This window comes from Phaenicophaeus curvirostris, chromosome 3 (genome assembly GCF_032191515.1).
Source record: "Phaenicophaeus curvirostris isolate KB17595 chromosome 3, BPBGC_Pcur_1.0, whole genome shotgun sequence".
Classification (NCBI taxonomy): Eukaryota; Metazoa; Chordata; class Aves; order Cuculiformes; family Cuculidae; genus Phaenicophaeus; species Phaenicophaeus curvirostris.
Window position 1 is genome coordinate 39046019 of NC_091394.1, and position 134166 is coordinate 39180184.

A 134166-nucleotide genomic window follows, 5' to 3' on the forward strand; every position below is an offset into this window, starting at 1 on the left:
AATATATATATAGGCCCAGAACCCTGTCAAGCTGAGCCTTAAATGTGTCCAGTGTAGAGGAAGATACAAATTGCAAGAGGCAGGTGAGACAGGAAAGGCTCCACATTCAGGTTGTAACCAGCCTTCTAAACCATGCACTATCCGCATTTCATCATTCCTTGCAGAAACATTTGCACAGCACAGCTCAGGGTCATTGTGAGTAAAAACTCAGAGCTTCAGCACACCCTGTGAGGAGAGGCAGCCTGGTGAATTGCTGCTCAATTACCTGTGAGGAAAATCTACCTGGTGCTCTCAGCAGCAGACCTGGTGGTGCCACTAGGAGCAGTGACAGCTCCTCCCTGCACATGCTGAGTGCGGGCTCCTTCAGTGCATGGCCAGACCAGAACTTCTTGCTCTGTTGCTTTCCGACCATCCCACCTGTTTTGCCAGTAGCCACTGCTTGCCAGAGGCAAACCCTCTTCTCTGCTTCCATACGCCCATCATGCACCAACAAGCCAAAGACATACTCGAAGTCATAATCCAATCATAAACCAAGGTCTTCCTGAAGAGGTGTTACCTGACATCTGCAATGAGTGGCTCCCTGGTGTTATTATGGCATGTGGGGCAGGCTGGCAGAAAGCTCATCCCTGTTTTCCAGACCAGTACAGGTTGTGCTGGGTAACAGGTGATACAGCTGCCTTTTATACCAACTCCTCCCTGCAAGGGATACCTCCTTTTTCAGCAACATACCACTCCAGACATGTTTATTGCAAAGCAGCATGATGGATAGAAGCTAGGGGGAGAAAAGCACCCTCATGAACCATTCAGTCAGGGTCAAACATTCAATTGCAAACCTGCAAGCAGCTACACAAAACCGAAGTGTCATAATATTGTCTCAAGATCAAACTTCAGCTAATTTAGGCAACATCAGAGAGAGGTGGATCTCATTACATGCTAGAGCAAGACCCCCCTTGAGAGCGCCTGCACCCCTCTGAGGAGGATATCAGGCACATGGGTCTGCATGGGGCTACAGGACCCTTTGATCAAGTCCTTGCCTGAGGCATGGGGACCTGGGACCTGCCATGTTCTGCAGTATGCACCAGCCATTCAGACTAGACACAATCTGACTGAGGCACTCAGCTTGGCTGCTCTTTCAAGGTCGGGCTTCTTCATTTATGCCACAGTCTCTTGCTTTAAGTATCCTCTTGCTTTGCATGACATGGCTGCCATTTCCTCACCCACTCTCTTTCCTGAAAAAAAGCTTCTAATTATCATCTGTCTTCCCCTCTCCTTCATATTTACATTTTCATTTGAATTCCCTAATAAGTATACTGCTTTTGCCTTTCAGAGTAGCATCTCCTGAGTATGCTATTTTCAGGACTTTGGTAAAACTTTGGAATCACAGCTCCCAAGGATCAGATACCACCTAAACAATCCGTTAGTACCAAGTTGTCTGCTTGCTGTGAGCCTGACATAGACAAGGAATGCAATATATAAACATAATAGAAAAAAAATAACCTTAATGGAAAGGGCATTGCTCCAATATTTCACACTTTGTTCCTTGGTACCCAGAAGGGCACTGGGCTGCTTGCAGGTTTTCATCCATCTTGAGACCACCAGGATCAGAGACTGCCATTGTTAACTACCTTCTATCCCTTCAGCAGCTGGGCTGTCCTCACTAGATCCTTTTAAGATCAACTAGATATTGGTCCACCATGAAATTATTGACCTAGAGTAATAATATGGTTGATTTTAGGTTATTTTAAACAGAAAATTTTAATCCATTTTACTTGTGCCATACTGATTTTAGATCAATGCATGTTTTTCAACCAAGACAGGACAATTTCATCCAAGATCTGCTCTGGCTGCACCAAGATTTGGGGTAACTTCCACAGCTCCTGTTCCATCTGGACCACCATGGGCCCCTGCAGCATGACAGTCCTCTGAGCTGATGAAAATGGATCAGGCATCAAGTTAGACCCTTTCTAGATGCCTACCAGTACAGGTACTTTTAGTTATCACCCTTGAAATCTCACTACTGAAGGTATTAAATTTGGGGTTGAGTTAATTAGTCATTATATAGTTTTCATTGATGCTGATTTTACCCTGTACTGATGCCAGTAACAACCCTGATGTTATTGGCCCAGAATCTTCTTCCAGTTAGAGGTAATTTCAATCATCTGGATCAATAAGGAGGCTTTAATACTGACCTTCTCCAGCTTTTTGGGATCTCCCACTCTTTCCAAAGACAAGAAAGGCTCAGCCAACCCTTTAAAGGCTCTTCAGTTCAAGTTATATAAAACTGCTAGTTTTAAAATATTTAGTATTTTTTGATGCTTTTTAACATCCAGCAACACCACTTCTGACCTTACATGTGTACCCTGACAGCCTAGGAAAAATAGACCTCCATCTTTTTGGTATATCCTTTCCTATTGCCCACTAGATATCTGGTTTTGCAATTATCTCCCAGGGAAGAGTCATATAAAGTCAAAAGAAACAGAAAGCAGATCTGAGCTTTGAATCTTGTACTAACCACATTTCCTTGCAAGTTGCTCTTTTGAATGTTAACATTTGGTGGTGAACAATTGGGACAACATTACCGTATCCATTATGTATTAATAGCAGATGCATGTGTATCCTATTTTTACTTCCCTTTTTCTCCTTCCCTCCCTTTTTCATGATAATTAACAAGGTAATAAACATGTAAAACTTAAAAATCACAGAAGTGGAAAACTGATAAAGGCCTCTGAAATGATAACAAGGAGAAGAAGGAACCAGTGAACCAGAAGAACATGTAAAGTTATTGCTCTTGAGCTTTGCAGAGAGCACAAAAATTGAAAGAATAATAAAAAACAAGGACAGGTCATTTTTCCAGCAAGAGCTAAATCAGAGGTGATCTGAGCTAACTTAAATAACCTACACTATGATGCAAACAAAGGGTATATGGCGTGGGGGAAGGAGCCGTATTTTTAAGACACTCAGACTTCCAGGGGTGTGACCAGCCATACTTGGTCACGGCTCCCCCAGCAGCAAAGGTTCTACACAGCCAGGCTCATGGGGACCAGATTCCCCTGCAGACCACATGCCTTTCACACTGTTTTGCGATTAATGAAGCACAACAATAAAAGGTGGAACAGCAACATTACCCTGAGAGTGAGGGGAAATTGAGCTTACACTGTGAAAATGGAAATAACTGAAGAGAGTAGTGGGCTTTTGAGGAACTCTACTGTGATAAGTGTTAGCTTCATTTGTCTTGTTAGCTATTGCCCTGCCATCTCGTCTGCAAGTCTACATGCATTTGCACACACAGACATGCTGGCACACTCAAGCCTATACTTTCTGCCAGCTGAAAGCAGGAGCTCCTAGATAAAGCACGTACACAGATGTACCTCTGAAGAGGTACCAGGCTGAAGAGGCCAGCACCCTCCTCTCTACAACCTCCTTTCAGGTAGTTGTAGAGAGCAATGAGGTCTCCCCTCAGCCTCCTCTTCTCCAGGCTAAACAACCCCAGCTCTCTCAGCCGCTCCTCGTAAGACCTGTTCTCCAGCCCCTTCACCAGCTTTGTTGCTCTTCTCTGGACTCGTTCCAGAGCCTCAACATCCTTCTTGTAATGAGGGGCCCAGAACTGAACACAGTATTTGAGGTGTGGTCTCACCAGTGCTGAGTACAGAGGGAGAATAACCTCCCTGGACCTGCTGGTCACACCGTTTCTGATACAAGCCAAGATGCCATTGGCCTTCTTGGCCACCTGGGCACACTGCTGGCTCATGTTCAGTCGACTGTCAACCAACACCCCCAGATCCCTCTCCTCCAGGCAGCTTTCTAGACAGACTTCTCCTAGTCTGTAGCGCTGCACAGGGTTGTTGTGCCCCAAGTGCAGGACCCGGCATCTGGCCTTGTTAAACCTCATGCCACTGGACTCAGCCCAGTGGTCCAGCCTGTTCAGATCCCTTTGCAGAGCCTCCCGACCCTCCAGCAGATCGACACTTCCACCCAGCTTAGTGTTATCCGCAAACTTGCTAAGGGTGCACTTGATGCCTTCATCCAGGTCATTGATGAAGACATTGAACAGGGCTGGACCCAGCACTGAGCCCTGGGGAACCCCACTTGTCACTGGCCTCCAGCTGGACTTAATGCCATTTACCACCACTCTCTGGGCCCGGCCATCCAACCAGTTTTCCACCCAGGAGAGTGTGCGCCTGTCCAGGCCAGAGGCTGACAGTTTCTCAAGCAGAATGCTGTGAGAAACTGTGTCAAAGGCTTTGCTGAAGTCCAGGAAGACCACATCCACAGCCTTTCCCTCATCCAGCAGCCAATGAACCATCATGACTAAATTTGGCAAGATTTCCTGTCTTGCTTCTTTTCTATACCTCAGACTGGTTTGATCCATTTGTGAGAGATTTAGTGTTGGCAAGTGAAAGTCCTTTATCACTGCCAGTGGTTAATCTACACTGTGACAAAGTCATGCAACCTGAGAAAATACAATATTGACATTTGTACCTTAGGGGGAAAAGAAGTTAAATAAACTCCTGGAGTCTGCCAAGCAAACATATAATACCTATATCATGTATAGGATTTTTCATTCCCTGAGAACTCAGATGTAGGTTTATCACATCTGGACTCCACTATTACTCCATGCAATTGGTCAATTGGATACTGTTGGACACCATCTTGAAGCGTCTCTGATATCCCAACTCAGCTGCTCCAACCATTTGGTGGTCCACTGAGAACTCGCTGTTCACATGTTGCTAAATCTCTTCCTTGTTTCCACCTGCTAAATAGCATTAAAACACAGCTTAAAATACATTGAAACTCTCCCAACATTCATTTCCTCTGTAACCAATTACTATGTTAGCCTCAAGGATGTTTTGCATTTCCAGTAAGAAGGAGATGGTCTGTGCAGCCAGACATTCATACATGGGAAGGACCAACACCACAAGTCTCACTAAATCTTGTTGCCACTGTTAATTTTCATTACTGCTGTGTCAGGCAAAATACCCAGACTCTATTGCACAAGGCAGTGTACAAGCATTAAATGGTGTGAGGCTCCAAAGAGTTCACAGCCTAAAAAGCCCTCATCACCATCTTTCCATCTATTATTAATTCATTCATTTCATTTCTAGACTCAGGTTTAAAAGTTCTGAAAAGTGCTCTTTGTATGTATATGTTGTGCAATGCCTTTATCCATGAACAGTCTCATCAGTTTCAGGAGACCCATTTTTTATTTCTATGCTATTTTTTTGGCACACATCTACATACATTTGTGTACGTATGTACATTCTGTATTTCAGATTATACACAGGCATAAATATGTTGGTCTGGAGAATATTTCGCAGAGTAAGATCAGAGCATACAGTATAAAATTCTCTCTTTCCAAAACTAGCTATGCCTTATCTTGGGTATAGTGCTGCTGAAAATAAGCAGGACTTCTCAAACGTTAAGAGTTTGTGAACATGAACAAAGGTATCAAGAAAATATTGCAATAACAATCAGCATTGACTGGGTTTTAAACCATGATTAAGCCTTGCAAACTGTTTCCCTTCAAAACTTCTTTATGACTAAATTATTTATTTTACTCTTAGTCATTAAAAAAGAACATGGTGGAAAGGTTGGAAGTGACCTGGGATTCAGATTAAGCCAAGTTTAGACAGAAACCTGAGAACCAGACAGGACAGGAAAAAAATCACTATTACCAATTATTCTGACCAGCGACAAACAGAAACTAGGAGCCTTCATACAAACCTAACTTAAAAACTATTAACTGCTGCTTTCCCTACTAGCTAGAACTTCACCTGTTAATAATGAGCCAAACCAAAATTATGTTGCTATCACATAGACTGTCTGGTCACTCTGAACTTACACTGCTTGCCTAAAATATTCGTTACATTTGCTCAAGTCAGTGCTACTCACCCTGCACTTTGCCTATGTAACACAGAAGGGCTAAACATATGACAAAGACAGTAGTGCCAGGAATGGCATCCAGACAACTACATTTTCCTAATATAGTAATTTTGGTCAGGGAGATAACAAAGGAACATAAGGTGAACATCAGAAACTGCTAAACTCAGATGCAGAACTAATTATTAAAAAAAAACCCTTTCACAGCTGTAAATAGGATTTCCATAACAGGGAAGATACCAGCCACATAGAGCTGGAGTAAAGCAATATTCAGTGGGGCTTAGATCAAGGTACGAATGTATCTTTATTGATAAACATTATGGCCAACAATGCTGAGAGAAAACATCACAGAAGTTACACCCAGAATCAGTCAGAGGAAACTGAGCATTGTTTCCCTAGACAACAAGAAAGCTTTTGAGGCAGCATCATGCAAAATGCTGATTGATATGAGAGGATTACTACAATTTATTAGAAAACATAATGTTTTCATTCTCAATTGGGAAATAATTTATTTGATTACAAAAAAAAAAAAATCAAGGTCCTCTCCTGCAAAACTTTCACAGTGGAATCATAGACTCATAGAATAGTTTGGGTTGGAAGAGACCTTAAAGATCATCCAGTTTCAACCCCCCTGCCCTGGGCAGGGACACCTCCTACCAGATCAGGCTGCTCAAGGCCCCATCCAACCTGGCCTTGAACACCTCCAGGGGTGGGGCATCCACAGCTTCCCTGGGCAACCTGTGCCAGTGGCTCACCATGAAGAATTTCTTCCTTATGTCTAATCTAAATCTTCCCCCTTTGAATTTAAAGCCATTCCCCCTCATCCTATCACCACAGGCCTTTGTAAAAAGTCCCTCCCCAGCTTTCTTGCAGGCTCCCTTAAGGTACCGGAAGGCCACTATAAGGTGTCCCTAGAGCCTTCTCTTCTCCAGGCTGAACAACCCCAACTCTCTCAGCCTGTCCTCATATGGAAGGTGCTCCAGCCCTCCAATCATCTTTGTAGCCCTCCTCTGGACCTCTTCCAAGAGTTTCATATCCTTCTTATGTTGGGAATTCCAGGACAGGACACGGTACTCCAGGTGGGGTCTCACAAGAGCAGAGTAAAGGAGGAGAATCACCTCCCTCAACCTGCTGGCCACACTTCTTTTGATGCGGCCCAGGACACATCTGGCCTTCTGGGCTGTGAGTGCACATTGCCACCTGATGTTGAGCTTCTAATTAACCAGCACCCCCAACTCCTTCTCCACAGGGCTGCTCTCAATCACGTCATACCCCATCCTGTATTGAAACTATGGATTGGCTTAAGCCACGAGCAGGACCTCGCACTTGGCCTTGTTGAATCTCATGAGGTTCACCCATGTGCACTCCTCCAGCTTGTCCAGGTCCTTCTGGATGATATCCCATCCTTCTGGTGTGACAACTGCACCACTCAGCTTGGTGTCATCTGCAGAGTTGCTGAGGGTACACTCAGTCTCACTGTCTGTGTCATTAATGAAAATATTAAACAGCACCGGTCCCAGTACAGACGCCTGAGGGACACCACATGTCACGGATCTCCATCTGGACTTTGAGCCATTGACCACTACTCTCTGAATATGACCATCCAATCAATTCCTTATCCACGGAACAGTCCACTCAATAAATCCACATCTCTCCAATTTAGAAAGAAGTATGTTGTGGGGGACTGTGTCAAAGGCTTTACAGAGGTCCAAGTAGATTACATCCATCGTTTTTCCTGTGTCTGGTGGTGTTGTCACCCCATCATAAAAAGCCACTACATTGGTCAGGCAGGACTTGCCTCTGGTGAAGCCATGCTGACTCTCTCAAATCACCTCCCCGCCCTCCACGTGGTGTAGCATGGCTTCTAGAAGGATCTGTTCCATGATCTTCGTAGGCACAGAGGTGAGGCTGTTGGTAGTTCCCAGGGTCATCCTTTTGACCCTTTTTAAAAACGGGCACAATGTTGCCCTACTTCCAGTCACCAGGGACTTCTGACTGCCATGACTTTTCAAATATCATAGAGAGTAGCTTGGCAACTACATCAGCCAATTCCCTCGGGACTCTGGGATGCATCTTATCAGGTCCCATGTTTGGGTTCCTCAGGTGGTCACAAACCTAATCTTCTTCTGCAGTGGGAGAAGCTTTACACCCCTGGTCCTCATCTTGTTGTCCATTGATGCAGGAGGGGCAAGGAGAGTGGTTGCTAGTGAAGACTGGGGCAAAAAAAGTTGTTGAGGAACTCAGCCTTCTCATCTGTTGATACAAGGTCACCATTTTCATCCACCAGTGTGGGTATGTTCTCTTTAACCTACCTTTTCTAATTGACATACCTACAGAAGCCCTTCTTTTTAGTCTTTTCTTACCTTGCCAAGTTCAGCTCCAGCTGTGCTTTGGCCTTCTTGACCCCATCCCTACATAACCAGGCAGCATCCCTATACTCTTCCCAGGTTACCTGTCCTTGCTTGCACTACCTGTGTAGTTCCCTCTTGTTCTTCGGTTTGACCAGCAGGTCTCAACCCAGCCACACTGGTCTCTTCACTTCCCTGCCCAACTTCCTGCATCTGAGGACCGAGCGCTCTTGCACTTTATGGAAAGTATGCTTAAGTATTTGCCAGCTCTGTTCTGCTCTCTCACCCCTTAGGACTGTTTTCTATCTTACTGAGTAACTCCTTGAAGAGATGGAAGTTTGCTTTCCTAAAATTCAGGGTCCTGACTATACACCTCACCTGTCCTATATCCCTCAGGACCTTGAACTCCACCAATGCATGATCATGGCTGCCCAGGCTGTCTCCTATGTTGAGCTCACTTGTATCGGTGACCATCAGGTCATCAGTATTACATCCCCTCAGGTAGGTGTGTCTATTACCTGGGTTAAGAAGTTACCCCTTCTTAACTCAGGTTAAGATGAGTTTCATGGACTCTAGGAGTCTTCTGGATCACCTACAGCTTGCTGTGCTACTTTTCCAGCAGATGTCAGGGTGGTTGAAGTTCCCCAGTAGGATGAGAGCTTGCGAGCATGAAGCTTCTGGTAGCTGGAGGAAGAAGGCTTTATCAGTAGTTTCCCCTTGATCAGGTGGCCTGTCGTAGGCACCAACCACAAGCTTCCCTTTGTTGCCTCAGTCTCTTATTTGAGCTTTCAACCTGTTAATGGTTATTCTTCAGGGGCAGCTCTTCATACTCTATCCATTTCCTGATATAGGGGGCAATGTTTCCATCTCTCCTTCCTGGTTTGTTCCTTCTGAACAGCCTGTAGCCATTTGTAGAAACACTCCAGTCATGGGATTTCAAGGGGCTGCCCTGAGGACCAGCTTATTGTAGCTCAGGTGAAGACATCTGTGACAACAGAAATAGGAAGGAAGGCAATTGGATCTGCCATGCATGCAAGGGGTATTAAGAATCAAAATTATAAAAATGGTTCATTTATGAAACCAGGTCAAATGAGGAATATATAGACATCAATAGAGAGGAGTAGTGGATGAGACTGATACTTGAGGACAAAAACTGAGAGTCCAGAACAGATCAGTGAGAGCATCATGCTGGTGAAATACGGGTGAGACAAGTAGGACACTAACATCCTGTAATGGCACCTAAAAATGATGACAAACTGTGTATTGTGCTAGACATGGGATCTAAAGGACCATAGACCCAAAGCCTTCTGTTTGTGGACACTAAGTAACTATGCACCTGTTCTCAGAGGAGTAAAGAACTGGAAGAACAGACAGAGCCCAAAGTTGCCACAGACAGTGTCCTTGTTGAATATAAAACCGTATTAGGCCATTGAAATCAGTGCTACTACAGTGGGGACTCAGTCATTGTGTTCCTACCCACTGGCTTGGCTACAGCTGGAGGCACTGTCCTCCTCAACCACCCTGGCACAAGCAAGCAGTGGGTCAGAGCTGTCACCTCTTCACTTTATTGTCTCTTCAAGGGAGGCTACATTTCCAGTTTTGCTTGCTTTCACCTTGTCTCCTATGTTTCATATTCACAAGCATGTACAGGTTCTGTGTTGAAGAATATAAATACACATACACATACGCATACACATTTTGGTTTCTATTAGAAATCAAGGATTTTCTTTCACAAGAAAGAAAGTTGTCCCAGTGCCATATAGTTAAAAAGTACCAATGAAATTATATCTAATCCATCCTGTATAACCTGTTCCCTTTAATCTGGAGGCTATTCCAGACATGAAGAGGGTGCATTACCAGCATTACCAGGGTGAGCCTGTATTCCTAGGTACTCAGCAGCTATTAAAACTTCTGTCTTTAGCAGAAAAAGGTTAAGGTTTATTACTATCCCAGAGCTCCTGTTAAATCCGATGCTGCCATGGTTTCCCTCTACCTTTAAGGTTTCTCTTTATGTGCAGGGAGTGTTTATTGCCAGCATCATCTTCACAATCTTGGGATGGAGGCTCATCTGGGCCTAGTGTCTTCCTAATCTTCATTAACTCTAATTTCATTATCACCTGTCCTGGAATGACCCTGAGATCACTCACTACTTCTTTCTTCCTCCTCTGGGAAATGAATTGCCATTTCTGTCCTCAGCTACTGAACTGCTTTTGTGAGCCCTGCGGCAAATAATTAATATCAGCAATATCCCCTTCATCTCTCACCAGTCTGGGTGCCTCACTCCATCTTAAAGCTCTGCTGGTTCCTTGACTCATCTCACTGTTTCTGGTATATGTTTTTGAAAGCCCCTAGAATCTCTGGCTTGGCTCAGTAGACTTATTTCATCACTTGCATGAGCTTTTCACACCTTTTTTTAAAAAAATATCCATTTATTAACCTTTCTATTCCTCCCTTCCCTTCTTGCATTTGATGTTCAGCAGCTCTCAGACGTCTTTTGCATGACATAAGAACCAATTTTTCCTGTTAATTATTCAACCTCTTCTCCTGCCTCTCCCCTCCCCCCCGAGGCAAGAGTAGGGAAGGTGGGCTCAGGATTGCAGAGCATCGCCAGATGAAAGAGACAGGCTGAATTAAAGGTCTTCTAACAAAAGAGAGGTTCTCATCCAAAAAAGCTCAGGGGCCACACCAACTACAGGGAAAAGTTTTGTAAAAAGCAGATGCCCCACCTCCCTCCCCTGGCAGCAGCAGAGGATGTTGTCATTTGACAACGTGGCAGGGCAATAACATTTTATTTCTGCCTTGCACCTAACTAATGGGGCTATTCAGCAGTGAACAGAAACAAATAGGGAGGAAGAATGATGGTGACTGAGAGAGAAGAGAAACAGAAAGAAATCCTTTTTTCAGCTCTGCCTTTGACAAACATCTGAGGTAATAAACAGGGAGTTTTATGAGCTAATTGCATTTTAATCAATTTGAGTTCTTAACTGCATTGGAGAGGCTGCTAACTTATATTAGATTCATGTATGCTTTACACTGCGTCCCTACTGTTAGCAGCTTTATGATAACAAAGCCTCCGCCACCACCATCACCATGGACTATTGCTCCTGAGGAGCACGCAGGCGAGAAAAACTCTCCTGAACAAAAACAAAGAGGAAGAGCAGGATTCTTTGCATAAACAAGGGCAAAATGGAGCGATTGTGCTGCCCAATGTGAGGTGAGAGTGGAAGTTCAGCAGCTGGCAGCAACCCGTGGCCACCAGTCTTTGAAGAAAGAAACCCTGGCACAACGAATTTGGGAGAGTCCAATAAAAATGTAGAAGTGAAGGCAGAAAACTCTCTCTTCCCGGCTGTGTACATGTGTCCACACAACCAGCATATGTTAAGCCTTTAAACAAACATTTGGCTGTGAAACAGTAGCTATGGCAATATGCAGGCATGAATTTATGTACTGTACATACATACCGCATAGAAAAGTGCTCTGTTTCTGAACTGGACTGGCAGCTGCTTGAAATGTTCCCCTTTGCTTTCCCTAAGGTCTCAGGTGTGGGATTCATGAGCCAGTGTCTCAGCTAGAACAGGTGTCTATCGCTGTGTAAATAGCAATTAGGCCCGAATTTCAGACTTTTTTCAAATCCCTATCTGAGGAAAAGCCCAGGAATAAATAGTTGCTGTAACGGCCAGGGGTATTGTGTAGTATTATAGCCTCCAGCTGGGCTATTACATACTATAGACGGGTGAAGAATACAAGCACCTGACAGATGTGTTCTGTTAGCTTCATTAGAAAAGAAACAAAGAAACTCCTCAATTAATAGCAGTGGAGCCAAAGGGAAGGGGGGTGCGGGAGGGAGGAATCATAGCCTGTTATTTAAACAGAGTCAGGGAGCCTTTCACTGATGGCTTAATATGATTCATTAATAAAAACAGCTTTTTGAATGCCCAGTTTAAGTCAAAAGAAATCACTAGCGTGGGTTTTTTTGTTGGTGGTGGGCATTTTTTCCCTGCAAAAGAACGGCAAAGTGACAAACTGGAGTTGCTGAATTCATTTTGCATGAGGCTGGTACATCTCGAAGTCCCCTTTCTCTGGGGTATTTGTCCATTGGGGTGGTGGTGCGGTCCTCAGGATTAAATGGACTCACATCAAGACTTTGAGTGAGAGAGATCTGAGGGGGTAATATAGCAAATTCCATGCCTCAACCAGGAAGCCTTAATGATTTTAAAGTGTCAAAATGGAGCTCTTCCATATAATGGTAGTCAGATGCATCTAGAAAGTCACACTTTTCCATCACAACATATTATTCCTATTTTGATGGTTTGAATGACTGGTAAACCATGTTGAGAGTAGTTCTGTGTGCCACCTTCTTAAAAGCAATATACTTCATGTCTCTTCCTTCAATGCAGTTTTAATCGTAATAAATGTACATACAAAGTATATTGTACTGCAGCTCCATCTTTCGCACAGACACATGACAGGGTTGAGTATCCTGCAGCTAGCTGTAGAGACCACGTCTGTTCTGTTCCTAAAAATAAGATGAAGCCATCACCACCTTTGTATAAGGAACAGCAAAACTCAAATACAAGCTGCAGTGCTTACTGGTGGTGGCAGTAGCAGTAAGAAGTATCTTCCCAACACATATCTGGAAAAGAAGGAGGCATGCAAACATTTGCGGGTTCAGGGAGCTCACAGCATTTAGCTGTGCTGGAGGATTTTGAAGACAAAGAAAAAGGTGCAGCGCCTCCATGGGTTGGTGTAAGATAAGTGGGAGGTAAAGTGTGATTCAGCACCTGAGAGTACAGGAGGAGCCCTACAATGGAGATAGTCATCATTTGTACCTCAACCTGCCAAACAAACTCATGGCCAGAGAATACTCTGCCCAATTTGCCAGCTTCCACCTGGGCAAGGGGACGATGATGGTGTGGCTCTCACATCTCTGGATCCATGTAGTCCAAGTGTGATGGTGGCAAAGTCACTGCACTGAGCTGAGGGGTGCTTTGATAAGATATATCACAGAAAGACTGAGGAGACCAACAAAACCTATCAACTACTTTCATGTATTTCCCTACAAGTGTTTCCCACAGTGTGTTAACTGACGTTTTGTCAAAGCCTGCCTCTAAACATACTAATGACGGTTCTTCCATCACTTCTCAAGGGACAGTCGTCCATGACCAAACAGATCTCACTGAAAAGAATTTTCTTTTATATATTCAGCCTAATTTTTCCTATTTTTAATTTCATTCCATTACTCTTAAACACACTCCTATTGTCCTAAATAATTCACCTCCCTCAGGAATTTGCTTTCTCCATGTATTTGTAGGCTATTCTCTTGTCCCACTGTAGTCTTCACTTGGAAAAGCTATCTATATTTAATTCTTTTAATCTCTCTTCATAAATTAGTCCCTCCAGCCAGTGAGGGGATGGGCATATTTGAGTCTTTATTCAGTGGTGAGTTAGGATGCTCTGTTGCATTCTGGGGATATGTAGAGCATGGAAAATGCCTAGGGGAAGCCTAAACATTCATGTTATTACTTTTTTTTTTTTCTCCAAGTGTTTGAACTGCTGTAGTCAAAGTGATATTTCTGAAGGAGAAAAATACAACTAAAAATGTCTGTTTCATTCTCTCTTTTCTGCCCCACTGTAGTAAATATCTGCTTTGTCCTCGGTTAATAACATCTATCACCAGCTGTCCAGCCCTGGCTTACAAGCTTCACCTTCCTTTACACCCTAACCTAGGACTTTTGTGTCTGGGTGAACAGCAGAGAATCAGACAGTCAATGTGCAAATAGGCTAAACTCTATACAATAATAAACAAATGCACTGCTGCTGCAGCTTGCTGATGCTTTTTCCATTAGGCTTGAAGAAGCTGTTTACCTGTGACAGTTTGTGTACTTGTGACAAAGTTATTGCTTTTCTAATATACATAAATTCTGGATGAATTAGACAGCACCACTGCCTTCTTTTTCTTACTCTACTGACAGAATCAGACAATAGCTGTACTTTGCTTTTCCCACCCCAAATTAATGACTTGGAGGATTGAGTTAGATGCCAATGACTGTTTTATCTGAATTGCTGGTTTCTTTCCTAAGGACAGTTTGTATGACAAAACTAATGGCAAAGTCTTCCTTTCAGGAGAATGCTATATAATTCTGTGTGTTTTATATTTATTTGCTGCAAACCACTGTCTGTCCAATCAAGTTCTACATCTGAAGAAACTGAAGTGACTTATACCAGGAGGGGAGGATGGTGTGATCTTTGAACCCAGCTTTCTAAAATATTAATAGTTCATAGAATCACAGAATAAACAGGTTGGAAGAGACCCACCGGATCATCGAGTCCAACCATTCCTATCAAACACTAAACCATGCCCCCTAGCACCTCGTCCATCCGTGCCTTAAACACCTCCAGGGAAGGTGACTCAACCACCTGTTGAGTCTGTTCCAGGGTAGCCTGTTCCAGTGCCCAATGACCCTTTAAGATGATGATGCTAAGAATAATACTAAGAAAATTAATTCATGGCACTTCTCCTGTGTAGCTCAAATACTCCTCTACCAGCAAGTGGAATTTTATACTAAAACTTACATCCTACCACAATCTTAAGGTAACTATTAGTATTTGTTGAACACTCTGCAATAGTATTTGACTTTCATATTGAAAAGGGATTTTCAATTGCTTTAAATACATCCAAAGACTTGGAATGACTGGGCCTGTGGACTGGAATCATTTAAATATCTAAAGGACAAATGCAGAATCCAACACATGAACCAGTGCCCATAACTGGCTCTGGTACTTAAATAATTCATTTTTCTCTACAGCTGACTTAATACCATAAAATGAATTCAGTACTTGCCAAAATGCCTGTTGCAAAAAAAAAGTCAAACAATTCATATTTGGGTCATACAAACATGAAAAACATTGGAGACCAATAAATGATGTCTTCTGGCGAAAATGAAAATAAACAGACCCACATGTTAATGCAAACCAATGTAGCCTCTAAGTCGTTAGCTCTTCTATTTTTCTCATTATTTTCATTGTGGTAACGCATAGGATCTCTCTTTATGTACTTGGACACTTCTGGCTATAAATCCTGTACAAGCATGAAACCCCAAAAAATCCTTATATCAAGAGTTTTACACTGCAAAAAGTAATTGGATTGGGAGGAAGCACAGGATGTGTGTGCACATGCACAGGAAAAACAAATCAGTGGCACGCACAAAGTGACCTGCGAGTGCCATCTTTCTCTCAAGTATTCTTTTCCACCACAAACCTTGTTTCTCTGTTCAGCAACTAAAGCGACAGCTTAATGTGGCCAGTGGTGGCTATTCCCAGAGTCAGGAGATGCCCACGAAGACTTCATCCAGAGGTTGGAAGAGTCAAAGTGTCTTCCCTCTGGATTCTTAGGTCCAAGATCCTGATCTGGTATTGCCCCACATCTGACGGCTTTGTTCCAAGCAAAGGGAAAAGCACAAGTTTACTTCTCTTGCTATGTTTATGGGTCAACTTGAATGCAAAATGAGAATATACAAAGGCTGGAAAGGCTGTTTTAATCTCTGGGTTTGTTGTATTTTCTTCTTTCATCATACTGCATTGCAAATTATTCTAGTTCTATTTCTCTGGTGTATTAAACTAGTGCATTGCCAAGTCTCAGCTCTCCGTTCAGGTTCTGGCATCAAAGCCTTAGGCCAATTTTATTTCATTTGTATTTGCTGTCAGAGCAATGTCTTTATTCTGAAATGCCCTTCTCGTATCAACTTCTCAGGTGGCATGACAGAAGTAGAAAGTGTGAGGAAGAAAACCCTCCCCCACGCTGCAGTCTGCAGTATTGCTTTTATGTTTTCACCCTCTCTGAGGGGAGATATCTACAACACAGTTCAAGAAAATGGAGTTCAGGATGCCATTTGGCAATGAAGGGGATTTTTTTCTAATCTTAGCTAGGCACTTGACCTGTTCATACACCCTTTCTATTTTATTTATATGTACCTGTATATACACGGGGGAGTGGGGGGTGGGGGGTGGTGTGTGTGTGTGTATATATGTGTGTATATATATATAAAAATATGTACCTATGTATATATAAAGCACGCACACTCATGTTGCTGTAAATAAACAGCATTTATTTTCAACTGCTAGCGGCACACTTACTCAATCACAGACAACATTTTAGTAAAACAGGGTGAAAATCTGTCACATCCAATTATGACAATGCAGTGCTGTGCAGATGAAGGTTAGGCTGGGACCAGCCGTGTTTTGCTTGTGGCCATCAAGGGTTGCAATGAAGCTTTCTTTATGTGAGGGTAGAAAAGCAGTTTAAACTCAATGACAGGAAACCCAAATCATTTTGTCATATTAAAGACTGTCAAGGACCCACCTCAGGATTGAAATGTTTGATATCAAATATAACGCCTGAATTAAGCAAGGCAAGGATGCTGTAAACAGGACTTCTTAAAAATTACAGGATGAGGGGAAGCATACAAAAACTTTATCTTCTGGCATTACACATTAAGTAGTAACAGTACTTGATAATTATGGGTTTTAGTCTTCTGTTTAATATTACCCATCGTGTCTGTCAAAGGAAACTTTGCGTTCTAACAATTTTTATTTGCCAAGCACAAATATGTCCTCTCTCTAAAATTACATGCACTTACGCATATCTAATCAAAGATTAAAAATCCACATTCATACGTATGGATCTGTTTGCAGCATCTGTGCCTTGGTGATGCTAAGGACATGGAAATCCCTGGGTCATCTACTTTTGCAAAGATCTTAGTAAGCAGCAACGTAGCCTGTGGTGCAACAAGAATAGTACAATGTCATCATCCCGCTCACACTGTTTTCATAAATAATGATTCTCACCCCTTTAAAAATAACAATGACTTGAGTTGCACAAAATACAGACACCTCCCTCTGCACAAACACATGCATACATGTTTTGAAGGCTACTCCCCTTTGGTTTTGAACAGTTCAAGCTGTACACTCACTTGTTTAAGGCAGAACGATGGGTTTCTCAAATGAAGAATATGCATGCTAAAAGCAGAGATCAGATGAGACCTCCTCACCAAAGCAATGAGTTTCACCAGGGCATTTGAAATAAATCTGATCTATAGAATTCATCACTACATTTAGAATCCCACAAAATGTTGTGACTTAAGAATGGAGTATTTCAGAAAGTAGTTGAACAGTGCCAATAATTAAACATCAACAGGCAGGAGTTCACTGTATCGCTAAGCAAACACAACTGATTGCTTCCTTGCAAGTGGTGATGACTCAAATCCCTCAAAAACTGTAACAACTTCCAGTAATATTTTCCTTTGACAGCTCTGGGACACCTCTCTTTTCCTTTCATTCACTGTTTTCACTGAAGATTTATGTCAAAATTAGGGGTGGGTAACGCCTGCTTCTTTCCATACTTTCTTCTACTTTTCCCCACAGTTCGATTTTATTTTTTGCTGGAAAAACAAGTTAAGGTGAAAGAAAAAGCAACAACAGAAAACAAAAGTATCAAAGCAGGTCTCAGCTAAATAAAAAAGGAAAAAATGAAAACAAAGGGTGATTTTTTTCCCCCCCATTTTGTCAAAGATGTCTTTTTGCCACAGATTGGGCAAGAGCAGGAACCTCTCTGCAATCTACCTAGATATTACTGTCTGGATGCGTATTTGTATCAGATACTGTAATGACAGACATGACAAGACAGATTTTTTACAGCAACTGTGTGAGAAAAACTATGGGAGCAAATAAAATTTTCTTTCTTTGGGTGTGCAGAAATGGAAATGTAGCATGCACTTACATTATTATCTCTTTATATATTATTCATACAATAATTTATTTAGATTCACAGCAATTTACAGAAGACTTGAAATACTAATTTCAAAAATCCTGCTTTGCCTATCTCTCTCTCTCCCTCGCTCACATATATTTATTTTTTATATGATAACTGCAGTGATCATTAGAGGAATATGCTCTCTGAGTTAGGAAGTTTGAGATGATGCGCTTGAAGGGCCACTCCTGCAGCTACTTCTTCCAGGGTCATACAGAGGTTGCTAGAAATATTTTTGTGGTTTTTTTCTGGCCTTTATGCTTTTCTGTGTGTTGTATTTAAGGCAATATACTCAAGGTGAAATCTAGAAACCACAGATTTGTCTATGTCCCTGGGAAAAAAAAATACCAGTCAGTATTTCTTCACATATACAATACAGGTCCCAGAAGCTATGACTTTAAATGAGCTCAATATCATTATTATACTCAGTCAGATCAAAAGTTTGAGAAGCAGTATCTGGATAATGGAAGTTAGTTGTTGTTATGATACAAATCAACAACTATATTAAACCTAAAATCAGTTTACCACAAAGCCAACTTCCTATCTCCCAAGCATCCTGATACATACAAATGAAACTTATCCAGATCTGAGGTTCTGCATGAAAATTGAGGTTTTTGGAAGTTAAACTAAGTGAAATTTTGCTTCATTAACTCAAGCCCACCATAGAATTGTCTCTGCTAATAACTACATTTCAGTCAAGACTGCTTTTGACATTTCTATAAGTAGCAAACAGGCAACAGCAGCAGTCTCCTCACCTACTTTATGAGAATAAAGTGTTTTGGGGAAACTGGGTATTCATAATTTGGACACAGGATTGTAGAAATGTGGATTTTTTTTTTTTTTGAGGGCAGAGCAACAACCAGGGCAATTGGTCTTATAAAATGTCCAGACGACATCTAAACAGTCTTGATAAGTACCCCCCAAAACATTTACTCTCCACTAGTTCTGCACTAGTTCTGCATGTCCAAACACTCCTGTTACAAGGCAAATAAAGAGTTGTTGTGGAATTCAGTGGAGAAGCAAGATACCATAGGGAATCATGAGTGATGGGAAAAGAAAAATGCTGTGAAAGTAGCCCCTGAACAAGGGATGGGGGGAAGAGTGGCGCTGGGTCAGACACTGATGGGGAAAGGCAGAAGCGGATGCAGAAGGAAACACTTGGGAGTTCCTCAGCTAGAAGCTGACCAGAGACCAGGAGTGGTCCCGAAAAGTTGTGATTCTGAACATGAGAGGAGCAAGAACAGAAGCAATGCCCAGCAGAGGTGTAGGTGATCCTGGGAAAAGTCTTGGGCCAACTATAGCTGAACGTGGAGCTCATACTAATGCCACAGTCACCAGGTTTGTGTTCTCTCCTGAAGTTTGTGAACTTGCACACTGGACAAGCCTGGCTGCTCCAGATGCTGAGGTATCTGCAAGACCAATGTGGCTCTCTGCAATGTTATCAAACAGCCTGGCCAGCACTGCTCCCATGAAGTTCCCATAGCATGCACCAACCTCACTGGGTTAAGAAAGGCAAAAGGCTCAGATAATGCTGGAGTTTCTTAGCCTAATCCTCCTACCAGGAAAAGGAGAGGCAGAACAAACACTGATGAGCCTATCAGAAACAAGAGCTGATTTATTGAGAAACCATTCAACAATTACTTCTTTGAGGGAAGTTTCACATCACCCCTGCAACAGTGCCATTTACCATCCACTCCAAAATTAGATAAGCAAATCCCTTCTGGCCTTTTCCCACCAGGAAGAGAGTTGGTCTACTTCACCCACGAACCATGCATTCTGAGAACTTGATATAAAGTGACAATTGATTGTCTCTAGTATTGGCAGACCCATTCATTGAAGCTAATTGCACAACAGGAACCATCCTGGTTCAGTTCATTATTGTGTAATTCAATACTGTAATATTGGACATATGAGGAAAGTTTCCATAGGAAGAGACATTGAAAAGAACAGTCTTCTAGCTTAGAGAAGTGACAAAAATAGGCTCTCACTAGCCTGCACAACAAAAAACAATCTACTTTTGCACTATCTACTGTTTTTCATAATGAAAGAACAAGAGATAACTAAAAAAAATTGAAAAGCATTCAACTGAAAACTGATAAATGGATTTATTCTTTGTATATAACATGCAAGTAACTTCGGGAGCTGTCAACTGATATAACTGAAGTGAAAAAAAAATCAGTAGGATTAGTAGTTTATCTTGATATTAAGAACATATATCATTACAAAACCAGTTTGCCAAGCTGTGTTTTTCCTTCTTCTCTGGCAGTCAGTAAATATAACTAACAACTTTGTTGAAAATTCTGAGGTAGTTGAGCCAAATATTTAAAGGGACTCACTGAAAATCACTGAAAAATCACAATTGTATCCCATTTGCTGTTTCATAATTCCACCTTACTGAGCATCTGAATCAAATAAGTAGCTGATAAACAAAACAGACTGGGAAAACAGTTTGGTGACAAATACTTAAATGTTCAAACTTTGCTCTCACATTTCATTAGTACAACAGACTCCTGGGGCAATGAAAAATTCTAATCTGTGTCTTCTCAGTTTTTTCCATCATGAAATAGTACTTTATTTTTTTTAAGCATACTTACTTAATAAGCATGTAACTGCTTAGATATCTCAAGTCACGTCTTACCATAGATTTTATCAGATTATTACAAATTATTACTAGTACCCTCTGAAAGCTGGGCCATGCAGAAATTATCCTGATGTCCTCTCTCATCTGGGTTACCTAAAAATGCAGCCAGGCAGTCCACTGTCTATCAGCAAAGATTTTAAACTGAGTTTTTTGATATTTAGTTCATCCTAGTGAATAAACACCAGGTATTTCCTGCGCATAGGAAAAGAGACTGAAATAACATTCAAGAGAGAAGTGTGAAGGTCCTGGTCTACCTGCTGCCACCAGAAAGTAGAAGAGAACCCAAATACATTCATTTTGGATTATACAGGCTTCTGACTCCAATGTCACCTTAGTTTAGGATGTCCCAGCAGAGCTTAACTTGTTTTTCTAATAAGATGCTTGGTTGATGGGTCCTACAGTTTCACCTTTGCAAATGTGTGCCAAATTTAACTTTCAGTCTTGAACTGACCTCTCCCTAAAGTCATCAGGTGAGCTACTGCATGTCTAACTGATTTAAATTCAAAGTCAACAGGATGTGTCTTCCACAGTCTACATCTCACACTTCCAAGACATGACAACGTTGAGACACAGGTTAAAAACGGAGAAAGCTACTAGAAAATAAGCACCACAGATCATTTTATGTGTCTAAGCCTGTGAAATACCTTTGCTAATCCACCTCATACTTTCCATCAAATAGTTCTACCAGATTTGTTAAAAAATTGATATGCAAATTTTTGGTGGAAAGGAGATTTTTTCAGGAAATTGAACATGAGTAGTATCAAAATAAGACTTGATTATAAAAAGACATTAATTCAACTGCAACTGCTTCATAATTCAGAGTATTAGATTAATGCTTTATGAGCACATTATCTACAAGTTAATGTAAGTGCTGTAACAAACTGAAATTTAGAGATAGAGACTTTTCACAGGTTTGGCTTGGACCCCATCCATAGAGGCTTTATTAATCAGCACAGAAAGTTTAGTTTAACCTTTGCCAGTCAGTTCAAGGTAGAGAAGCTTCCTGAAAAACAACAGGAATGTCTTTCATGCTTGCAGACATCTAGCAGCTCCCTCTGCTCTAGCCACAGGGCTAGATCAGACCTCCCCACATCACCTCATCAATGCTGATGTGCTAGACCACCGGAGCCATGACGGAGGCATCGTTGCTGTGGGTGCAAGAGGAAGGCCAGCTGAAAAGCAATCCATATCTATCACATAGAAAGAAACAAAAGCCAAAGCTTTGTATCACTGGTAATGCCCCCAAAGCACTACAAGACATGTATACACTTCACAATGCAATAGAGATGTTTCAGTCCCATGCTTGACCCTCCACCTCAGCCACACTAGTCAGAGCTCACCATATTCCTGCTTTGCATCCTTTTACTTTTGCATAGTCCAGCACACGCTAGAAGAACAGCTGAATCGGGAACAAGAAGAAAATTGCTTTTTAGCAACATTACAAATGTTAACCCAAACAACCCAATGAACAAAAACCCTGCGCAGCAGTAATAGTGATGAAGCCATGGCACTTTATCATAATCCCATCTAGTGAGACAGGGAATTTTTGCCAGGCTGCTTCATGCTCAGAAAATGTATTGCTCAGCGCTTTGACACTGTGCTAGCCACATGCATTTTCTTTTACAGGGGAGAGGTTCTTTTATTTAAAAGCACATGTTAGATCCAGATGCATGTCCTCCCATACAGAATCCCTGGCTCATTCAAATGGGGACACATGGCTGTGTCCATGTGAATACAGTACACTGGACAAATTGCCAAGTATATGGGCAGAAGTCTTTGAGACAATTTTCTAGGACATTTACATGACAGGATATTAGGAATCTTTTTTAAGAAATTTATTCACTAAGAATCCTTAGAGGTCTGGCACAGAGACATGTAATTTTATCCCATAACAGATCAGCAGTGGAGGCAAGTATCAGGCCTCCACAAGTGACCAGTATGAGCTGCCCCAATAACAAGGCAAAGCAATTTATAGCAGGTAGTTATGTAATATTTTACCCACTTGAAAAATATCTTCTGAAGCTAGACAGTGGGTCTCTGAGTTATGTCATATAACATTAAAGTTTATATCGCTAATTGATTAAATAATCTCTAATACAGTGCAGAGTGTGGCTCTCCTTGCCCTTCAGCCATCCTCTGGGTTGTGCACCCCTGCGAGCACCTTGCACATCTCTGGTCTGCTATGGATTTCACACATCTTTCACAACATCCATAGCTTCCTTTTTTTTTTTTTTTTTTGCATGGTATACTAACTTTCCTTCTCTGGCAGAGGACACTATAAATGCCCATTACTACCTGTGACTATTCCATGGATGTCCTTCACTTTTTATTTCCACTATTTGTATTTGGTTTTGAGCAATCTACCTGTCTGAATTTATCAGGATACCCTGAATTTCCTCACAGTCTTCAGGACCTCTGAATAACTGAAAAATTTTTGCATCAGCTGAAATACTTTTAAATGGTTAATGAAAACATTAAGTATCATCTCTTAAGAAAAGAGCATTAACCAACACATTCCCATGTGCACCTAAGCCAAGTTTAGCAGTGGCAAAGGCAAGCTTTACCATCCACTTTCAGTCTTCTTCCAGTATCAATGGGTCCAGTAAACCAGTCTCATGATGTTGCTGTATCAGCTAACTATAACTGGTAATTTTGATTAGAGTTATTTTGCTGTCTACATTTACTGAACTTGCAAAGTTCTTCCACCCTCCAGTGGTTCAAATGAACAGAAAGGCCCTACTGTGCTGCTGTGGAGGGCAACATTGGGGTGGTAGGATTTGGGCCAAAGGGTGCAAAACCCTGGGAGCGTGGAATTAATTCTGCAAGAAAGCAGCATTAATTCTCAAGCAATCAGCATTAACTATCAAGAAATCACTCCATAACCTCCTGAGAGCTCTGTGGGACCACAAAGGTGAAGCCCTGAGGACAGAGCTGCTGCTCCCTGCCACGTCGACAGCCTTCTGCACAGCTAACAGCCTGCCAAAGAAATGCTTACGTGAGGTAGCCAAAGCCTTTAGAACTGGATAAGAAAGAACAGAAACAGTGTAAAATGTCGCATCCAGACAAGAGAACAAAACAAAGGGATTTTTTCTTTTTCCCCCTCACAGCACAAAAAAAGGACTCATGGAGCTTCTTATCCCTTCCTCAGTCACTTTTTTTCCTCTCAGGCCTCTTCTGTGCAGGGAAGTAATTCTCTCTGTTGACACCTAAGTAACTACAGGCATGTCAGCATGAGCTGACTGGGTGGAAAGGAAAAAAATATTTACACCCAACATTTCTGTGATCTGCCACATTGCCGTTACTGCCATGATTTATCAGGGCCTGTTACATATTTTAGCTTAAGCTTCTCAGCCACCCGAATGGTTTCCTTTCAACAAATGAGAAATACCAGCAAGCTGCACAAGTTTATAGGAAAAAGGGGAGTGGGGGAAATGATCATCTCCCTCATAAATGGGAGCAACAGAGTCACAGAATTGCTAGGTTGGAAAAGACCAATAGAGCTGGGTGCAGGCACCGGGAGATGGGTGCTAAGAGATGCTGGGGAGCGGTGGGATACCCCAAGGCTAAGAAGCATCTCCAGTTTCCCTTCTCACCCCACACAGCCAATGGCATCTTGGCTTGTATCAGAAAGTGCATGACCAGCAGGTCCAGGGAGGTTATTCTCCCTCTGTACTCAGCACTGGTGAGACCGCTCCTTGAGTACTGTGTTCAGTTCTGGGCCCCTCACCACAAGAAGGATGTTGAGGCTCTGGAGAGAGTCCAGAGAAGAGCAATGGAGCTGGTGAGGGGCCTGGAGAACAGGCCTTATGAGGAACGGCTGAGAGAGCTGGGGTTGTTTAGCCTGGAGAAGAGGAGGCTGAGACTTTATTGCTCTCTACAACTACCTGAAAGGAGGTTGTAGAGAGGAGGGAGCTGGCCTCTTCTCCCAAGTGACAGGGGACAGGACAAGAGGAAATGGCCTCAAGCTCCGCCAGGGGAGGTTTAAGCTGGACATTAGGAAAAAAATTTTCACAGAAAGGGTCATTGGGCACTGGAACAGGCTGCCCAGGGAGGTGGTTGATTCACCTTCCCTAGAGGTGTTTGAAGGACAGGTGGCCGAGGCGCTGAGGGGCGTGGTTTAGTGATTGATAGGAATGGTTGGACTCGAGGATCCGGTGGGTCTTTTCCAACCTGGTGATTCTATGATTCTATGATTCTAGGCAGCGGTGCCCGGCTCCCACCGAGGACCTCGGGGTGACCCTGCTAGCGGAGTGGGGGGAGGTTCGGTGGCTGCAGAAATGCAGCGTCAGCAACCGAGATGAGGCTGTCAGCCTCCAGAGCGCTTCCCTGCGAGGGAGCAGATAAGAGGGAAAAAGGTGAATGGGAACACTTGTCACAGCAGATGGTGGCTTTGATTTGCAGAAGAAAGCGAAGGGGGTGGAGGGGCGGGGAGGAGGGAAGGGGAGGACGTCCCTGTCCGTCCCACCCCGCCGCCCTTCGAGCCCCTCCCGGTGCCCCCGGCCCTGCTGCAGCCCCGGGATCGGGGAGGCAACCTGCGGGATTTCGGAGATCCTGGGAGCCCTACACAATTTATTAACGCCATGCTAATTAGCTGGAAAGCCGTGCATTGATTTTCTTGAAAGGATTCAGGGATCAAATACCCGTGAATAGAGCCGGCAAAACCTAATCTACTAATGGATTTAACTTATGAGAAATATAAAGCTCAAAGAAAAATATGATTATTTGGAGGCTACTTAACTAGTACTTATCTTTAAAATACTTTTACAGAATTCCCATATTCCATTGAGGCGGAAAAAAAATGCAGTTATATTTTTAAAACATATTTGGCCAATAGCTCAAAACACTGCTTCCTCTCCCCTCCTCTCCCCTCCCCTCCCTCCCCTCCCTCTCCCCCTCCCCTCCCCCTCCCTCTCCCCCTCCCTCTCCCCCTCCCTCTCCCTCTCCTTTTTCCTCTTTGTCCTTTTCCCCTTTCCCACCTGCTATGAGTTGCTCATGACAGCCACAAGCCCACTGCAACTGCTTCAAAACAGAGGGAGAAACACCCCACATCACTTACACACCTCCAGATAGGCTCATTTTCTGCTGATGTACCGTGGTTGCGTTTCCATTAGCTGAAATGGCATTTTGTCCCTTTGCTCTTTCTCAGCAGTACATCTCTACTTCATATAAACCACCATTGTGTCCAAGAGACAGGCAAGGCTCACGTTGTAGCACAAGAAAATGGTCTAAACTACAGAGAGATGAGGCATAGTGACAGAAAAAAGACCCCAGGCAAATGTAGACCGGAAGGATATACAAGGAAATAACAGGAAAATAATAGTCATCTGGACAGGCAGTCACTCCAGCACACCCACAAGTAGTTGTCCTGCCTTTTATAGATACCATGAAGGATATTTTCAAGGCGAGTTGGACAGCAATAATAGGGTAAGTTTGGATTTGGCTTCAGGGGATGCATCTTGAGCATAAAAGGCAGCAGGAAAGAAAACAGAGACACACTTGTTTGAAACTTTAAGAAGGCAACAAGGAAGAAAATAGAGGCCCTTGTTTGAAAATTAAACGAACGAGCAATAGAAGACCACAAAATTGTCTGACTGGAGGTGAAAGCAGACATTTCATGAGTATACAAAAGATCACGGTGACCCAGTAATGTGCTAGTTGGAGAATCAGGCCTTGAAAATGAAGATACATAACTGATGTTCAATGCAGCATGGGAAGACAAGCAAGTGGAGGGAATCCCTCAAGACAGACTGGCACAGTCAATGTAACAAGCCATGAAAAACTTGGATCATGATGGTTGAGTGATTTGATGTGTTGAGACTTCTGGGTAGGTAAGTGACCTGGTAGACAGCGTGCCCCTGAAATTTCAGAAGGTGGCACAGCTTCAAAACCAAATTTCTAGATCAAGACTACCAAATTTGTTATTCAAGTACATTGACACTGTTGCATTGGTCTCCTCCTAGGCATAAATATGAACTAGCAGACCTGAACGAAGGTACACTGTACTAGGAACAAAATCAAAGCTGGGACAATTTTGAAGCTGGTAACAAGTGAGCAGAAATCCGAAGTGTGAGTCTCTCCTGCCATCACTCTAGAGAGAGCACTGTGCAAGCTGCCTCCACACAGTTTTCTCTCTGTGACTCAAGCAAATGTGCATGGTTCACTAGTAAAAAGACCATTATTTTAACTGTCAGCAAAGCTGCAGCCTGTGCTGCCTTTCTGTCTTATACACCAGTAACAACCAAAGCCATCCAATTTGAAATTAGCTGCCAGTCCTCAGGGTGTTGTGTGTGTTGGAACAAAATCAAGCAGGGCATACCATGTGGAGCTGGGTATTCAGTGCCTTGCTGGACAAAAAGGAGTACACCTTCCATTTCAGTTAGCACAGTGAGCAAATATATCTTTGAGCCTTTACCTTTCACATCTGGGTGATATAATAAGGTGGATTTCTACATCACCACTCTTGACAATCATTCTTGTAAAACTGAAATCTGCTTCTCACGGATTTGTTAGAGTTTCCACGTGTTTGTTTTCTTATTGATAAAATTCCTTTTAATTAATAAGGTCTGCCATCAGATTACGTTGTTGTCTAAACTCTCAGATATAGTGATTTTACTTATTTACCCCAAGAATCATGATTGTTCTCTGTCCCTCAAGAAACGACAGGGGCTGCACCATTACAGGGATTCAGGGCAAGGCATTGTTCCAGGATGAATCAGTGGAGAGAAGTCACTTCAGAAGAGTTACACCAGCCTATAACCTAAGCAATCCGGGATTAGGTCAGACCCCCTGGGTTCATGATAATGCAATTGTCATCTTGGAATTTAATCAGTCTCTTTGGCATCCCTTCCATACATTAGGCACTCACAGTACAGTAGACTTGGGCTCTCAGACCAATGTGTCTCTTGGCCAACGGTAAAGCTTCAACCTAAGCTTCCCACTTCGAGCCACCATTTTCCTCCTAAAAATTCCCTCAGAAAAGTGTTTGCAGTCTTCCTTACTTCTCTAACTAGGGCTAAAATTTGCCAAAATTCTGAATCCTGGTTGTGATAAACCTAGCAATCCTCAAATGGGTTTTGTTCACTGCAGCAAGGAGACCACCACCTTTAAAGCAAACTTTGGAAAGGATCTTCCATAACAGGGCTTCTGCCTCAGAGTACGTATATGCTGGATCCACCTAGTTTATGGTAGAGAAGTTTGGACATGTGAATAAAAAATTGCATTTATTTTGATTTATTAGAGGATTATTTAATTGCTTTTTCCACAGATGGCTTTTGATCCTCACAAAGGAAATCGTCACAGTGCTGGAAAACAATGCCATCAAAATGCTCATGATGTTCAGCTCTGTGACACCTGTTTCATGGGACTTCAGGTTTTGCAGACATTTGGCTTTCTCAGGCTCAAACCAAATCCAGGTTTTGGAAGATAAGAGCTGACTGCACATGAAATCAAAACGATAATGGTGGTAGGAAATAATTGGGGGAGATGGCAAAAGTGGTGCTCACTGTCTGGATGAAGGGAAGCCTTGCCCTTTGTTGCCCGTCTGGAGAAGGCCTCCTGGATTTCCAGATGCTTTTGAATGTTCCAGCAGCAGCAGGAGCTGTGAGTGTTTATTTCCCCTACTCCTAGCCGCTTGGTGAGGAGATTTCTACCTCTTGTCCTGTTGGACTGTGTCGCCATTGTCTGCGCTTTTCTCATCTCCAAACTGGATCACTGCCATGTGGTCTGCTCAGCACTACGTCTGAGGACCACTCAGAAACTTCAGCTAATTGCAGTATGCAGCTGCCTGCTTACATATCCACATTTCAGACACAAACCATAGAGTGCAGATGGTACACAGGCTGCGCCAATTTTCAGTTCATTTCCAGGTGCAATTCAGGCCTCAGTTTCTAAATCTCCTTGTGATTTGAACCTGCCCGTCCCCCAGAGACTACCTCTGCCTACAAATGCTAAGTCCACTGTTGAGATGAGCCGAGGTATTTGAACTGACAGTCCCTGGAGCAGCACATTTGGAAATGGCTTCTTTCCTCAGCAGAAGTCGGACCACAGCTCTTGAATTTTCTTCCTTGTGTGGTGAACCTTCAGGGCACATTGCAAAACTTGTCTCTTTTGTTAAGCTTTCGTTTAATATATCGGGGTGGGCTAAGGAGGGAGCTTTTGATGAGGACACTTTTACTTTCATTGTTGTCATGGCAGTATAATTCAGTAGGGGATATGAATTTTTATTTGTTTTTATTTTAACTGTAGCTAATGCAATCTAAGATTGTGCACTGCGAAAATGAAATCAAATAAATAATTACAATTGCTTCAGGCCAGTGATGTTTACTGGAGAGCCAGGGAAAGAAAGACTAGAGTAGGGTGTTGCTACCTTGGATTAAGTAGGCATGGCCAAACAAAAGGGAATAAGCCAGGTTAACTCCCATAACTCATACTATGGGATGCCCTGATTAGTTTCCATGTGAGGGGGTTCTCAGGGCCTGATGCATCTTTCAAGGTCATAGTGAGAGTTTATTGTGATATGTGACTGCCATTGGTCTAGAAAGCAAAGGACACAGATACCAACCAATACACATCGTCAAAAAAAAAGAAAAGAAAGAATAGACAAACAACAGCAACAAAGCACGGAGTACAATAACAAATCACAACAGCATTAGATTCCAAAGACCATTTTGTCAAATTATTATCCTGTCTTTCTTTTTATTTTAGTCGCCCCATGCTCCCTTTTGTATAGCTGTCTCTGCTCATTTTCTCAGGTTCTTTTCAGCTGGGTTCATACACTGCAAACTTGAACTGAGCCATCAAATTGAATAAGGCTTCTGGAGAAGAAATGAAAACACCTAGAACAAAGAGAAGCAGACTGCTGAAAATAACCAAAGGTCTCAGATGAGAAAGCTGATTCTGTCTAAAGGCACATGTATGTGCATATATGCATACACAGGTAAGTAGATGATGACTGCAAAAAGCATTTGTCTTTAAGTATCCACAGTCTGGAAACACATCTACTCCTTTTATGTACAATTATATCCCTCCTAGCTAGAGATCTGTGTATATTTCTATTTAATAAAATTTTGGGTCGCTTTTGGGTATGCAAAGGCAGCTGTAGACCTTCAGTTTCTGCAGCTGTGTAGGGCAGAGAAGACCTTGCCTAGAGCTCACAGTGCAAAACTGTGGACCGAACACACTGCAGAAAACACACTGCAGAACTCACCCCAAGACTCAGAAAAGAGGGATCCAGGTCCCCAAAACATGTAACTGGGAAAGGGCAGATGTTAGCCCTTTGGAACTGTGCTTTCTTCATCTGTGGAAAAGTTTTGTTAAAAGAGTTTTGTTTTCCAGTGGGGTAAAGAGGACTGAAATCTGCCTCAAATATATGGCAGAGGGTTTGGTTTTTTTCCTAGGATGGGGATTGGCACAGTGCTGGAAGAAACAGTTTTATACCATCTGCTTCCCCCTCTGGTTCAGAGGAGAAGCAAAGGACAAGAATGCCATGCAACACTCTTGGCAGCATGATTTACAACAGACCAATTTAAACTCCTGCCAGTAAAACATTTATACTGCTAGATCATCATGTCTTCTATCATCACGTACATGGCTATGTCTGCAAGCACACAGACGCAGTAAGGTGAGGTATGTATCCATAGGTTCACAGGATTTGTGTTCCAGGCCCTTTTTATTTTTGTGGGGGTTGAGTAACAGCATTCTACTATGATTATTTGTGGCTTGGTTGGAGTTTTTTTCCTTGGTTCTCTTGACAGCTCTTTTTAAGTACTGAAAAATTTCTGAGTGCTATTAACTCCACAGCTCTTGCAACATGCACGTTGTGTTTGGCGAGCTTTCAGCTGTACAGAGATGGCTTTAAAGGATTTTAAAAATCACCTGTCTGGCTCTCAGTCTTGTTTAAAACTCTATCTCATAACACATTTGTAATAGAATCCCCACCTCAGACTAGATCTGTTCCTTCCTTCATGAGAGACTTTCCCCTCCATAACCATAAGCTTATGGGAATTGTATACATCGCAAGCACTCCTGGGCTCACCTACACCATATAAATGGGACTGACATATGTGTGTAATGCACACATCAAGCTGAGCTATGAGTACAATGAACTTGCTGAGGACATAATCCACTGCCATAAAGTAGTCACCAATAATCTCAATGTCTTCCACTAGTTCTGCCTTAAAGACAACTTCAAGGTCAGTTTGCTATTCATACTTAAGAAAGAGAAGTCTGGATTTATAGCTTTTTTTTTTTATAGGTGCAGCTCACAGCCCTTTGAGATCAACGTGATACAACTAGCTCGAATTCACCCATTTGTGATCTAACATCCAGAACTCAGTGGAGGAAAGGAAGCAAAAAACTCACTATGAGATTGACTTGTTACATCAAGAGCAGGAAACCATCTCTACATTTTGCAGTCAGAGATGATCTTACCCCTACAAGCTTCTCTGAAGACTTCCACATCAAAAATCACAAGCAGGTCAAAGGCAGGAAGCATTTCCTGCACCAAGGAGATCAGCATCTGTGTGACACTGACGACTGCAGTCTGGAAATGACATGTTCCTACCTGATAAAGTCTTGCTACCCAAGACAACCTTATTAGCAAAGCTTAATTGGAGAGGCACATGAGCAACAGCAGCAGAAAAGAAAGGCTATTATTTGAGAGTGAATCTCAAAGTCACATTGCGTCTTACTAGCTGCCAGGAGAACACAAGGTAGGTGCCTAGAAGGCAGAGGATGTTGCTTGTGGTGCAAATAGCCTCATGCAGCTTGACTTGTCAAAGCCATATTCCTGCACCACAGATTCTGGCTGCCACACCCGAGCTAGAACAAAAATGGACTTCCCCCGGGAAAAATATTATAGCTTTGGCAGCAGAGGACCTTGTCTGGAGGTGGTATAAGTCAGTCACAGGGGCTTTTGTGTGCATGCACATACGTACGTGTGTGTGTGTGTACAAGGGTGCACATTAACAGAGTATGCTGTCAGGGGCTGATTTTCAATGATGCAAGTCTTCTCTAACTGATAACACTCTAAATAACAGGTGAGTGACTCCTGGCAAGAAGGAGATTGTCTGACCTCATTGTTTGCCTTTTTTTCCCCCTCTTTGTTCTTCACAAATAAAGGTTTTTTAATAAACTGAAAGGTCCTCCGCTCCTGCCTGATGATAAAATGAAAGGAACCAGTGAGGTATGGTACAACGTGGCAGCAAAAAAAGAGAAGCTCATCAGAAAATAACAAAGGTGCAAGTTAAAGATAAGGCAGCTGTCAGAGATTAATCCTGCTGGCCTGATTGTTTTCTTTAATACCAAGGCCTGCAATAGCAAGCGATAAGTTTGCTGAGTAATTTGGTTTTTGGTGAGGAAATAAAATTCAGGTAGGCCTCATAATTGATTTCCTTTTCTTTAGTTTTCTAAACATTAAACAAAAAAAACCCAAAAAAACCCCACCTCTGCTTTGACTACACTTTCCTTTTTTCAATTCCGCTCCGAGGCTGTGTGCTTCCCCCCAAGCAGAGTCTGTGGAAAGATAACTCAGGAGGCAAAAGCACCCTCTTCTCCAGCATCCTCCTGGGAATTCTTTTGTTTCATCCTAAACATTAACCACAACTCTTGAACATGATTAATTCTGTCTAATGTTGATTTCATTTCACTGTCCAGAAGTAGGCAAAATGTGAGGTTGAGTAAAAGGCAAATTTCAAACCAAAGCCAGTCTGCCTGTCACCTGTGAGTTATGGCAATACCCAGCCATGGTGTTGGTCACTGCCTGTGGAGGGAGCAGTGCAGAAGGCTGCTCCAGCAAGCTGGAGAAAAATCATCGTTGTCAAGCCATGGAGGCCATTTGAGGGGTGGCCAGATGGAGCACCCCTCAGTGCAGTGGCACACCAGGATTCCTATCTGGTCCCTGCCCCTGGACGCAGAAGGGGGAAGAGTAGCAGGTAGGAGGCATTATCTACCATTTCATGCTGGTGAAAATTCATTTTCCACCCAAACCTTCCTCATTTAGGGTTGCATGCAGTCAATTGTGGGGCGCCTGGACACTCCACAGGCAGCAGTTGTGGGAGGAAGCAAGAGTGAAAAGGAGTTGAGGGAGGAGAGTCTGTAGTAATGAGGTAAAGTTGCTCTCAAGTGAAGATGATCCTGAGAGAGAGACTGTGAGTGTGAATGTGAATGCACGTGTGAGCATGGGTGCACGTGTGTGTGTGGTGTATGAACACAGGAGGCAGCAGTAGCAGAGCCTTATTTATTGTGACAAAATGAACAGCCCCCAGGATGCTCATCCAGCGGCTAATTTCTCATCTTATCTATTATGTGAATGAGATGGGGAAACAGTTTCCTGTTTTTCACAGATATCACTAACATGAAAGATACAGAATGAATTCCCTTGAAAGCCATGCAGTCAGATCCAGCCACAGACTCGTTTGTTTCAATGGAAGGAATTAATGGAGTCAGGGTTGCCCATTCATGGGAAACAAGTCTATAAAGCTCTCTACAGAAGTAAATATGCTGCCAACGCCTCCATCACAGATGAAGAGCTTGGTGGATGCTTTCTCCCCATCCATTGATAGCACACATGCAGACTCAGGCATGTGCAGCACACAAGCACACACTTGACATTTCCTTGACATTGAACCTTGACGTTTCCCTTATTCAAAACAGGTATTTGTAGTGCTATAATGCTGCACCAGTGCTATGTGAAAAGGGCAGTCTGTACGACAAGTTGCTCCCAGTGAAGGAATCTTCTTCCTCTAGGGAGCTTCTAAGGGCCTTATACCAGGTGTGAGAGCAAGACGTGATGGGTATGCTGAGCCACCAGTACCCAGCAGCCTGAGCTTAGGGTCAGGCTTTGGAAAAAGTCCTGCCTTAGGGGCAAACAGAGGGGCTGGACAAGCCATATTGAGGCCAGGCTGTCATGAAAGAAAGCACTACATCTCTTTTAAAGCATAGACTCACAGGAAAGCCTATTTAAAAAAAAAACAAAAACGTCTGAGTATGTCCACAAGCAGTCAATGGCCATGAGCTTGCTGCAGCTACAGCTATGTAGGTGTGTCATGGAGTAGGAAGTGCAATATCACGTTAACACTTTTCAGGCCGTTTCTGCTTATTTTACGTTGGTTTTCACCTTTTTACTTTCCCCAGCAGAGGGAGCATCGGGGTTTGGATGAAAATGAAAGGCAAGATGTACCAGTCTCATGGAAGAAATCGGGCAAAACCAGGTCCCACAGCTGTGGCACCTGCACTGGTGCTGTCAGCAACGTGGGAAGGCTGCAGGACAGCCAATGAGACGCCAAGCTGGCCCACAGCCTCCCTGGTGGGGGAAGAGGTGGAGGGAGGTGACAGCATAGTGGCCACGGCAGGCATGTGGCTGGCGACAGGCTGCCAGCATGGGCTGGGGGTCCTCTGCTCCTGATGCAGCTCTTGCTCACATCACAGAGCCTTACTGCCACAAAAGCCACATCCCCACAACCTCTGTGTCCGTTGCTTGGAGAGGCCAAAGCTCTGAGAAGCAGCGACTTTTATAAGGCCTCTTTGAAAGTTTCCTTTTGCTTCTTTTTTCTCCTTTAGAGGCACAAATAGGAGCAAGGGGGAAGCAGAGGACCCAACCTCGTTGCAGATGAGACACTTTCTCAAAGGGCAGTCTTGTCCCAGACCCTGGCTGGGGGGGGCGGAATGAGCCTGGACATGAAGTATCTATTTTGGCCACGTCAGGGTAGGATATGCAGAGCTGCATTATGCAAGGCACAGATTCACTCAGCCGAAGGCAATGGACCATGATGTCTGCTTCCAGCGTCCCCACCTGCTTCTCTTCTTTTTTAAATTTGGGCTCTTGCACCTCCTGCTTTTTTACTCCTGGCTCCAAAGGCAGGCTTAAGTGCATCTTCTCACCTGCTATAGCTGAGGGAGGAGGGAGAGGTGCCTGTTGTCTCCAGTGAGATTAGGGTTTGACCTGCAGACCAAGTGATGCACCTAGTGTGCAGGCATCCGTGCCTGATTCCTTTTCATTGCCAGCAGCTTATGAATCCAGATGATTCTTAGTGTCAGAGGCTGGGTGATAGAAGGTTAACAACCTACAAAAGGGAGAGCGAGAAGGAGAAGTGGGAAGAGAAAGCTGAAGAAAGTTAAAAGAAATGAGAAGAGACAACTCAGGTACTTTAGTACACTAAATGGAGATGCTTTGGTTACACAGCAGCAAGACACTAGTGCAGGACAAATGAAAATAAATTCAGCCTACAGTACTAATGAAGTAAATTCCAGAGTGGGCTGAGACCTTAACCGATATAAATGAGGATCATTATCTTCACTCTACTATTCTGCTCAGCACAGGGCAAGGAGTGCGGAGATGGAAGGGGAAGACCAGGGGTGTGACGGTGTGAAGTGCAGCCCTGCCACCTACTACAGTCCTGTGAAAAGGAGACTCCTATGAAGGGCCAGCAACACTCTTCAAGCCATGCAGGCCATTTGCAAGCCTCAGCCATCCCATGGTTTGCCGCAGCTCTCACTTGGGTCAGGAGAAGTGTTTCTGGGTGCCAGGCTGGCAGGAGGAGTGGTGGCTCTCCAGACAGATAAGATGCAAGCAGCTTTAAAGTCATCCCCATGCGTATCCTGCCAGGACACTGGCAGCATTAGCCACCCAGCAAGGAGGCTTGTTCAGCCTCAGCCATCTTTCTGTCCCAGGCAGCGCGCACTTAGGCTGTTGAGCTCAGCCCATGCTATCCTGCAGACTAGGTTGAGCACTGAGAGGTAAGAAATAGCAGATAACGAGCAAAGCACTTCTCCCCTGCCCAGGACAGCTTATTGCTTACCCTCAGAGTGAGTGAGGTTTTGATGTTTCCTGCTGTAATACAAAAAAAAGTGAAACTATGCATTGGTGTGAAGCAGAGCAAAGCAAAGCATGTCTCTGGGAACAAACATCTCCCCTCATCCTGCTTGTGGGATGCAGACTCTGTGCAGCCAGAAAGTGGTTTAAGCTGCCCATTGCTCCTGTGCATGGCCCAGCTGGACTCACCTGGGAGGCCACCTTTACCCACCAGCCATCCATCTCTTCCCGACAGCAGCATACAGCCACTCTCCCACAGACCTGTGATTTATGTGGCATGGAGCTTGCCACCACCAGAACTTAAAGGGACCTCAAGATTTGCCATTTTCAACATTAAACGTAGATGTTTGCTGCCCTAGCTCCTAACCCTGCCTTCTTCTGACCCCTCCTTCAGCTATTTCCATGCTCTGAAGGAGTGATGAAAGGGATATGGTAATATGGCAGGAGCCCTCACTCCATCCTCTCCATCACCATAGCTACATGATAACATCCCATATCATATTTATAATATTATCAGCATCATGGTTTGGCTCGGGTAGGTATGACATATAAGCAGGCAACAGCTTACACAGTTTCTGAGCATTTACTCCTAATGAAAATGGCTGGAGCCCAGAAACATCCAAGAACATAAAAACACAATAACATAAATTCACTGTGGTATTAAATCAAACTCTTTAGAAAGCATCTTTAACATTTCACTAGGATGCAGGTAAAAGCCTCTCATCCACACTTGATGGAAACAACATACCTCACGTTAGTGGCTCTGCTGCAGGTGCAGGGAAGTGGTGAAAGAATTTTAGAGTGAATTTCTAATGAAAAACTGGAGGTTTTACTCAATTCAATCTTTTTTGTAATGATCTGAAAAAGGAGTCTCATTAAAAAGATACTAAATGAAATAGGCATTTTCACCCCAGAACACATTGGCATTTTGAGGTCAGCTTTTAGAGTTCTGAAATGAAATTTGAGACTCCAATGTCAAAATGTTTGTAGGTGGCTTATTTTGGGTTTTGTACTGTTTGTATTACTTACCAATTGTATCAGTGTATTTCTGATAACTGACATCAAGGAATACCATAAAATTATAATAATTATCTCCTAAATTAAGCAAATCACCAAGTGAACTAGTTCTGAAATGCTACAAGGCAAATTTCCAAAAGTGAAATTTCAGAGAAAATATTTAAACAAACATATTTCTGGTTCAACAGGGTAGAAATAACACACCCAGTGAACTGAAAATTCCATTTCAGCCATCTGTAGTGAAGGCTGGCATCTGAGCACTACTACCAAGTAGGCAGGCAGCATGCTCACCTCTCTCTGAGGATGCAGGACAACACACATTGACACAGGAGGTCCTCTGCTTGACCTCTCCCAGTTTGGACTGTGTGTCTGTAGAAAATGGGTGAAGGAAGATGAGTAAAAATTTTAGCAGTCCACCTGTTAAAAAGTCAGTGTTTCATCCTACTTCAGTGTGCAGGACCACAGTGTGCACAGTATGGGTTTTTGCATGCTACAAATCCAACCTAGACACTTATTTTCACCATCTTGGGTAGGAAATTACTCATCTTCAATCTCAGCAAGACCTGGGGATAAGGGTTAGGCCAGAGTTCACAAGAGGTTTGTTTTTCTTCATTTTTCTCAGTGAGGACGGAACAGAGAGATTTGAATTTGGGTGGTGTTTTGTTTGTTTTGGTTTGGTTTTTTGATTGAAAGCATTTGTGTAGCTGTGATGTAGTTTCCTCGATTGCTTCACAGCTAGGTTAGCAACATTTAAGTGCAGTGAAATTTAACTCAAGGTACCACGTCAAATAAACTAATCTTACCCTGGAAAACCTTCTTCTTTGTCCTGCTCTGAGAAAAAGCCATCCACAACACTGTGGTGAAGGTGTATGATCCAAAGGGTTTATAATAAAAGTGCCAAATCCTTCTTGCATTAGGACCTTGCATTAGTACACCTTGCATTAGGACCTCATTAGGTCTCACAGGTGCAGTGGTACATCCTCATTTTCAAAAGCATTGGCAGCTGTTTTGCTTTCAGCACACACTCTTAGTGCCCTATGGAGCAGGTTTTATAGGAAATTTTCTGCTAGAGCTTGCATGGATCAGGTTTACCAGCATTTCCTGGAGCAATTAGCAGACTTCAGGGAAAAGCACTGCAAGCTTCAGAATAGGTGGTACCAAAGTAATCCAAAATACCAGCTTGGGAAAGACCCTATACGAGGCCCCTCTCCTTCACCCAGTCTAGGGAGGAGCCAAGTTTTCCACCTTTCCCACCAGAAACTAGCTTCAGTCTAGCTGACCTCCATGCCAAGAATAGGCAGGAGGATGGCCGTGGCCTCCCTTGAGCTCTGCTCTGAGGGGCTCATGCCACTTCACAAGCCATCTCCAAAATTAGTCTTGTCTGTCAGGTGCCCCTGGAGCAGCCCTCTGGGTACTGTGCCCTGAAGTCCCCCCGACTGTCAGGGAAGCAGCCTGACTTGCATAAGGTGAAGATCTAACTCCTGATACTAAATTTCACTGCTAAGGAATTTTCTGTGTCTCAGGTGCCCAAACAAGAAATGCCACAGAATAGGACATCCCAAAGATGTCCTCATGTCTTTAAATATAATTGTGTTCTCTTTAAATATAGCTTTTGTTTGCTTTAAAATCTAGGCAAAGATGGTTTCAATGCAAGTACTGTGCCTAACCAGCACCAAAAAGAGAAGAGATTGGGAAAGGCTGGTTAAAACCGAACGACCCAGCACTTCTATCTTATTTATTATATTCTGCATGATTTTAGGGGGGATGTGGTAATTTACAAATGTAAGAAGACCAGAACTCTGCCCTGAGGAGCTGTTTTAGCTTAAATAAGGCAAACCAAGCATAAACAAGTCTGGGTAACAAGAACATCTAGAATTTAAATAGCAAATATTTAAAAAAAAAAAAACAACTAGGCCACAAGTCATCCTTTAATTGACAGCAGTTCAAAGGAAACTTTCCCAGGGGTGAGCCATTTCATAACTGCCTGCTGTGGGTTTCTATCCCCCCTCCAAGCATCTGGTGCCAGCAAATACTGTCAACAGGGCTCGAAGCTCGGTGAGCCCATTGCTGAGCCATCTCCTTTGACATCTGACCTCTCCTCTCAGACATCTTTTTTTCTCTCCACTCTGAGCATGAAGGAGGTGGCTTCCCAAAAGCTGATGGAAAATGGGAGGGAAGGCCAGAGGAAAATTGCATCCAACTGCAAACTGCTGAGGAAGGGGTCAGGGTGGGAAAGTCTGGGCCTGTCATGATTCAGGGCCTGGACAAGGACACTGGAAACCTGGATTCCATCTCAGCTTTGACCACTTGGACAAGTTCCTCTGTCTCCATTTGTCTGCTTCCACTCCCAGATGTCATCTGCCTTCATTGTTTTGATTATAAATCTCTTTGGGGCAGCAACTGGCTCCTGCTATATACTTGTGCAATACTGCTCGCAACAGGATCCTAATCCTCGCTCATGTCTGCTGGCATAGCCATATGAAAAAGAAAAAAGAAGAAAAAAAAGGTGTAAGCGCTTCAAAATCTGGAAAAATGTTCAAAGACAGGCAACTACCAGGGGTTCAAATGAATGTAAGCTAAAGATCTGATTTCCAGTGTTGCTACTAATTATTACATGCAACCCCCTTCCCCATAACCCTTAGAAAACCCACATCTGCCTTTGAATGGTAATTCGGAATGGCTGGGACACATGTTTTCACCCAGGAACAATAGAGAATTTTTGCATTAAATACATTTTATTTGGAAATAATTATACTTTTCAGAATTTTCCTTACTTTTTGCAAAAAAAACTTGTTATAATTTTTAACAAAATTAAGATTGAATCCCCCTCTATTCCTCTCTTGTGAGACCCTGCCTGGAGTATTGTGTCCAGTTCCAGAATCCTCAACATAAGAAGGATATGGAACTGTTGGGACAGGTCCAGAGGAGGGCTACAAGGATGATCAGAAGGCTGGAGAATCTCCCATCTGAGGACAGGCTGAGACAGTTGGGGTTGTTCAGCCTGGAGAAGAGAAGGCTCCAAGGAAATCTCACAGCAACCTTCCAGTACCTAAAAGAAAGTTGAAAAAGTACCTACAAGAAAGCTGAGGAGGGACTATTTACAAAGGCTTGTAGTGATAGGACTAGGGGGAATGAGTATAAACTGGAGAGGGGCATATTTAGGCTAGATATAAGGAGGAATTTCTTCACCATGAGGGTGGTGAGGCACTGGCACAGGTTGCCCAGGGAAGCTGTGGATGCCCCACCCCTGGAGGTGTTCAAGACCAGGTTGGATGGGGCCTTGGGCAGCCCGATCTAGTGGGATGTGTCCCTGCCCTTGTCAGGGGGTTTGGAACTATATGATCGTTAAGGTCCCTTCCAACTCAAACTATTCACAGTCATAGTCTATGACTGTATGATTCTGAAGTTACTACTGAGTGGTTTTGCTCTCTGAAAAGATTGCTTTAAGTAAAAGAAATATTTGATGAATTATCCTGCTAAAAATTTCATGAAAGAATGGTGTGACGTACTTTACAGTAAAAAAAATAAAAGTCTGTTCTGGTCCCTGCACAGTGAAAATAACTTTGAAAGTTCAAAATTTGATGAAGCCGTTTTCCTGAATTGAGGCCTGCTCTGTTTTTCATGCAGTGTTGACAAGAGCTAGATGAGAAAGAAATTCAGTTTCCATCCTCTATTCAATCTCTGGTTGCTCTGAAGATTAGCAAGGGTGCCTGTTTCACTGGTGTTTTCTTGTTAAATAGAAACTCATCCCAGAGAAACATAACTTGAAACTATCAAATCATTTCACAATTGACAGATGGTAACAGCTATGTATGCAGCCCTCAACTGGTTTTAACCAGTGATGTGGAGGTAGGAACTGCTCTATCATGATCAAACTCCATACGCCTCGTCCATCCTTTAAGATTTCCTCTCTGAAATATAGGTTCAAAAAGCTGCAGTCACATAAACCCACTGGTAAAGCCAGCTTACACATCATGTTTTACTCTGTCTTGCAATTAACTTCTTAATTAGGAAATATATTTTAAAAAGACATTTTCAAGGCATACTGGATTCCCTGTTTATAGCTCCCCCTTGCTGAATTATCCAGCACACAGAAAAAGGCAAGTAGCAATAGAAAGACTCAATACAGTTTCTGAAATCCAGATGAAGCTGTTCCCCGCCCCAAGGAAGGTTCCTCAGCATTGTCCTGACAGTTTATAAAATTATTTATTTCAAAGCAAACAAGCCAGGAAGGCTGAGGAGCATGGTGGAGAACAAGACCAGGAGGGGCACCCATCACCTCTGGCACCATATCACAGTTTCAGCCTGGCAAGCTACTGACCAAAGATGGCTGCTCTGTAATGGCCTCTCAATAGCCTATTCAGAAGCAATTTATGGCCTTAGTCCTTTGTCGAGACAGGTAGTTTTAATTAGCACCCATGATGGCAGGCTCACGATGGGTGTCATAGAATCATAGAATCACCAGGTTGGAAGAGACCCACCAGATCATCGAGTCCGACCATTCCCACCAATCTCTAAACCACGCCCCTCAGTACCTCATCCACCCGCACCTTAAACACCTCCAGGGAAGGCGAGTCAACCACCTCCCTGGGCAGACCATCCCATTGCCTAATGACCCTTTCAGTGAAGAATTTTTTCCTTATGTGGAGCCTGAACCTCCCCTGGTGGAGCTTGAGGCCATTCCCTCTTGTCCTGTCCCCTGTCATGGTCCCCTGTCATGGAAGTCATGGTTGCCCTCTCTCTGGTCAGGTTGGATGGGGCTTTGAGCAACCTGATCCAGTGGGTGGTGTCTCTGCCCATGGAACTGGATGATCTTTAAAGTCTCTTCCAAGCCAAACCATTCCATGATTCCACGAAAATCATGGAGTTCTTCTAACTAGCCCCAACCCCTTGTCCAAGCATCCCAAGGCACAGACGGTGTGATTATCTTGCATGCAGGTCTGGGGTGCCTCTGCAGGCAAGTGGTGGGAGGGCAGACCCCCTTGCTGCTGTGCTGGCTTTGTGCACAGAGGACTTTCTTCTCAGGGACTCTCTGTCGTGCCTCTGCCATATACCCTGAATTTACCAGGGAGAAAAAGGGCAATGTGCTAAATGGAGGTTAGCTGGCCATGAACTCAGCCTTGCTCTTGTGAAGGATAAGGCCTGTTTGGACTCTTTGGGAAAATTTCTAGCATGGTCTTTGGTTGCCACTTTCAAAGAACCTGAGAGAAAAGGTTTGCAAATGTTCCTAGCTCCCGCTTTCTGTTCAGAAATACAAGCAGCCAGAAAACACACATAGCTTTACAAAACAGCCTTTACACGATGACACCATTCAGCCCCTTCAGTAGTCTGCTTGCACATGCAGCCTTCACATATGTGTGCAGCCCCAAATAGTTTGAATTTAGGAAACTTCCATGTAAACAACCCTGAACTCAAACATTTTCCAGCTTTTGGTAGAGCAACTCTTGTGAAGCTCAGGTATTCAAGCAGGGCTTGTAGAGCTCAAATATATTGTTATCTGGACAATTTTTCTTGTGTGGCATTTTTTTCTGGCTCATTGAAACATTTCTACTGTACTCCTGCCTTTGCTTTAACCTTTGAGGTACTGACAAAAAGCAAACAATGAAAAGTGCATAATGTTATGGAAGTAAAATACAAAAAAAAAGCACTTATGCAAAGGGGAGGAAAAAAAATAAACAAAACATAACCTGAGGTTTTAGGAAAAGCTGCGTAACCTGTCTTTAGGGCCGGAAGAGAAAGAAATGCATTTGCCACAGATTGAGTAGAACTATATTAGTGTACGTGCAAGCTGCAATAATTTATCCCTCTGCAAAATGTAGTGTTAAATACATATTTTTAATGCCTGGCAAACCTGAGAACATACACATGTCTTCTCATATCTAACCTGCTAGAGAGCTGCAGGTCTGTTCACTTTAACTTTTAGGCACAAAAAGGATATCTGCAGGGTTTATTTTAAACACACAGAAAAAAAAGTCAAGGCAAATACGTTTGCGTTTACCTGTGAAAAAGCAGGACAGAAAGGAAAAAGAGTCCCAGTTCTTTGCCCTCGTTTTCGCTTGCTTTTTACACCACATCTGCAAAAAAATCCCTGGTTTTTAGGGTTGAGCGTCAGCTCCCAAATTCTTGAGGGAGCACCGCCACCTCGCGGGCACGGCCGGCAGCGCCGCCGCGGGTACCGGGGTGCTGGGGGATACTGGGGGATGGATACTGGGGGGTACTAGAGGGAACCAGGGTGCTCCTGGGGCTGTCCGGAGGCAGCTGCTCCCCCTCAAATCCTCTCTGCCCCGCACCTCAGAATCACAGACTCACCAGGTTGGAAAAGACCCACTGGATCATCGAGTCCAACCGTTCCTATCAAATACTAAACCATGCCCCTCAGCACCTCACCCACCCGTCCTTTAAACACCTCCAGGGGAGGTGACTCAATCACATCCCTGGGCAGCCTGTTCCAGTGCCCAATGACCCTTTCTGTGAATTTTTTTTTCCTGATGCCAAGCCTGAACCTCCCTTGGTAGAGCTTGAGGTCCTGCGCTTCCTGCACTCACAGGGCATCACGGTGGTATTTGTCAGCACCTGGGTGCGGGGCCTATTCCACTCGTCTTTGACTGAAAGCTTCCTATTCACCTAAGGGTGGAAGAGTAGGATTTTGCCAAGAGGTTGCAACCCTGGAGAAAAAAAAGCAAGGGAGGAGTGCAGGAGCGGCTTGGGTTGCTCAGCTTTTCAGCACATCAGTCCCATTTGATTCCTTTCATCACAATCACATTTTGTGCTTGGCCACTTAGTGGGATTTGGGTTGATTTATTTAATGTAATAAACCTTCCTCGGCACAACTGGCGGATGCCCAGTTATTGCCCACATTGCCTGCTGCCCAGCTCTCATGCTTCTGCCTCAGGACAGGGGGCTGCGAGACAGTGGTACCGCCAGCTACACATTCGGCTGCTTGGGGAGGACGATGGGTGATGTCCTGCAGCCCCGAGAAGGTGAGTGAAACCCTACCACCAGCTGCAGAGGAGTACTCAACTGCTGAAAGTCTGGACTAGGAATGGTAATATAAGAGCTCTGAAAAACTCCTGTTTTCCTCTGAATGTTTGTGTGCGCGCACGTGTGTGTATGTGTGTGTGTGTGTCTAGAATTTCCATAATAATTGTGTCTGTTGTCTGCAGACATGAATTCATTACAGAAGGAGGTAGGAGAACTGCCAGTGTCAATATACATTTCAAATTCCTTGCTACAGCCTTGATTTATAAGACAACCTGAAACACTGACTAGCTGGTTGCCTTTCAATGAACTGAATTTAGCATGATAGCTGAGAGGACTGAAAACAGATGAATTATTATTTTATTTTTTAAAGCATCCTGTCTCAGTATTTTTCATTTTAAGACTTGTTAGCTGTGTTCTGGATATTCCTCTGCTCCCCCTACTCCATCCCCCTCCTTCCTCCTGTGCATGCTCCATCAGCACTTGCATTAATCCAGGCCTGAAAGTACTAAATTGATTCACAGGAATGCGGGCACCCAGGGGCAGAATGTTCGAGGAACAAATGAATTAATCATCTCGGAGCCGCCATGCTAACACACATAAAAGACCACTGCCCAGAGCAGCAGTGATGACAGGTACAGCCTGGCCCTTGGCTGACCACACAACACGAAGTCCCACACCAAGCACCCCATCCTCCCCGGGCACTGCCAGAAGCATGCAAGGAGGCTGCCAGGCACACTCCCGCATGAGACAGCATGTGCGCTCACAAGGGTACTCTTTGAAGAAATCCAGCATATAGAAGTAAGTGTAATAGGAATCAGAAGCCCTGCAGAAAGAAAGAAGTCCACAGTCATTACAAATGGACCTTCACAGCAACAAGAAAAGAAAAAAAAATGCTTGCAGGGAGAAACAGAAAATAATGTTTTGCAATTACAGTCCACAGCTGTTGCAATTCCAGCACGATGCTATACACAGGTGCAGCTATTATAGCTATGAATAGCATGCACTAAAGGTGCCATCCATATGGGTAATAATACAAGGGCTGAAAAGGTATTTTCGTTTGCAGCCTGATGCTGGGAAGGAAAAATAAATAAGTAGGCTATCTATCAGCCACCCAGTTCTCAGCCTTATCTGAGGCTGTGGAATATGAGGTGGGCAGGTGAGCACTGGCAGAGGACCGCTTTTCAGTATCTGACTGGGGAAATCTTCCTGATGTACTAGGTAATGTCTGAGTCGAGACTACAAGGCTTTAGATGGTAGGAAAATTGGCAGCTTTCCCTCTTTCTATGTTGTGAATAGAAAGTTTTTAGAAGTTTCTTCTCTTTCTGGTATTTAAAACACCTGAACTGTGAAAAGTACTTGATAGTAGGGGAAGGGTGAGAGTAGGGGAAGGGTCCCTCCTCTGTTCTCTTCCACTCAACATCCATGCTTTGGCAGTGCCAGTGTGCAACTTCAGCGTCAGAGTCCCTCACTAGCGTGAATGAGGAAGAGCTAGACACAGAAACATGACCCATTCATCAATATTTTGACCTTCCTTCTCCGTCCCCATGTCAGCCACATGCAGCAGGAAGGGTGGCTGGACCATGTCACCTCCAGAGGCTCCCTCCAACCACCGTTATGCTGCTTCTGTGACCTCCCTCTGGTGCAAAGTTACTGAACGCTGTTTGGCAACATCGTGACTTATTACAGCTCATGGCCAGTCTCCAGCAGATCTGTGACTCCAGAGGCACTGGACCATTATTTCTCTGAAGCCTAGTTTAGCCCCCAAAATCCTGTCACCCTTGGATGGCTCTTAGAAAGGAAGAGGGTGTCCTGTGGAAGCACAGACTCAGCAACCCGTTGCAAGCAAGTTGAATGCTTTCCAGATTGTTTTACTGTACTCATCCTTCCTTTCATCAGAAAGGGAACTGTTAAACAGACTTAGCAGATACCTAAGTGAAAAGCAAAGAAAGGTTTACTCACTGCAGTCTGGTATCTTGCTCCATGATGAGCTTTTTTTCCTCTGATCCGAGGGCCACTAAACATTTTGCCACTGGTCTTGAAGATGCCCAAATCACAAATGTAAGGCTAACACTAGGTTTGCCTTTACCTTGCAGAACTCTTGGCATTTGTCCACAGACCCACAAACATCTGCAAGTCATAGACCACAGGCTTGGCATGCAACAGGGATGCTTTCATGGGTACAAGGATGTCCTCATCCCCCCACACCTGTGCCAGTTCCAACACCACAATTAGGTCCATGTTGCTGCAGAGCTGGCTAGTTTAAAGCTAATATACAGAAGTCCACATCACCTGAATCCTTTTGACTTGCAGCCCGGACACAGACTAATTTTTTTTTTTTTTTGACCTTGCATAGGAAAACCATGTCCCTTGTCACTTCAGCCTCAGTGGTCCCCCCAGCTTCTGTGGAACAACTCCTGCTCCAAAAAGCCAACCAAACACAGGGACAGGGGTGTGAAGCTCAGGACCACCCTACTGGGATTGCCCAAGCCAGCACAGTGTAGGGCAGAGGTGTGACATCTGAAGCCTACCCTCAACCCCCGCCCCATGGGGGTGCTGGGGAAGGGTCCGGATATTTTCAGATTGACAGTGCCAGGAATTTGCTGAATGCTGGTGGAGGAACCAGTTACCCCTGGCACCAAGGCAAAAGCATCCTCCGGATTCCTGAACAGGTCCCAGTTCACCAAGGTAGGCAGAATCAAGGTCTTTTTATAGGCCTTAAAATTGAGGGAGGCATTAAAATTAATTTGAAAACTTCACAGGAAGCTAGCATAATGAAAACAAAAGTGGATTGATGCACTGGCTGGCATATCCTCGCCCTGGGAAAGAGCTCAGGCAGCCGCTTCCAGAAAAACTGGAGCCTGCTGGAAGAGAGCACAAAGTAGAAAATACAGCTCAACGGAAGCTCACAGACAGAGTGGCAATGTGGAAGAAATTATAATGATTAATACAGTGCCTGAAGTGTGCAGGGGGCTGCAGAAGATTGAAAAAAAAAGACCCAGAGATTTGATTTTCCACTGCCCTTCAGCAGCAGCAGTCATTCTATACCAGCACAAAGTGGGAGTGCAATCTTCACGCACAGAACAAGTGCACTTTATGTTGCCTTTCTCTCTATTTTCCTGCTGTAAAAAGCCCAGGGAAAGGGGCAATCAAGCCTATTTGTCCCTGACCACTGGGGCTTGGAGCCTAAGCTAGGACATAGACCATAAAACGACAGACAAAGGCACCAGGGGAGAGGAAAGCCACTGAGAAGAGCGCCCACATTTATCACCGGCTAGGATGGAAGAGGGAGTAAGAATAAACTGAGGGCAATGTCCAGTTACCAGCTGCAGAAAAATCACAGAGTTACAGAAAAGAAAAACACATTTCTCCTCTTAATTTGATTGGACTCAATAATTTTGCCACAATCAATCTCTTTTAATATCAAAAGCAAACCCAATTAGAGCCTTAGTTAAAATTTAAAGCCTGTAGTTCAGATGCAACCACCTATATCCTTTACAGCAGGTCACCAGCCATAAGCAAATAAATATAGATTGATAGACAGACAGACAAAACACATATGAAATGCTACCAAGCCCGAACAGCAGCTTTTTGGGGTGGCACCATCATTCAGCAGACCAACAGTGGACCCTCAGGGAATTCTGGCATTGTTCTGTGAGATGCCGCCACATTTCAGGTACCATGGTTTCTCCAGAGTGAAGAGGGTTAAGATTCTAGTTCTTGATTTCTGCTCCCTGAAAAGCTGTCATTTTAATTAAGAGGCTTGTCACTCAGATTTACTATGAATGGGAATATGTTTCTGCTGGCTCTGACTTCAGATTCTCGCTGCAGATGAGCATCAAAACACTGATAAGATTTTCATTGCTGGTAAATTAAGCAACTTTAAAAAGGTCTAGATAACTTTCGGGGTTACAATAATGGGAAAAGGGGCATTTTAGGCATAGGTTTCCCCCAGTAAACTAAAAATACATGCACTTACCTGTGATTCAGTTGCTGCATCAAGTCCAGAGCAGCACCTCACTGTACCACAGAGTTATATCCTGCATTTTTAGTAGATACAATAACTAAATTAGAACTGCTTGATACAGGAGTGACAAAAACTCTAGATGTGCTGAAGAAAAGGAGTAACTGAGCCTGATGTCTGCCCAATACACACAAGTATTCCTTGCCTCTGGTTTGCAGTCCATTAAACAGCATTACCGTGCAGCTAAGCATCTCTCCTGGGCTGTACCTCTGTGACAGAGGAAGTAGGCCCACTCTGTCTAATTTTTGGCTTTATAAGGCTTCATAAAGACATCATGAGGCACAGTAGTTTTATTTTAACGTGCATTTATGTTCTGTGATAATGTTTGGACTAAGCTTCTACCAGGAAAAAAAAAAGGGGGTGCAATATTCAAAGGAATAGGCTGCTTGTACCTTAAACCAAAAGCAAACAAACAAAACCAGAATAAACTTTTATGGATGGATGTTTTCATTTATTGCTTTTAAAATAGGAGTATCCAGAATATTCTTTTAGCTCAGAAATATTTATGTCCTGACTTACACACTCTTGCAGAAGTCTGAATTCCTTTGAGTTATTAAAGGATTTTGTCCTCAAGTCATTCACATTAGGGGAATATTCAGTTTAGAATCTTGCCTCCTGCTCAAAGTTCACATGTGAAACTCATGGTTAAGATCCCTCCTTGCCGAGTTTCAGGTCAGTGCCCTAGCCACTGAAAAGGCAGAGATATTTAGCAATTAAACAGTCCTCTAGGCTACGTCTGTACAAGTCAGTTCAAGAGTGCTCCCCAGCGCAGGGATCTACATGCCTTGTTTTCACTTTAGGAAGGTATGGCCTCACCCCACCTGTCTCCTCATGCTCCCCTTCCCACAGGGGAAGGGAAATTTCCTGCAAAGGTCTGGAAGGACACATGGTGGTCTCCCAGTCCTCTGGATGGGCAACTGGAGTCTCTGGCCACAAAGCCAGCCCTTCAGCCTAGGGCAGCTGAATTCTGCTGAAGAGCTAGGAAAGAGCCCCAAAAGTATCTTCCGGTGCCTAAATACCTTGTATAAATTTGTCCTCCACTTCAGATGCAAACATTAGCACCCAAGAAGTAGGAACAAGTCGAAAGGTGGAAGGGGGTAAGGGCATTGCTTTGCCTGTTCAAAGATAACACAGTTCTGCTTGTAGAAAGCAAGTTATTTTTCCATTCTCAAGCTTTTGATATTAAGAATTATCTATCCACTTTCCAGAAAACAGGGAATTAGTCTTTCCAGACTACGTGTTTAACAGAGAAGAAATGAATCTTCATGAGCTTAAGACATATTCCCTCTTCTTCTCTTAGCCCCTCACCCCCTGCCTCATATCTCTTCTATGCAGTTTTTCAAATAGTTTAATAATATTCACAGGGACATTAGATTAATTGGATTTTAATTCCAAATGACTGTGAAAGCAGAGAAGTGAGTCACCAGTCCATGCTAATGAGAAGATCTATTAAGGACCCTTCTCTGATAGACACATAGTGTAGGGTTATAAATATTTCATATTCAATTAATTGAATTTTGCCCCCTGTTATATGATGCTGCCCTGGAATGTTAATCAACTGGGACCAGAGAGAGAGAGAGAGAGAAAGGAAGAAAGACGGGGAAAAAAACACTAAAAGAGAGGCTTTAAACAACATCAGAGCCATTCCCATCCCCAAATCCTCCCAGTTCACACAGTGCCTGCACATCAGAGTGGAAGCTTTCATACAGACAGCATCTGGTTCCATACAGTGGATAAATTAATGTTAATTAATCAGACAGTCATTTTATGAAGAACTGTGCACAAAAGGTTATTCGAGCCCTGCTGCAAATAGATTTATAGGTATAATTGCCATGTTGAATGACCCTCTGTACATAGGCTCATTAAACTGGCCATCAGTCAAGAAGTATAATTGAGGCAGTCCAATAGCACGCCGCTGGGACCATGCGGCTGGCTGCAAACAAAACCGCTCTGCAGAAGCCAGCTCTCTGAAAGCCAACGATAACTCCATTTCCCATCCTCCAGGCAGTTTCTGCCATTATCCACCCTGCCAGCTGAAGCTCTGGGCAGAAAGGAGCAAGGAGAGCTCCCGTGCCCATTGTGGCTTTACATCATTCACGAAACATGCTGAGGGACTGGGTGCAGTATAGAAATGGTCTTACTGACAGCCACAGTTTCTAAAAGTCTTTCTGGTCTTCACAGCTGGGAGCAGCTTGAATGTGCAGGCTTCAAAGCCACTGAGATCAGAAGGTGAATATAAAGACACTAAATATTCTTGACAACATTTCATGTTTGAAGAGCATCTCTTGATTTCATTGAGGTGGGGAGAAACACAGTAGGGTCCGACCCGGGATTGGAAGAAGCAGGGACTGGCATCGAGCACATGCATGTACCCAGAGAGCAGGGCAGCTAACAAGGCTGCAGTCCTCTCTGTCAGTGACACACAGGTCCTGTGGTTATGCCATGGCAGACAGTTGTTCCCAGTGTGGCTGTGTCTGGCCCTGTAGATACTGCGTCCAGCTTTGACTCCTCCAATAAGGGTAGGCAAACCTTGCCACCATCTCTGGCAGCTGATACATGGAATTGTAGGCTGGCAGTTCAGAAGCTCACTTTTTTGCACACAAGATGCCTGCTCATGGTCCCTTGTCACAATCTCTCTGTACCTCTGGTCCTCACCTATGCAATTACCTCTGCTGTCTGCCGCCCAAAGCTTTCCTAGTCACAATTTGTGTGAGGATCATCTTATTTCATGTACTAGAGGGGCCTTGCATCAGGGTTTGCACATTGAAGGCTGAAGTTGCAAGCAGTCTCTACCTCTTGCACATGCACACCATGAATTGCATGACTGTCCATGGGATAGGAGAAGGAGGAAGTGCAGAGCACCTCAAGCTACTCCAAAGTGTGCTGGGTAGCCCATCACTCAGCTTCCCTGGGGGAGACATGGACCAGGACGATCGGGGGCAGGGGTGGGGGGTGGATGTCAGAAATCGGCTGTTTTGTCCAAGACACCTCCAGGAAAAATCTGCAATACCTGCTTCACTTTGGAAGACGTCATTTGAGAGAGCTGGAGCATAAAACCCACACCAGTGTCACAGAGAGGTAAATAAATTGATGGAATTAGAACTTGTTCGTATTATCTGTTCTTACACTCACATTATTCATCACATCTTTGGAAGTTTCCTTTAGTTGCGTATCTCCCTTATCAGATATTAAATAGCCACATCACACCATCTTTCTCAAACACAAATAAAACAACGAAAGCAGAGGAAATAATGTGCCCTAATACAGAAGCCATGAATGCAAGCATAAATAGAGAAATCCAAGTGTCTCAGAGTGGTGACAATGTCACCATCTGAAAATGTTCCTGATGAAAAGGTGTACCAGTTCCCATCACTGGACAAGGCAAGAGTGCCTTAGCATGTTGGGGCCCTGGCAGTGTTTTCCTTCACCCTGTCCCACAGTGACTGGTTCAGTCTGGGTATGCTCCAAACTCTTTTCCCAGTGTTGCTGGGCATAAATAATATTTACCTGCACAGCATCTGACAGATCTGGAAAACTGACAGTGAGCACAGTACGCCTCTGGCTCTGCTGCGTGCCATTCATGTCAGGAACTTGCAGTTAAGCCACATGGCTCCTCATCCAGGTCTGCAGGGAACCACCCTGCAGTACCAAAGTCTCCAGGCAAGTCCTGGATCTCACTTTCAGAGCTGCTCTGTGGACAGACAATAAATCAGGTCCTGAGGGCAGTCTCAGGCACTCCTCAGAATTGAATTCCCCCATCCCGTGGTTCCCTTCCTCAGACCATATTTGAGTCACATGAACAATAGTGTACCCGAAGTTTTTAACATCTTTGCTACCACCAAGGCAGCACTTCCTCCTACCATAATATTTTTTCCTGTCTACTTAAGTCCTCAGTTTCTCTTGCTTTCCTGCCCCAAAGCAAAACCCATTTGTTACCACACGTGCCAAAATCACCAGCTGCCCTGCAGTCAGTGCAGTTGCACTGCTGCAAAACCCCTCACTTTTGCTGTATTCTCCCACTAAGCATGCTGGAATCTCCACTCGAGTGTTTGCCGAGGTCCAGCCGCCCACAGAGGGCACTGCTCATAAACATAACCATGTGCACTGGCTCCGTATGTCACATCAGCACTCAGAAGGCTGCGCTTTCCATCCAGAGCAAATCCAAGTGCTTCGCGCATATTAGTACTGTCATCTCCATGATGACAGGGAGAGGCAGGCTAATGCTGCACAGAAGGATATATTTTTAAAGCACATACTACTCAGTATGTGCTACAGACATAACGCTTCCACTACAGTGGAAGGCCTCCAGTGCCCAGGAGCTGAAGTGTATCAATTCAGTGGCATAAGGAAAGACAGCGGTACCTCAAAAGATATTTTGATATATCAATATGCCATTTTGCCTTGGACAAGAATGAGAAGAGATGTGGTCTTCCTCTGTCCACAACATGCAGACCATAAGCAATCTGTGTAATACACGCTCAAATGTTAAAGCCAAGTTTCCTGTTAGTCCCTTTACTACTCCAGCCAGAGGAACATTTTTCTGAAGTTCCAAGTTCAGAGAGAGGGAGATAAAGGCTTTAAATATTAGAGACACTGACCTCACTGGTAGCAATTTTACCACTAGACTGCCTCGGGTGTTGGGATTTCAACCTGTAATTTCTAAGAGAGGATCCATATCTACTCTGCTGAGCCTGCTTTTATATATAGAGTTAAGTGCAGGTTTAGGCAAACACTTACCAACAGGGTAAAGGTGTACGGCCTTCTTACCTACCTACCTCATTTTCAGTGATGCAAAAAATCTCAGCTACGTGCGATGTATGCATGTAGAACAGAGCAGCTAAAATGAGAAGAAAAATATCTGCCTACCTTGCATCCCACTGCTGTGCTGCCTCCATTGCTTGGCATGCTCCAAGGGGACATGCAAGAATGTACTCAAGGAGGGGGACAGCTTACAGAACAGTAAAAGAAAGTACTTTGTGCTTCCAGCCTAATGAGGAAATTGCTGAGCTGCTTTTTCTTTAAATACCAGACTCATAGTTAAGCAGAAATGAAGTTTTACTCTTCGTTTAGTCTTCTCTCCTAAACGCACCTCAAATTCTAGTTTAGCTTCAAAGCAGCCAAAGGTGCTGAAAAATAGCACATAGAACTTGCCTTCAATCCAAGAGGGTGATGGTGGTGGTATCTTTTTGGTATTCTCATCTTTAAAATACAACCTTTGTCAATCCTGTACAATCTACCTTTTTCATTTCTATCTGATAGTCCTGTACTTCTCTCTTACAAACCACCAAGACTGGGTTTGCCTTCAAAATCTCTCTAGGAGCTCCACTTTCTCAGCTTTTTGCAGCACACGGAAACCAGAAAAGGATTAGAAACTAATAACATATTGGTAATTACAATCATGCATTTTAATCACTGAAGTACACCCTTAAATCACAGAATTCCAAGTAAAGACCAAGTAATGCTAGGCTAGTACTCAAGGTCCCAACATCACACTTTCATAACCTGAATTTTTCTACTTTGGCTCTTAAGAGTTATAGGCTCCTGTGCAAAGCAGGCAAGCATAAATCTCTTCTAAATAGTAGTGGCCATTTGCAGTCTTTATATATATCCAAATTTTCTCCATCTAAGAAGAAATGGGGAGGAAGACTCAGCACAATGGACTGGGGAAAAAGAAGTCATACCACAGCCAACAGCCTTTTTTCAAAGAACTATTTTACAGCAATCTAAATCCATACCATGTTAGCTTTGCAGGACTGCTACATTTGTCTAGGTAAGCTGCCTAGACCACAGTAACTCAGTACAACAAAGATTTCTTCCTCTCTGAGATTTCAGATAATTCAACCAGCAAGTTTCCCCGCAAATGCAATGTTTCAAACAGACTATTTCAATATTAATTCACGTAACACATCATATTAAAACCATACTACCAGTTCTCATTGAAGTCCAGAATTCTTGTTGTCAGGGATATGTTAGGCTGAAAAGACAACGTGACAGGAAAGCAAGAGTTTGCTCTCTAGCTCTGACTAATTCATCACATTTTAGAAGCTGAAACTACAACAACAGTTGATTACATTTGAGTTAAGGAACTTCCACTTGCCTGAAACACTAGAAAAGAAATCCCACTAATATATGTTCTACAGCTCAGGAAGGTCTGCATCTGGTGCATGGGCTGTGCAAGCAGATCTTGGGGCACAGAGCAGCAGATACAAACCCCCAACCTTAGAATCATAGAATGGGCTGTGTTGGAAGGGACCTTAAAGATCATCCAGTTCCAACCCCCTGCCATGGGCAGGGACACATCCCACTAGATCAGGCTGCTGAAGGCCCCATCCAGCCTGGCCTTGAACACCTCCAGGGACGGGGCAGCCACAACTTCCCTGGGCAACCTGTGCCAGTGCTCACCACCCTCATCGTGAAGAAATTCCTCCTTATGTCTAGCCTAAATCTACCTCTCTCCAGTTTATACTCATTCCCCCTAGTCCTATCACTACGAGCCTTTGCAAACAGTCCCTCCCCAGCTTTCTTGTAGTCTCTTTTAGGTACTGGAAGGTTGCTATAAGATTTCCTTGGAGCCTTCTCTCCTCCAGGCTGAACAACCCCAACTCTCTGAGCCTGTCCTCAACCTTCACTGAGAGCATTTATTTTCTAAGAGGGGGTGCTGAAACCAGCCACCTGCTGGAAACACTTGCCTTCTGCAGACCTGCTGGAGCCAAGAGTTGATGCACATTAAGCTGGCTCTGCCAGCACTTGTTCATTCCAGTTTCTGGAAAGAAAATGCAGGCTGGCTTCAGCCAACGAGATCCCATGGACAGCAGCACCCAAAACCCTGTCCTTCACAAGAACGCATCCTGGTTCTTACCTATGAGCAACATGTCTGGAACAGTCAGACCTCAAGAGAAACATTAGATGCCCAAGATGCAACTGAGGCTGGTGCCAACAAGGAGGAAACATGCATGAGGACAACTAAGTACTGGCCAAGTTAAGGACAAAGCTGCTACAGCATCAAGCGGGGGTGGTTTTGTCTCTGTTTCAGCAGAAGTAGGCTGTAAATTGCAGATAGTCTGTAAAATCCAGCAGGCATGAAGCCGTCCCCTCACAAGTATGAGGGTTCTCACACTTATTCACCTGTTTTCACATGAGACATTCGTGATTAATAATGCCAAGTAGTGACACAAAGCAGTTTGTTTATTCAGATCAACCTTTTAATCCCATCTCACCTTCAAAATAAATTACCAGATAAACTCTTCCATGAACTATGCTCCAAATCATGAGGTGGTCACAGGACAAAAACTACCCAGAAAGAAAAAAAAACAAAAACAACAAAACACAAATTTTTTTTTTGGAACTTATTTTAGTTTTACTTCACAAAATGTTAGGATGCTGCAAAATTTTAATCTGATATAAAATTCAGAATGCAGTAAACAGCAGATTCTTTCCTCAATCACACACCAGTTAAATGAACGTAAAGCAATAACATCACTTTAGCAAGGGAATTTCTTCTATAAAATCCTGATAAAAACATTCCTGGAACAGTGTAATTTTAAAAAAAATTTTAGTTGGTTTTGATGTGTCGTGTTGTACCAGCCTGCTTTACTAGGGTAAGTGAATTTAAGAAAAATGAAATAAAGAAACCACACACAGCATTTTGCAGCCAGTTATCTCAATGTACAAGATCTTCAAAATTAAGCCTCAAAACATCCCTGTAAGCAAGGACTTTACAAGCAGGGAAACTTGCATCAACAGGCTAAGTCACACGTCAAGATCATACAAGGACTAGGACTTGACTCTTATGATGATCAAATCAAACCACAATATTTTGTAGAGAATGATTTATTACAACTCTGACTGCTCAGGTTACATGTTAGTGTTATCCTGCTGAAAAGTAATCCCTCCACAAGATGGGATGTTTTGGACTAGAGCAGTCTGATCCATTGCAAACCTTTTTCAGATTTAACCTGTAACTGTGAGTTTTAAAACACTAAACCTGCACGCCTCCTCAGTTATTTTGATACTGAAATGGGAGTGCTGCATCACTCTAAAAACTGCAGTCAGTCTGATGTAGCAATGAGCACCAGCTGTGTCTTTAGAGAAGTACAATTCTACACATCACAAGGTGTATGTCCCTTCTATTACTTTAAAGGGATTTTTTTGTTGTTGTTTTGCTTTTACTTGGCTTTAGAATTTGGCCTAGCCAGTTGCCAGTGTTCCCAGACACTTATTCCCACGGGACTTGTCTTGCCCTCATTACCAGCAGGTGTCACATTGAAGGATGTGTAATACCCTTGCTGCCAAGCTCAGGCTGCAGTCCCTGCTCTGGGGACTGCCAGAGAAAGTCCCACTCCCTCTTCTCCCTTCTGGGGCAGAAGTCAGCATCTGCAACTTGAACATGCCCATGTCTGTAGCTTGCTACTTGCATCATCTCTCTCTCTAGCCAAGAGATTAAAAGCTTACTCTGCCAGCTGTCCACAGCACCAGGCTATCAGACAGCTGGTCTAACTCTTTACTAGCTGCTTCCTGATCCTCTAATCGCAAGATTATTAATTGTATATTTCTGTAAAAGAGCAAAAAATGTCTCTCAGTGTGAAAATGTTTAAATATATAAACACATTTCATAAAAATATTTATTAAAAAAAAAATCAAAATGCCCCATGAGCCTGTAAACATTGCCTATAAAATCTCTCTTAACTGGAACAATTTGAAATAGTCATTCAGGCTCTTTTCTGCCCAGTCCAGTAAGATTTTAAGATAACCAATAGAAATGCCACTTGTCTTCTACTTCAACCCTCACCCCACCCCTTTTTCTTCTTTTTCCTTTGCTTCCAATATGACAGTTTGATTTCCCAATGTCAACAATTTTGTTTGGAGGCATCACTTGTCTTTCCTTTTAACAGAGTTCTGCATGGCCTGATTCTGAGGCTTTCTTGTGGAATGGGCTTGAGGTCTGATTGGTAACACAAGTAACACCAGGATGCTTAAAATGTGCATGTGAAAATACATAGACCTGGGAACAAAAGAAGAAATAGAATATTATATTTTTATCAGCAATAACATGAATTGTGCAACCTCAGTAAGCCCATGCAGAATTTAGTACTAAGGGATGAATGCAAAAAATATGAACATGACCTACAAAGCACAAAAAAATACCTTTGGATTTCACATAGCCTGTGGTATCTGCTAGCATTGATGAAAATCTTGCCATGGATGTTAATGAGGCAAGGAATCAATTAGAAAGCTCCAGAATCCAAAATCTGATGGCTCATACAAGCCTGTGTAATTCAACCATAGACTTATTCAGCCTGTCTCTTTAATATTAGAGTATATAAGGCTACATTTTGCAGAAACGTCCTTTATGCTTAGGACATAAAACTTGCTACAAGCTTTTTTTTAAAAAAAGAAACAGTGACAGAAAGAAAAAAATTCATTCCAAGTGCTGAGATCTGAAATAAAACATTCAACTTTTAACTAGGAATGTCAGGTAATGATGTTTACATAAGTTTTGTGGTTTTGAAGACAACTACTCAGAAATATATCATATTAAGTATCAAATAGTTTTATTTCAGTTATATTTTTTATACACAAGATTGAACACAAATAAAAAATACTTAAAGCACATGAGGCTCTGGCAGCTTGGGGAGGATTACATTTGGGAGCAGTATTGGTGCAGCTTTTAACCACAAAGATGCATCTTCCCATGGTCTTATTTATGCTTCTTACCATAGTTCTAACACCTTCATAAGGTCCTTAGCTTAAAACCACTGCTAGGTGCGCAGTCCTCCAACTTCCTTGCTTAACAGCCTCTTAAATTTTACTGGTATCTATGCTCAGTGTCACTAGGGCAAACAATATTAAGGTAATGACTTGGGGCAAGGGTGGAAAATCATTTTCTTTGTTCAGAACTCCAATAAAAGTAACATTTATGCCTTCATAGATGCTGGCATAGCAATAGCAAGCCCCTTATATATATTTATTTCTGTAGTTTCAATGTTAGCAATGTAATGTCACAGAATCAAATTAATTTTTACTGCATGGAATGGCCTTTTGTAGCACAAAGGGAACCAACTTCACTTAAGGGGCAAATTTATAAATGAGTTGAATATTTTAGTCTTTTTCTCCCCTTTTCGGTTCTGGTTGTTGTTTGCTTGTTTTGCCTTGAAAGACAGAAAAATTAGGTATTAACAAGGCACTTGGGAAAGCATGGCACTGAACCCAGGAAAGGTTTGGAGTCATTTTTATACGGTAAGTTTTCTGTGTTGGAATCAAATGCGTTAAGAAACAGGAATAGAAAATGTAAAAATTTAACCCCCTTCAAAGAGATTTACTGACAGCAGTTATCCTGACTACCAGTTTTACGTTTTTTATGTTAGAGAAGGGAAATGTCTGTCTTAACCAAAACCTGTTACTCTATGTTGACAGTTCACCCTAGTATGAATGAAAATTAATGTAGTCCGGTCTCCCTTTTCAAATTGTTTTCTCAATTCCTTTATTTCAAACTATTTTTATTAGTGTATATCCAGTATACTCTGCAACACCAATGTTTTCTTATTTCTGAAGAACCTAGGGAAGTATTCGCTTTCTATGGAAGTATTCAAAAAGAAAAGCATACTCATTTCAAGACACAATGCTCTGCCAAGCACTCTTCTTATCTTCTGCTGACCGATCACATCTCCTGTTCTATACATTTGGCAGCTGGAAAGCTGATCTTTTTTCATCGACTCCTTCCTACTGCCAAGTCACGTTATTCCTAACCTCTCTGTTAACGGCTGAGACCTGACTGTTCTGAAAAAGGAAACTGAATATGTAAAAAGTTGCAAGACACAGACTGAGAAGTAGAGGTGAAATGTTCTGACTTGGTAGTAGTATTATTATTATTATTACTATTACTACTACTATCATCTCATTATTTGCATGAGTGCAAAAATCACCCCTTATACACTATTAGACATCCTGTTTGAACTCCTTTCAAATCTGATCAAATGCCAACTGCTTTTCGGTGCGGTTAGAATTATTTAACAAAAGTCTGTGCTGATTGAAGAATAACAGTCAAGAGAAGAGAACTTACTTGTAAAACTTAACCGAGGGCTCAACAGCCAGCATAACAAATGGTGCGACAGTATAGCACACGGCCAGTTGAGTGACGACCCAGGTAACGACATCATAGGCTACCTTGAGAGGCACTGACAAGAGGAAGTAATGTCTGCAATTCTTTCTTATCTGCAGGTCAAGGAAAAGTAAATGGAAAATTAATCTATTTCTTAGGCAGTGTGACATGGACACATTGCAAGTGTATGATGCTCCACCTATCATCACCATTAGCATTACTGTAAAGTTTATGCATCAGTAAGAAAGCCGTGAGACTAGGAAGACAGAAGCATATGGACTGGCACATCCAAGTCCCACAGTCAACCAGCAGCAAACAGAGAAGTGTCCCCTAAGTTCCTGTCATAATCACAGGAGAAGATTCCCATGCTGGGTATCTGGGGAGGGAGTTGCTACCATTTGCTTTATTACTGCTTACAATAAACAGTGAAACAAAGTTACTTTAAATGAACAAATACATGTCTACACCTGCAAGCATATGCTGTTCCCTAGAGATTTTGGTTTAGCTTCACACCTGTGAAATCCTCATAAATGAGAGGCAAAGCACATGTTAGGACCACATGTTCAGCAACCTGCTCTAGCCACAGTGTCTAACACTGATCTCTAGTTTAATTCACCTTTCAAATTGTCCTTCTTGTTTATCCATAGACAAACTCTGAAATGTAATGGTGGTGTTTCCCAGCCCTGTACAACTGGCTGGTTCAGTCTGAAAGACTGAAGTGATAAATTCAACAACAGTGAGACATGAAACCTGTGATCTCTTTGGTGGCTCTACTCAAGATGAGGCCCATAAACACAGGGACCAGTTTACTGTATCAATTGCATCCTCATGAAAGAGTTCAAGTTTGGGCTAATACTCAACCCATAACGATTTATTGTGAAATATTGTGCCCAGAGCAGATTATACATACAGGCAACATGATCAAGAAGTTTTCTAGACTCAAGTTAACCTTGAATAGGAAGCTAATCTGACTGCATGGACATAGTCACTGTCACTACCAACTGCATACTCTCCAGCAAAGTTTCCTCTAACAGCACTGCAGCATGTGCAGAATTGGTGCTGGTTATAACTGCTGGGAATACTTTGTAATTAGCATCAATACAGAACAAAGCTTCAGCGAACATCGAGCCCACAAAGGTATCAAAAAGGGACAAGCTGCTTGACTGTGCCAGGGTGGTCCCAGCAACTGACAGCTGGATAGTATCTAGCATGGACCTTAGAAGAGAACAATGAAAGGTACATACTGCTCTGGCTGCAAGCGTGATAAGGATTCCAGTGAGAAATGTAAAATAATATCCAGGATAGATACCATGCCACAGGGCCGACAGGATAAATGTTAAAGCCGTAGGGTACCTGGGAGCTCTGTCATAGCAAACACTGCAAAGATGAAAACAAAAAAAGAAGCTGAATACAACTGAACAATGGACATTGCACTTGAAATCCTTCTCTGTTTTAAGACCTTATTCTGTTTTCTTAATGGTCTTATCTTTCCTCAGTTACAGATAAGAGCATGTCGTACTCTCCCTTCATTTACTTGGAGCATTAGATGGAAAGAGGAAGCACGCTTTTATGCACAGAGTATCCAAAGAGCATCTGTACAAATATTCCTGGTGCTCATAGCATTTAAATAAACAACAGGGCAAAGGGCAGGCAAGACTTCTCTTTCACCTTTATACCTCTATCTGCAATCGCACACTCCCGTTCAAAACTCTGATGAAGATGCAAGTCTAAAGACAGAGATGTGACTTCACCCTCCCTAGTTGAACAGAGGTATTTTCAGGCAGTTATCTGGCCGATGCTGGGAACAACAGGGACTGTCACAAGCTGTTGCAAAGCCGGGGATTCCTGCTACCTTTAGCAGCCCAAAATCTTACTCCAAAAACCCAAGTGAATGATACCAGTTCAAGAACACATCAACTGGTCTACTTGGCTGTTTAAGGTTTAACTGACATGTTGCGTTACAAAGAAACGAGTTGAGATAATGCACTTCTTATCAGGAACACCATTTCAATTATGGAGGAAAAAAAAGTAACTTTTAAGTGGTATATCTTTAACAACAAAAATAGCTATAATACCCGCAATAAATTTATTCTTGCATTTCAGATCTGACATTGACTGTAAGATGAGCTTTAATCATGCCAAAAAGTGTAACAAGTAACAGAAAACTGTTCAATCTACAAAACTTAGATTAATGCTAGTATTTATAAGTGCCTTAACAGTCATGGGTTAAAATCTGATCTTCTCAGTGCTAGAAGTGCTTCTCTATATCCGAAACAGGGACTCCCTAGCATGTACCTTCTAGTAACTCTAAATGAGACTACACTGGGGCTCTGAAGTTTCGACTTCTCTCCAGTTCTAGCTGAACTGGATTCCAGTGACACAAGGCTCCCTTCCAGTAGTAGCCTGCATGGCAAACGTAACATAGCAAAGTGAAATAGTACAGCAAGAATAATGGAGGCAAACAGCAACCTAAAAGATGCCATCAAAATGCTATTACTCTTTATTATGGAAGATATGAACAGTTCATTTGTGGCTTGCTTCTCATATATATGAGAAATGTGGGCATTTTACATTTGCAGCAATAAAACTTCACAGCACCAAATACCCTTGTATTCCACCAACTGTAACAGACACAGGAAATAAAAAGACAGACGAGGCTATACATTCATGAGATTTACCAGCCTGTTTTTCCAGACCATCTAGAGGTTTTGGGTCTCTCAAGTATGTTACTGTTTCAGTGTTCTTACCGTTTTAGCCAGGCAGCTGTCTGAATATTCCAGTTTTCAATGTACATTTTAAAACTTGTTGCAGTCTAGGAAAGAAATTAAAATGAAAAGTTAGCACTGAAAACCGTAAAATAATGCTTGCATTTAAAGTTACAGAGGAGAAATGTGGAAAATATTAATTCTATTAGCTAACTGTTGTGAAGACTGTGCCACAGTCCATCGTTACACTAATATGTTTTGGAAGAGTTATTAAGTAGGCTGATTGCTCACTGCTAACACTTGGCACTTACTGTAAATTCTCACTTTGTTTTGTAAAATTAAATACAATATTTAGTTATTTTTCAAGTTACGGGAAATCTGAAAAGCTTTCTTGTTTTAAATGCTTGGCCTTCCCTTCAGCTCATTAATAGCTAGATTTTTGGAAGAGATGTCTTGCCACTCTTTACATGCAGTCTGGACTTCCCTGGAATGCTATTAAAACAAAGTATTATAAAAACTAAAAGAAATGCACTATTATTTGGAGAAGGAAGGGGGAAGACTTTAAAACACAGACAAAAAAATTTCGGACTGAATTTAGAAGCCAATTCTCAGCCTACTGCCCAGCTTGAGAAACCAGATTAGACTCCAGGGTCCTGGGAGAACCACCTACACCTCCTCACAGCATCAGTTCTCCCAGCTTTAGGGGACTGCTGGACTCCATCCAGCATCACTTCCCCCAATCCTGGTCAACTTCACCGCTGGTAGGGTCACCGCTGGACCCCGTCCCTGGTCCCCCTTGTTCCTCGCCTGCTGACAGAAACATTTGAGGATCTCCTCACCAAACAGGGATGTGACTCAGTGACACCACATTATCACCCCACATCAGCTGAAGGGAAGAGCACAATGAAAATACATATTGAAGACAAAGGATTACAAGTGGAATACACAGATGTTATTTTACTTCCACACAAAATCTTGAAGGCTAACACTTCATCCTCTGTATTTAAAGAGTTAATATTATTAACAATTTCTAACGCAGAACTGCCACATTTTAATTGCATTACTGCACCAAGAGAAGCCAAGAAAAATTTAATTTCTCTTCCCACTAATATTGTCACTCTTTATTGGGATCCTTAAGTTCCCCTGTTACATTTCCCAGAGAGAAAGTAGTCATTGGTTGTCAAAATACGCACGCTGCCAAGGCTTTCTTCAAGTACCCCACATGCAATTAGCCCCCACCGCATTTTAATGCCCTCACAATTCCTGCCATGTGCTTTTATTTGCTACAAATCAGGTCAATTCCTAGTCACATTTATCACTCAGGTTCCCAACACTTAAGTAATTTTACACATGCAGGTGGCTATGCCTGCTGAAAGTGCACTGTTTACTCACACTTAAACTCCAACTCCTGGAATCCCTGTTGGTGCATAAAGTGACAGTTCAAAGCTTACTTAAAGTAATAGTCTCTGTAGCCTCTTGGATCACATTATAAAATCAATGGGATGTACTCTGTTTTATACTCCTGGTAATAATTTCCCTACCCTGATCTCTATTGCCTGTGTGACCAGTAAAAGAAAATTTTTGAGGGGTCTATAGCTCAGTGGGTAGAGAGGAGCAAAGGCTCCCATTTCCTTATATTGGTTTGACTTCACTTTCCTACAAGCAGAAACTGCCTCAGCCCATCAAGACAGGAATCATCTCCTGCTCTAAAGCTGAATCAGATATTGATTCACAATCTCAGAGTGATATCTGCTGTCATTGAGGAGTATAAAGCACTTTCGGCGGTATATTCTGTACCACTCAGATGATGACTTCCATTTTTAGCATCTTTCAATGAAGAATTATAGGGGCTCTTTCATTTTTGAGAAGAGCTATTAAAGCACATTTGCTTAGTCACAGCTCATTCACCAATAAAGCGGTCAACGTATTTTCATCTGCTTTTCCTTTTAAAACCATAATTCCAGAATTACAGAGGGAAGCTCCTCCTATTTCTAAAGAAAAGGAGCCTTTAGAAAGCAGACTCAGACACAAACATTTCCACATCCCACTGGCATTCACAAAATATTCTTCAAGGTAAACAAATTAGACTGGCCATCTTTTTCACTAGAGAAAAACATATATAGCTTAAAGATTGATAGATGTTAAAAGTATACTGCAGTCACAAGGAACCTGTATGACAGATGTGTTGAGAAACGGTATGGTTTGCTGGATGGAGCTCTAGATCAGCAGCCATCTAAGCTCTATGTGGCCCTGCCAGTTCCCATTCAGGTTGCTTAGTCTGTACCTGTTATCTCTCCCACCCCTGCTTTTCTCCATTTACAAGAGGTACTCCAGGCACGTGCAGGGACACAGCCCCTGCAAGAGTATGCATTGCCTTATCGTGGTGGTCTCTTTCACTACAACCACCCCTCTCAACTGGGTTACAAAAGTGGAAAACTATTATAAATAAATAAACAGAATACACTACAGATGGTGAAGAATCATAGCTACAAGCAATTTATTGACCTACTGAACTCAGCCACAATCTACAGTAATTGACTGCTCATTTATTAATCATCTGATTAATCATTTATTAGCCCTCTATAAACTACTTAGAAATGCAACCACAATATAGAGTGTGACAAAGGCTGTGTGACAGATGCTTTTTACCTGCCCAAGAGATAAAATACAAAACCTCTCCATGTTAAAGAGGGACAGCCTGGTTTCATGTACTTTATTTTCCTTCTAGCAAAGCTTCTCCTCATTATCATGCCCATTTATAGAATTACAGAATTTGTAGAAGGAAGGTGTCCCTTCAGGTTGCTCAAAGCCTCATCCAACCCAGCTCTGAACATCTCCAGGGATGGGACAACCATGACTTCTCTGGGCAACCTGTGCCAGTGCCTCACCACCCTCACAGTAAAAAATTTCTTCCTAATAAAACCTATTACCCATCATCCTATCACTATACGCCCCTCCCCAGCTTTCCTGTAGCCCCCCCCTTTCAGTACTGCAAGGCTGCAATAAGGTCTTCCCTGAGACCTCTATAGGCTGAACAACCCCAACTCTCTCAGCCTGTCCTCATAGCAGAGGTGCTCTAGCCCTCTGATCACCTTCGAGGGCCTCCTCTGGACTGGACAATTACAGAATCACAGAATAACCAGGTTGGAAGAGACCCACCGGATCACCGAGTCCAACCGTTCCTACCAAACACTATACCATATCCCTCAGCACCTCGTCCACCCGTGCCTTAAACACCTCCAGGGAAGGTGACTCAACCACCTCCCTGGGCAGCCTGTTCCAGTGCCCAATGACCCTTTCTGTAAAGAATTTTTTCCTAACGTCTAGCCTAAACCTCCCCTGGCGGAGCTTGAGGCCATTCCCTCTTGTCCTGTCCCCTGTCACTTGGGAGAAGAGGCCAGCACCCTCCTCTCTACAACCTCCTTTCAGGTAGTTGTAGAGAGCAATGAGGTCACCCCTCAGCCTCCTCTTCTCCAGGCTAAACAACCCCAGCTCTCTCAGCCGCTCCTCATAAGGCCTGCTCTCCAGCCCTTTCACCAGCTTTGTTGCTCTTCTCTGGACTCTCTCCAGAGCCTCAACATCCTTCTTGTGGTGAGGGGCCCAGAACTGAACACAGTATTCAAGGAGCGGTCTCACCAGTGCCGAGTACAGAGGCAGCCACTCCTTTAACTCACCTCAATGTTCCAGATATTTAAATTGGACAACAGGTCCCAACGGAAAGTGCCCCTCTCATCAACTCCACTGAATCCATAACCAGCTGCATTGTTGACTGCATCTGCTGCAATGTCAAAACAAAATGAGTCAAGTCAGACTGCTGGTGGAGCCATGTTTTCTTACAAATCACTATGACACCAAATACACATTCAAACCAGCTTTATAGAAATTAGCATTCTCTCTTTCAAAAAGAAGCTTCCTCTTGGCAAAGGGGCATTGCTACAAGGTGACAAAAAGAGTCACTTCCTCCAGAGGAAAGACTAGTTAACTCCTTAGGCAGAAGAAATAAAATAAACAAACAAATAACAATTGACAGAAATAACTTTTCCCATTCTTTTGCTCTTATTATTAATCTGAGATAGATATAAAGAGTTGTCATAAAATGAATTTCCATTTTCCTCAAAAGGGTGTCTGGATGTCACAGCATTCTCCAGAATTCAAAAAAACTGTAGTGCCTCAAATTCATGGTTTCCATTTGTATTGAGTTCCAACATGGTCATTGTAGTTAAGACATTCATTCAGACTTCTGCAGACAAAGGCTTTTGCTAATCCTGTTGCTCAATGCCTCCCTAAGTACCTGAGGTACTCTCTACAAATCAAATATTGAGTCACTTCAATTGAAGTCAACTACTTTAGGTGCAAATAAAAGCTTGGGTAATGCTAGGCATTTCATGTGCTGCACTCGTGCTCTTTCCTAGAGTGCTTGCCTGGGAGCCACATCATCACTAGGTCTCAAGATTCTGCATTTAATGTGCCCTTGACTAAGTGTAGCAAATACTGAGGATTATTGGAAGAAAATGGAAAGCAAAAAATACAGGTAAGGCTTTGCCTTCCTGATTATTTTCAAAATACAAGCCTGGGTGGGCTATGCTTTAAAATAGTCAGCATTTCTTTTCCAAGAAAGAAAATTGATTTTGCTTTGTAAATACTATGATTACAGGAACAAACTCATGAAGAAGCCCTAAAGCACAAAACGAGGAAGAGAACCTGATTAAAGGCAACAAGACTAATAAACAAATAAATGAGCAAACTTCTCCAACCTGATACTTTCCATTTTATTTTCCACTTTATTAAACAAGATAGATTTTACTGATGGAAAGGTCTTTGAAATGAATCATAGAATCCCTAGGTTGGAAAAGACCTTAGAGATCATCAGCTTCAACCGTACCTGTCAACTATCCCCAAGCACCTCACCTACCTGTCTTTTAAACACCTCCAGGGTGGGGACTCAACCACCCCCCTGGGCAGCCACTGCCAGCACCCAATGACCCTTCCTGTAAACAAATTTTTCCTAATGTCCAATCTAAACATCCCCTGATGCAGCTTGACACCATTCGCTCTTGTCCTATCACCTATCATTCGGCAGAAGTCAACAAACAAACAGCAACCCTCCCTGAAACTGGCCCACATGACCCTGCCCAATCTCAGAGACTGGAGCTGCACCTAACTGTCATCCCAGACCAGTGGGCTCCTGGATTTGCTCCCCCTTGACCTAAGGGAGCCAGGGACTGCTTAGTGTTTCTTTGCCAAAAGCAAAAAAAAAAAAAAAAGAAATGCAGGGACATAATAATACAGCAGGCTCGTCAGCTTCTCGCTTCCTGAGCTGCTGTCTGCAGAGCAAGATGTGAAATGCAAAAGAATCTGAATTGTCCAGCCTTCAATTGCTCACAAAACCCCAGTCTCCACAGAACACAGCAGAGGTTTCCCTGCTGGCTTGCACACCTCTGGCATATCACTTTCACACCTCCTTGGGTGCAGGTGCTCAGTCCCAAACTGGTTTCATAGATAGCTCTGAGTTAGGTTTGCAGCCACATTCCCGTGACTGCTGCTAATGCAGCAAGAAGCTGAATTTTCCATCTTTCCATGGGACTGGAGGAATTCAGCAGTGTAGCTCTCACACAATAGTGTGAGTGTCCTTTTCTGAGGACAGGAAGCGTTTATCAGCTGTTCCAGCAAGCACTTTTATCCAGCCCTGTGCGGTGCCACCACGAGCTAGACTGCAGAAAGATAAAGTGTCTGCTGTTCTTCTGGCTGTGAATGTGAATAACAGAGGCCTCACCCTCCAGCATGAAATGTGTCCCCAAATCCTCCTAATTTGTAAGATATTTCTACAGTTTCTATTGCATAATCACATCACAAATCCAAGTTCAGTTTATCTGACTTCTGGTTAACTATAATGCTGGAAAAAATTGAATGAACAATTTAACACTGGATCCCACAAACATAAGTTCCTGAGCAAGCAATTCTTTATTCCAAAGCCCTTCCCAACCCACATATGACAGTTGTGGCTGTCTTCCCTCAATCTGTCTGTTTTATTCCCAGTTTAATCACAGCCTTGCAATGAGTTTCCCTGGCTCTTTCCATCCAGTCTCAATGACGCTTCTCAGTTTCAGGTCTATGCTTTGCCAACTGGGTTTCCCCTACGCACAAAGGCTGTAATACCAGTAAAAAAAAAAAGAAAAAAGAATCAGTCTCTCAATTTTCAGCCTGGCCTAGAAGGATTTGACTTCTCACACATAGGTGGGAAAGATGACTTCTTAAATGAAGAAGGTAAAAACACAAAAAGATTATTTTGAGCACCAGATTAAATGGCTCCCAGGAAAAAAAAATTTGCTTCTCTCTCTAAGAAGCCCTCTTCCTTGTCTTCTCCTTTTCCTTGGGTCCTTCCCATCACCTCCTTCATTCTCCACCTTCCCCAGGGCTTTCCAATTCTTTCTCATGACTGGTCAAAGGGTATAGGATCACACAGTGCCTTTAGAAGCACAGCCTAACTGCAGCCCCAAGACAAGCAGTACAGTTCCTAATAGAGATGCATGTGCTAAAAATGTTCGATAGGAAGAGAGAGGTCTATTTGCATTACAAGATACTTGTAAAGCATGAGCCAGTGTGATCAGTCTTAAGCTCCCAACCCCACTGATGTAAGTGGTAAAGTATGAATATAGCATAAAAATCAAGGTTTACATGAGGCAAACATTTTTTTCCTAAGAATTCCTGTAAAAACTATTTTGATAGAATAACAAAGTTTTAAGTAATAGGAAATTGTTACATTGACTTTACTGACAAGAAGCTGAAAAGCAGATTTGGGTTCAGCCCTGTTCAATGTCTTTATCAATGACCTGGATGAGGGGACCGAATGCACCTTCAGTAAGTTTGCGGATGACACTAAGCTGGGTGGAAGTGTCGATCTGCTGGACGGTAGGGAGGCTCTGCAAAGGGATCTGAACAGGCTGGACCGCTGGGCTGAGACCAATGGCATGAGGTTTAACAAGGCCAAATGCCGGGTCCTGCACTTGGGGCACAACTATCCTATGCAGTGCTACAGACTAGGAGAAGTCTGTCTAGAAAGCTGCCTGGAGGAGAAGAACCTGGGGGTGTTGGTCGACAGCGACTGAACATGAGCCAGCAGTGTGCCCAGGTGGCCAAGAAGGCCAATGGCATCTTGGCTTGTATCAGAAACGGTGTGACCAGCAGGTCCAGGGAGGTTATTCTCCCTCTGTACTCAGCACTGGTGAGACCACACCTCAAATACTGTGTTCATTTTTGGGCCCCTCACCACAAGAAGGATGTTGAGGCTCTGGAGCGAGTCCAGAGAAGAGCAACAAAGCTGGTGAAGGGGCTGGAGAACAAGTCTTACGAGGAGCAGCTGAGAGAGCTGGGGTTGTTTAGCCTTGATAAGAGGAGGCTGAGGGGAGACCTCATTGCTCTCTGTAACTACCTAAAGGAGGTTGTGGAGAGGAAGGAGCTGGCCTGTTCTCCCATGTGACAGGGGACAGGATGAGAGGGAATGGCCTCAAGCTCCGCCAGGGGAGATTTAGGCTGGACATCAGAAAAAACCATTTTCACAGAAAGGGTCACTGGGCACTGGAACAGGCTGCCCAGGGAGGTGGTTGAGTCACCTTCCCTGGAGGTGTTTAAAAGACAGGTGGATGAGTTGCTGAGAGGCATGGTTCAGTGATTGATAGGAATGGTTGGACTCGATGATTCAGTCGGTCCTTTCCAACCTAGTGATTCTGTGGCTCCAGAGGCAGGAGATGTCAGAGAAGCTAGAGGAGATTTTATGTATGCTTTTCAAAAATGTTGACATCTCCTCTGCCTGCAGGAACTTCTCCCACAGGAACTACAGGTCTAGGTACTAATTTATTTTTGTTTCCCCACAATGTTTCAGACCCCCTCCTTCATTTATAAACTTATTTGTTACCTAATAAAATAAGTGATGTAGCCAGACTTACCTAACATCCATGCAAAGTAATACTTTGGTTTTGCTGCCTGTGTTACAACATACAGGTAACCAAGTCTTGACAAGAAGGGTGTTTTATCAAGAAATTCATTATCAATAATATACGCCATGGGAAAGTTCTTGGTAAGTGTCAAGAATAAAATGAGAGAAGCTAGTGTGATACACAGCTTGTACATCACTGCTCCCTAAAAAGCACAAACCATGAAACGCTCATTAGAAATGTTTGCTTAAGGGAAAAAAACAAAAGGCAGTACTCATGACATAAAAAGATGCACTTCAAGAAGCAATAAGGTCAGCAGTGACAAAGTTGATAGTAATTAATTTAGAAGAGGTAACGTAGAAAAGCCATAGTCAAAGCTTTGGTTTAATTTCACAGTATCGTAGAACAGTTTGGGTTGGAAGGGACCTACAACGTAAAGGGGAAATCGTCCCTATGCAGACTGCCTTCTCCTGGAACTAAATTCTGGATTCCTCCTGGAAGCCAAAAGCACCAGTATTCAGTACAATAGTAGGTATCATTGCCCAGATAGCATCTAGAGGACTTGCTAAAAATTGCTTGTTTAAAAAGTGTACATCTTATACACTATACATAACTTGCCATAACATAGTTTGTCTGCTATCTCATACTGTTTTCTATTACCACTTGTTATCTTTCTCTATACTGTTATCGACAATCATGTCAGTAGGCAGAAGCTCAATTTCAAATACACATTGGAAGTAAACTCTCCTTGATAAAGTTATAATTAAAAAGGTAAATCTGGCAACGGGTACCATGTAAAAATTAACTTATGTTCCCAAAGACTAATAGAAGTATAACATATTATTGAAATAACAATGCATTTTTTGATCCCTAGTATTCTTTTTATCTTTTTATTCTTTTTATCTCACACAATATGGTCCTTATTTTGACCTCAATCAGACTGCTATAAGTCAGCAGAAACACTGCTGTAGTCAGTAGAAAGACAACCATGTGCAACAGCAATCAGGTATGTAGAGGCACATACTCAATTCCAGAGGAGACATTCTGCACTCACAAACCTAAAGTCATTCAGTGTCACCTTAGAGAGGGGGCTTTGGTTCTCAAACTACGCTATCCTGTTTACAAGAAGGAAATTTTATAAGGTGTTAAGTAATATTTAAAAATAAATAAAATTAGTGCTAATTGTATGTGGAAAAAATGACCTCCAAGTAATCTTAAAGTGTGAGATTCTCTTGCAAAGTACGTGAACTAGCTACAGCTTCTGATTAGCCATGACTCATGCACTCTAAAATCTCCTGCACTGTGGGTGAGATTTGACTTCCTTTTTTCCTGATATTTCCTCTTCTGTTTGGAGATGAGCTGCAACCCATCATTGCCCCAACCTGCAGACCGCTCCCATCCCTGCACAAAGGACATTCATTAATGAATTACTTGTTTTGCAAGCCAAACACATTTGGGGAAGACACTAGCCCCTTCACCCCTGACCTTGTGATAAAAACAGCAGCCACTTCAGAGAAAAAAAAACCCATCTAAAACATTTACTGGGAAGATAGTCCAAAAATGGTTTTTCTTCTTCATTTTTAATTACAAGAATCATGTACAAAGCTGAACTGTCCTGCCCTTCGCAATAAATTTTTGTCATTTTAAAACTTACAGTTGGAGAAGGATCAGGAAGTCTGTCATAACCCTTCTGCTTCCAGTTCACTTCTAATAGTTTCATGTGTACATGCCTCCCTTCAATGAAGGCTATATAATCTTTGTAATTGCTGCAAGGCCCAGCTATGATGCTCATAAAGTTGAGGAGATAGCTTAAATACTCCAGTAAAGAAGGTCTTGTCCTGTGAAAATCATTAAACGCACACACACGAAAAAAAAAAAACAAAAACAGAAAAACAAAACAAGGTAAAACACAGCAAAGGCTTTCATGAATGATTTTTGGTATATTGCCTGCCTCAGCCCCCAGCTGTCTCCTACCACCCTCCCCCCAGCTGAAATATCACTAGGTCTCTTTTGGAGATGAAGCACAGCCTCTATTACATCCCAGTGATTTCTGGCAGATGGCAGTCACAACAAGGGTAAGACAGAAGTGCTTCAGCTTCAGGTTAATGAGTGCTACTGATCTGAAAAGTCATAATCTTATTATTAGAAACATTTTAGTTAAAAACTGTCATAAATTTAAATACCTACTCTCAAAAAAATTGATGTGCATTTTGAACACGCTAACAGTATCAGAAGAGAGAAGTTTGTAACTGTTTTGGGGCATCTCTGTAATTTGTCAGGGACCAGTAAAGGCTGGCAGATGACAAGTGCAGTGCAATACCTTGCCTTGTTATGTAAGCCACAGAGCAGGGGGCTTTAAGACTAGGACTCTCAGACCTGAGAGGAGCTCTAACCCTCCCTTCAGTTCAGCCTTTTGAAAAATGGTAAGTGTGATGTGAGAAAGGAAGAGAATGAATGAGGCACTCTGTCCTACTGTGCAAATAAAGGAAGTAATTGCCTGTATCACATCATTAACAGGAAAAAGAACTATGGGGAAAAGACACACAAATCAAAAGACAGCTGAAGATGAAAGTCAAAGGAAGTCCACCACGTTCATTGTTTCCGTTTTGCAAATGTATATCTTAAAAGTTCCTTCAGGGGTTTTACATTAGATATAAAACAAAGAAGATACACTGTCCTTGTGACTCTCACTGTTAGAGTAACCTGTAAATTGTTGGGCTTGTTTTATTTATGTGGCAGAAAACACCACCAACAAAATTCTCACTGAGATACAATGCTCTCCGTGAATGTGCTAATAGCCACAATCCAAGTAAACGAGGAGTCCCTAGATGAGAACAGAAATTAGGGCATAGTACTAAAGTCCAAGACACAGATGGACACACAGAAACCAAAACCCACATAAAATTCTTTCAGATCAAAACATGATTTTCTAGCAGAAAAACTAAGCAACAGTTAAACATTTGCTGCTGCCTACTTTTATTCTGAAGTGGAATTAGTTTGAATAAACAGTTAGCTTAGCCAGGATTTGCTGCATCCACCCTGCTGGTTATTGTAGATGTTAGTGCCTGAATGATATGTTCTCTGGTGAAAGCATTTCACAGAAAGATGCAGCAAACAATTTAGGGTAAGGTTCATCTTTCTGTTCTGCAAAATCAGGTCCACGATTTGGGCTTCTGAGCTCTAGTAAGATTAAAAATAAAGACATTAGTTTCAATTTAGATTCTGCACATGGGTGGGTGGGGAGACATGAGCAATGCACAAAGGAATTTAGAGAGGATGAGTGAGAAACAAAACTATACCAAGAACAAGAGGGAAGACAAAAGGCTGTATTAACAAAGGGGATTTAAAACTCTTCAGTTATGACTTGTTTGCCACCAACACTTGAGCTATTGGCATGTTCTTTTCTCTTACGAACTCATTTACAGTACAAGGGTGAGGGGGAAAGCCTGTTTGGTGAGAATTTGAACAGAATTAATCATATGGTCACAAGGGCCCAGTGCCGTTAAACATTATGCTGTGAGTTTTAAAAATAGACACAAAGCTCTGGGTCACAGCAAAAGTTATATGAGTGTCCGTACAGGATTTTTGCTTTTCAAGAAAGTACTCCCTTCTTACTTTTAGAAGCTTACAGGCAGATTTTTTGATGGCTGAATTTTCTGCCTTGGAAATGAAGGAAATAATCTCCTTGGCCTTAAATAAACACTTTACGGTGAAAAGCAATTATGGTTCCACGACTAACTCTGTAACACTAATTCTTCTAAAAAAAAAAAAAGTGCGTCCTGCACTTATATTGAGAGACAAAGTAGAAAAGAAACGAAGTTGCTTACACAATCAACACACTATCTCCCTCTGAAAAATGAGAAGATTAGTTACATAACATGAAGGACTAGGAGTATTAACCTCATGGAATGAGATAGGAAAAACACAATTTCAGTGCCCAAAAATTATGGCAAAAAAAAAGAAGCAGTACTTGAAATGTCAGAATCAAACAAAACCAGATTTTTACCATGCCGTGGTTTGCTGACAGAGGAGTATTCTACTTGGAGAAAAAACATATCAGATAGGATGAAGACAACAACCAGACGGTCCATATAGTACAGTCTTAGCCTAAATATAAGAGTTGATTTCAGCAAAGACTAGTTTTGTAGTATGTGGAGTACATATTTAAGAAAACGGAATGTTGCCAAGTACTTCACTACTTTCCAGACCAGCACAGGGTGATCAGGCCAAATTGCTGGATTGAAGAAATAAGGAATATAGCAGAAAAGCTCTGTTTGTGTAAGGAGGGTGCTGACAGCAGCATTGCAAAACAAAACTGCTCAAGCAAATAAAAATAGCAGGTACGACTTTTGGCTTATCACAGACTGGGAAGAAGCAAGGAACATTTTCATAACTAGGCAAATAAATTGGTCCTGACCTTGCAAAGGAACAAAAAATAAACAAACCTGAACCCTAAATTTCTTTGGATGAAATTGAAGACAAATCACTAGGAGAATGAAATTCTTACTTTACAGCAAGCCGATTTTGCTCAGCAGTGAGTTCCTCAGCTTGTCGCCCTATTCCTAGTGAGAAAGAAAATTCACATTAGATCTTTCTTGAAAGCCAAACAGTAAAAGGCATCCCCAAAGCCTTATGTTTGCATCCCATAGATAACTTTCTAAAGCCATAAGCTTTAAGCTTTCTCTGTCACAGGGAGCTGTAATATGTCTCAATTCCTAACTTCCAGGTTGAGTACATTTATCTTCTATGCTACCTTCCCCCATGCTCACCCTTGCTACGCTTTGAGGAAGAGCAGTCAAAGTATTCCCACACACACTACACAACTCACAATGGCACCAACTGGCAGCAACCCCCAGCAGCCTCTGCTAACAGTCCTGGGCTGGAAAAACCTCTGTTCCCAGAAGCCACTGGCTCATTTAAGCACAAGCCTCCTGCTGGCTCCTTGGTGAGAAATGGAGCATTTCACAGCAGGAGGAGCAGGCAGTGGAAGAGAAATGGGTTCTCAGGAAACAGAAGCTCCACTGGTGTGAACAAGCAGCCCAGCTGCCTGCTGCTGGAGCAAGCCTAAATACACATATCAGTAATAACCTGGAATTGCACATTGTCCAGACTGGAAGGCCAACCTCCTGTTGTGTGCACAAGACCTTTGGGGCCAAAAGTAGTGTCCAAGGAAAACAATTGAGAAATCTTGTATGATGGCCAGTGCATAAACAGATGTTGTTTATAGCAAATACCTCAAAACTTAACCCTGAAGCTTTACCTTCACACACTGTGAGGATCCCCACTGGCTTCAGCAGAACAGCTCACCATGGGATAAGTCACAGGACCTGATGCTGAGCATGCATATATACATCTTCACAAGATATGGGGCTTGGTTTTATTAACACTACTGTTCCAAATCTACTGGCCATAATTACCGATACACACACTCAAGACCCATTACTGCTGGTAAGCCACTCATTTCTATTCTCTCTCTGCTATTTCAGTTTGTAAATACTGGGAAGACATGAGTTCCAGGGAAACAATTAAGCACTTAATTACTTAAAGGGCTGGCTATTTTGTTTGGCTGTTTCCATTTATGGACAGCTGCATTACATTTTTACAGATAGAGATTTGTCACTAATTCTTGAACTACAAGCTGCCTCTATCTAATCAACTGCTCCATATATGGATACTTGCAATATGTATGAGTCTCTTCCACCATCACTCATCTGTTGGATTTCTGGTTTGCTTAAAATGCTCCTGCCTCTGTGGTTATCTTTTCCTTTCTTTTGGTTCATTTACTTTCAATATACTAGGTGTGCATCACCACCACTGTGGCTTGCAGCAATACCTGATATCCAAGCCAGCTAGCTTCAATAACAGAAGCAGAGAAGGACCAGCAACAAGAATGTCAATGACAGAGTCAATTAGCTGAGCTTAAATCACACCCATTCTAACCTGCTAAAAGCAGCTGACTCACTTGTGTAAACCTGACTTGCAAACAATGCCAAGACCCTGCGGTCTGTGGTGTGGCCATCACCTAAATCCTAGATCATAACAACTCTATAGCAGGCTACTTAGTCACTCACACCTTATAATGCAACGGGCTTCAGACCATCAGAAATTCATGCTGCAAAATCAGTAGACATGAGCGATAGCAGTACTGATGACAAATGACATTCCTAACCTTTGCACTGTACAAGACATAGGCATTTTACTGGGATATAATAGTGCTCTTTGTCACAGCACAGCACAAGACTGAAGACAATGTTATTTTGCTTGCAACTTTTTCCCTGCACTGGAAAAAGACTATCAAAATCCATTCCCTCACAACTCATGGAGTACACTATCACTGCATATTAATTCATTAATGACTGAACCTATACATTAAGCACAAGTCATGATTTTTGAAAATCAAGAACAGCTTCAGAGAGCTTAATGAATATGCACTGTAGCATCTGAACAGCAGATAGTGGTACTAACTAAAATCCAGATTGGGCCCCAAGGAAGGAAAGCATCCAAAAGGAAAAACAGTTGTCTTCCTTACTACAAAGACAGTTTGATCCTGGAGAACCCACCAAAACTTAAAGTTTCTCATTTTCCTCCACAAAGAATTATTCTTCTTCATTTGGAACTACTTGCTGAACTACATTCATCCACTCTGGAATACAACCACAGATTGCGCTGGAATAAAAAGCCTCCCTTCAGGACAAGGGAAGAGATTCCTATTCTTACCATCATGTAACTGGCATGCAAGTGTTGTGATCTTCTGTGTAATTATCATCAGAGGACTATAACAAAGACAGAAACAACAGTTACAAGTCTTGTAATACAAATTATTCCCAGCATTTTTACTGAACGTCTCTATTCCTTTAAAAGGCATAACTGCATTAGCAACAAGTGGAAAACATCCAATTAAAACTGAAGGAGGAACTCAGGCATAGACAATTGCCTGGGTTCAAAACAACGCCACAGTAACTTGCACTGGAAATTTTAATTGCTAAGTGCACACAAAGCCTTATTTTATGTCTTCCCATCCTGCAGCACTGCAAACTGTAATTCAGAAGAAAACACACTACTAGGAAATACCAGCTTCTGCAGTCCACTGGGCCTTCTTTCATTCAAAGGCCAAACACAAACTCCATATGATGCAATACTAGAATACCGCAATGCTGTTGGAACATAACTCTGGCTCTTCCGTCACTCTCCTATTGTCTGTCTTCTCAATGCCCTAAAAAAATGTCAGCTCTGCAGACACACATGGTTATTTCCCAACATGAATAGCTCTATCAATTAGGACTGCATGCAAATACAAGAATAGCTGTTAGCACAGCAGTTTCCCACTTGCTTCTTGGCCATGCAACTGCCTTGTGGACAGCTTGTCCAAGATGCACTACCCAACTGGGAGTGGCTGGGTATGTGGAATCTGGAGCCTCTCCAAAATATGAGCTAGCTGTATCTGAGCCACACTTACAGACTACAACCACCCAGCAGCTTTGGGGCCAACCAAACAAGCAGCGTAGGAATAACCACTACATTCAGTAGGGCTGCTTATACTTTCCACAAGCACCTTTACAGTGCTTTTAGCACTGTAGGCATATCTGAGCTGCTGTCGCTAAAGAATAGCAAAAATTAGGCAAAACTCAGGTAGGTGGTATCAGGAGCTGGTGCCCTTGAGGGTAAAAGAATCAGCCAGGAAGAACATGTTCAGAGGAGCATAAGAAAGATGTGGGGGGGAAACCATGGGTACAACCAATCCATCAAGGCAGAGGCTTCAGGGTTAACTGTGGTCCAATATAGCTTCTAAGGGCCGGGGCTGAGCATCTGTAATCAGGAAGCACCCATGGCAGGCAAAGTGAGGGATGAGCATCTGCTTACACTGCCTCTCCCTATCTCTCTGTCACTGACAACACCAGCACAGGGTGCTCAGATCACACACTGCCCACGAGACCTACATAGACACGATAGCCAGAAGGTTGTAACGGGTGATGAAGATACATCATTGTTTTCAAAGCATTAACTGTGATGACTGTAGGTGAAGCCAGTTCCACAGAAGAGATTTGTCTTTGCTGAGAAATAATATAATAGGTTGTTTCTTGATTTGGTAATAAGTTATCAACATAAACTGTACAGAGGTTTCTGCTTGAACAAAAATGATGTCTTCAATATGGAAATTAAAACCTGAGTTTGTATATGTGATGACTCCAAATTTTAAACACTGTAATATTTTTTTCTGGAATCCAATGAAAGAAGAAAAGCTGAACACTTTTTTTACTTCAAGCCCTGTCTTTGCCCAACCAATGTCTCAAGGTAAGAAAAAAGGAAAAAGCTACATTCAATTATATCTACATAAAATAACAGTTAAATATTCATGTTCTGCAGAGATTGTCAAGAGATTCTGAATCATCTTTGACTAAAATTGACCTGGTTACAATCAAATGTAAATCCACTAAGATAAACCACAATCTGATGATAAGCCAAAGAGATTTTCAATATAACTAACACACTGAGCATGGTAAATGCAAGAATACTGGCAAAAGACATTCTTTCATCATAAATTCCTTTGTTGTTTTTTTTTTTTTTTAATACTAAATATGTCTGTCTTTTTCAAGAATCCACGTGTAATGTGGATGGAAAAATTTACATTTTCTACCCAAAACCAGAGAGCACACAATATCAGCCAATTCTTAATCAGAAACAATTTTTATGGTTTCAGCAGTCTCTATTTGAAATGTCAATTAAAAAACCTCACAAATAAAATCCAAAACAAGCTCAAAAATACACAGATCTGGAAAACAACCATCACAAAAGGTTTGTACAGCAGCTCTTCTTGAGTCACTTAGACCTAAGAAATGGACGAATTAATTAATGACTTTTCACATTCCAGATAACTTCAATATTGTGAAAGAATCCTAACTCTTATTTCACCTTTCAAGAAAAGTTATTTATAAACTTGTTTTCACCATTATCTTCAACATCCTATTTCTCAAAGTAGATTTTTCCCATTCAGACAAAACTTAGCTTTGCTTTCAAAGATGCATAAATACCAATCCTTTAAGCATATAAAAACGCAGATTTTTTAATCTTTAAAAGAGACAGGCTGCCAGTGAACCACCAGTTCTACTGTGATAAACACAGATCCTTACTTTGTTAGTGCTTGACCTTCTAGCTTTATGGGTGAACACTAAGACTTGTTACAAAGTAGTTCAATTTAACAAACACGTTTCTTACAGCAAGCACTTATGTCAGTACTGAAGTAGGTAACTTTAAAACTCAGGCTCAGAGCCAAAACTGACTTTAAGTGCCTAAATTTAGATACTTGTCTTAGAAAATGAGACCTCCCCCAATGTAAGCCAGGAAGAACCAAAATGCAAACAATCCTGATGTGCTGATTAACTAAGGGAAACAGAAATGCAGCCTGTACTAAAGACATGCAATGTATAAACACAGAGAAGAGAGACATTCTCTTCATATGTATTAAGAATTCATCACCTTATTGAGGGCACATTGTAACCTGGCAGAACTAGTCAGCTTCTCCTGCATTTTAATCAGAAAAGACAGACAGTCTCCCTCCCTCAAATTCCAACTCCAGCGAAGACAAGAGAGCACAAAAGTAATGCTGTTGATACCGCGGGTGGGAGAAAGACCCACAAAGTGTATCTGAGAGATCTTCAGTTCTCTCTCCTGACATCATTTTGTTACATATCTATATAGCTCTTGTATGCCCAACTCTGGAACGTGGAAACCTGCTGTACAGTGGCAATGGGATGGCACCCTCTAAATCTTTCACAAGATCAGTATCTCATATCATTGAACATTTCACACAAAGCATAAGCAAGGTTTCCGGTAAACAGGGAGCATCTTCCTTGTCTCTCATCCATCTGCCATTCCCCCACCTATTTGATCTCACTGGGAGACCAAGCCTTTGCTGCAAGAAAGGGCAGAGCACAACAAAGCAATAGCAGTGCCGGAGCGCTCTTGTCTTCTGGCAACCCTTTGAGGTGGTGGGGGGCCCACCTTCTTCACACTCACACATGTCCCACTCCTCCCTGAGGACTCAATCTCTCCTCATCACGCACACACACACACAGAGCAAGGGCAAGACTGTTTTAGTTTCTTCTGAATGAAAAACAGTCCTTTCCCTTATGTCTGCAGAGCAATGCATGAGGATGCAAGTCCTTACTCAATAGTAAAAATTAGATAAGAAAAAATACACTTAATTTAGGAGAAAAAAATAAATATCATTATTTCCTCAATACACATGTGAGTTTTGATCATTAAAATTTAGCAATACCAGAGTACTGAATTGTCATTTCTGTTCAGCTTTTCAAGTGACCTCTAATTTTAAATAGCAATAAAATATTGAGCAAGTTAATACATAAAATACAGCATCATATCACATATAGAAAATGGTTTCCATCATGCTAATATTTTAAACCTACTGGAAAAAATACAGAAATGCTACAAACAAGAAATGCAGTTAACAAAGCTATAAAGCTCCCAATAATCTTTCATTTCCTCAAATTTTCAGAGAGGCACAGCATATTTGGAGTGGGTAAAATTATTAGGCTGCATTAAAAACCTACCCAATATACTTGCACTTAACAGACAAAGCATGACGCACAGGGCATTTGAAATAAAACACGTATTTAAGAAGCCTAAATGATTTGAACTCTACCATATTTTAATATCTTCCAATTGCTTTGCAGCCAGATGCCAAGTGCTATGATTCTACATCACCACAGCCACAATCTATAACAGAAACACAGAATTAGATTTACCTGCAGTGTGATTTTTTCCCCGCTCCTATGTTTTATCTATTAGTTAAGAGTTTAATCTCACGTTGTAGCTGCACTGCAACTCCTATGCAAAACACAGTGGCCAACTTTTAATTAAAGCAAAGAAAAAATACCATCAAGAAATTTTCCCCAAAGAGTCAGTATGAAATATTAAATTTCAGCAAATAAAAATACTCCCAAAACTGTCTTTACCTTACATTAGATGCCTTGAAAAATAACACTAGACAAAGATGCAACAGTTTACAGAAAATGCTCCATAGAGCGTTTTACTGTCTTACTTAAAACTTCCAAATGAAAAAACACCAGTTAACATAATTTTTAAACATAGCCTGCCCCAATGTAATAAACTTGCCCAGAGGCATAGACAAGTGGAAATAAAGATGTCAACATCTGCTGTAGCCTGCCATGGGGATCCTCCCCATATCACAGGCTGGCTTCTGCACTAGCAAGCTTCAGTGCTTACGAGAGGAAAGAGCCTGCCTGACCTTAGGTAATCCCATGGAGGAGTCTGGCACACACTTGCTAGAAATAGTTTCCACTGACCTGATTTCACTAAGAGAGGAGGTGGAGTCAAAACCCTCATTGCAGACAAGACTCCAAAACAGCAAACATTTATTTCAGGTTTAGCTCTTTAACCCTGAAGCCATGACGAGAAGGTCACACAGTCATACTCTGCTATGACATTAAGCATGCTGCTGAGCGAATCGCCACGTCAGAGACACTACAAGAGCTTCACTGGCAGGGAACTCTTACTTCTGCTTTTGAAAGCAAAATGAAGAAGTGTTGAAGCACCCAGAGGAAAAAAACCCCACCAAACGTGTTCGTGTCTCCAAAGTAACTTCTAAATTGCTTCATGTGGGTTTTTTTTTTTGGTGAAAGCTCCCAAAGAGCATTCCTTATTCCTTCATGACAGAAGCATTTCACTTAAAAGAATATTTACTTCTGGAGAAGCATACTGGGATGCACTAGATGTGTGCGGGTTTCTGGTAGTGACTGATTGAATTCTGGCTTATTCCCACATCGTGGCACATGTAAGCAATGATAAGTGATTGCAGTCTAGTTTGAAGTGGACAAATGCCCAGCAGAGCAGCCAGGCAGCAAGTGGGCACAGAGAACGGACTGATCTCCCCTTCCTCACCCTGCACATGTACTGCCGCACTGCCTCTGGGGAGTTGCTGTACAACAGCTACCCAGAGCTGCTGAAACATACGCTACAGACAATATATTCCACTTCAGACAGTTAAACAAAAAAATAAAAACAGCCAACCAAACCCACAGGACCAGTTAATATTTCTGCACTGTGTTTTATCATGGTAACAGAGTAACATCGAAGTTTTTTTCCATCTCTTTGTAGAAAAGGGGTTTGTTCTTCTCTTTGATACTAAAAGACACCGAGAGGGGAAAAAAACAGCAACAAAGCACTGACCACCTGACAAAAAAAATCACTGTCCAAAGTGATACCTTTTACTGAAGTATCTGCTTATATGGCTTTTGAGAGGGCTCTTTCAATGACCACCTCCCTCTAAGCAGTTTGCTGAGAATGCTGCTGCTTTTCTGCATTTGGGATAGAGTGAAGGCTTAAGGACGTCCGTTCTTTCTGGAGACTGACACACACCAAAAGAGGTACAGATTTGAGGTCTGTAGGGAGGAATAGTGCTCAAGTCTACCTCATAATTCTACTGTAGTCTCTCCAAGACCAACAGAATATTGAATGCAATTCCTCTGTGTGTGGTGATTTTCACAAACTGAATTTCTTTTCTGTAAGGAACCTCACCAAGGAAACTCACATAATGCAAAATCATTTCCTGACATTCACTGAATGAGCTGCAGTATTATGAAATTTTGCTCAGACACTGCAAGAATTCAAAGAGAAAACCAAAAAGCTCTATGGTCCTAAACAAGCAAAGGATTAAAGCAGACACAACTTCATATAGATGAGGAGCTCCTCTGAAATCCATCCAGATGATGATACACATACAGCATTTGTTCATGTAGCTTGCTAGATTGAAACTATATCTGCTACTAGTTTCTAAAAATCCCAATCAAGATCCCTGGATTTACTTTAAACTAAAGCCATAGTATTACTATATTAGGTTTGAGTCTGATACCAAGAAAAAAGCCCCAAACTGTATGTTAGTGTTACCATTTTCATGAAGTTGTATAGAAACCAGGCAACTTACCAGCATAATCCTCTTAGCATAAAGAAGAAGAAACGAGAGAGAAAAGGAAAAAGAGTTAGAAGCTAGTTTTCCTAGGTATAATGTATAAATGCCACAGCAAACCAAGTAAAATAAAATATGTATGTTTCTGACAAAACCAGATTTGAATAAAGGGGTAAACATAGCATTCAGTTATTTTACAATTAGTGTTCAAAAATGAATGGTTTTCTTTGAGAAATCAGTCAAAAGGAAATTCCTAAACTATGTCAGCACATTTTTCTGATATAATATCAAGGAAAGAACTTTGATAAAACTTTGATTGTGGGAGTCAGTGACCAAACCTACCCCAGCATGAGTTAAAGGAATTAACTAGCCATCAACGGGGAACAAGTTTCCTCACTTCTTAACCTCAAAGAGATGACTCAGTTTGATCTTCCATTTTCCAGTTTACTTTAGACATGACTCAAAAATTACTCAAAAGAAAAATATTTGCAAGCACATATCAAAAGGGTTATGCATGCAAGCTGTTAAGTGCACAAAGCAGGTCAAAGGAGCAAACAAGGCATGCAGCTTTCAGCACTGACACTAGGAAACACCCATTTAACATCTGGCTCTTCACTTTAGGGAACCAACAAAGGAAAGCTGATGGCACCAGAACTGCTGCATGCCTGTCTGATGTGGATTAAGACTTCCTCCTTCCAATCAGATATCACCAGAAACTTACTTATAGGACACTGAAAGACTCCCCTAAATCCAGTGTTCTGCCTTTTCAGAGTGCATCCCCAGCCATGTTTGGCCAAAAGGGTGGGAGGGTGGAGGAAGGTGGGCATCACTCCACAGATTGTCTCTGTTGTTCATGAAGTCCTGAGGGAGAACTTTAAGGACATCTTTCCAGCCAGAAGCCTGTCTGAATGCTTCCCAGTTACCACATGTAACAGATGCAGAACCAACAAACTTGGGAGTACGAGTAAGAGGAGGTTCAGTTGCTGCTCATACATGGTAAAACTGTGGTGAGGAAGTATATTTCCTGTCTTTGGGTCATCATATCTGTTTAGGTATGTGCATAAAGCCTCAGTGGGCACATATTATTTACAGCTGAGTAAAACACATTCTGAGACAGATTTATGAGGCTAACCTGGGTTCCAGCACTTTGGGTTGCACCTTTTTATTAATACCACTATAATATTTTTTATTTATTCTTAGCATTTAAAATATACCATGAAGTTCATAACTATACTACATTTTCCAGTTGCTTCCAACTTGACACTTTTATGTTTGACTGAAGTCTACGAACTGGTTTGTATCTTGAAGCATCAGGACAAAAATCAAATAACAGAGTCAATTCAGGTATTATTCTTTCAGTACCATTATTATCCTCGAGCTCATCATTCGACAAGAGTAGCTCCTTTTTCATCGACAGTGCAGAAGATGGTACCTAGCCTATAATATCAAGAGCCACCATTCCTCTTTTTCCACCCCCAGTTTCAGCTGTATCTTTATTAAATGTCTTCAGAGAGACAGCTAATACGCCTTATAGAGCATTTCTGAACATTCTTTTCAGAAAAGCATACTCTTTTCCCTCTCTCTCTCTCTGTCTCGTACACAGAGAGCTATAGCATTCCAATTCCATTTATAGGCTTCTTGGTATGTCATGCTTTTTCAGGACACGCTTTTGTGTATTAAAAGAACCACAGAAAAAATTAGAGAACTAAATTTCTCTAAATGTATGTGTTCCCCGCCTCTAATTAAAAAAATACAAACACCAAACTCAAAAGTCTCAGAGGAACTTTCCCCTGTCACCTGAAGTTTAATTAAATGCTTAAACCCACCACCTCACACAGAGCTGCATGCAGACATACGCAATAACCTTCAGTTGCCCCTTCTATGCATATAAGAAGACACAGGCTTGGAAGAGAAATCTACAACTTACTGTGCTAGTCTGCAGAATTTTTTCTTAATATGTTGCTAATTATTCTGTATTTAGACATTCAGTTAAACAAGTGGAATACATATCAGCACGTTGTTTTTAAATCATGTAAAAGTATATCTCTCAAACAAAATACACAGGGTTAACTCTCTGTATTTTTGAAAAGCATTCTCTGCTGCTTCAGTGAAATCAAACAGAGACCATAGTATACAGGGAAAGCATTGTTCCACAGAAATGCACGGCTTATAAAAAGTTGTGCAGCCGCAGTTGTGCAGCCACAACCTGCCCCCACGGCAAAACCTCTGTGACATGCTGAGAGCAAAAGCTGATCCCATGTCACAGTGTAGAAAAAGGGAAACAAAATTGTGGGCAGTCTTGAGATAACAAAAATTATTCTTAAAATGTACTACTTTTAACTAATACTGAGTAACACAGGACACAGCTTGCAGACTCACTCACCCGGAAAAATCTGTAGTGAGAATACCATAATGAAATATGTATATTCGGCTTATGTGGCACAGAGTGAGGTATCCCATAGCTACAACAAAGGAGTACCTAAAAACATAACATACAGAACACAGTTAGCAACAGAAGAGCCAACAAGAACTAGAATCACTCAAATTGGGTTTGGTCTTGTTTAGAAGTGGAGTTTGATTTTTGTGTATTAGGTTGTTAGCAAGTCTGAAGCTATGTTACAAGATTTGGCAGAAATTTTCCAAAAGGACTGATGGCTTCGTGTACCCAGCTGAACCATTGCGGAGGTGTCTCCTCCCACTAGGAGTGGGAGAAAAAGAAAAGAAGAAAGAGGATCACTTTAAGTTGGGCATTTCAGTTTCAAAGTTCCCACCCTCATGTGTTATATTGAAATTTCTAACTCGATTATTTGAAACCAGATAACACTGTATAAGTGCTGCTCAAATTATCCATTGCCTTTTTTATCTGTGAGCATTCTTTATTTATGCATATAACTCTTTCTAAGATCAAATTTAAAATATTTTAGTTTTTGTCAAAGATACTTTTTCTCTTCTGACTTTCTACAAAGGCAGATAATCACAAGCAGCCTAATCTCTTCCCCGCTCTACATGCTGAAATACACCATATTCCAGAAAAATCGTAAAATCATAGAATCATTTAGGTTGGAAAAGGCCTTTAAGATTATAGAGTCCAAGCAAAGAAATATTCCTTAAGTGGAGTGTGACAACTATACTGTTTTTCAAGATCATCACAAAATTATGTTAGGCAGGACAGTAGCATGGCTTTTTCTATTTTCAGAGTTGAACAGTCTGAGGATTGGAAGTATTGCAGTCTGGGGCAGGTGAAGCCTTTCATAGAACTAATTTCTCCCTATATTTACCTGAGCCAGAAAGGGGATACCAGTGAGGTAAGAAGCAGGTGGATATTTGGAAACAGACTGATACATGAAGCAAGTTAGACAGTGCAATGGAGAGCTAAGACACCAGAATGAGAGGCTTGCATCACATGGACTGGCCCAAGACCAGGTCTGATGGTGTCCCCCGCATCAGGAGAAATCAGCCACATTGGGGAGAAGAGGCAAATACCTACAGACAATGGAATGAGATTCCACATCCTAGACACTCGGCAGAACTAAGCCACGGGAGGTCAGGCAGGCTGATAAACAAACATTGCCAAGCAGGTTCCCCCCATATCCATGGGAGGATTGATCATGATGGGGAACTAAATATTAAATCAGACAAGAGGAACAGTCAGCAGACGACTGAAAATGAGCCAAACCTTTGTCAAATCATGGCTGGCTTTAAAAGAAATGAGGTTTTTCTCCTTGGGGACTAATAAACTGCAGTGTGAGTGACAGTGACAGATTGTAAGACAACCTACAGGTCACATGGCCCACAGCAAACAGCTGGATGACAGGCAGACAGAGTAGACATGACAGCTTCTTCAGGAGATTCAGAGCAGAATTTATCTTATTTTATCTGTGTCAGGCATCCAGTCCAGCCTCAGTGAGGTCCTTTTGCTTCCTCTCATCAACAGAGAACAGCAAGCATCCCTCCAAAGGCAAGTCACTCAACTCAGACATGTAACAGTGATAGATGGGATGAAGCATCTAAAATAAGCCTCAATGCTTAAGTGTAAAGCACCTAGATTGAAAGAAGGGCAAGCAGGGACAGATACACTGAATTGCTGTTGTGCCTTGGAGCTTTTCTGATTCTGGATTAGTTTGTTCATTTAGAGGCCTTGAAGGCTGGCACTCCAAACAGAGAGAAAACTAGCAGAAAATAACTAGGGAAACGAGCATGCTGGTTAAAATACATAGTTTCTTTACTTCATTTGTTCACTTCTACTTGCATTTTGGAAGGAAAAAAGTCAAGTCTTCAAGCCCCACTATGGAAGATCCTGTGACCTGTATGAACAAGTCCAGCCCTTAAACTGGCATTTTTCAAGCTTATTCTCAAGCTGTTTGAATACATTGCTATTTTGCCAAAATTAATAACATGGATGTACTTTGAGTCACACTGCTATGGCTAGTGGAATACAGTTGAAAAGTCCTAACCCAATCCTCCCAGGCCTCCGAAGGTTTTTCTGCATGTTGGACTGCTATTTCACATTGATCCAAATCAACACATGACTATCTCACGGCAGTAGGAGACATTATATGAACCTGCTTAATTTGTATTGCAGTATACAGCTACTTTTCCCATTGTGACTAATTGGCTAGATAGTAAGAATAAGGGGGTTTCCTGTTGAAAGTGTGCCCATTTCCCTACTACCACCTCAACGCGTCTAGCAAGACATATCCTCTGTGGACTTGGTTCCTCCAATCTATAAACAGTAACTCCTGCCTTTCCCCACAAAGTGAGGGGCAGGGGCAATGACCAGGATATGGGTAATACACATTTTTAGTGCCTTTTACTTCTGGTCTCTGGATAGCACCTCTTTCATAGACAATGCCCAATTACTTTTAAAAAAATTATTAGTTACCTCTGGACTTTGGACTTTGCCCTTCATGAGTAGGTGGAAAAAACCTTGATCAATATCTATCTTGCTGGTGCAAAACACTAGAGACTGCTATAAACAGGCCTGTTGTTTACAGTTCATGTTTCTAAGCAATTGTAGAGAAATCATAAAGTGATGGTTCCTATCTGGATATCTGAGAGGGTCATCTCAGGAAGTGATAAAGAAGAAGAGGAGATAACTATCTGAGCATCAGATTCTCAGACAGCCCTGGCCTTATAGGTAAGCGAAGTAAGGGCTTCCATTCCCCAGCCCAGAGTAATGTGGGTGTGAGCATTCAGCAGCAGCTACAAGAACAGATATACAGCACAGAGACAAGAATCACCTGTAACACACCCACACCAAAGCACAATACTAAGCACATGCTGTTGGGGAAATCAAAACAAAAGTAAAGAGGGAAGAACTGCCAGCTCGTCCTTCTAGCCTGCTTTAAAGTAGCAGTTTTAGAAATAAAAATTCCTGTTAGTGCAGACTGATAGGAAGCAAATGAACCCAGCTGCAGAATTTTAAGAACTTCCATGTGTTGAACGCTAAAGAAGAGGATGGTACCCACAAGAGAAGGCTCAGTAACTGAGCAGAGAAGTTCTTACACATTAATTTCCTCTTGGTCAGTAAAAGAAGCAGATATAACTACTACATAGTTTTCATATGAAAGTGCTTTTTGTCTTTTGGCCAGGAAGGCACTTGTTTGATAAAGCACTTCAGGAATCTTAGGTGTCTCCCTTCCTCTGAAGTATTTGTATAGTGAAAAGAAAAATCCCATGGTCTAGAACTTCCCATGATGATGCTGTAAGCTTCTATGTCAAAGCAATGACATTTCTGGCACTTTCCACTTTTTCAAGATGAAAGCCCAATACCAAATGCAAGACTTTATTTTGTAGATCATTAAGTTAAGCTAATACAGTGACCTTATTTGAACTACATAACTTAAGAATAAGTGGAAAATACCTAAAGGCCAAACAGCCAGGGGGAAAACACACTAAAAAGCATTATCAAAAGTCACCCTCAAGGACACATGACCAAGGAGAATATGACTTCACTGCATTTAAGAAACCAGAGGTTTGGGCACGAAATATTAAGCCAACATTTTTTTAAAAGCCAACTTTTGAGGTCAGCAATTTCATAAGTTTTAATGCAAAAACCACAAATTGACATTACAGCTCTAACTGAATGAACAAAGCCCCTGCAAGTAACTGGGAAAGAGAAGCAAGAAAGAACAGAAGCTGGTCCTAAAAAACCCTCATGCTTCTCCATGAAAGGACAGAAGTTGCCAGAGGGGCAGCTCCAGACTCGCAGGACATCAGCTCACCTGTGGATGTTGGGAACACTTGCCATATTCATAATGCCATAGTTCATCAACACCAGGACAAAAAGATGAATGGAATACCTTGAAAACACAAAGTGAGTATTTAGATAAGTTCTACATGATCTGGAAGGGCTGGCAGTTCAGACAAGAGGGAATATTTTTCCATGCAAACAACATAAATGCAATGTCCGAACAGGGTATCAGTAAACATGGATTATCACAATGACATCTTTCATAGCTTGAATATCCAGTACAGATTAACACTTATCGACAAGATATTGTCCATGTGTTTGATTGAGAGAAAGAGCAGTCTGGCTTAAAGTGCACATTCAAATTGAGCACATCTTTTACAAAAGAGGTATCTCCACAGAATTCTAGTGTGGCTTTCACTTCCAGAACAAACACCACAGAATAAATAGTTCGCTTATAAATACTTTCATAGCTCATTTGAAGTTTGGGATTATTAAGCAGGTTAGGAATTTCTTTTTTAAGGATAACAGAGAAAGTGGCTTAAGACTAAAAAAAATGTAATCCATAAAAGCTGATACAAAGTTTAAAAGTGTTTTTACCCAAGTCTTTTCTACATGGTGACTAAATACTCACCACCCAAAGCAGAAGACAGCAAAGTATATTCCAAAGAGGGTGGCAAATGCATGACGAACAGCAGAACTGGCATGACTGGGACTCAAATATATCCGAAACCAAAATGCAGCCAAAAGTGCGAAGAGTTGACAGGCTACAAAATTGATCTGTAAAAAACAAACAAAACAAAAAAATGTTTGTGATTGCTGAAGGAGGGGGGTAAGAGTCCCTGGAGCTAGGAAAAGGGCGGGGAGGCAGTGTTTGAGAGCAATAAATCTTTTGTTTCTAAGCATTGTCACCAGTAAGCCCAAGCAGTAACTTGCCTTGGCCAGCAACAGAAGGGATTAAATAAGCATGCAGCCACCCAAAGATCCAGACAGGAACAGCAGGCTCCAGATATCTGAGGTGTGGGCAGGCTCTGGGAAGTTTTCGCTCTCCCCAGGGCAGTGTTGGCACACCAGCCCAACTGAGGTATAGGGGACCTCACCCTCATCCCTGTCCTTTTGGTGGGAGACAGAGGCTAGGAAGAAGACTGGGACTCTAAAGCACCCCACTGCCCCAGTGTCTGACTTTCTCCATGCAAAATCAACAATCCGTATGTGACACTGTTTCACAAGCAATAACTGGACAGTCTTCTCAGCTGAGCACTCCAGCAGTAGTCATCCTAGACTGAGAACAACTAAAGAGATTGCAACAATTCAAGCAACTACTTGGGTTAGAGGATTATCTATGATTATCACTCCAGAACAGAACAGCTTCTTCGGCGGCAGCCGGCAGCAGGATGGTGAGTTCTGTGGTGGGGTGGATTTTTTGAGGCGGTGGGAGCTTCGCTGAGCTGGGAGAATCCCAGAAAACCCCAGGCGGGGGCGGGGCTCCTGACAGCCCCACACGCTGGTCCCGCGGTGCCTGACGGGAGGGGGCGGTCCCGGCGGCTACCGCGGGAGATTTAAACGGTCCCCCTGGGAGCACTGTGAGGAGAGGATTTAGAGATTAGACAGAAGATACCGAGGACCATGGTGACCACCTGGCAGAAGATTAAAGCTGCTCCGTGTGCTGCAGCAGGCAGGGTGGATGCTGCCACTCAGACAGAGCCACAGTGGGTGCAGGCAGCTACACAGACCCTGGGCTGCAGGCAGTGCCCCCTCTCACACCAGCTCGTGCCTCTGTTGCTGGCTCCACTTGTGAAAGCTGCACTCGAGTGGGGGAACTCCTTCACATGGTGGAGGAGTTAAGGGAGGAGGTAAAGAGGCTGAGGACCATCAGAGAGTGTGAGAGGGAGATAGACCAGTGGAGTAGTGCCCTCTCGCTAACTCAGCAGGCTGCTGGAGCTGGTGTGTCCAAACACCATCCACCTGCAAACTGCAAGGCTGGGGTTACAAGAGATGGGGAATGGCAGCAAGTTCCTGCCAGACGAAGGAAACCTGCTCCCCTCAACCAGACACCAAAACCCCAGATCCCCCTGGTGAACAAGTACCAGGTGCTGCAGGTGGAATCCAATCCTGAGGATGAGGATGATGGCTTCCACAGCCTAGAATCCTTCCCTAGGCCGCACCATCCTCAGAAAAAGATAAAAACAGCCTCCATTAAGAATAAGAGGAGGTTGATTGTTGTAGGGGACTCCCTCCTAAAAGGAACGGAGGGACCCATTTGCAGACTGGACCCGCTCCACAGAGAGGTCTGCTGCTTACCGGGACCATCAGCGAAGGAGGTAGCTAGAAAACTTCCTTCCCTGGTCCACGAGACAGACTACTATCCTCTGATAGTAGTCCAAACTGGTAATGATGATCTAGCAAACAAAAAGACCAAAACCATCAAGAATGACTTCAGGGCCATTGGGAAAATGGTGGAGGGCTCTGGGAAACAAATAGTATTCTGCTCCATCCCAAGGCTAAATAGAGAGGAGCTGGAAGCCAGGAAGAAGAATTCAATTAATGCCTGGCTCCGAGCCTGGTGTGAGGAGAAGGGCTTTGGCTTCTTTGATCATGGGGTGGCTCACGCACCCCCAGGCTTTCTTGCTACGGATGGGACATGTGTGTCTCCTAGGGGGACGAAAGCCCTTGCTAAAAACCTAGCTAAGCTCATAAACCAAGCTTTAAACTAGATGTGAAGGGGGAGGGGGTTGAGCCCAGGCTAGACAGGAGCGAGCCTGGACGTGGGGCAATGGTGATACGGAGAGGGTGTGCTGGTGTGGACCGCCAGTACCTCACCACACAGAAAGTGGGGGAGAACACACCTGGGGGTGCTAAGGGAGATATGGACACTCTGGCAGTAGCTACTCCAGTTACCAGGCAATTGGGAATGAACTCTGTTCCCTCTAAGAGGGCTGAAGGCTTGGCAGTTCAGCTGAAGTGCATTTACACCAATGCAGGCAGCATGGGGAACAAGAAGGAAGAGCTGGAAGCTGTCATAGGGCAAGGAGCCTATGATGTCATTGCCATCACGGAAACGAGGTGGGACGACTCATATAACTGGAGTGCAGCTATGGTGGGGTACAAACTCTTCAGGCGGGATAGGAAGGGTAGGAGAGGAGGCGGGGTAGCCCTCTTTGTAAGGGAGGACTTGGACACCATTGAGATGGATTGTGGCAATGAGGAGATTGAGTGCCTGTGGGTTAAAATCAGAGGAGCCCACCAGAAGGTAGATTTTGTGATGGGAGTCTGTTACAGACCACCCAGCCAAGGAGAAGCAGCTGATGAGCTCTTCTATAAACAGCTGGGGTTAATCTCTAGATCCATGCCCCTTGTTCTTGTGGGAGACTTTAATCTTCCTGATATCTGCTGGGAATACAATAGAGCAGAAAGGAAGCAGTCTAGGAGGTTCCTGGATTGCGTGGAAGACAACTTCCTTGCACAGCTGGTGAATGAACCAACAAGGGAGGGTGCCCTCCTGGACCTGCTGTTTGTGAACAGAGAAGGCCTTGTAGGGGATGTGGCAGTAGGTGGACGCCTAGGACAAAGTGATCATGAGATGATAGGGTTTTCTGTTCTAGGTGAAGTGAAGAGGGTGGTTAGTAGGACAGTAGCATTAAATTTCCAGAGGGCAGACTTTGATCTCTTCAGAAGGCTGGTTGGCAAAGTCTCATGGGAGACAGTACTTAAGGGCAAGGGAGCCCATGAGGGCTGGGAGCTCTTCAAAAAGGAAATCCTAGAAGCTCAGGAGAAAGCCATCCCCATGTTCCAGAAAAAAAGCCGGCAGGGGAGAAAACCAGCTTGGTTGAACAGAGAGATCTTGAGTGATATCAAGAAGAAGAAAAATGTTTATGGGCTCTGGAAGAGGGGACAGGCCTCTTGGGTGGACTACAGGAGGGAAGAGAGATTGTGTGGAGAAAAAATCAGAAGGGCTAAGGTTCAACTAGAAATCAGATTGGCCAAGTCTGTGAAAAATAACAAAAAAAAACTTCTACAAATACATAAAAAATAAAAGGAGGACTAGGGAGACCATACAGTCCCTATTGGATGCAGAAGGAACAGTGACAGGGGATGAGGAAAAGGCTGAGGTACTTAATGCCTTCTTTGCCTCAGTCTTTAATTGTAAAGAAAGTTGTTCCATCTGTGTACAAACCCAGGAGCTAGAGGAGCAAAATGAGGCTCCCATGATCCAAGAGGAGGTGGTTAGAGCCTTGCTAGCCAGACTAGACACCCACAAGTCTATGGGGCCGGATGGGATTCATCCAAGGGTATTGAAGAAGCTGGCAGACATGCTGGCCAAACCCCTTTCCATCACCTTCCAACAGTCCTGGAAGACTGGGGAAGTTCCACTGGACTGGAGGCTGGCTCCAGTGTTGTGCCCATCTACAAGAAGGGTCGGAGGGAGGATCCAGAAAACTACAGGCCTGTCAGTCTGACCTCAGTGCCAGGGAAAGTCATGGAACAGGTGATCTTGAGTGTCATCATGAAGCACTTGCAAGAGAACAGAGTGATCACGCCCAGTCAACATGGGTTCACAAAAGGCAGGTCTTGCCAAACTAACCTGATCGCCTTCTATGACAAAGTGACTCGACTGCTGGATGAGGGAAAGGCTGTGGATGTGGTCTTCCTGGACTTCAGTAAAGCTTTTGACACAGTTTCTCACAGCATTCTGCTTGAGAAACTGTCAGCCTCTGGCCTGGAGAGGCACACACTCTCCTGGGTGGAAAACTGGTTGGATGGCCGGGCCCAGAGAGTGGTGGGAAATGGTGTGAAATCCAGCTGGAGGCCAGTTACAAGTGGGGTTCCCTAGGGCTCAGTGCTTGGTCCAGCCCTGTTCAATGTCTTTATCAATGACCTGGATGAAGGCATCAAGTGCACCCTTAGCAAGTTTGCGGATAACACTAAGCTGGGTGGAAGTGTCGATCTGCTGGAGGGTAGGGAGGCTCTGCAAAGGGATCTGAACAGGCTGGACCACTGGGCTGAGTCCAATGGCATGAGGTTTAACAAGGCCAAATGCCGGGTCCTGCACTTGGGGCACAACAACCCTATGCAGTGCTACAGACTGGGAGAAGTCTGTCTAGAAAGCTGCCTGGAGGAGAGGGATCTGGGGGTGTTGGTTGACAGCCGACTGAATATGAGCCAGCAGTGTGCCCAGGTGGCCAAGAAGGCCAATGGCATCTTGGCTTGTATCAGAAACGGTGTGACCAGCAGGTCCAGGGAGGTTATTCTCCCTCTGTACTCAGCACTGGTGAGACCGCTCCTCAAATACTGTGTTCAGTTCTGGGCCCCTCACCACAAGAAGGATGTTGAGGCTCTGGAGCGAGTCCAGAGAAGAGCAACAAAGCTGGTGAAGGGGCTGGAGAACAGGTCTTACGAGGAGTGGCTGAGAGAGCTGGGGTTGTTTAGCCTGGAGAAGAGGAGGCTGAGGGGAGACCTCATTGCTCTCTACAACTACTTGAAAGGAGGTTGTAGAGAGGAGGGTGCTGGCCTCTTCTCCCAAGTGACAGGGGACAGGATGAGAGGGAATGACCTCAAGCTCCGCCAGGGGAGATTTAGGCTGGACATTAGGAAAAAAATCTTCACAGAAAGGGTCATTGGGCACTGGAACAGGCTACCGAGGGAGGTGGTTGAGTCACCTTCCCTGGAGGTGTTTAAGCGACAGGTGGACGAGGTGCTGAGGGGCATGGTTTAGTGTTTGATAGGAATGGTTGGACTTGATGATCTGGTGGGTCTCTTCCAACCTGGTTATTCTATGATTCTATGATTCTATGACATATTTCATTCAGAAATTGTCTGACATATGGCTATGCAGAGGTAGTTGGATTCAACCAGGCTTCTCGTCAAAAACACTTTCAATATGCTTAACAACACACTACAGCCCCACATTGCTTTTACTGTAGTGGATTACATGCAACACAGCACTGTTAAAGCAAATGCTTTCCTTAAAGGTTTGTCAGGTACATCGCTGCAGTTCCCTTATTTCAGTGATGCAGGCAGCCATGCAACAGTGTAATGCAATAGTTCAAAAACTTTAACATGCTGAATTTTAGGTTTTTGGAGCAGAGACAATATTGATTTATTTCTTGTTCATGTAAGCAACCAGTGTTTATAACAGACAGTATCATAAAATGAGGCCCAAAAGGAAGCCATTGGCAATGTCTTATTGTTACAGTACCTTATAGTTTATTCAAGTAAGATAATTCTTATATTCCATGCAAGAGCTAAAAAGCAAGAAAATAAAATTGCACTGGTCTCACAAAACCCATATGACGTAGTACAAATCCCCAAACTCTCATCCGGTCTATTACCATGCAGTTACACTCAAAATGCTAACTCCTTCCTCCCCTCCTTCAACAGCCAGGGGTACCACAGAAGAAGCTGAAGAGAGGACATCCCCTAAGAGGCTGCTCTAATCGCATCCTTTCTAAGCAAGCGTCCAAGAGTGATGGATGCCAATTCATAAATTACAACTCAGTGAACCTTAATCCCACCCCAGCCTGCTCCCACTTCTGGTCATACTAGTACATACAGTGGAGCTCAAGCCTGTGGCATGCAGAGCCCCTCTGATTCAGTATAATAAAGGGAAGTCTAGAGACTCCAAGAAAACCTGATGTGCCAGGTTGTTTAAAAGACAATATCCCCTTCTGTGCAGCATCACTCACGGAAGCTTTACACCAGTAAAAGGCATCAAGATAAGCAAGCATTTGCTTTTGACTTTCATCCAGTTCTTTTACATTCAGTTTGAGATGTCAAAGCTGTTAAACAACATGACTGGTTTTAAAAGATTAATCAGCAGAGGGATTGGGAGAGCAAGAAAGGCAGGTACAACAATTACTTATAAAACCTTTTCAACATCCATCAGGAATGTGGTACCTATTGAACAAAAACATTGATAAGTAATATTGGAGAATACTTCTTCTATGTCCACCTATAAAACTGCACTTAGAATCTGAATGCACCAAGATGACCTCTAATTTCTGAGGATTAAACATAGCTGCACAGAGCTCACTGCCTGTCTAGCACACAGTTTACTTCAAGATTGACTTTAGGAGGTGCTGAATAACTTGCAGAATACTTCTCCAGAGGAGTCCCTTCTGGTTTATCCAGGTTGAAAGCATGGATAAAACATGCCAAATTTTAACTGTAACTAGTCACAGAGGGAAGTTATTTGCTTCCTGGGCTTGAGGAATGTAAAACAAATGTCAGGACACAAGTAAAACTGAGGTGCTCTTTTCCAAGCGCTGAGAAAATCTGTTCTGCCCAACAAACTGAACTCCATATTTAAAACTGAGCACTAACTTTGATACAAGACCAGTTCTGGTCTGTTCTTCGCAGAGTAACAGAGAGTTGTGATAGTTTTTCATATGACTACCACCTCTATTCTAGTGATTTATACGTAACATAAATAGATGCAGCATCCACATGTGCACATACAAAAATTGGCAGTTCATCTGACAGTGACTTTACTGCCCTCCATTTAACATGAATTTTATTGTTCATGCTACATATTTAAGGTACCTAAGTAAACATTTTTTAAGAAACATTGTACTGCAACACAAATGACAAAGTCACACGTTCCTCCTTCTCCCTTCCCAAAGAGGACAGGGTTCACATTATTTCCACTGTTGCTAAAAACACTTTGTAAACACTAAACTGAGGGCTTCTGAGCACTGACCAATGGTGTCCACAGAAAAGTAACATGGAAGTAGAAAAGAAATTATGGAAGAACTAACTATTCTTGTTCCAACCCACCATGACAAGTCATTTCACCCATGTTTTCAGCTAGTCACATCTCTTGAGTGTTGCCATCAAATTTTTTTCCACATCTGGTTTCAACTTTGCTAGCAGAAAAGAAACATCTTTGCTTTTTAAAGTAATTTTCTTCTGCAGTCTAGCCAGTAAGATGTAATAAAATTAGGAATCAGAGCATATGATATGTTGCCAGAACAAGATACTATCTTTCTTTCATCTCCACTATTAAACATTAGAAGAGGGAAAGGCAGTCCCACCACCATATCCTGCATATATACATGTATCTGAGTAAGGGCCAGCTGAAGACAGCCTTGCAATGTCAAAACAAGATATCTACACTTTTGGAGAGAAAACCTGGAACAGCTCCAGCCCAGCTGGGTTGAACGTTACTGTTGTCTGATTAAGGAATCCTTTAATATCTAATAGTTTCAACTTTAAAAGGCTGGAGGGATCCAAAACATGTAAACATCAGGTATGAAGAATGAGGAAAAAAATAAACCATGGTTCCTCCCTTTATCCATTCAAACTATGTAGTAGCAATAACTCAAAGTGATGTTTAAACTGCAAATCTGAGCTGTTTACAAAGCTAGCAATCAGGTCAAACCAACTGACAAACAATCTATGATGTTGACAGAAGAAAAACCAAACATAATGGTTTCAAGATCCCCCTGTGCTATTATGCTAAAATCAAAATACATGAAAGGTTAGTTTCATCTGCCTCAAGTCTTTGCACCTTTTCCTATTTTTAATAGGGTGAAAGTAACTTGACAAGTGTTGGACTGGTACTGCAGGAAGGGAAGACAGTATCATCTAGGAATCTGAAGTTACCTGTTCAGTCTTCTCCACCAACAGGCAACGTTATATGGGAAAGTCATCACTTCAACTTGATAAACATTATCAGAGCAAAAACACAGTGTTTTGCTGTCTTTTATTTTTGTCCTACTAACCATCTGGGGGTGTGCACTTCTAAGGGCCAGTTGGCAAGTCACAAAATAAAAGTTCCAAACACCTAGCATTAAATATGAGGGTCTCAAAATCTCAGCATTTGGAAGACATAAGCTCATTGTCAATAACACTGAGTGGGAACAATTATCATCTTTTGTTCTGTGGGAAAACTGTAAAAAATAAGAACAAAGGGCAGCAATTTGTCAAATTCTCCTAACAGGAAAGTCATGGAGCCATAGGATACTTTAAAAAAAAAAAAAAAAATTTATACAGAGAAAAGTGCTTTCCCAAGCTAAAAGCTCTTGAGGTGGTAAATGGAAAAACAAGAGGAGACAAAATGTTACGTTCCAGAAAAGGAGCCAGCAGGGGAAAAAAAAAAAGCTTGGTTGAGCAGGGAGATCTTGAGGGACATTAGAAAGAAGAGGAATGTCTTTGAACTTTGAAAGAAGGGACAGGTGTCTTGGGTGGACTACAGGGAGGAAATGAGATTGTGCAGAGAAAAAAACAGGAGTGCTAAAGCCCAACAAGAGCTCAGATTGGCCAAGTCTGTGAAAAATAACAAAAAAATCTTTCTATAAATACATTAACAATAAAAGGAGGACTAGGGAGAATATTCAATCCTTATTGGATGCAAATCAAACAACTGTGACAAAGGATGAGGACAAGGCTGAGGTACTTAATGCCTTCTTTGCCTCAGTCTTTAATAGTGAGGGAAGTTGTTCCCTGTGTGTACATCCCCAGGAGTTAGAAGAGCAGAACAAAGCTCCCATGATCCAAGAGGAGGTGGTTAGAGACTTGCTAGCCAGACTAAACAACCACAAGTTCATGGGGCCGGATGGGATTCATCCAAGGGTATTGAAGAAGCTGGCAGACATGCTGGCCAAACCCCTTTCCATCACCTTCCAACAGTCCTGGAAGACTGGGGAAGTTCCACTGGACTGGAGGCTGGCTCCAGTGTTGTGCCCATCTACAAGAAGGGTCGGAGGGAGGATCCAGAAAACTACAGGCCTGTCAGTCTGACCTCAGTGCCAGGGAAAGTCATGGAATAGGTGATCTTGAGTGTCATCATGAAGCACTTGCAAGAGAACAGAGTGATCACGCCCAGTCAACACGGGTTCACTAACCCAAACTAACCTGATCGCCTTCTATGACAAAGTGACCCGCCTACTGTATGAGGGAAAGGCTGTGGATGTATCTTCTTGGACTTCAGCAAAGCCTTTGACACAGTTTCTCACAGCATTCTGTTTGAGAAACTGTCAGCCTCTGGCCTGGAGAGGCACACACTCTCCTGGGTGGAAAACTGGCTGTATGCCCAGGCCCAGAGAGTAGTGGTAAATGGAGTTAACTCCAGCTGGAGGCCACTTACAAGTGGGGTTCCCTAGGGCTCAGTGCTTGGTCCAGCCCTGTTCAATGTCTTTATCAATGACCTGGATGAAGGCATCAAGTGCACCCTTAGCAAGTTTGCGGACAACACTAAGCTGGGTGGAAGTGTCGATCTGCTGGACGGTAGGGAGGCTCTGCAAAGGGATCTGAACAGGCTGGACCACTGGGCTGAAACCAATGGCATGAGGTTTAACAAGGCCAAGTGCCGGGTCCTGCACTTGGGGCACAACAACCCTATGCAGTGCTACAGACTAGGAGAAGTCTGTCTAGAAAGCTGCCTGGAGTGTTGGTTGACAGCCGACTGAACATGAGCCAGCAGTGTGCCCAGGTGGCCAAGAAGGCCAATGGCATCTTGGCTTGTATCAGAAACGGTGTGACCAGCAGGTCCAGGGAGGTTATTGTCCCTCTGTACTTGGCACTGGTGAGACCGCTCCTCAAATACTGTGTTCAGGTCTGGGCCCCTCACCACAAGAAGGATGTTGAGGCTCTGGAGCGAGTCCAGAGAAGAGCAACAAAGCTGATGAAGGGGCTGGTCTTATCAGGAGCGGCTGAGAGAGCCGGGGTTGTTTAGCCTGGAGAAGAGGAGGCTGAGGGGAGACCTCATTGCTCTCTACAACTACCTGGAAGGAGGTTGTGGAGAGGAGGGAGCTGGCCTCTTCTCCCAAGTGACAGGGGACAGGATGAGAGGGAATGGCCTCAAGCTCCACCAGGAGAGGTTCAGGCTTGATATCAGAAAAAAAAATTTCATGGAAAGGGTCATTGGGCACTGGAACAGGCTGCCCAGGGAGGTGGTTGAGGCACCTTCCCTGGAGGTATTTAAAAGACAGGTGGTTGAGTTGCTGAGAGGCGTGGTTCAGTGTTTGATAGGAATGGTTGGACTCAATGATCCAGTCGGTCTTTTCCAACCTAGTGATTCTGTGAAAACCTGGCTTTACACCCTTCCACCATATTATTACAATTAGCCTTGGCCACTGCTCATCAGAGTTTAGGTTAGGCTGCTAACAACCCACTTCAGGAAGTTCAACTCCCCTCATTCCACAAGCCTTGCATCTACAAATCACCCTATTTAAAGAGGTAACCTTTTGAGGGTTACTAGATAACAATCTAGGAAAGGAAAATAAGATTAATCATGTAGTCTGCTATTTTAGTGCTTTCAACATTTTCCTTATAGTTAAGTATCAGGAAGAAAAATCTTGCATTCTGTTTTGACCACAAAAATAGCTTGCTTTTCCTTTACTACTTTTTTCCCCCTCCCTTATGCTAGCAGAAAAACTGATGTCACTTTCGAGAAATCTAGGAGGTATAATAAATTGACCACACAGTTTCCTCTGAAGTCCAAATGGCAATTAAGGTCATCATTTAAACTGGACAGTCCTTCGCAAGCAAAATTCCTATTAATGCTGTAATTCATTCACTGTGAAAATTACTGAGAAATTACACTGCCCATTTGCCATTTTTTTTATGACAAGGTGCTGATGTGTCCCCCACAGCACACAGTCTCTGGACAAAATGGAGGCATGATGCACATTCATACATTTCACAGGCATAGGTACAAGCATGCAGCGGCACAGCCAGACTCCCAAAACATTCCCAGCTGGCATCCAGATCCATGTCCACTTCAACATGCAGCAGATGGTGCAGATCCTCAGATTATAGATATTGCAGAAGACACCTCTACTTTTATACCAGGCTTTGCACTGACCAGCCAAATGAGAGAATAAGGATTCAACACTTGCATTTCATGCTGAAAAAGGGGAAGTGAACTAATAGAGTCACTTTGTACAAAAACAAAGTAGTAGCACATTGTGGAGATACTCTGTATTTGCTGCTGTCTACTAATGAGCTACTAAGCATTAGCTTAGGAGGCCACTACAAGGTTTTTAGCTGGTAAACTACAATTTCTCCTATATTCACTAACTTACCACAGATCACTAAACAACTGTTTTCTGCATTCGGAAATGTGCAAAGAACCATGTTAACAGAAACTACTGACAGCAACAGCAACTCCTTCTCAAGTCAAACCCCTGTCTCTGGAGTCCAACAGTGCTTGGGAAATATTTTGGAAAGGTGATGCTATAATAAAGCATTCCACTAAAGCAGAGATCAGCCCCATCTTCCAGGATGGTGTCATTGTTGCAAAGAATAAAGCAAGAACTACAGAACTGCAGTAACTTGTTTTCTTTGTTTAAAAGATTATTTTGTGCATATAACCAAAGACACCTGGCAAACAACATGTTTAAGTTCACTTTTCTGGAGCCATTTCTGCTCTGATGTTGAAAAATAGACCTGCTGTTATGATAGCATTTCATAATTCAAATTGTGATATTTAAAATGGGTGTGTTAAGAATGAGAGATGGAATATCCTTTCATCAGATCATCTCAAAGATATCTGATGCTTACTGACATTTTTCAAAATATTTTTATCTTCCAGACTATTTTTATGAACCATAAGGACAAATATTCTCTGCAGAGATCACTTGACGCTACACAGGGAGGGCAGAAGCGCCCTCAAAAAGGAGAGCAGTATCAAAGAAACCATGTTGAGTTTCCTGCTGCTAAAATTTTGGCTTAGGCTTCCATGAAAGAAAAGGATTCATGTAACATCATATGTGCAGTTCCCCTTATTGCCCGTAGCAGTATCTCTTTACACAGAACTCAGTGCACTGAGAGCCATTACAAACTGGCATTTGTGCAGAAATCGGGACTGTCACTTGCAAGATGCTGTAGTTTATGTCTACAGCCAGCCAGGCACTGTGAATTGCAAACATCAGGGATCAGAGAGGTGACAAGTTCATTTATGCTGGGGAAATACCAATATGACTACTGAAAAGTCACATCTACAATATTATGCTGAAACAACTAATTCCTCTCACTTTGGATTGTAGGAGTCCCGCAGAAGATTTTGAGGGGAAAGAAGCAAATGTCTGAAAATAGAATTTCTCTCACAGGAAAGAGAAAGCAAAGAGTATATGCATGACTAAAGATTATTGTCCTCTTCAGAAGCAGCACTAGAGTCTCACAGCACTGGCTTTTTTGTTGCTGTTGCATGCAGAATCTGGAGTTGGTAATGCAGAAAATGCCAAATTGACAGTATTTTGGCTTGTTGTTGCTGTTTTCCTGGGTAAATTCTGCTGTTTCCCTGCTTACAGGGTCAAATATCCTTCCATGATTTAGACTACAAACTTGAAACAGATGTTCTTTCTGGATTACTTCTATGAAGCCACTAGCAGAATAACCACTAGCAGGACACAAATATAGCTACAGAACAGATTAAACTCTGAGTCATCAGAAATTTCTAAAGAATAACATTTAAGTCAAAAGTAAGCTTGAGAAGTCAAATCTACATCATAAGGCTGTCACACACCCATATATTTACCTTTGATGGCCGAATTTGTGTTGACCTGATTCAAATACAGCTCTAGCTTGCTAACAACAGCTCTTATATAGAACTGTAATGACTCTGAACAGATGCTTAAGTAGTGATCATTTATGCGCAGCAATGTTCTGCCACAACCTGTAACTCAGTAATTACTGTTCTCTTAGCAATGCCAAAACAAGGCATGATGACCTTGTACCTGAGATAGTCAGTATTCATTCGTACCTGTAATAGAAACAGCAGTAAAATCAAACTACCTGGAGCCTTTAGCCATTCAGGTGCTTTTTTTAAACAAAATGCCTTCAGGTTGTTAGGAAAGATACCTCATTTCTCAGATTACTCAGCAGTGAGGTAGCAACACTAACTCAGTCCCTTTAATCCTTTGTACTTTCCACAGAAATGATGGCATTTTGTACCACCTACCCTCCTCATTTATGCATACTGATGAACAGCCAGACTGACCTTATCACATTACTCTCTCACTCTGGCTTTTCTCATGGGGTCCATGCAGAAGACCTGATTTAAGCTTATGTGAAGTTAGGAGACAGATTCTGAAGTGCAAATCAACAGAAACAAGGAAAACAACAACTCCAGGAGACTAAAATACAACAAAGCAGAGACTTGAGTGCCTGCAAAGCCTCCTCTGGAGACCCCTGGAGCTCTAGGAACCTCCTGTGGCAGGGTCACCACAGCACTGTTTCCCTTCTTTGTCACCCGTAGGGCTCAGGCAACTAACTGGAGCTTAGATCCTTTGTTTTCATAATCATTAGTTAAATACACCAGTTAACCACCTTTTTCTCAGAAATTAATTCTTGGATAATAGATTTTTTCCAATTGGTCTTTTCAGACCTCCAAATCCCAAACACATTTTCACAGAGCCTCTCAATAACATTGCCTAGATCCTGCTCTCCCACACCATCACCTCATCCATCACAGACAGTGGGTCAGCAACAAAAAAGAAACGGGATCAAGACAGGCTTTGCCAGGCATGATCTCGCTTGAATTCACCAGCCTCAAACACTAACTGCCCTGAAGAATTCAGTTTGGTTTCTACTTTTCTATTCTTCAGTAAATAACTTCAAAGTAGCTGTACTAAGAGTAGCATCAACACACATCTGCACTTTGCCCCCAGATATAAAAGTTTAGTTTTTGAAAACTTAGAACACAGCACAGCAAGTCAAGCACCTTTTCACTTTGTTTAACAGAAAGAAGACATTACAGACATACGTGTACACACACAGCCACCCTGCTGGCACATCTTTCTGTGGCTTCAATATAAATTATACTACTCAAATATCATCAGGAGCTGCATGAATGTAGGAAAGGCAGGATCTTTACACCAATGTATCTGAAGTCCCCATTCAGAAACATGCTTAACTTTCAGGCCAGATAAAAGCCTTGCACCTGCACACACTCACCAATTGAAAAATAAAATAGTAGGCTTAAAGTGTAATCCTTCTCTAGGATGGGTACTGGCACATCTAAAATAACTTGCCTCATTATTGCTGTTGCAATGTCTGTGCAATTTTATTTTCAGTTCCTTTCCTATAGAAGAAAAATGTGTCAGTGGTCTTTAAAAATACACATCAACACAAATGGAGCAGCTTTGTTCACTTTCTCCCAGTGATATCCTAGTAAGTGCACACAACAGAAAGGAACAAACATCAGCAAGGGAAAAAAGTGCCAATTTCATATTTCATTTTAAATCAAAAGCAAGTTGGGCTTTTTTTCCCCCCTCACTGTAGAAACTGTCAGCACTGTGTTAAACTTAGGCACATTATCCTTGGAATTAAGTGGCTTGATCAAAGACCAAAACTTCCAGACATTACAATGGTATTATATAAGAAATTATTGGGCCCTTACACACTGAAAATCTGGATCACACTGTCTTTAGGTGCTCAATCATGCTCATAGTAACTTAAAACAAAGGCACTGTAAAAATTAAGAGTACTAGGACATGCCTTAAAAATTTATGCATGAACTTCGCTAGAGGTATGGGTAGAATTTATCTGTTCTAACACTGATAATACCTGAGCTAGTCCATATAAATTTCTTCCATTGTCAATGGGGGGGAAAAAAGGTAATTATAGTTTGTTATTCATCTAATCCTAAATCACAAGTCTAAAATAGGTACTTTCAATAAAAGTAATACAGATGCGTAAATTTAGATGTAGTAATGTACACTGCAGACTTACAAAGATGAACAGTAGCCATACCACATACATTAATTTTAACAAAGTGAAAAGAAATCTCTGGACTTTCATTTGGTTGTAAGAGATTAAATTTTCATAAATGACCCATAGTTCCTGGTGCTCCACTTTTTGGTTTGCAACTTAAAGACACCATCAAATGGTATCCTATTCCAAAAGCTGGTATTCTATAACAAACTCAGCCCACTTCAAGTGCCTGAAATAGAGGTGATGGAGAAATGTGACAATCAGGATGCACTTAAAAAAACCTAAATTACTAGTATATCCACTGCTTGATGCGCGTGGAAGAGTTTCAGGGTAACAATGCTCCTATGTGATGCATGGTGTAGTCAACCCAGTCAGCCCTGGGTGTAGCACCCAGTTTCCTGCTTACGCAAGCAGGTGCTGCGAACCTCAGTTCTTCCTGCCCTCTTCCTTGTCTAAGTAGTTTTGCAACTCTTAAACACCCAGTAATACTTAAAGAAGAAGGGAAGGAAAACCCCCGTGAATGGCAAAAAAAAAATGCTTTTGTTTGAGCTTAAAACGATCACGTCAAGGGACATCTACATGGAGAGGTGAAGATCTGTGTTCTGCCCATGCTCCAAACCTGCTAAACGTGGGGCACAGATCCCAGGATGCCACCATACCCTTTGCAACACTGTAGTCCCGCAGATTTTGCTAAAACTACAGAAAAAATTTCCAGCTACCCCTCAACGTGAAACTCCCTTGCAGGCCAAAGAGGACACACAAAGATTTTGGGAAGACATTACCTAAGGGCCAGGGGAAATCTGCAATAAATCTGCTTAACTCTGGATCCCCAAAAATGAACGAGTTTTCCACCTTCCTTCAGTACCACTGCCTAAGGGTTCTTCTCTCCCCCATGCACCCTAAGCCAGGTTGTATAGAGCTAAACTGACTGCAAAACAACCTTTTATTGTAGAGTTAATTATCAGTGAGTTCAACCTGCACAGATGCACAATTGAGAGTTTTTTCATAAGAGAAGAAAGAGGAATGTGGCACAAGGGGAGGGAGTATACAAACCACCATTTTTATTAGCAAGCTCTAGTCAGAGCCATTTATTTGGCTGGGAAATCACATTTTCAGTTTATATTTTCACAATTTTCTTTGCAAATGTAACAGTTAGTAAATCACTCTTTGTTTCTGTAAACAATGAAAACTTTTCATTCTTCAGTTGCTTGTGGAGTCCCCCATTTCTACTGTGGCCCTTAATTCTGCTGGCAAGCAAATTTTCTAGATAGCTTTTTTCTTCATATTTTAGCTAATTTCCAAAGAAATGCTGTGTATGGTTGTCTTTTTCATCTGTTTTTAGTTTTTTTTCAAATCAAGCACAATTATCTTGCTTTCATTCCTTTGCTATAACAGTGACTGTGTAGAATTAGCAAGCCTCTGTAACTGCCAACTTCAGATACTCGTTATCACAATCATGAGATTTCACAGTTATGAAATACTGCTCTTCCCTATTGTTCTATAGTTTAAAAGGAAAAAAAAGTTATTGCTTTATGCTGTTTAATATATGTTTTTCTAACTTTCATTCATATGGGCTGCAGACTTATTTTTAGTCCCTTCAGAACGGTGGCAGGAAGGGAAGCCACCAATAAAACATGCACAGTGACAACATCCTGTTGTGGCCAATTTTTCTTTCATTATTATGCTCAGAATTTGCAGCATGCTTACTTCATGCTCATTTAGTTTGGATCTTGAATCACACAAGAAGACAAGAACACAACCCCAGCTGTTTAGTTATGCTTGTGTTATAAGTACCTTACATCTACAGCAAATATCTCTGGAAGCTGAACTTCAGAGCATGTCTAATTTTAGGCACTTAACTTCAGACACTTGAAAACAAATAACTTGGCGATGGCAAGCACTAAGGATGTAGTGCAGGTCAAATTTCTCAACCCTCATGGAACAAAAGTATCTGGAAATTATTAGCAACTTTCCAAAAAGTCATGCCCTGAATCAATTCCATGGGTTACCCCCTCAAAAAACCCCATGCTTCCTAGTTTTCAAACTTAGCAACCAAATCAAAACAAAAAATAACAGGAAAACACAGCATGAACAAGTACTAGTGAAAAAGCATAAAGACTTGTAAAGTAAACAAGAAAAATTAGAGGTAGTTGGATTTTGCTATAAATTAATTTCATTTGCACTATATTATATTTGAGGAAAAAAGATTTCATTTCCTTGTCTCATTAAGAGCACGCTGCTTTCTTTATATATTCTCCCACTAGAGTTCCATATTTCTGTTTGCATATAGTACAGCAGTACTTTGGGTTATAACACTGATATTTTCCAAAGAGAACTGCATATCACAAGGGAAAAAAAATGACCTACCTTTATATTACTTAGCCACAGTATTATATTTTTCCCCAGACGTATTCTTGCCATGCTTATGAGTCAGCAATAGCAGAAACTTAACTCGCTTTCCTTTACAAAGGACAGCAATCACCAGGCAATAGGAATAAGTCTCTTTCTTTCCCCTTTAACAGTTCAGAAAAAAGAATGCCATTATATTTTAGAATTATTAAAGTGATGTTCGTACTGTGCAGTGACAGACAACTTATTGTCCAAGAAACAAAGTACAGCAACAAAATTCCAGAAACTCCAAGCGAGCTCTTCTTGGAATACCCTATGAAATTGAACATAGCCAGGGAACAGAAATTCAACAATCCTTTACATTGCATAAATAATTATAACCTCCCTTTCAAACAAGCTCTTTACACATAAAGCCTAAAAAAACCCATGCTTTTAAAGAACTAGGACATTGTATGATCTGCACAGTTGGCTTGCAAAATTGATTTCCACCACTCTTTCTATCGCAAGTTCTTATACAACCAACATTTGGCTATCTCAGAAGCACACTGAGAAAGCATTTCAGGTTAGATTTTTAGCAAACCTAAGATACTTCAAAATGCAGATGGAGTTGTTCCCACTGTTCCTGTAGCACTAAAGTGCAGAATGTGGTAGCATATCAGCTTTCCCGATGCTGGAAGGCACCTGAGCACTAAGCAGCACATAATTCATACAGGATGAGGGAGAGAAGACTTGGAAGGGTATGAACAGGGACCTGGGTCCCCATTGACTTCTCAAAGCCTCTCCAGGGCACAAACCAATCATTCCACTTGATAGCAAATAAATGAGGCCATCGACTCATTGGCAGAAATAGCCAAGGCAATTGCAAAGACCCAGTCCCAGATGCAGGAAATTGAGGCACAACTGATACTCAGGGTTTTGTAAACTGGTCTGATATGCTGCCCTTACTGGTGCCTATGCTCAAAACCTGAAGTCAGAAGGAAAAAGAGGAGGCAGATATGGAATTAATTTTTTCCTAATAATCATTCAAACCCAGACTCAACTCTATCCAGGCCAGAAAACCAGGAAGCCTGGCCAAGATAGTTGGGCAATTGAGGTAATGGCACACATAAAATCTATGATTGATAAATGGTTAGGTAACAGACTACTGATCACGATGTCAGAACCCCATCAAAGGATAAAGGCAGACTACACCAGCTGCCTGCTCGCGTAAGTCTCTTGAAAGAGAACATGAAGATCATCACTCTCCCCCAAATAAAGCATTAACGATGAGCAGCATAAACTGAACAGAGAGGAAGTGCTCAGCACGTGGACAAAAATCCCCCAACAGTTGAAAATCAGAACAGACAAGTAAGATAACCAAAAGTGGAAATACACTGCAAAACATATAAGGTGCCAGTTACTTTCTTTATAAACTAAGGGAACAGTTGTAACTTGGGCTTCTTGGAAGTGGAATGCTGGAGAAGTAACCTCTTTTGGGCATCTGCTGATATTCCCTACAGAGCTCTACTGCTTCCAGCTGTATCACCATGTGAAGAAATGCAAGTGATAAATGCAGTGTCAAGTCAAGTCCTGGGAGGGGATAATGACTCTGGCAGACCAAATCACTCATAATGGGAGCAGCCACGCTTGGGACTGCCAGCAGTGACTTGGGATCCCAAAACCACCAGCAACACAAGAGGTAGAGCTGCCTATGAGACAGAATGGAAGAAGTCCTAGACCTGTCTCATTTATGCTGGCTCCTACGTATTTTCACTGCAATCCCTCTAACAGACACATTTCTAAAGCAAGCAACTCAATTCTTTCACTCTACATTTGCATGTTTACGAAGTCCACCCTGGTTTTTTTTTCTCTTTTATCTTGTTCATATTTTCATTCTGCTTTCACAGCAAAAAACAGCTACAGTCACCTTTCATTGGCAAGAGCAATTACAAAGGGACAGAAATATCATTATGTCATTCATCTCCCTCTGCCCTGGACTCATTACTCTAATCCTTATTTTATTTGCTGGTTAACATCAGCAGAACACCTCTAAAACTTTATTTTTCCAAATTGCTGAGCCCATCTTCCTCTCTGCATCATCACACTTGGAATAGTGAAGTAGCACCTTAGCAAAGAATTAGAAGTTAACATAAAATTACATTCTCTGAATAAAAAACAAACTTCCTCTCTCAAGAGTCTATCATATTTCACAATGCACCACAGCAATAAGTCTACATTTTCAACATACTTGTACAAAATAGGCAAAAAATATCCATACACTGAGTGCAGTGTTATTGTTGCTGCGGCAACTACAGACCACGATTTTTTACATCAAGAGAATTAGCATGAACACAAACATACACACAAAGCCACAGCCGTGGGTGCTAACAGTGCCTACAACTCATTGCAGATGTGTAAAGCTGCCATCAAAAACTGAATCAAAATCAAGGATTAAGTCCTTTAACTTCCCAGTCACTCTCTCCAAACCATTTGTCTACACTTCTTTTTCCTCACCTTCAATACAGTACAGCTGACAAAGCATCCTGAGAAACCCTGCCTCATAAGAAGTATAAATACTTCTCTTAAACTCTGCTTGTGGGTGAACACAGTAATTCTAAAAATCTCTCCTCTGAGTAGAAAAGTCATTGATCTATCAGCTGGAATTTGCTGGTATAAATACTTACTGCAGACCTTAGGAGCCAGTGATTTGAACCTGCCCTCTGTGTGCACACACATGAGATAAACAAAGTCAATACAGTACTACTCTTTAACACTTCCTTGCACTGATAGCAGGAGAAAAAAACTACTTTCACCAGTTTATAATGTCATTTAACCTACGTGTGAGAGTTAATTATTAACTCTTTTCTACTCAGCAGCCCTTAAAAAAAAAGTTTAAAATAAAAATAATACATATAAGCATGAAAACAAGCATGGAAGTTATTTGAGAAATCCTCGGAGTGGGGGTGGGGTGTCCTCAAACGTCTTGGGTTTTGCCCTGTCATTTTGCCTTCCCCATTCCTGCCCTATCTGCATACCAGTGCCAAACTGCACTTGAACAAGAAACCACAAATGAAGAAATTGCTCAAGTCCAATTAGAGCTGTTGTCACAAGACCAGGGCCAGTAGAAGAAGCAAACGCACACCCTGTGCATGACAGCCAGCAGATGATATTTCTTTCTTGGCCTGAAATTGTTATTTAGTTTTTTTTGGATTGCATGTAGAATACTAAAGACTGATCTAAAGGAGTATTTTGTCTTCCACACATCCCAGCCTGACTCACCGCTGAACTGGAAGACTGCTGAATATGATCTGATACTGATCAATAATTTCTAATGTTGCTATACCACAGGAGTGCCAGACGACTGTTTGGGACTTACCAGGTAGAAAGACACAGTCAGGTGCATCTGGCTTTTGCATAAGTCATCTAGGCAGGTATCTCACATGCTTTCAGACAGCATTCCACCTACCATGTTGCAGTTTATACCACAAGAGGCACAGGCAAAGTGCTCATTATCCAGCCACCTATGAAAACCAGGTAAATGTTCAGAATCTTTAAATCCCAGCTGGACAAAGCATCCAGAAAGAGGGGAACCAAGAGTGAGGAACTGTTTGACAATTTAGTATTTCATAGAATCATAGAATGGTTTGTGTTGGAAGGGACCTTAAAGATCACCAAACCCCCTGCCATGGGCAGGGACACGTCCCACTAGATCAGGTTACCCAAGGCCCCATCCAACCTGGCCTTGAACACCTCCAGGTACAGGGCAGCCACAGCTTCCCTGGGCAACCTGTGCCAGTGCATCACCACTCTCATAGTGAAGAAATTCTTCCTAATGTCTAGTCTAAATCTGCCCATCTCCAGTTTATACCCGTTCCTCCTCATCCTGTCACCACAAGCCTTCATGAATAGTCCCTCACCAGTTTTCCTGCAGGCCCCTTTCGGGTACTGGAAGGTCACTAGAAGATCTCCTCTGAGGCTTGCCTTCTCTTCTCCAGGCTGAACAAGCCCAACCCTCTCAGCCTGTCCTCATATGGTAGGTGCTTCAGTCCTCTGATCATCTTCATAGCTCTCCTCTGAACCCATTCCAACAGCTCCATATCCATCTTATGTTGAGGATTCCAGAACTGGACACAGGACTCGAATTTGTTTTGTCTACGGCCAGGTAGCATCTTAACAGTCATGCTATAGACTGACTTCCTTACTAGTTTTCAGAGTAAGGACTACCATTTCCTGTTCAAAGCTGGCAAAGTTGTCAAATTCATATTTTGGTTTAAAAATTAGGTTTCATTTAGGTATCTTACTAAAACTTACAGGAATGACTGAGAACAAACTATTTGGGAATTCGTAAATGTTTCAATTTATATGATTCAATTAATATATGATACATTTAGAAGGTTTTTTTTCTCACATTACTGAGATTTCTTTTTTTAAGCTTGAAATATTGTTATCATGAGGGAAACGCAAAACACGGTAAAAAAAAATCATTTCCCACCCAATTCCATTGAGGATGCAACTTACTGTAAATAGCCCTCCCCCCACCCCAAAAAAAATTCTAAAAAGTCATTTATGTCAGAAATTATTGCTTGTGGTTTTGTTTTTGCTTTGGTGCTCACCTACAATTCTGCAAAAGCGGTTTAAAATGCCTTAAGCCAGAGAAAAAAGGGACTAGTGAAAATGAACATTTCTAAACAAGATCGTAGGAAGGGAAAATGATCAAATCCCACACCTTGTTCTGGGGAGGGACTACTACTACTACTTTCTAACAAATGAAGGACTGAAATCTCCTAGGGCACATCCTTCAGCTCCGTATTTCCAGAAAGCAACCTTGTGCAGATGCTGTGGGGCCAATTCATGCACACAGTATGTTAAGCAGGAAGAGATTCATTCCCAAAGCGCACTTCTGATCCAAACCCCATGTTAATATAAACACTCGCACTATTAGTAAAGGACAGTAGAAATATATGCATCAGGCTGTACTTTTAAGAGCAAGCCTGAGTTTCTGGAAACCCTCCTTAAATACCCTCACTAGGCCACCCAAGCATCCAGGAGATAGATCCTCAAGGTTACCTATAACTGCTAGGTCACACACAGAGGAATTTTTTAACTCTCAAGAGCAACATAGCCGGTGGACACCAGCCTTTTTACTTGGTTTTGGACAAATTCAGAAGGCTGGATTCACCTCTGCACTGATGCTAAGCCCAGCACTGCAGCCTTCCCTGCCCAGGGGTTACCAGCACCATTTAACAGTTTGGCAAGTCTACCCCAAGCAGTGCTTTAACACAAGCCAAGGAGCAGCCAGGGCACTGAATGCCATGTCACGCTGGCCAGCGCACAATAAATCCTAAGCATAAGGGGCTCCCCTAAAAGCACAGAGCCAGGTCTGTGCTTGGTGCTTAGACCCCTAGGCTGGAGCCCAAGAGTCTTCGTCAGTACTTTATATTGTCTCAAAATAGCTACAGAGCACCACTAAAATCAATGCTGGTGTGATTAATGTGCAGAGAGCATTTCAGGAAACTTTAAGCAGCACTTCAGTGTTTATTTCTCCAGATCTCATTTAACACAAACGAAATGGAAGGTGCTTAAAAGGAGGAAAATGGTAAGCAGCTGATTACAGTTGCACTTTTGTCCCTTGCCAAATGAAAAACTTAATAGGACAGACTTTGTTTTCAAGGCATGAAGGGATGTGGAAATATTTACACCCACAGTATCAAGACATCAGCCATGAGGTTCATGACTGCAGTGCCAAATGGAGTGAGAACATGCTGAAAAAGGCAGCATGTGGTTCCAAAGCAGAGGAAAATGTGTATTATTGCAATTGTTAGCAATAGCTGGGCTGAACAGAAATGAATGCGTAGGAGATGACCTTCGTCTCTGGAAAGTACTACACCACCATCCAAGGAACACAGAGAATCTTGGGACCTGCACCAGCAGATGCAACAAGTCAGAGAGTAGCCTTGCTCTAAATGCACAGAGAAGCCGTGCAGCCCACAAGCACTATGAACGACCCTGCTTGCAGACACCCATTTAACTGGGGACCACTGTTCAATCAAGTGCTACGTCCTTCATGGCATTATAGTAAAAAGCTACAGATTTCCTTTAAAGACAGTGGTTTTTCAAAATCTGGGTACTTGAAAGTCAGAAAATATAAAAATTAATTGGTTTTGGCAACCTAAATAACCTGTCCCTGTAAACACGTTTGAAGATGTTGATGTCAAATTCCATTTTTGATTACTGTTTTTCAAGAGATACACAGCTTTATTTTTTGCAGTTGAGAGAGTGTCAGGCAGGGAGACATTAAATCTGACAAATACTGCAGCAATTCAAAATGAAAACACTGAATTTTCAATTGCAGAATGACTGGCATTAGGGAATTAAATGACAGCTTTGTTCATACCAAAAATGGTCAGCTGTTTCTGCTGCCTTAGAGTAGCTTTTTTCGGGTAAAAATCAGATACTAATGCCTTCAGTGAACTTCCATCTTCACTCATCTCACTTCAATATCTAACACTAACAGCTTCTAATGCCCCTATTGACAATTATTAAAGGAAACCAAAGTTCCCAAGTCTGTTGAGTTCCAAGAAAGCTAATTTTTTATTTGGCTTTTCTAATCTACTTTTCAAGCAGTGAAAAGTCTAACAAATCTTGACTAGCTAAACCAGAAAGCACAGAAGTAAAACTGAAGTCAAGCAGCAAAAGAGTTGAAAAATGTGAAATCTAACAAAATAACCCCTGATTTGGGGAATTAATGTTGATTTTTGCAAAAGGAAAAAATATATACATATAGACTTTTCTCCTCTTTCTCCTTCATCTGCATGCTTTGGGAGGAGAGCTATTCAAATGCAAGAAATGGTGAGATCTATCTAATACCTCAGCTATCCCAGGAGTCAGATACACATGCCACAGTCCTTCCCTTTCCCCGCCCAAGTTAGTGTTTGTTTTAAACTGCTGCCTAAACATAAAAATGCAGAACAGCTCCAATGAATGGATTAACATGAAAAAGAAGGTGTACAACCAGCAGCCAAAGCATCCAAAATTAAGTCTGAATGCACATTTTTTCCCCTTTGCAGCAACATGGCTGGCCTCATCAATTAAAACACTGAGCTTAAAAGCCCTCCAATATAAACACGAAAAGATGCTCATACAACATTTTTCTGAGAGAGTCTCCTTGAACATAGAACTTCCCATGAAAATCAGACTTGGTACTATCTGACACAGGTCAAGGTAAGGCCTCTTAAAACATAAGGTTTGCTGTACGGCAGCTGATGATTTGCATTTGGACTGCTACTTCCAAGGCAATGGGTAACCTGGGATATCAAGGGTACTGCAAAATATAAACTTGAGAAGTGAAACTCTCTCTAAACAAATGACTTGACTCTCTGAATCTGAATTGCTTCTAGAGATGCCTAGGAGCTTAGGAAGACAAGGTAAAAACTCCAAAAGGATAAATAATACCACTAAACTTACTTTTAATGTACATTTAAATGGCAAATTTATTTCTTTACTGTATTTATACAGAGACATACTTTGTTTACAGAAAGAAAACTATTCAAAACTTGATCTTTAACTTTCCATATCTCCCTGACTTATGCTGGAGGAGAATGTCCCCAAATTGGTAATTTAGGGCACATATGGCAAGGGGCATATGTGACAAGGAAAAAGAAGAATCCCAAAACTCTTTTCCTAAGGCTGTTGGAGGTGTGTCATTGACCTAGCTAGATATTTTTAGAACACAAGTCAGCTAAATTTCAAAGTCTGCTTTCCTGGGATAGGAGGATGAATTGAACACAGAGTCTTTTCATCCTGCTTCAAGCTCATTAATCTTGTTACTGAACATAGCTCTTCTTAAAAAATAATATTTCAATGCTCAATTCAAAGATAAATCATCCATTAAAGAGACATGCAAATACACACTGAGACATCCAAGATTATTTTAGCATCTAAAGCAGAAAACATCACTATGTTCTCATGCAGCCCACCATCTACTAAATAAAATATGAATGGCGTGCCAAGTCCACAGCGCAGCAAGGAATTGCACTTCATAATTCTGTGCTGGTTTTTAAACCTACCTATATTGTAATTTTTCACAATTAAGAAAACAACCGATGTGAAAAATGACAGTCTTCTAATATTCATCCGTGCTTTCCATCGTGAGCATAGTGAGTGATACAATAGCTGCTTATTAGATAAGGAAATATTTTCCAACTACCACTGGCACAGCTTTTCTGCCTCTGCTATGAAAGGGTAATGATTACAACTTGCACTTTTCAGACCTTCAGTTCAGTATTTTTTCTGGTGTCTCATAGACTGAGCTCGTAGCACAGACCTGATGGAAAACCGTGTGTTTAATGGAGGGACAAGTCCTCTGTCCACTCAACGTAGAGGTACACACACACAGCTATCACATACCACAGTGATCATGAGGGTCTAAACTCCACCTGCACGCCTTTGCCTCTCACTCTTTGGGCACTTCTTGGCATTTTTGAAGGCTCAGGGCCAGGCATGGAGAACTGCCAGCCACACAGATCAGAGGGAGATCCAGGCTGTCACCATCCAACATGCTGAGCATAATGATGCTAATACACAGTGACAAACCTAAGATTGTCACTCTTGCAGCCTAGTCACCAAGTGGAATGCACAAAGAGCCTGTTGGCATTGCAATAAGGGACTCCTATAACATCAGTCTCTGCTACACATGGGATTCATCTCTAGCAAACAGTCTTTCATACACAGAGCTTTGTTCTCTACAGAAGAGCAAGTAAACTTTTTTTAAGCCTCTTGGCAAAAGACCTCTCTCATTCCAGTGAGAAATCTAACCAACTCAGCTGGCAAAAGAGTTCTGTGAAAGTACTACAAGTGGTTTTATTTTGTTTCCGAGAGCACTAGTACTGTAGGCTGGAGTGGAAACTCACATAATTTGAGGGGACAGTGGTAGCACAATGCTTGCACGCAGCAATCTGGCTATTTTCTGCTTCAGAGCGGCAGCAATCTGTGATGCGTGGCAGACTCAAACACACTGCAGTGGGGCAGGAGGGGTGGGGGAAACGTTTCAAAATAAATGACAGCATAATCTCACAGGGACTATTAGGGAGGACCCTAGGGTAAGCAGTGATTTTCAGGTGAGGCCGAGCTGTGCGAGGAACCACAACACAGGGGGTTCCTCCTGGCCCATCACTGATCCATGCTGCTGGAGCCAAGCAGGACCATTTGCAGGGATGACACCTATGCCCACATGACCACTCACACAGCCCCACCACACCACCAACCCCGGCGCAATGTTTATCCCCCTGCTGTGGTCTCAAGATGCAAACCACCAAGCACACAGTTGCCCACCATCAGCACCCATGGGACCAGAGCCCTGGGACAAACACAGCACATAGCCAGATGCAGCAAAGCATCCTCAGGTCTGGAAGAGCATGGGGAAAGTTTTATCCACAGACAACATGGTCTTTGTATCACCTTGGCTGAATGGAAGGACAAGTTTTGTAAAGCTTAGAAAGGAAAACTGCAGTCTGTCAAGTCTCTGCTGTTCAGTGACCCAATCAGCTCAACTCTGTTTACGTGCCACACTGTCCCAAACAACCTGGAACAGCAAACGTCTGCTATTCCTAGTTCTTTTGGTGCTCCCATAGTGATAAATTCTAGCACAGAATACCTTAAAAAAAGAAGCTTTTACTACTCATGCACCTTCTTCCAAACTAATAGTTTATAACTATAAGCCTTTATTATCTGACTGTTATAACGTTGAGCAACAGTTCTCTTTTTTTGTATCAAAGCCTGTTTTCTGTTAAAAAAAACGGAAAACTGGCATGGTTGGATACGGAGATTTACTGTTCAAACCCGATATATTTCTTGCTCAACTTTAAAAACAAACAGTAGTAAAAATACAGGCACAGCACCAGCATCTCTGCAAACAGAAGAAAGTAAATAAATCTCAACCTCCTGTTAGTTTTTAGCACAGCATCCCTACCACCCTGGTCTCTTAGGGCACGGCTCAACCTTCCAGTAGTTTAGTGGAGAATTTTTATGGTCAGCGCAAACTTCCAGCTCCGACTTCCTAGTTGAAGGGAGGCTGCAGGTGCGAGCGAGGCTTAAGACAATGAAAGGTGAGGGGGACACACGTTTTTTCTGACGTTTTGAGGTCAGCTTAACTGGGTGACTATAACTAAGCAGGCTCCTATACCCAAGCAGGCAAAGCCACAGCCGAAAAAAACATTACGGCGCTAAGCGCTTCATCGAAACTCGGTAGCCCATGAAGGCTCGTTCTGTTCGGTGTGCCCGGGAGTTTCACATTATCCCCGTGCAGGCTCTTTGCGGTGCCGAGCCGGGCTGAAAGAGGCTCCCGTGCCTCCTCCGTACGGACCCGCGGCCGCAGAAGCGGCGCCTCAACGCAAGGATTCTTTGCGAAACGCACCGAATCCGCGCCCCCACACCCCGCTACCCCGAGCGGCTAAACCCCAGCCATCCAGCGTTTCAAACTTTGCCGCAGTTAGCCCGGTCCCTCACTGCAGCGGCGGCTCCCCGCAGCGTTCCCGGGGAAAACGAAGGGCTCCGGCCGTCGCGGGGAGCCGCATCCCGCCTTCCCCTCGCCCAAACCCGCTTCCCCGCCGAGGTCCCCCGCGGGGAGGCTCACCTGGTCCAGCGGGATGCCCAGCAAGGCGCTCAGCGGGTGCAGTAAGGTGGAGCCGGTGGTGCGGTGCGGGGAGCCGGGCTGCCCGGCCATGCTGCATCGCGCCCACACCTGTGCCCGCCCCGCCCCGCCCGCCGGCCGCCAGAGGGCGCGATGCGCTGCGGCGGCGACACGGGCCCTCCCCGGCCTCGCCCTCGGCCTCGCCCGTCCCTGTGCCCTTCCCCGTGCCCGTCCTCTTAGCCTTTTCCTTTCCCATCCACTTAGCCCTCCCCTTTCCCGTCCCCATTCCCCATCTCCTTGCCCCTTTCCCATCCCTTCCCCATCTCCTTGCCCCTTTCCCATCCCCATCTCCTGTCCCCTTTCCCATCCCCATCTCCATCCCTGTCCCCGTCCCCTTTTCCCTTCCTCTTCTTCGTCTTCCCCTTTCCCCTCCGCATCCCCTTGCCTCTCCCCGTCCCCCTCCTTCTCCCTTTCCCCATCCCCTCCTTCCCCCTTCCCCATCCCCCTTCCCCTTCCCATCCTCCTTCTCTTTCTCCATGCCCCTCTCCCTCCCCTTCTCACCCCCATCTCCTTCCCCCTTCCCGATTCCTTCCCCCTTCCTCTTTCCCTTCCTCTTCCCTTTCTCCATCCCCTTTCTTCTCCCTCTCCTCCTTCTCATTCCCATCCCCCTCCCCCTTCCCATCCCCATCCCTTTCTCCTCCCTCTTCCCGCATCCCCGAGGTCTCACCTACCGCTTCCCAAGCCCCCAGGAGAAGGGATGGGGATAGGCAGCCGAGCCTCCTGTGGGGACGGTCCCTTATAACAGCTGGCTGCCCCGGCTGGGTTCGAATTGGAAAGGCAATTTGAAATCCCCCCCTCCAGCTGCTACAGTCCTGTTTGTTACCGGAAGCGACCGACATCCTGCCTGTCCCCTCCCGGGTGCCAGGGGAACTCGGGGAACTCGGTGCAACTGGGTACGCGCCAGCGGTCACAGGCTGAGCTGTTGCAGTGTCCCTAACCCAGCTACTGCCCCAGCTTCTTTCCCCAGTACCAGCCTCTCTTACCCTCAGTAAATTCACAGATGACGCTAAGCTGGGAGGCTGGGATCTGCTGGAGAGTATGGAGGCTTTGCAGAGGAACCTGGACACACTGGATCAATGGGCTGAGGCCAACAGGATGATGTTCAACAAGGCCAAATGCTGGAACCTGCACATGGTACACAAAAACCCCGTGCAGCACTACAGGCTTGGGGAAGAGTGGCTGGAAAGCTGCCTGGTGGAGAAAGACCTAGGGGTGTTCGTCAACAGTGGCTGAACATGAGCCAGCAGTGTGCCCAGGTGGCCAAGAAGGCCAATGGCATCTTGGCTTGTATCAGAAACGGTGTGGCCAGCAGGTCCAGGGGAGTCATCCTTCCTCTGCACTCAGCATTGGTGAGACCACACCTCGTATCCTGTGTTCAGTTTTGGGCCCCTCACTGCAACAAAGACATTGATGTCCTGAAGCATGTCTAGAGAAGGGCAACAAAGCTGGTGAAGGAGCTGGAGAACAAGTCTTCTGAGGAGCAGCTGAGGGAACTGTGGCTGTTGAGTCTGGAGAAAAGGAGGCTGAGGGGAGATCTTATCACTGTCTACAACTACCTGAAAGGAAGTTGTAGCAGGGTGGGTGTCAATCTCCTCTCCCAAGCAAGTGATAGGAAGAGAGGAAATGGCCTCAAGTTGCACCAGAGGAGGTTCAGATTAGATATCAGAAAAAATTTCTTAACTGAAGGGGTTATCGAGCACTAGAACAGGCTGCCCAAGGAGGACGTTGAGCCACCATCCCTGGAGGTGTTTAAAAGATGGGTAGATTAGGTGCTTGGGGACGTGGTTTAGTAGTGTGCATGTACTGTTGGACTGGACAATTTCAAAGGTCTTTTCCAACCAAATGATTCTATGATTCTATGAGCTGCAGGGCCGAGCTGCCCATTCCAACTGTGCCAAGCAGAGGGGAGCTGGAGTTTCATAACTGACACTGTTTAAGAAGAATTTTATCTTTTTTTTTTTTCTTTTTAACATGGATACTTTGTTTTCAGTTGTTGCTCTTAGAATTACCAAGCATTTAGCCTACAGTTCACATTGCTGGCAGCTTAAGATTCATGTGATGCAAATAAAGAAATAGGGATAAGGGAAAGAAATAAAGAAATAGGGATAAGGGGAAAAAATGAAAAAGGAGTAGGAGTTTTAAGTGATACATTTATCTCATAAATGAAACATGGCCATTAAAAAGGTACTTCTGCCAAGATCATTTATCTCAGAGGAGTGTTCTTACGCTTGCCCCAGACAATGTAGTATTGTGTTGCAAGCAGAGCTTGGGCAACACTGCAAAACTTTCTGTTCAGCTGTGCTGCTGACGTGCTTAGAACCTGAAATACCCCAAAGGTTCTTTGTGGGCTCAGTTTCAGGCTCTTTAACAGGCCCATCATTTTATCTTTTTCAAATAATTGCCAACTATGGTAGCTGAAACCATAGCAGTGCCTTAAAACAGTAGCGTGACGTGTTTGAGGTGTCTTACAAGTGAGCACTGTGCTGGAAAACTCAGGCAAAAATTGTTCAGTAGGGAAGGATTTTTAGAGCGACAATGTTCTCTTAGTAGTTTTAGTGGTGCTAGTTTTAATATATATGTAAAAGTATGTACATACATATATGCAAGCACATACTTTAAAGTAGGGGCAGTAAGCAGTTTGGAAGGACTGGGTAGCCATTCATAAGGGTTCCTAACATTTTCCATTAGATGTTCTCCTTTCCAGTTGTTTAAATTTTGCCAGCTATCTGGATGGAACTTTTCATGGGCTGTGTCTGCTACAAGCAGGCTGCTTGTTTCACTTCAGCTAAAACCATTGACCTCCTTCAGGAATAGAATAAAAGTGATTTCTTAGAGGCACAATATATATTCTGAAAGCTTTTTCACTGTGGAAATCTTGTACGGCTGGGATGGTGACTTCAAATTCAGACATAGTAGTTTTCCTGGAATCAAGGAAATGCCTTTCACTGTATTTGTGAAACTACTCAAGAGTGACCAACTGCCAGAGTCCTGGGGGAAAAAAAGCCATAAATAATCAATGTGGAGACTCAGGAGGTCAGTACATAGCATCTCTGAAGGCCATAAGCATTATTCATCCCTTGACATTTCCTTCATGTGACTACACTCCCATCTATTTCTGCCACTACTGGAGCAGAGCAGGATATCACAGGGCTCCAGGCACAGGCACTGAGAAGAGTATGCCTGTCTCTCTATAGTCAGTACTCAGCCATCTGGGCTTTGTGCAGTGGTGGTTAACAGCTGCTCTGGAAAACAGCTGGAAAGAGAAAAAGCCATATGGACAAAGCCAAGAGCAAAAGCACAAGGAGGAAGAAGATGGCGATTCTGAAGTTACCACAAAAATACCTGTGAAGGCAACTAGAGCTAAGTTGTTCACAGAAACAAAGGAACAGAAGCAAAGAGATCTATGGTTAGGCAAACAGAATTGGTGAGGGAAGTGTATCAGCAAGAAGGGGGTGGGACAGAAGTTTGAGAAGAAAGGCAAGGTGGTCTTAGGTTGAAAGAAGCACTGAGGAGAGAGACAAGAGAAGCTGAGAGTGGTGAGAGGGGATGAAAGAATATTGGTAGTATTATTGGAGGTATTATTACTCTTGAAAACTACTATTCCTGAATTGCAGTGTTACTTTTCTTATTCAGCTTATAGCTTTGAAACATAAGGAAAATACTGCCAGCTCTACAGCTCACAGTCTGTCAGTCTGACCTCAGTGCCAGGGAAAGTCATGGAGCAGGTGATCTTGAGTGCTATCATGAAGCACATGCAAGAGAACCGGGTGATCAGGCCCAGTCAACATGAGTTCACAAAAGGCAGGTCTTGCCAGACTAACCTGATCGCCTTCTATGACAAAGTCACTCGGCTGCTGGATGACAGAAGGGCTGTGGATGTGGTCTTCCTGGACTTCAGTAAAGCCTTTGACACAGTTTCTCACAGCATTCTGCTTGAGAAGCTGTCAGCCTCTGGCCTGGACAGGCGCACACTCTCCTGGGTGGAAAGCTGGTTGGATGGCCGGGCCCAGAGAGTGGTGGGAAATGGTGTGAAATCCAGCTGGAGGCCAGTTACAAGTGGGGTTCCCCAGGGCTCAGTGCTTGGTCCAGCCCTGTTCAATGTCTTTATCAATGACCTGGATGAAGGCATCAAGTGCACCCTTAGCAAGCTTGCGGACGACACTAAGCTGGGTGGAAGTGTCGACCTGCTGGAGGGTAGAGAAGCTCTGCAAAGGGATCTGGACAGGCTGGACCGCTGGGCTGAGTCCAATGGCATGAGGTTTAACAAGGCCAAATGCCAGGTCCTGCGCTTGGGGCACAACAACCCAACCCAACAACAGTGCTACAGACTAGGAGAAGTCTGTCTAGAAAGCTGCCTGGAGGAGAAGGACCTGGGGGTGTTGGTTGACAGCCGACTGAATATGAGCCAGCAGTGTGCCCAGGTGGCCAAGAAGGCCAATGGCATCTTGGCTTGTATCAGAAACGGCGTGACCAGGAGGTCCAGGGAGGTTATCCTCCCTCTGTACTCGGCACTGGTGAGTCTGCTCCTCGAATACTGTGTTCAGTTCTGGGCCCCTCACCACAAGAAGGATGTTGAGGCTCTGGAACGAGTCCAGAGAAGAGCAACGAAGCTGGTGAGGGGGCTGGAGAACAGGCCTTATGAGGAGCGGCTGAAAGAGCTGGGGTTGTTTAGCCTTGATAAGAGGAGGCTGAGGGGAGACCTCATTGCTCTTTACAACTACCTGAAAGGTGGTTGTGGAGAGGAGGGTGCTGGCCTCTTCTCCCAAGTGACAGGGGACAGGACAAGAGGGAATGGCCTCACGCTCCGCCAGGGGAGGTTTAGGCTGGACATTAGGAAAAAATTCTTTACAGAAAGGGTCATTGGGCACTGGAACAGGCTGCCCAGGGAGGTGGTTGATTCACCTTCCTTGGAGGTGTTTAAGGCGCGGGTGGACGAGGTGCTGAGGGGCATGGTTTAGTGTTTGATAGGAACGGTTGGACTCGATGATCCGGTGGGTCTCTTCCAACCTGGTTATTCTGTGATTCTGTGATTCTGTGATTCTGTGATTCAGTCACAGAAGGCTGGCACAATCCCACAAGAAGGGGAAGGTATATTCCACCTCCAAACCTGACTTGCCAGCAGGAGAGCTTGGTTTGATGTCTCCTTAATAGAGACTTTGTTGCACCTCCTTCTAGGGGAGCTTTACTATCCTGGTTACAGGGTAGTACAGATGTATGGAGCCAGTGGTGCAACGTGTTATGCAGAGTTTGTGCCCTTGGAAAGGGAAGACCTGCTGCAAGAGACACATGAACTGACACTGCATAGAACCAAGTGACATTTGGCAGAGCTAAATCCAACCGAGAGAACACTCCTGGACCCAGACTGGCTCAGCAAAGATACATTCATGATACACCGCACTTAGGTTTAAAAGCTCTCCTACACCCTACCATGCTTGAATGAATGCATCTTGGTTATCTTTGTGCCACTGCTGTATCTGATTTATAAACTCAAAAATATGGAAATCGTACATCATGGAAATTGTACATCGCCATCTGTTGCCTCTTTCTTCAACAGCAGGACCACCTGCAAGGTGTAAAAGTAGCCAATATGTCAGACCAAAATGTTATTTAGGTCTGTTGTCTCTGACAGTGATAATTGTGGATGCTTAGACAAGGTACACAAGAAACATGGCAAATACAGAACAATCCTTTTACTTTGTAATCTCCCAGCTTGTAACCATCAGGAATTCCCAAGACAAAAATTTCATCTGGAATATCATGTTTAATAGCTACTGATGGGCCTATGTTGCGTGTCTAATATTTTTTGAATTCACTTATATTTTTGACCTCCACAGTATCCTGTGGGTTCTGCTATTTAATTATGTGCCATATGAAAAACTACTTCCTTTGGTTTGTTTTAATGCAGCTGTCTTGTAATTTAATTGGGTGCTGTCTTATTCTTGTGCTGAGAAATAAGTGAGTAATCATTGCCTGATCACTTCCCCCATGCTATTGATAACTTATGTACCCTGAGTTGTCTCTGAGGAGTCCAGTTTTATGGAAGTTATCAGCATATTTGTTCTTCTTTTTCACCTCTTTCTGTGTCTATTTTTGAAAGGTAGAGACTATACATTTATGTGGTAAGGTAATGTTTTGTTCTATATTCTTTTACCAGGTATTCGTAACATCATCTCCAGGGATTTCAAAGTCTGTTTTCTCAAAGGTAATAGGTAATTTACAGCTTAATGTGAATATATAATCAAAATTTGCTTTTTCCTGTTTACATTTATCAATATTAAATATTCACAGTATTTAAATTGCAAAAAAATTATGATATTGTGAAATCTGTTGCATCTCTTTAATGAAGCTTTGATTATCCCAGATTATTTCATATCCTTGCTAACTTTGTCTTCTCATCTCCTTTTCCAAAAACTTAATGCATTCAGTGGGACAGATTCCTTTGTATTAATTTCCAACTCTACATTTACTCTCATCCTTTATTTATTTCCTTTTCAAGAGCTATCACTCCAGGAGGCAGTAGTCCTTCCTTTTCTGTGATTATTTTATTTCTGTGGGTGAGACGCCTTACCCCCAACAGTCTGGAAATGCAAATATACTTTCTTGACAGGGTCACCCTTAGTGTTCAGAGAACACTAATGGATTTGTGTGTGACTTCTGTACAGTGGTGACAGTTTCCCCATTATATATCATAATGGCCTGGATGTCAATTCATTTCATCGTTTGCTGTAAAGCTTCCACCAATTTGTACATGAAAGTGAGTGCTGCTTTCTGATTCTCTGACCCTGCTTGGCTGATATGGTTTCACAGAGTAAGTGTGACTATTCAGTGGAAGGTTTTTGTTTTATGATTTAAGTAGTAGAAGGCAATTCATTGGAAAATGTGGTGAAATTGCAAAGACAGTCATTTAATAGTTAGGAAATGCAGGAATGAAGGTTGCCAGTGCAGCACGCAAGCCCAGTATAGCAGCACTGTAAGACAGATAGAATGATCTCATCAAAAGAAATGTTGGCCTGCCCCTAAAAGTCCCTTTTGTCTTTGCAGAGGTGTTTTAAACTCTGGCCCTGCAAACACTAATTTTAGAAGAATCCAGAAAAGGTTGGAAAACGTGGTGATGGGGGGAGAAACCAAGAATTTGATTCCATGGTTAAGGAAATAATGATGTGAAAGTGCCCATAAGGTATCTTGTGTGTGTGAATGAAACTCAGTAAAGATGAGCTAGAAATTACTCCTGGGCTCCTTTTGCTTCTGAATGAAGGTGAATAGGTTTATTTTAAAATCCTGACACCTTTTGACATTAAAAATTTGGGCATAAGGACCATAGTGGCTTGTGAATGAACTGCAGGTCTAGAAGATGCACTATATCACAAGAAACAAAACTGAGCAACAGAGAAGGTGTTTGAGTATTTTTTTCTAAGTAACATCTGTATATCCACATGGCTGTAAAGTTGTAGCACTGATGGCCTTCACCATCATCAAAAGAAAATGCTACATGATCATAAAGAGATCATAGAATAATGGGGTTTGATATTTTCAAATAATAGTGAATTAGAATCAGCATCTATTGACGCAAATTTTAAGACAAGAGAAAACAATGAATGGAGGGTTACAAATCATTTTATAGCTTGAGATTTAGTCTACCAACATGAAGCCTTCTGTGTCTAGACTTGAGACAATTCGACAGCCTAGTTTCTTTTCGTGCTGTGGAGAGCTATCTCTTGGCTTTAGTAAAACCAGTGCTCGTAAGGCAGGCACATGTAAATATACAAGGATTCTTTTTCCCATTTACTGGTGAATTAAAAAAAGGTGGTTTACATGAGATCATTTTGTGAACTCTGCTACTCTTCATTCAGGAACATCTTGACATGTAGAAGACTCTCTGTTAAAGACGTTTGAAACTAAAAGCTTGGAAGGGTGTTTTTGTGCTTTGCAAAATGAGAAATTGCAAAATTTGAAGTTTAGTGAGAATTACTCAGAACTAATATGGAAAAGGTTCACAGAACTAGTTCAGGATCCAGAAAGTAACTATTAGATGCATGAAAATTTCAGTTCAACTACATTTAAGGAAATCAAGAGAAGGATTTTGTAAAGAAAACAGATGTCCAGAAGTATTGAAATAAAGTTTTATATTAGAAACTATTTAATTAATGATGATTGTATTCTTAAGAAAGGATTTTCAGTCACAGAAAGGGAAATCGTAGTGCACAGAAATTTTTGATTGTAACGCTCCTTCAAAATTCCAGGTTTAAGTTTACTAGGAACCATCAGTGTATCCAATGTAACTCTTCTTATCTATGTCAAATGAAAACATAACATAAAGATAATGTAATTTAGCATTACTTTTCAGCTTCTTTGCGTTGTACTTCACTGGCAACATTGTTTTGCATTAGTATCATCTCAGTCTTCACAGTGGGAGTACTTTAGAGTCTGTTCTCTTCTACCATCTAGAGGGGAAACTGCAAAACACAGAGAAAAGTAATTATAACTTTGCCAGAAAGTTAGAGAAATAATTCCATTCTTTATATCATAATTGCCTCCCAGAAATCCTTTTAACAGTAAATATAATAGGTAGGAAGAAATGAGGTTGAAACTAGATAAAGCTTACAGTTAGCAGAAAGATATTCTAGTGTTTTTAAAGCTATAGGTGTAATGCTACAATTTTATATAAAGAAAAATTAAGCTTGCATAAGCAAAGGAGCCCTTTCACTTGTAGATGGAAATCTCATTGAAAAGATTAAATAACATTGAAGGAATCATTCAGTACTGGTGCACAGATTTAGAGGGCCAACATCTACAAAGGTTGTTTTCTAATGCTATCAAATAACACTGTTAGAAATATCCACTGTTCTGCAACATGGTTAGCCTAAATAACATATCTAGTAACACTAGTGTTAGCTGAATGGTTTGTCCTACAGTACACTGTTCAAGATGTCTAATTGTGTGTAGTACTGCCCTAGTTGTTGATGGTAATGACTTTTTCAAATAAAGTCCAAAGGAAAAAATAAATTAAGAGTAAGTATGATCTGAAGCTGATGAGTGTTATTCAAGATGATCAAGGTATTATGTAACTAGAAGAAATTCTGGATTGTAAAGGTTTTCTAATCTATTTGTTTCGTAGAAATTGCCTTTTTCTATTTTAAACTGGTACTTCATTGCTCTATTTGAGTGAATACCTGTAAAGATCTAAGTCAACACATGCTCAGCTAAAATCTCATCCAGGCTCTCATTGTCTCATTTTCATTACTGAAACATTTGTTTCTGCAGCATTAGTAAATTTACCCTTGTCTGATCAGAATGCTACTGCAAAGTGTATTTCCTGAACTATTTGAACATGTCACTCCTATTTTTGCTTATTCTGTTTTGCTCTGCCTTGTGTCATTTTTCCTTTTCTAGGTTTCCCATTATCTGTCTGTCCACCCTAAGACAAGTTAGCTCTTACGTTAGATTTTCAAGCAAGCACTCCTGGGGTTTCTTCTGAGCTTGCTGGTTTTGCAATTAGGAATTGACCTCAATAAGCATGCAAGATTACTATACCGTCCTCTTTTTAGTTACTTCTTATAACTTTTCTTATTGTTTCAAGGGGTACAAAACACTTTTCCTACTGAAAGCTTGTCAACAGAGAGTTGTTATGCTGAGATTACAGCGTATTCACTGATTAGTGCTGTCTTATTGTTTTCTTGGTCTCCTACACCAGCTGGTCTATATCCAGCTTTGAATCCTGCCTCCTACTTAGATCATTAGCCCCTTCAGCTGGGGCCGCCTGCTTTATTCTGTGCTTGTGTAACATCCAGCAAAATAGGGTCTTCATCCATGAATACAGCTGCTTGGTGCAGTGATAATAAACATAATAAACGTATTACTGCTGAGATTATTATTATGATTATAATATTTATATGCATGGTGGAATGTACTGAATTCAACACCCAGTAAGCTCCACCAGAAAGAACATGACCCAATTATCAATGAGACCTTTGAATGTATTTTCATCACTGGCAAAGGCAGGACCCCTGCTGGCTGATCTGTAAAACATTGATGGTGTTTGTTTAAAGGCAGACACTAAACAGACCCTCTTCGGTGGATCAGTTCGTGTCACTAACTCAAGGCAGGATCATCAAAGAAAGATTGTGGAGACTACAAGAAAAAGAAACTGAGACTTTCACCTTCCAAGTCTCCTGTCGATCGCATCTGTCAATGGATATTTTATAAACTTACTGTGGAGGTTGGAACACTTTCTTGTCCCATAAATGTGAGGCTACTTCTGCAGGAAAAAGGAGATCTGGTTAAGGAAAACAATTTAGATGAAGTTGAGCATTGTGTGCTTTAGCAGCTGCTCAGAGAGAATACCATGTCTACAGTATTAAGAGACCATATGTGAACATATTCCACATTTCTCAGCAGCACAGGAAAGTAAAAAAACCAACCAACCAACCAACCAAAAACCCCAAATCATCTGCCCTGCTATAAAGCTGGGCATCCAATAAGTGTTTAGTTTTATTAGTGGTCCAACTAGACTAACCTCATAATACCAGCATGTGTTTCCCACAAGGCTAAGATGATGCGGATGCCTAGAAAACCAGGCCTCCAAGTGCCATTGGAACTGTGCCACAGAAGAGTATACAAATATTATTTGCACTCAGGAGTTTGATGTTATATGGATGACATGATCCCATGTATTGAAAAGATGTTTGGATATTACCCTGTCTACATGAGCCCTACCACTCAGCACCTCTTTCAAAAGTCAGCTCACTCATTGATAGCAACAAAGGACCTCTCTTTTCCCCAGGCTAGCAGAAATGCGCTGGACATTGTTCATTGCATGTTTTATGGGCTCATATAAGAAACGTATTGATCAGCAGTGATGTACTCTGCTAGATTAAGTCAAACTAATGATTTTCAGCAACCATTGTCTTGTTAAGTGAGAAGTCTGTTAATTTCTTAAGGGAATTCTGAAGTCCATCATGAAAGAAGTGATGGAAATGGCTGATGTAGAAGAAAATTCCACTCACGCATCCCTGGCAGTGCAGATCCACTGCCTGTAAGGCTAGAAGTGATCCTGGTGGTCACAAAGTCTGAACTAGTGGGAGAGTTTGGAGAAGCTTAATTTTAGAAGAATTCAACTTTCCTTTTGTCTTCTTACTTTGGCTTTCTTTCCATTAAATCAGTTTTGGACTTCATTCAGGGAACAAGTATATATTTTTGTTGCTTAATCTCAAACTAAGCTATAAGGTGCTTCCCCTACATTTGAGGGGAATAGGCCTTATGAGGAACAGCTGAGAGAGCTGGAGTTGTTTAGCCTGGAGAAGAGGAGGCTGAGGGGAGACCTCATTGCTCTCTATAACTGCCTCAAAGGAGGTTGTAGAGAGGAGGGTGCTGGCCTCTTCTCCCAAGTGACAAGGGGACAGGACAAGAGGGAATGGCCTCAAGCTCCACCAGGGGAGGTTTAGGCTGGACATTAGGAAAAAATTTTTCACAGAAAGGGTCGTTGGGCACTGGAACAGGCTACCCAGGGAGGTGGTTGATTCACCTTCCCTGGAGGTGTTTAAGGCACAGGTGGATGAGGTGCTAAGGGGCATGGTTTAGTGTTTGATAGGAATGGTTGGACTCCATGATCCGGTGGGTCTCTTCCAACCTGGTTATTCTATGATTCTATGAAGTTTCTCAGTTTATTTTTATCCATATACCTATGTCAATGAGAAACTGTTGAGTTTCACTACAAAAAGCTCTTACATAACTTTGTACTGCAGAGGCATCATGGACATCTGAACTCTCAGAAACTCATTCTGTACATGTAGTGAAGGTTTGTCTTAGAAGAGAAAATCAAAAGGTTCGGGGGTTAAAGGCTGAAAAGAATGGCTACTCTGATTAGGTAACACAAGCTTTTTGTTACAATTACTTCTCACTCAAACTAGAGCATTAACTTTAAGAAAGTCATTACACTAGCTCTTAAAATTGTTAGGGACAGAGAAGGAAATAGAAATCAACTCTGTTATTAACTCACCATAAAAAGGAAAAACTAAATAAAAATTGCCACCCTAAAAATTTAAAATACACTGGTACCTTCGCTGTATCTTTTTTTCACAAAGCAGTACCTGGTGTTAACTGAAGTGTGCTGAAGGTGGTGATCTGTAGCACTGGACCGGGAGATAGCTAGTCCTGGCAACCTTCCCTTCAGGTAGGCAAAGTCCCCTCTGTAATGATAACTTCCAGAACCCTTTTCACTGTTTTGCTTCAGCATTGTTTCAGATGTACAATTAGACCTGCTCTAGAGCCTCAGTTGAACACACACCTGCCTCATGGAGGACTGCTGTTTCTAGGCAATTCCATAGGAATATTTTCTTTCCTCTACCCCGCTGTTAGAAGCCCTGGTCAGATACAGGCTTTCTTCACATGAGGTCATTGTTTCTGTTATTACATGGGTGAAACAACTTCTTCTGAATCGGATGACCCACTTACTGTGGTAACAGATGGGCCAGTGTACAATGTGCTTGTAAGCTGACTGCTTGCAAACGTGTTTTTAAATGGATATCATCATAATTTGCTACACGGGAACTGACAGATTGCATTCTACTTGACAGAGTATGATATGGACCTGCTGTAGTAACAGCCTCCTATACAGGTAATCTTCTCCACCCCATGCATAGACAAGGTTGACAATAATGGTAATTGCTGTTATGTAGTTTCCATTGAAGTCTGCTGCTTGCCAGAGTTATCCCTATAAGGAAGCATTTAGGCTTCTGATCTAACCTGAATGTATTTGTTCTAGCTAGGCTGCAGACATGCCTTGTACATTGCTACTCTAACTCACTGCTGAGCATCACTGTGGGCAACAGGTATTTAAGCTATGTGGTTTTTTTCAAACACAGCTGGCAATTTTAGGGGCCTAGGCTAGGATTTTTAGGGAAAACTCCCTGATGTCTTGAAACCAAGCAGTGTAATGATATTGGTTTAAAATCAAACTGCAGAGGATTGCAGTTTATGTCTACCATGTAAACAGAAGGGTGTATCCAAGTGCTGTTTGTCTTGAAAAAGATGAAGCATGGTTCCAGTTCTGCTGCTCAACTGTCTCTACCAACGGGAAGCATCTTCTCCACGTCCACTCTGTGGGACCAGTGAAATGAAGAGGTAGCAGGATGGTATCTGAGAAATAGCAATACTCAGGACTCCAGTCTCAAACTCCCCTGTAGGGAGGCAATGCTCTCTCCTCACCCACTGCAGACGAGCTTGTTCAGTGACAGTGCTGTTGTGATCTGACTCTCCCCATAAGGCACTCAAGCTTCTGCGATATGCAAAAGAAAACAATAGGGTGCAATAGAGAATGAATAGTACTGAAAGTATATTATCTCTGAGTGGTCCTGATTAGCAGTCCCTGCTTCCCCTTCTCTTTGTATTTGCCAGCTTTTCCATGTAGCCCTACTATGTAGATTTGACACCGAAGCACAGAAGGAAAGCAAGGTTATTTGTCCTGTCTGCACTGGCAAGCCATGGCTTTGCACACCAATATTTCCTCCTGCAAGGCTTTTCTGGGCATGGGAGTGGAAGGGCAGGTTGGTAACAGCACCACAGAGCTTTATATTGGAATTTTTGAAGGCTAAAACTAGCCTGTGCTGTACAAGACAGTAAAACATGACCTGATGTTGCAACTCCCAATTTAATTTGCCCCTGCTTAATTCAATTCAGGTTGGGTATGCAGATTATTAAGAGCTGACTGCTTACTCAGACTGTTCCTTTGGTTTCTCATGCGCGCTGGAATCATGAAATAAAAAAATTCTGTCACAAAGTCCAGATTTATTGGTTTAAGACCTCTTCAGATATAGCACTTATCTTTGACTTTTTCATACGGCAGAGAGTGTAAAACACATAGATAATCCTACTACTCCCAAGGGATGCAATGGAAAGAAAACAAGAAAATGGAAATCACTAAATGATAAAAAAATTCATTGTGATGTACAGTCATTCCAGCTCACTAAGGATTCTGAACAAGTTATGGAACCAAAAATCACACTGTTCCTAAAAGCAGGGTCCGTTCAGTGGGTACTAACTCTCAATTGCATAACATACTCCTTGCCATCTGCAAATTGCAATAGTTTTTTACTGGCAGGAATATTCCTTGTAGAGAAACAAGCCATCCTTCACCTCTGCAGGGGATGCCTGAGGCTGTCCTGTTCATCAATGAACAGCTTTCCAAGGTTTTGGCACCATCTTCAGGGTTCCTCTGCCTGAGACAGCTGAGCACAAGAAAAAAACAGCTACTGCTTCATAGGTACAAGGAAATGCCAGGAATTGTTTCTGAAGTATATGGCTATACTTGAAGATTGTGTTTGGCTTATATTTTATACAGTGCAAAGCTCTGACACTTAAGAGGTGGCCTATGTTATTTACTGCTGAAAAGTAAAACTGAATGGCTTTTAGCACTTGAAGTTCATTTCTGAATTCAAGACTGAACAGGAAAAGCAAGAAACTCCATACTTGAGTACTTATTACAAATATTTCAAGAGCCTATTTAACAGCTAAAGCGAAAAGAGGAAAGTCTATTGTAAACACCTGGAATTCTATGATATACATGATCAGGAGTATAACAGTATAAACTTCTAGATGGTTAGCAGGTATGCTGAGAAGCAAATAATTGACCAGCTAGGCTAATAACAAATAGAAATAGATTACTGATTTTTTAGGAAGCTGTGCTACGTGCTTATTTTGATTCTGTATAAAGTATGTGTATGCCTTTGGCCTAGGGCAACTTGAGAACCTTGAACTTCATGGAGGGCTCTACTATGTGTTTGATATATCAGAACAGATGAGGATGAAAGTCTCAATTTCTACTTTACTCCAGACTTATAATCAGACTTCACTCCAGAACTATGACCAGTCATATTCATCAACTGCTACTTGGGTTAAATTGTTTGGGGTTCCCCCCCCCACCCCAGTGCATTTGTTTTTAGAATTAGATTCTCATTAGTCTTTATGTAAGACTGATGATAATACAGAATTGGCCAGGCAAAAATTTCTCCACAATACAGTCTGCATTTTCAAATGCTTTCTTCAGTGCCAGATAGCTCCATTTTGACATTGTCCCCTTGCAGTTTACAGTGAAACTGGCTCCAGGCATTCCCTTATTAAGGCTTTTCTAGTCTTGAGATCTATACTCACAGAAAAAAGTCCAAAAGAATATGATGCTGAAGCCTGAATGTTATTACCGAGCAACTGATTTTAGCAGCTCCTTAAGTACATGCTGGTTTTTTCTAAGAAAAAATCCCATATTAAAACCAAAATGGATGATATTCAAAGAAATGTCTAATAAATGGAAAATGTAGATACAAGATAGTGACCTGATGTAGAATAATAAACAAACAAACAAACAAACAAACAAGAATTAGGAAATAAAGGTCAATGAATTGCTGTTGACAGAAAGATAGGCCTTGTTAGTTTGACACCTTTATTATATTTGTGGTTATTATTAAATGAAGATAGTAAAATTATTTCAAGGCTGTAAATATCACTTCCCATAACATTTGTGGACAATGCAGATTTGCCTGATTAGAGTTACCTGAGCAGACAAGGCACTTGTACAGAGTGATCTGAGTCATTCTGGGATGACCTGGACCTTTTCAAACAAATTGTAGCCAAGAATAAAATTGCACAAGAAACAGAGGCTTTGCCTGCAGCATAGGAGGCTGTGGGCTTGACAGCAGTGGCTCTGAAAACAACTACATGAGACAGTAGCTGAATAAAGTTGCCAAGTGCAATGCTGAGAATTCGCACAGCTTGAAAAACAATGCAGAGATAAATGGTAGGAAGGATGGAGTTGAGAACTAAGACTGGACTAGAAGTCTGCATAACTAGCTATCCTTATTCCAAAGGATGCTGAAAACTAATGTTGGTACAGAAGAGAGCAGCAGTTTTTATTACAGAGCTGTAGAGAATTCCTTATGAACAGAGACATGAAAAACACAATCTGTTATAAAAATCAGGTTTGATTACAATGTAAAAGCATCTTCTGAAGATGGAAGTACTGGATGACTGTAGGTTAAGAGAAAAATAAATGAAGTAATAATCAGTGACTGGAAATCGGAGCTGTGTACTTTGAAACAGACAGTAATATCAAATGATTAAGAGAAATAAATTCTCAAAAAAAGTGGAGAATTTTCCATCTCTTTTGATACTGAAATCAAGTTTTAATTTCTTTCCTGGAACTGCAGTTTAGTATTCCAATAAAACACAAGTCATTGGGCCTACTAGTAGACTCATGTATCAATGAAATTTAGGACTCCATAATAGCCTCCAAAACAGGGTGGCCATATTCAAGTGGTTTACAAGGAATGGTCCTGGGCTCGCAGTGACTCCTCAGCTATGCCCAGAACTGTTTCAAGAGATTGGTACATAGTCTGGACTAAAATAATAATCTAAGTTTTTTAAAAAAGAATAATTCAAAATTATTTTTTAAATGTGCAGAAGTCTTCCCTGATGCTCTTCAATTTCTCCATAACACAGTTCTCTGGAAAGATAACCTCAATTAAGATTTCTGCTTCTAGGTTTCTTTGTTCATTTCTCTCTTTCTTGCAGGAAAAGGCACAAATCAGACCATTTTTAAAATTCAGATTTAGAGGAATTAAGGTGCAACTCCACATAATTCAGCAGCACACAAAATTTAAGTTCTTCCTGAGCAAAATTACAACTATCTTCACCAAAACTATCTTCTTCAAGCCAGGGAAGGGAAGGGAAGGGAAGGGAAGGGAAGGGAAGGGAAGGGGAGGGGAGGGGAGGGGAGGGGAGGGGAGGGGAGGGGAGGGGAGGGGAGGGGAGGGGAGGGACACCTCTATTCCAACACCTTCCAACCCCCACTTTATAAATGCATCCTATTTAGGTGGTGAATGTTGCACACATGGTGCCAAAAGATGTTCAGATACACATCATCTGAACATGAATGGTTATTCTTGAAATACAAGATGAAGAAATACCGAAACTCAGAAACAGAGAACAATTTTTGTTCCTTAGCCTGCACCCAATTCCCTGCCTGATAACAGCAGGTTTACTTCTGCTATTCCTTTCATTTACATCCTTATTTAAACTGTTAATGCGTGTATCTCAGTTTGATGTAACCAATTAACTGTATGAAGTGTAACTTCATTTTAACATT

General features: G+C 42.5%; 1 protein-coding gene across 3 annotated transcripts; it reads right to left on the minus strand.

Moving 5' to 3' along the window:
* Window positions 1-54685: 54685 nt before the first annotated feature.
* Window positions 54686-117104, minus strand: MBOAT1 (membrane bound O-acyltransferase domain containing 1). 3 transcript variants are annotated; one of them, XM_069853733.1, is made up of 13 exons: window positions 116979-117104; window positions 89001-89146; window positions 88401-88478; window positions 84560-84655; window positions 75951-76006; window positions 73741-73795; window positions 70888-71071; window positions 69246-69438; window positions 64977-65080; window positions 61345-61409; window positions 59842-59974; window positions 58559-58710; window positions 54686-56500 (listed from the first exon to the last, which is right to left on the minus strand). In XM_069853733.1, exons 1-13 carry the CDS (start codon window positions 117066-117068, stop codon window positions 56368-56370), a joined length of 1485 nt encoding a protein of 494 aa, XP_069709834.1. In that variant the 5' UTR covers window positions 117069-117104; the 3' UTR covers window positions 54686-56367. The 3 variants fall into 3 exon arrangements, with proteins under 3 accessions (XP_069709834.1, XP_069709835.1, XP_069709836.1); XM_069853734.1 differs by lacking the exons at window positions 88401-88478; window positions 89001-89146; window positions 116979-117104 and adding an exon at window positions 87645-87837; XM_069853735.1 differs by lacking the exons at window positions 54686-56500; window positions 59842-59974 and having other exon boundaries at window positions 58576-58710.
* Window positions 117105-134166: the final 17062 nt, after the last annotated feature.

Bases quoted from the DNA above. Each gene is read 5' to 3' on its own strand.
- MBOAT1 (XM_069853733.1), bottom strand. From the start codon at position 117,068: ATGGCCGGGCAGCCCGGCTCCCCGCACCGCACCACCGGCTCCACCTTA. The intron at 84,656-88,400 runs GTGAGCTGATGT...TTATGTTTTTAG, and splicing joins AGTGTTCCCAACATCCACAG to GTACTCCTTTGTTGTAGCTA. The intron at 65,081-69,245 runs GTAAGTCTGGCT...TTGACATTGCAG, and splicing joins TTACTTTGCATGGATGTTAG to CAGATGCAGTCAACAATGCA.